Source organism: Pinus tabuliformis, chromosome 3_1 (assembly GCF_031772625.1).
Source record: "Pinus tabuliformis cultivar Carrire ecotype Pingquan chromosome 3_1, CPIR1, whole genome shotgun sequence".
In the NCBI taxonomy this organism is placed as follows: domain Eukaryota; kingdom Viridiplantae; phylum Streptophyta; class Pinopsida; order Pinales; family Pinaceae; genus Pinus; species Pinus tabuliformis.
Genome location: NC_142301.1, coordinates 33,648,514 through 33,792,692, shown reverse-complemented (window position 1 = coordinate 33,792,692; position 144,179 = coordinate 33,648,514).

Sequence of the window (144,179 nt, the reverse complement as noted above, 5' to 3'; positions counted from 1 at the left end):
GGAAAATCCCCACATCCATAAAGCATCTGCGAGGATTTCTCGGGTATTATCGGAAGTTTGTTAAGAATTATGGGAGAATAGCAGCACCTCTAACAACATTATTGAAGAAAGATGCAATTTCATGGACTCCAGAAGCAACAAAGGCCTTCGAACATCTTAAAGAGGCAATGTGCCAAGCACTGGTCTTAGCTACACCGGAATTCAAAAAAACCTTTATTGTGGAATGTGATGCTTCAGGAAATGGAATTGGTGCTATTTTAATGCAAGATGAAAGACCCATTGCTTTTGAAAGTCATCCAATCAAGGGAAAGTTTTTACACAAAGCTATTTATGAGAAGGAAATGTTGGCAATACTCCATGCACTTAAGAAATGGCGACCCTACCTAATGGGAAGACACTTCAAGGTAAAAACAGATCATGATAGCCTTAAACACTTTTTAGAACAAATATTATCCTCTGAAGAGCAACAAAAGTGGGTCACAAAGATGTTGGGTTATGACTTTGAAATCATCTACAAAAAAGGGAAGCAAAATGTGGTGGTAGATGCACTCTCAAGAAAGGATGAGGATGTGGAAGCATTGTTGTGCGCCATTTCTATTATCCAACCAGATTGGATAAACGAAGCAAATTAAGAATGGAAGAATGATGAAGAAGTGTGGGCACTTATTCGAAAGTTACAACAAGATTCCAGTACATCTGATACATTTAGCTGGCAAAATGATTCTTTATGGTACACAGATCGCTTATACCTCTGTAAGAATTCCCAACTAAAACAAAAGATTCTTATGGAATTGCACACTTCTCCCTTAGGAGGGCACTCAAGATTTTTAAAAACTTACGACGGGTTAAGAAGGAATTTTTTTGGGATGGCCTTAAATCGGATATTCAAAAGTTTGTGGCGGAATGTTTGGTTTGCCAAAAAAATAAAGTTGAAACAATTAAGACACCGGGTCTATTACAACCTTTATCCATTCCAAGCCAACGTTGGGAGGAGGTTTCAATGGATTTTATCACAGGTTTACCCAAGTCTAAGGGAAAGAGTGTCATCATGGTGGTAGTTGACAGACTTACCAAGTATGCACACTTTTGTGCATTATCACATCCATTTAAAGCTAGTACAGTTTCTACTGCATTTATGGAAACAATTCAAAAGCTACATGGAAACCCAAAGATTATTGTAAGTGACAGAGATCCCATTTTCACTGGAAATTTTTGAAAAGAATTATTTTCTTGCCTTGGTGCTCAGTTAGCTCATAACTCATCTTATCATCCTCAATTTGATGGGCAAACTGAGATAGTAAACAAATGTTTGGAAGGATATCTTCGTTGCTTTGTATCTGATAAACAGACACAATGGGTCAAATGGTTGCCTCTGGCTGAATGGTGGTATAACACTTCCTTCCATACAACAACAAAAATGACCCCATTTATGGCACTTTATGGATATCAGCCACCATCCATCACATCATATTTAAGAGAAAATTCTAAGGTTCAAGCAGTGGAACATCACATCGAACATCAACAAGTCCTCCAAATCTTAAAGGATAACCTCGTGTTGGCACAAAATAGAATGAAACAACAGGCATATCAACATCTCAACGAAAGAAGTTTTGATGTAGGTGATTGGGTATTCCTACGGCTACAACCATATAAGCAAATGTCCCTTAAGCAAGCTAAGAAGGATAATAAATTATCACCAAAGTATTATGGTCCGTACAAGGTGTTGCAAAAGATTGGTACTATGGCATACAAATTGGAGCTTCCTGCAACTTCTCGATTGCACCCAGTTTTCCATGTTTCATGTTTAAAGAAGGTTATAGGCGACAAGCTCCCAGTTCAAACAATATTGCCAGAACTTGACGAGGAAGGAAAAATTATATTGGAACCGAAAGTAGTCACAGAAACAAGAACTTGACAGCTACGAAATCGATCAATTTCGGAGTATCTTATCAAGTGGAAGAACTTATCCGCTGAAGATTCCACATGGGAGGATGAAAATTTTATACAGAAGCATCCAGAACTACTCAAGCGTTGAGGACAACACTTTTTTGAAGGAGAGGGGCATGTTGGGTCCCTATAATACTAGTGATTACCCCATCACTGTTGTAGTTGTATCTCTTATTAATATTTTTGTGCCCCTATTGTCCCCATATTGTTATTACTGTGCCCCATAGAATCCCTCTATTGTTATTTTTGTGGCTTTATATTATTATTGTTAGGTCGGCTGGGTTATATTGTGACTCCTTAGACTCCTATATATAGAAAGGAGGTTTTGTCATTTGAATCATCCAATAATTGTTCATTTATATAATGTAAAGGAGGTTGCCCCCTCGAAGAGGCTGAATTCTAAGGCATTGATCTATCCATTCTATCTTTTTTTGAGCTGGTTTCATAACAGTTAAATCATCTACCCATAGATATAGCTTCCACAATCGTACGGTTCTTCTTTTCCACCACCACCATTCTGCTCAGGAGTATGTGGTGTAGTAGTCTCCCTCTTAATGCCAGCCTCAGATATTCCTGAGTGAACCAATTGTAATATATCATAGGTCTTGCTTTGGCTTGAGGGGAATGGTCCCCTTTTGACCTTTCCTTCGGCACATCCTAATCATACACCTTATTTCTCTGCTCGGAACTCAGGCATCCCTATCACCATTTGTATTACACCGAGTAGAGCTTTATAATGAAGGGGGAAAACCTCTGATGCCAAAGTTCGGACTGAAGAGATGTGTCATAAGACATGACACCTAATGGACTTCCATCGACCTGATATAATGAATCAACACGAAACCCAAGAGTAAAGGCATCTTTAACATTATTTTTCCATATACGTACCTTGCCATCGCTGAAGGTTACCTTGTAGCCTTTGTCTTCCATTGCTGAGATGGACACCAGGTTCTTTTTGAGGTCAGGTGTTTTTAATACATCCTGGAATTTCTAGCCTTCTTGAATGGTTGTCCTCTTCCTTGATTTCCGGCGCTCCTTTTACCTTTGTTATTGAATTTTCCATTCCTTTGATTGCCATGAGAGGGATTTTGATCATCGTCTCGGTGAGAGTCCTTTCTATCAGGGCATTCCCTTGCATAGTGACTTGCTTTATTGCAAATGTAACATCGTCCTTTTCTTCCACCCTTAGGTCCAACCTTTCCTTTTGATTTAGACCCAGAATTCTTTCTTTTCTTAGCATGAGAAGAAAAGGCAGCAGGAGGACCTTTAGGTAAGGGCATTTCTTGCTCTTCTACCCTTGTTTCTTCTTGAATGCATCTAGTCATTAATTCCTCGAAACCAGGAATTACATTATTGTTCAGAAGAGTAGTCCTGAATATGTACCATTAGGATGGTAATCCTCCAAGAGTCGTGAGTGCCATTTCTCTATCAGTAATAGTCTCCCCAATAGATAGGAGATCGTTCTTGATCTCGGTGATTCTTAAGAAGCATGCTTGCATACTCTCATCTTTACCCTTATGAATTTCCTTCAGCTTATTTCTAAGAAACAAAACTTGATTTGCATCATTAACTTTAAATAAACTCACCAATCTATCATAGATTTCCTTGGAGGTGTTCAGGTCAGAGATGTAGGCCACCAAGTGCTTGTCAATAGAGTCCCAGATGATCTTCTTTTTGACTTCTCCAGTTTTCCATTTGTTCCATGCAGCAGCGGATGCATTTGATGGAGGCTCAACAATATTGCCTCTTACATGGTCCAGCACTCGATCTTCTAGGGTTAGATCGATAGACATCTTCCATCCGTGATAGTCAGTTTTCTCACGGAGCTTGTCTTCGGTAGGAAAGAGTGTTGAGGACCCCATAGTTCTTTTAGGGTAGCATTGCCAATCTTCTCTTCGGTGATTGTTGTTGCTCTTGCTCAGGCTTTCTCTTCACCTTAGCTCTGATTCCATGTTAAGTTATGGTATGTGCTATGCTTATAACAGTTTACTTCTCTTCTTATTATATTCCACAGATTAGCAATCACATGTACATAAAGTAAAGTGCAGATAGAACATTAAACGATCGACAGAAAACAAGCAAAGACAAGAGACACAAGATGTGGCGGCTAGCTAGGGACAAACCCCACAATGTGTGGGGAAACCCTTTGATCAAATCTTTTTTTATCTTCAATAATTCAACAGAGAGAAATAGTACAATAAATCTGATTTATATCAGTAAGAGCAAACCCTAGATCAGCAGCATCAGCATTAGCGACTTCATCATCAAACTAGGGCAGACGATATCTCACAAATCGACCATCAGATCGGCTTGATTCCACCACCAAAAGTTGTGGCTTTCAGAGAAGGTTCAGATGAACCTACAGTGCAGTTCAAATGAGGAGATCTTCTGGTCCACGTAGGTCAAACTTTACTTCTGCAGTTGTAGCTTCAGTTTCAAGAACTTCCTTCAAACTAGGGCAGTCAATATCTTGCAAACCGTCCGTCGGATTGACTTGATTCCACCACCAAAAGTTGTGGCTTTCAAAGGAGGTTCAGATGAACCTACAACGTAGTTCAGATGAGGAGATCTTCTGGTCCACGCAGGTCAAACTTTACTTCTGCATTTGCAGCTTTAGTTTCAGCAGCTTCCGGCTTCACATGTGTGAGGGGGTGACCCTTTTCTGCGCAGTAGAGAAGAGACTCTTTTCTAAGTAGTAGAGAGAGAGAGAGGTGATGAGATGAGTGAGTCAAATGAGGAAAAGTCCTCCTGTATTTATACACATTGTTGGTGTTTGAATAGATGCGACTGTTGGGCTTCTGAGCCAACATGAGTTGTAGGTCGGCTTGATAATAATTCCATAATCAAAATAAATTCATATCTCTATGAATACTTATTGGAATCGAATGATCTTTATATCAATCCTACACCTCTCAGCGAGAGGAATCTAATAAAAATATTATCAGCCATGAATAAGATGACCCACATGAAGTTTGGCCCTAGTTGCCAATTTTAACAAAGTGCTTATGCAAAATCCTATATAAATATATAAATAAAGGTGAAATAAGAGAAAGGCTTCCTACATAGAGAGATGGAGCAAGAAACTTCGTCGGGGTAATGTTTAGGCTCGCTGGCAGTGGAGCAATGTTTGTGTTCTTGTAGTGACTTTGTCAAGTTACTTTCTAGGCCTACTGGCAACAAAGAAACACCAGGGATAAAAAAATGTACTCTGGAAATCTAAATCTCACAAAATATACCACCCTCTCCTGACTTGAAACATTGTGATATTGTCAATATTATGTTTGCACTCAATCGATAAAGGAAAAACGGGACTATGTTTATTTGTGGGGTAGGTGGGGAAGCCAGGGTAATTCGAATGATGAACCGATACTAAGAACTAGACCCTGCACAAAGAATTTATTGAGGTTGAGATGTTGGAGTTCTGCCAATGTGTCTCCAGGTGTTTTCATTGCTAAAACACCCTCCAATCTTTTTCCAATACTTGAATTTTATAGCCTACTGTGGATCTTGCGATCGATCATTCCATAGTCACTTCTTGATTGTTCGTTGCTCTATTAAGTCTTTAAGATTTATTTTGGATCAAAAGTGTTGAAGTCACTTTCTCACACATGCTCAGTCCATAATGTATTCATGAAATCATTTCTTCACAAAAACTTGGACAGGCATGGCACAATCCATCAAGACATTGATTGTGTAATGTTTGTTAATTTTTCACATTGTTCTATGGTGTTTCAATTACTTCAACCCAAATCAATTCTTCATTTAGAAATGCATCCAATTATTAATAATATTTCCAATCATAAACAATAATTGAAAATATAATAATATATGCAATGACAACGGAGATAATAGCACAACCACAAGAGACACAAGATTGGTCAAAGACCAGGGAAAAACCCCCACTAAGGGGGAAAACCCTTCCAAATATTCTTCTTATTATATTGTCATAAAATGTTTCAGCAGAGAGTACAATGAGCCCAATACATAACCATCCAACAAAGATTTACCCAATACAAATCAGAAGAAGACTTCTAGAACAGAGAGAAACCTTCTAGCCTTCATAAATTTTGCCCAATACAACAGAGAGAAACCTTCTAGCCTTCATAAATTTTGCCCAATACAACAGAGAGAAACCTTCTAGCCTTCATAAATTTGTGGTCAACTGTTGTGAAATGTCGAACCCTAGATCAGAACCAAAGTCACACTCAGTAAGTTATTCTGCGAGCGACTGTGTCTTCTTGATCTCTCCCTGAGACAATAAGTGATCGATTGTGGTCGAATATTCCCAGAACTATCTATTGACGGTGTTGGAATTGCCAACATGTCAGGGGATCTCCCTGGTAAGAAGTCCCAACTAGATCTCAGACTATTTGGAGGAGTCCCAACAATGGGTAGTACAGTATCACCTTGACTGTGGTTGCACACATAGGTAAGTAATATTCCCTTGTTGGAAGCAAGGATGTGACCTTGCCGCAAGTCAGGGAAGATGCATGGAAAGGCTCTAACACCCAGAAGGGGAAATGAGTGTGCCCCTTAGAAGCCTGTAATAGTACGCAACTTGAAAGCTAACACATGAGATGAAATACATCACAAGATGGAAAGCAGAATAGTTGACAATCCAAAGTGATGAGTTAAACCAACAACACGCTTTGATAAGATTCATACAAACATATACGAAATAGTCCATACATACATGTGTAAGTTACAACTACATACATTGTTAGAGTAACCAGAATAGTTGAACTACAATAACAATACATGCATGAAATGTGTTGGCTCTGTTATATTAAAAGAGTGAAAGATCGACTCATACATACAACCATTACAACCACTAGCCCCAATAGTGGAACGTTACAGTCACTGTCATCTGCTCCTCCAAAGAGATGTACTCGCTCTGCATTGTGGAGAAGCCAAGGCTTGTTACAATACACTCCAAGCTTTCTCTAAGTTATACCTATTAGAAGCTTTGCTCCCAAAAGCCAATACAATGAGTTATGAGGTTCTATATATAGAAAAGTGTGGTGTGACCCTTGACATTCCCCTTTGTGACTCTTCAACTTATGCATGATTGTTTACATTCTACTATTGACACTTGGTCTTTCACTTTACAACATGCTTACAATACAATCTGCACATGTACCCATGTGAGACAAAAAATGGGCTTGAGTAAGCCATACAAGATATCATTGAGGCTCGAACAGTTGTGGGAAGACTAACTCGTCAACATCCTCTTGGTGATCAATGGTAGCGAACCGATGCCAAGCTTGGTAGTCTGCTATGGTGCTCGCCTACTCCATGGTGACATCCTTCTAAAAGAAAACTCTTGCCTTTGTTACATCTGGGTAAAATGATTTGGCACCTCTATCCAACTCTTCATATAGTATGCGCATCATGGTCTTGAGTGTAGTCGGACCAACGACATACTGGTGCATAGTGTTTGCACTTATCTGCAAATCTGCGCTAGTGGCTACATGCATCAACTACTCAAAGTACATGTCCATCTCCAGTAAGACTTGGTTCTTTGCTTTCGCCTCGGTGAGTGTGTCAATGGATGGGATCACATGCATGGGCACAATGACATCCATGCTCCTGAACACTTGTGCATGTGAAGCATGTAAATTGGTGATGAGCTGTGGGAGTTCCTCATAGTTCTAGATGTGACTCTGAATGCGTGTTTTCAACTCCACTGCCTTCGGCTTCATCATCTTTGGCAAGTAAAACGAGGCTCTCTTGTACCTCATTCTCCATATCTACATGTAATCGATAACAGTGTGTATGTCTGTCAAGATGCATGCTCTCCTAGCATAGCGTTGTTGACAACCATTAAGATGGGCAACTGACTTATGCACAATGATGAATCTAAAATATAGCTTCTACATGATTGTCTTGAGAGACGATACTTCATCAAGTATCGCTTTCTTCAACTTTGCTCTGGCGGATGTTGTAGCTTGCTCTTCTCCTGGCTTGGCCGCTTTCAACTCCTTAGCCATGTGCTCATTCTCATCTATCAAGAATCTCACACTTGAGCTAGTGGCTTCAGCATATGCCTTTGTAGCATTGGCCAATGCAGTTGGATCTCTGTTGGGAGGGAATTGTAACTTTATAATTTTACACACAAACATTCATTATCAACCAGGGGTTATTTGTAACCTTGTGAGGTGGTGTGCGAAAAATATGCAGGCTCACACTTCCAATGCAAAAATACCACTCACACAATCCCAAATTTCCCTTCTCTCTCTCAGCACTTAGCAACAAAAGTTATGGAGCAGATAATTCATCTCTCCACAACATCTAAGATTGTTGATGCAGATCAAGAGAAAGTTTAAGAATCAAACAACAATTTAAATCATACTCATTCCAATCATTCAAACTTACAAATCTGAGCACAAGATGCATGCCTAGTTCTATATTTTAATCAAATTAAACCATTCATGCAATAAACTCAAACATTAACCATGAAAGGAACATGCTACCATGAAAACAAAGAAGAGAAATGGAATTGTGTTCAGATCTACCTTCAATACATAAAAGATAATTAAATTAAAGACAAACTACAGCTACAGGAGTTGTGGGTGAAGGGGGCCCTCCCTCAGTCACAACCCTTTGATAAATGAAGGGTTTACAACAAAATCAGCAAAACATAAGTTTATATTGATCTAAAAAATAAAACATTACAACAATACATAGGTCTGATATCTATCTCTCAGCCTCTATCTATTAGCCTTTCCTAGTACCCTCCTAGTGCCATTACAAATCAGATCCATTGTTCTTATACATCCTACAGACCAGTGCCTTTGCCTAACTAAGTAAAATTAAAACTATTTTCTAAAATGAGACAAATACATAGTAAATAGAAATCGTTGGTTTGCTCCATGAATGGAAGCATGAAGCAAACCCAAATCTGTTGAACATGAACCACTTTTCCCCAAAATTGGTCGAAATGAGAAGGACGAGAGCTGGGCAGTTGAGAAAACTAAATCTGGAGTAGCTAATGGATAGAATCCATGTGGAAGGTTTTTCCAAGAAAACCCATGTTCATGTTTCTCCTGGAAGTGATTAGAACATATCTACTCATCACGGTGTCTGTAGGAAATTTCGCTGTTGCTATAAGAAATCGGTGTTGCGTGGATCTTCCCAGAAATAGATATTCTGCAAGAAATTCGATTGATTCTTCTGCTAGTCATAGATTAGTCAAATAAGGTAGATTTCAATATCAAATTTCTTAGGAGTAAATAAAAATGATATGTTTAAGTGATATGCATACCTTAGAGTATGAATCACCTTTCTTGGTCAAAATGTGGCACTAGGTATCAAAAGGATGGTAATTAGATATGTGAAAAGGGTATTAAAAAGGGATAAAGCCTTAGGAATGTTGTCAAAAAGTGGCCAAAACCTAGGCCCAACATCTCCCCCACACCTAGCTTCTTGCTTGTCCCTATGCAAGAAAAAATGATATAAGTATGTAAAAAGAAAAACGTAATCCCCTCCTTGTGTTGCAGCTACTGCCACCAAATGGTCCAACTGAGCTTTGCTAGATTTAGCCCTCTTGACTCTATCCCTATATTCTTCATTGTGTTTTTGCAGATGTCCAATTTTAACTTGATTCTTCTTCACTATCATGCTTTTCTTCTGGTATTTGGTCTTCCACTCTTCTAACTCTTTATGTAGGCACAGTTTGATCTCCTTAAGGGTCTTGTTTTTCTTCTGCGGGACTCTCTCAAACACTGTAAGTTCAAATATGGCTTCCTCCAACTCCTGGCATGACTGTCTTTTCTTTGAAGTTCTTGCATCTTCTTGTTGAGGGGAAGGAGGATGATTCTTCTCTTCTAATCCTGGATGGCCTTAAGTGGTTTTCTCCCTGCTTCCATTCAACTGTTGGGTTTCCTAGAGTGTTGTTTCCCATTCCTCCTTGTTGAAAAACTTTGTTGTCTCAATCTAAGCTTGTTTCTCCTTTGGTTTCTTTGCCTTCCTTGTTGTTTGGGGTGTGCCCTTTGTTATAGACATATTTGGGCACTGCAACCCCAACCATATATGTCCATAAACCAAGGGCTTCTAAACCCCTAAAAGTGTTGTTTCATACCCTAAAGGAACAAGGTCAACTGATTACATCATTTCCCAGAAGTTTTCCTTTAAAAACTACTCAGAACTGATCAAAACTGGACCATACAGATTGCTCCATGCTAAGGGTGCGATGCATCTCACTTGCAGCACACAAAGGGTGTGATGCATACTGAAAATCCCTTCTGTAGGGTGCGATGAGCGAGAGTAGACAAATGGCAAAGGAAATTTGCTAAGTGGAAACCCAGAGAATCTTCTAGAAACTTCCCCTGTGACACTTGCCTCTCTGAATTCGACCAGGAATGAGTAAGAGATCATGAAATCTGCAAGTGGAACCAAGAACTATCAGTGAAATGACACTAATCAAAATCCCAGAAGCTGACTCGCCCACCTGCAAATATCTATATATGGATCCCTCATCCTAGAGATCCAGAGGCTGGAATTTTGTATTTTGTAAGGAAGTGTTGTTGGTTTCTCTGTGCAACATTGTATGGTTGGGTGATCTAGCTTTTCATGAGGTGAAGAGGGCTTTCATGCTGGGAGGATGGCGCTGGATTAGACAGCTTGGTTGTAATCCTCTCTTCTACTACTTCTATCAATAAAGCTATTTGAGTTTTCCTCCATATACTTGTATATCTCTGAATCTTCTATTTGTGTATGCATTTGTATGGTTAATGTACATCTGATTCTACATTGATTATGGTTATAGATCTCTATGCTTTGATGGTATTTTGTTGCTTTGAGTCTACAGGTGTTCTTTGAAGCAGGACAAGTGAGGAAGGAGTGGTGAAAGCTCTATCAAGGGAGAGAGGAAACAAGAAAGGAGACTAGCGAAAGACTGAGGTTGGTACTCTCTGCTTCTCTCTCATCTATCTCTCATAAAGGAAAACTCAAGTGACTTTAAATTGTTTGTTTCTAAGATAACTACCCGTTTTAGTGGGACTATTAGCTCTGAATGGACACTAGTTTTCACGATAACAAAATGGTGACTCCACTGGGGAGCGAATAGTTTGTTTGTTTGTTTCTATTTGTTTGCTTTATAAACTATAGACAGAGCTTGAAGTTAAGCCAGCTAGCCTTCGAACTGCATTTGCTATGCAAGTGCAAAGTAGATCAACGTTGCTTCAGTCAATCTCTGGGTTTGTTTATGAACTGAACAACTGACTTGCAAACATCCTAAGAGCCCTGGTGGTAGCTCAAGTAACCTCATTAGATCAGCCCCTGTACTTTGTGTTTACTGTCTATCATTAGCTCAGCTTAAATCCCTGAACCTAGCTGCAAAATGTGAGTGAAAACCAAGCTCAATCTCGTCCTTGGACCATCGCACTGTCTCTCATTGGCAGTATGGATGCATCGCACCTCCCGTGTGTTGTAGGTGAGATGCATCCCTGTTTCCTGTGTTACAGGTGCGATGATTGAGTGATACTGTTTCTGCCTCCAGATTTTGGTTTTTCTCTTCATTGTCTTCAGCTTTATTCAGTAGTTTTGTTGTCTATGATCAGTATATCACTATTGAAACTCCCTTCCTTTGCATTATTCAGCCTCCATTGATAAAGAATTGTGAATGTTTTTTTATGTATTTTTCATCATTTACAGTTCTCCTTTGCAAACAGTAGCTTAATCAAATTGTCGTCTTTTGATTTGAAAGTGTCGCAAGTGTCGTTTTCAGTCAAAGAAAAGAGTGTCGTAAAGTCTTCCTCTTTTAGATAGTCGATTACACTTTTGCTATTGTATTTGATTTGAATCATCAATTCTTTGAAGTGTCGAAAGCAGTTTTCAAGTCGAAATTGAAAGTGTCGTCTTAGTCTTCCTTTTGTTTTTGAACAAGAAATTGCTAAAGTGTCGCTTTGAGAAAAGATAGTTCAGATCTGTACTTAGTTTTCTTTTTGTCATTCTCACATTAAGGAAACTAAAAAACAAATACATGCATGTGCATTTTCATTTAGACTGCATGCGGAAATTGATTTAGGACAGTGCATTTTAGTGTGTGCTCTTTGCTCTATGTTGAAAGAATTTTACTTCTCTTTCCTTAGTAGCTAGGATTTTCATTGCTAAAAGAAAGTAAACGATTGTTTATCATCTTAGATTGCATATTTAGGAATTGTATATCTACATCACGTGGTGAACCTTAAAGGAAAACTTCTTAAGAAAGATCAACTGTAAAATAAACCTCAATGAACATAAAAATGCTTTGGAACCTAACGCACAACATTTAGAAGTCTAGGCTAGAGATGTATTCTGGCGTCGTAAAGCCTGGTAACTATCGTTTTCATCGTAGGTTGGGTGATTCATCCTCTTTGATACGACAAGTGCCAGTACGGACTTATGCTCCCATGTACCGTCGAGTATATATTGGGAGACCACAATAGGCTATATCCTTTATCCTTAGGAAGCCGTGTCTGCCGCCCTCTCGATCGTAATGCACTGAACATAGCATTCGGGAAGATTGACTGCCATACGTAAAAAGTATTCTGCAGTTTTTCGATTGCTTTGGTAATCCCTCTGTCTAGATTTTCAGAGTAGTCACTTTCGTTCCTTTTTAGACTCCTTAAAAGAAAAGGTCCATCTGAGCACTTGTCACTTCAGGCTCATTAAAAATCGAAGGCGACTAGAGTCACCTTTAGCTTTTTCTCGACTCTTAAAAATTGAAAAAGCAAGTTGTGTCAAAGCGTCATAAAATTTATTTTAATTGGAATAACATCATTGTTCCCTCATTGGTCTTAGGTTGAGAAAATGGAGTCCACCAATCAAGGATTTCCCCTTGGGGGGAATCCTAGTCCCTTCTCCTCTTGGGGAGATGTTGGTGCACCTCATATGGCTACATTGTCCCTTCTAGGACTTACAATTGGCTTGCCAGTATGGATTTTCTTGACCTCTATCGTTCAAAACACCGTAATTCCTGAGCAATCAAATCAGCAACCAGATGATACTAGAGCTACCCCCCAACCTTCTACTTCGTTTGTTTCTCCCTCTCCTTCTTCCTCTTCGCTTGGTGAAGCTAGTAACACTAAAAACCAAGTAACTGAGAAGAAGAAGAAAGGGAAGGAGAAGAAGAAGAAGAAGAAGCCAACGACAAAAGGGGGCAACCATGCATCGTCTGGCGAAAATCCACACACTGCACCATCCAAACCTAAATCTCCATGTGTCATTTGCAAGGGATACCACTATCATCGAGATTGTCCCTGCATCCCACGGATCCTGAGGGATTGGTCTCCCCGCTTGCACAATCCAGTGTCTTCAACCTCTGACGATTATGTTGAGAGTACACCATCAACTAGTGAAAACGAAGTCAATGGACAGGAAGGAATATCTAAATTTCCTTGTAGACTGTGTGAAGGCAATCACGCCCTCCACCGTTGTCCTTTCCTGGACGAAGCGAAAGGAGTCTTAGATAACCGTCCTGCTTCACTGTGGCGACTTCCTCCTGGATACAAGAAACTCTTGCCGAGTCCATTGCTAGTTGAAAATCCGACTGACACACCTTTGTTGTCGGTCGAAGCACCTATCATTGAAGATAAACCCTTTGAGTCCACACCAGACCAAAGTCAACAGGTCGAGATGGCAGTCGACCCAATCTTGTCTTCAGAAGGTCCACCTTCAGATGATACAGTCACCAAAGAGAATGAGAACGACACCGTTCAAATTCTTTTTGTCAACATATAATCCGATGAACCTGGGGGCAATCTACCCGTTCCTTTACCGTAGGAAGGAAGTTCATCAGAGATTCATCCGACCGTCTATTCGGTCCCTCCTCCAAGCAATCTAGTCGTTTCCTTTGATTGGAATCTACTAGGGAGACCCCGCCTACCATCTAATGTACCATTCTGAATCATAGTACAAGCTTACAGAATGATCATGGCTGGTACAATCATAGATGAAGGGGCCTTCGTGAGTATCTTTTCCTCAGCTGCTTGGAAAGCGCTTGGTTTGCCATCGCTTCTGCCAAAGATTCGAAATCTGTCAGGCTTCAACAAAGGAAACTGTCGACCGTTAGGGATCCTTCCAAATTTGCCTATAACTTTGAGAAGGAAAACCATTTATCTGAACGTGATGGTAGTCCAAGGGCCATTAGATTACAATCTACTCCTTGGGCGTGACTACATTTATAGCATGGGAGCTATTGTTTCCTCACTCTTTCGAGTGATGTGTTTCTCGCATGAAGGCAGAGTGGTCCAGCTTGTAGACCAGCTTTCATTCCCTGGTTCAAACACAGCTGCTAGTCAAATGCCACCGCTAACTGGTCTTTTTACACAAGGAATGTCTCATCAACCTCCAGTCAATCCACCTGATGAGCGCGAGTGATTCGGTGAATGTGACTAAACCCAGGGGGCATGCGCCCTGGTCTGCTTCGGCAGGAAAACCCTAGATATAAGGTAGGTTTTTGCGTAGGATATATGACTAATCTGACACACCCGTCCGTTTAGGAAAATGGGATTAGACTGGAATAGGATTCCCTCGTCAAAGGTTATGTGATTGGAAGTGGATTCAGCCTTTCACCTTTGTCTATTTCGATGGACAAAGCCAAGGAAGTGTTTTGTCTACAAATGCGGACAAAACAATCTTGCAAATGCAAGAACTTCCATATGGTAACCTGGAAACTCTACTTTATACCTGGGGGCATGCAAACCTTTTGCTTGCAAGTGAAAATTGACCTTTTATTTTCTTAGTTTGTAGGCTCTCAACCCTTTAAACTCATAGGTTGGTCGTTGCTAGCTTGCATACAAAAGGCTCCGGAGCAAAGTTGCGCATGGGGCAAGCTCCCTAAAAATGAACCTACTGATGAGAAACATCTTAATTATACGACTGGCATGAGCAGGTTTACGCGAAGTTCAAGCTCGTTAAAAAATAAACCTAGCAATGATCATATGTTCCCCTAGAGTTTAAGCTCATTAAAAAATGAACCCACCCTTCGGTAAATAACCTTTGTGATCACAGTGCTATCAGCTTTTGAGCCTTGGTCGTGTTCTTACCATCACCTCCACTTTTTAGCTGATCATACGCCTCCACTTGATTGTTTACCCTTTTAAAGAATAGCTGCGACGAGTGATTCTGTTAGCCACCTTCTTTACATTGCCGTGATGGAAAAGTTCCAAACCTTACCTGGAACCAGCTGCTACCCGAAAATATCACTCGTTCCTCAAAGACGAGTCTCTTTTAAGCTCTCTTTAGACTCATAAAATATAAAAAGATTTCTGAGCAATTGGCCTCTCTAGCTCGTTAAAGTGATTGGAAGTGCCATCCCTCCTCGATATTTTAATCTTTTTTGGACCTGAGGGATCATTACACAAAAAGATCGAGCGCTTGTCTTTTTCAGCTCGTTAAAGTGATCGGAAAAGTCATCCCTTTCATATTATTTTATACTTTTTTCAGACTTAAGGGATTATACTACGAAAAAGGACTACTGGAGTTTCCTTTCTGCCATTTTTCAGACTCTCTAAAATTGAGAAGGACCGAGTTATCTTTGTCATTAAACTCGTTAAAACAATAGCGACAAACTTTTCCATGCAGACAAGAGCGAGTTTCACTGTCGCTAGGCTCGCTAAAACATAGCGACAGGTTTGCCCGAAGGGCAAATTATAGAACAAGCATATGTTATCCTCCTCAAGCTTGACAAAAATAAAGAGGTACTGGTCAGCAATGACTTGGGAAAAATTTGGGAAGAAAAATTGAAGAACTTCATTGGTAGCAGGTCGCTCTTGAACATGACACTTTCACTCCGTCACCATGATTGAGTCGGGTTGGGTTATTCCGTTCACCGGTCATATCACCATTGGTCCTCCGTACCATCCATTTTTGGGGTTAACACTACCAATCCATTTCAGTGTTGCCGATATGTTCAAGAGAAGTCGCTCAGAGAATTCACCAACCCAGCTAACATCTCATCCGCTGCAATACCTTCACGCTTCATTCTTTCATGACCGCCACCCTGAACCTTGTATCATCAAATCGTTTTCACCTCCACAAAATCATTTGCTCCTTCCGTGTCGTAGATGTGGGATTCATTAAGGCCCTCCTACGACGGGTCACTTCTTGTCGACATCAACTCATTATCCAAGAAGTTGACCTAGGAACAACCCTCTCAGTACTTTGAAGCTCGCATGCCTCAATGGCAAGTTTCTCACTTACGGCGACAGGTTTACATCAATGACCTTCGACCAAAATATTTTGCGTGGTGTTCGACATCGACTCATGTATTCACACCACATGAATTGTACTGCAATACCTTCAGGGTCATCATCACTATCGGTGATTCCTCTCGCGCCTGTTAACAACTTACATTATTGGTTGGTAATTAGGCGATGCCTTTCCATGTTCGACATCAGAACATCTTTTCACATGGATTGACTTGTACTTCGGACAAAGATTGAACGAGTTTGAAGACCCCGGATCTAGTTTCATCCATCCGGGTGCGATATATTTAGGAAAATAAAGACATCAAATGTACATCATAGCTGCACAAATAATCATCCAAGCTAAGGGATGATGGCTCTACCAGAATCATCAGTCTGCGACACAGACGGTTGTCTATCCTATGTACATGAAAATGAATTTATAAAGTTGAGCATGGGAATGCCCGCCTCAGCTAGATCATGAAAATATTATGAAGATAATGTATTGTATTGTATATTATTACAGGTCACCTTCTAGTTCGAAAAACCTCGGATCCTCATGATAAAGCATTTCACCTGACATCAGAAAATTTGTGACCTCATGCTTTAGGGGGCAACTGTTATAGAGATATTTTGGTACTTCAACCCCAACCACATATGTCCATAAACCAAGGGCTTCTAAACCCCTAAAAGTGTTGTTTCATACCCTAAAGGAACAAGGTCAGCTGATTACATCATTTCCCAGAAGTTCTCCTTGAAAAACTGCTCAGAACTGGTCAAAACTGGACCATACAGACTGCTCCATGCTAAGGGTGTGATGCATCTCACTTGTAGCACACAAAGGGTGCGATGCATACTGAAAATCCCTTCTGTAGGGTGCGATGAGCGAGAGTAGACAAATGGCAGAGGCAGTTTTCTAAGTGGAAACCCAGGGAATCTTCTAGAAACTTCCCCTGTGACACTTGCCTCTCTGAATTCGCCCAGGGATGAGTAAGAGATCATGAAATCTCCAAGTGGAACCAAGAACTATCAGTGAAATGACACTAATCAAAATCCCAGAAGCTGACTCACCCACCTGCAAATATCTATATATGGATCCCTCATCCTAGAGATCCAAAGGCTGGAATTTTGTATTTTGTAAGGAAGTGTTGTTGGTTTCTCTGTGCAACATTGTATTGTTGGGTGATCTAGCTTTTCATGAGGTGAAGAGGGCTTTCATGCTGGGAGGATGGTGCTGGATCAGACATCTTGGTTGTAATCCTCTCTTCTACTACTTCTATCAATAAAACTATTTGATTTTTCCTCCATATACTTGTATATCTCTGAATCTTGTATTTGTGTATGCATTTGTATGGTTAATGTACTTCTGATCCTACATTGTTTATGGTTATAGATCTATATGCTTTGATGGTATTTTGCTGCTTTGACTCTACAGGTGTTCTTTTAAGCGGGACAAGTGAGGAAGGAGTGGTGAAAGCTCTATCAAGGGAGAGAGGAAACAAACAAGGAGACTAGCGAAAGACTGAGGTTGGTACTCTCTGCTTCTCTCTCATCTATCTCTCATAAAGGAAAACACAAGTGACTTTAAATTGTTTGTTTCTAAGATAGCTACCCGTCTTAGTGGGACTAACAGCTCTGAATGGACACTAGTTTTCCCAATAACACCCTCCTTGTTGCTTTCTTGTGTAGTCAGCTTAGTAGCTTGGCTTCTAGTAAAGCCCCTAGCAAGGGTAGTAGTGGCATCCACTGACGATTTACTTCCCACAGTCTCCTTAGTGACTATAACATCCTTTTCCTCTTCCAATTGGATCAAGGTCCCGGGTTTCTTTTTTGGCGTAGGTTATGGCTTGGCCTTCTCAAGCTTTGGCGACTTGGACACTTCCTCTTGGTTGTTTGTCTGTGACTTCTTCTTTTGTTTTGGATCGGTCATGTCTCTTTGGTCCTTAACAATGTAGGTACTGTGTCTGGATGTGTCTAATTTGGGAAACTCTTCCTCATCCATGAAATTATTTTTGACAAGGAACTCTTCCCAAGTCTTCCCCTATCCCCTTAACACTTCTACCATGATAATTTTAACTAGGCCGTGGTGGTAGAGGTTCTTCTTTAGGTTTGCCTCCCTCTTCAAGGTGGAGCTAGCCATTTTAAATAGGGACATCCTCAAATAATGAGGTAAGTTGAGAGGATTGTCTCGAAAGTGACCAAGGAGCCGCATATGAAATAGAAAATCTAGGCCAAACCATCCTTTGCATGTAATATATTTTTGAAGTAAATACAAAAGATGTCGATACTTATTGGTTAGATAGCTATACGGAATTTCTTTTCCCCAGTCTAGGTTTGTGTGCTCCTCCTATTAGTGTCAGTATTTGCATCCTTTCATCAGCGATCAAATGTACCCTTACATAGTTTTTTTTAGTGGTTTTGGTCAAATTTTTAGTTTCAAAAAGGTTTTTTCAATAAAATTTAGTCACCGGTTATGAAAGTCAGTGTACACTAATATTTTTAGTCTCATGGTAAAAGTCACCATCTTGGTCAAGGCATTTCATCATCAGTAGAGTCCCATTGTCATTTTGGTTCATAATCCATTAAATGGGTCATAAATCAGTAATCAATAACTCACCACTAGGTCGCTAGATGCAATTCTAGAAAATCAAGCTTTACACCTTTCAGTTTCATGTCAAAAGGAAGAGTGGGAGTTAGTTGGGTCACCAAGGTTTGAAAAGCTATGTTTTATTTCATTTTCTCAAATGAAATATCATTATGAAAACATAAAAAAGCAAAGTGTCAAAGTCCAAATGAAAATTATTGGTGGGTCCACTATTGTTCTACACAGAAAAATCGATTTCTCTCATGTATAAAAGCTCACCATTCACTCTTTTCATTCTCCACTTGCTCATTGTTACATTCAACTCTCCACATCACTCCAATGAGGTAAATATGCCATGCCAAGAAGAGTTATTTGCACTCAAAACCAAGTTCTGAAACTTGTGCTACGCAAACACTCTGCCTCTGCTACGCATTCACTGTTTGTTGCTTCATCGTTTCTCCAAGGAGTGGGATTTCTATAGTTTTTGGCCTCTTCATGGTGACTCTTCTCTGCATATGAAATAGGTTGGTAGTCTTTCCTTAGGGTTTATACTCTTTGGTTTTATTTGCTTAAGCTCATTGTGTCCCAGCTCTTTTTTCTAGGGTTTTTTAAGGCAGTTTATGAGAGTTTCACTCTTTCCTTGTCAAATTGTTGATAAAAATCATATATTTGTGCTCTCACACTATTATCTACCTCAAATATACCTACCTACATACCTTTCATCGAATCCACTCCTAAATTCCACCATTTCTACCCAAACTCTAGCAAATTTACACTCATTTTCACTATAGGACTGTATTTTAGGGTTTTGGAAGCCTTCCATTCACTCAAACCCGACAATTCCAATTTCCTTGGCTTCCTAAACTTCCTCTCCACTTCCCCTCCACTTTCCCATACCCCTTATTCTTCCTAAACTCTCATAGATCCCTTCAAAATCCCCTGTTTTCGTGTAGTCAAACCCTAGTTTGTCATCCTAAGAGCTAAGGGACAAAATGGATTTTGAAACTTCATAACAAAAGAAGCATAGAGGAGGGCATGTCATTAAACATGAGCCCACATCAAACCATGAGGTTTTGTCTTCTTCCTTTGTCATGAAAACATTTGAAGATGCTGGCTGCCTTAAGTTCTGTCAAATGCTTAAAGAATTGAAATATCATGACCAACTAACTAGTACCTTTGCCACCAAGCTACAAGATGACAAAGCTACCATAGTAGGTTCTAAATCATTGCGTTAAGCCAACTTGTCTCCTCAGCTACAGGGATTCCATACATTGGAGAGAACTAGTTCAAAAGGGAAGATCTTGACCTTCAACTCTATAAAATATACCTAAAACTGCATTACCAGGCAACTCCAACCTATATTTTTCCATTCAGACGTGTGTTGGATAAGTACACCTCTCCCATGAAGATTATCATGAGGTATTTCACATGTGAAGGCAGGCTTTCTAGGATTTACAAGTACCGCATGAAACTTCTCATGCATTTCACCAATGTACAACAGGTCAACTTGTCCTATTTTTTGTATAAGAGTTTGGTCAAAATGGAAGAGAAGGTGCAATCAAAGAGGGAGAAACATCATTCTAGTTTGTCTCATCATGGCCTAGTCAAAGTGCTGGTTTGTCATCAACTTGCACAAGAAAATGTGTCTTGGGACCATTTTGCTAGGTTAGCATTTCCTTCATCTTCTTCAACTAGGTTTCATGATAAAACCATGCCTACAGGTTCACCTAGGTAACAAGAGATAACTTCCTCAAGCAAACACTAAGAGAAAATACAGGCCAGAAGGGTCTCAGACCTACTCTAAAGGTGATAGGCTTGTGTTTTCTCAAGAGGTGGTTGAAGGGGCCAAGCCTACAACAGGTAAAGAAGCAATTTCCTCACAGCATGAAGAGTCCTCTCATTCGGACACACATGTGACAGCAAAAGAGAAAGAACAAGAGGGAAAAATCAAAGATCAGATAATCAAGGTTAAGTATGTTAAAATAAAGAAGTTGGAGGGCCAATTGATAGAGGCAAATGCTCTAATATCATGCCTACAGTAAGAGAACGTGCAATTGAAGGTGAACCAGATGATGTTAGACAAGCAGGTAGCAGTGTCAAAGAAGGAAGATATAAGGGGAAAAGCAGTGGTTCAAATGAAAGTGTCCAAGGGTAAAGGCAAATAATTTTCATCGGGAAGACCCAGGACTGGAGCAACCAAGAGAGCTTTTGAGTAGCAAAGAGAAACTTCACCACCAAAGAAGCTCATTATGATAACTGACCTAATCGCTAGAAACATCAATGAAGATAGAGTTTATTGTCTTGATAAGGTGAATGGATACTTGGAGAAGCTCCTCAAGAATGCCAATAGGAATAACAACTTGCAGAGGCATATGGCTATGCATTATTACACTAGGAACAAAATGTCCCAAGTCAAGATCAAACAGTTAAAGAGCAAACTCAAGTAAAACCTAATTGGCCAAAAAGACAAACCTAATTGGCCTCACCCATGGCATAACATACTTCATTTTACTCCTACTCAGCAATTTTGAATAAATTTGGGGAAAATTTTGTCATTTTCAAAATTTTGGGCATTTTTTACTGTTTTTACAAATTCAGAAATTTCTATAAGAGGAGCACTTTGGTGCTACGCTTTCACCTCAGAGCTCCAAATGAGGAAAAATCTATATGCCTAGATAGATCTTGTCATAAGGATGTCAGAAATCAACTTTTGGGAGCAAGTTGGCAAACTGGTTAAGTGAAAAAGTCAAAAAATAGGGGAAAACACACACATTTTGCCATTGTTTTGGACATGTGTTGTGTGTACAGAGCCCCCTTAGGAGAATTGATTTTTGGAGGCTTTCCTATGATCCAATTTCAAAAATTCGAGTTGATCTGGAAACTAGACCCAAAATTCTAGTTAACCGTTCTCTTTATTTTCATATTTGACCTCCATAAGACTTCCAAAAACTATCAGCAAGCCGGTGCTACGCTTATGCAAAAACTGCACTATTTATATTTTCTTGTAGCATATTTTTTATTGTAAATTCGCCACTTTTCTTTTTAATGATGTAATGTGGATGTAATAATGACTTTCTGACGTAATTTTGAAGTTAATAGACATGCTAGGTTGTTTTAGTGTCTATTTAAAGCTTCATATAGGTAGAAAAACTCAATTTGAAGTCTTAAAGTAGAGTTTGTGTTGGACCTTCTTACTTCTTCATGTTTCTTGAGAGAATTTTGCTAACTGTTCCACTACCTTAGGATTCGACCCCTGAAGGTGGGAAAATGGTTTCTGGGAGTCTATATGTATGTTTTCTCACTCAGTGGGAAGGGTTGGACTTTTGTCGAGAGGCTTACATGTTTATGTTTTCTTGAGCTAATACAGGAGCAGTTGTCGTTATTTTTAAGGAACTCTAGTTCAGTGAGTCCATGGTGTTTGTTATTCTTTCTATCAGTTTTGTAATGGCTTTATCATTTATCTTTACATGCTTTATCATCTTGTTATAAGTTTCCTTGCAGTTATATAGAGAGGATTCTTGAATTTCAAGCTCTGTTTATGTGGAATTCATAGTTATGTTAATTTTCTTCTAAGACTAATGAAATCATATTTACTTATGCTTATTAGTCTCTTCATAACCTTCCAATCTATGCTACATTGAAAAACATACCAAGTATTCCATAGCCTACTGATACCTAGCTCCTTTCATACTTGTCTCTGCACTCCTGAAGCCTATACCTAATCACTTGTTGTAAACCCTAGTACAAAAAACCCTAAATTCTCACAAATTCAAACAAACTTGCATATGTAGCCTAAAACCTTGTTTTTTATGGCTATTCATTGATAAATTCTTAGAGAGATCCCTCTTTGGCTCAATACAGCTAGCTATTGAGCTAAAAGTGGTTTGAGGTTACCCTTCTCGATCTTCCCCTCAGCCTAGGAAATTGTAAGGGATAACACCTCCTTTGGGAAAGGTGCACATACATCCTTATTAATCTGTTGGTTTTTAAACCAACACTCTCCCTTGGTGAAGCAGAACGGGCACAGGCTAACAACTCTTCGGTCAATTGAAATTTTATATTATCGACCTAAGTCCGTTCCCCATCCATGTTCAAGGAAAATGACTTAGTTACCTTAGAATTGTGCCCATTGAACTTCAAAAATAAGGGCAACCACCATGCCTTCTCCAGTCGCTTCTTGCTATGAGGGTATGCATCTAACAACTCTAGCCCCTGTGGCTCAAAATGGACAACCGACCTTAATCTTTCCATATGTTGTGCGTAGGGAAGTGTAGGGTTTGATTCGGCCCTTTTGACAGCTTCCACAGGTTGGACAGAGTGTTTTTAGGATACAATGGGGAGGAAGATAGCTCGATTAGGTGAGTGAAAAATGAAATGAAGGTGGGTCGAGGCGGTGCATAATGTGATCATGATTTAAAATCATGATCCATTATTGCAGGATTCATTGGGAAATAAATGTTGTACATTTCGAGGTATATTGGGAGTGGAACCTCATGTCATGATGTGGAATGGCCACCATTTCAATCAAGGGTGAACGTGACTCATAATAATGCAAAAAAAAAAATTTAAAAATACATACCATTACCTTAGTCCTTAAACAATTGACATCGAAATTACCTTTTAACTTACCATACGACCATCGGGTACCTAATGACGCATATCCTTGCCTTGCAATAATGAGCTGTTCAAAAATCGTATCATGTGTGGGATCATGAGGTTTCATGGGTTCAATTCGCTTTGAAGACTTCGGTAACTCATTTAAGGTTTGTCAGACCCTTAAAATATGTTCTTATTGAATAATATCGGGAGTGCAACAACCAATATTCTGTTGTAGGAAATTTTTATACAAGGAATACTTCTACATGAAATCATAACTTTTGCAGGAAATAGAAGAATACCAAATGAATGAATCCTAACAAAACGATAAAATTCCCTTCACTATTGCTATTGTAAATTGCTGTCCCTTTTTATTGCTAATTGATCTCGATTGCCTGCAGGAACAATCTGGAACTCCATCTTCACCTATCCTTGTACAGTTCACTGCCACATGAATAAAGATGTTGAAGTTGAATGTGAGTGATCTCATTGGATTAATAGTCATTAAGGTCAATTGTTAACCAACACGAGGTCCATCACCAATTATGAGAGTGAGGATCAAGGTACAACTGATGCATCCTAGCACGTGTGAATAGATGAGATGTTGTCGAACATCCTACAGGATCCAGCAGTCAAGGAGCCTTAATGAATCTCCATTGTTGCATGCGATATAACATGTCATTGATGTATACAGGTTTCAAGGCATCACATATCTCTGATATTGGCCCCAGATAATGTGTTGATGTCGATGGGCCAAGATTGTTGGAAGGAGGGCCTTAGAGAATCCCACATTAGTCCAACATGAGAAAATCAAAGATTTATGAAACATAATTTATTTGGGGATCCCGAGGGATCTACTATCCTATGATTTTAACAAGCCTAGGGTAGTTCATGCTCGTCAGATTTCAATTTTAGAGATTCTAAAATACTGAAAAAGAAAACTCCAGTGGGGTTCATTTTCCGTAAGAAGTCTACTAGAGTCGGAAAAGGGATAAACCTATATCTAATAAACACTCCTCTCATGGTTTACTGAGAATGATAACGAACAAAGTAATCTCAATTTGTTACGACAAGGAGTCTAGAAGAGGTGGTGAAAGAGATACCCCCTTTCCTACCATTTCCAGCTCTTTCTTCTTCACAATCTCCTCCAAAAATTCCTCCTTAGATTGGGGCTTCTGATATAACTTAAGCCTATGCCCATTTACCAAGAAGGTAACATTTTCATCATCTATTGTCTTGAATCGAACAGATCCATTATCAAAGACTTTCTTGATCTCATAAGGACCAAGCCAATGTGTGTTAAACTTTCCTTTAAAATTCTTAAATTTTGAGTCAAACAACAATGCCCAGTCTCCCTCTTTAAACTACTTCTTTTTTATGTATCGGTCAGTATGTTGAAAAGCATCCTGCCTAATCTCATCTAGTTCATTGAGCTGCATGATCCTCCACTGTTGTGCCTCAATGATATCCATGCCCAATTCTGCTGCCATCTTAAAAGTTTTGATCTGAAATTCAATTGGAAATAAAACATGTTTTCCATATACCAATTCATATGGAGAAAACTCAGTAGTGTTTCTCCACGTGATTCTGTAGGACCATAAGGCCTCTGGAAGTCAATCTAACCAATCCTTTTTGTGTAGTTGCACTGTCTTAGTTAAGATTGTCTCCAACAATTTATTTGTTGATTCCACCTGCCCATTGGCTTGTGGATGGTAGGGAGTGGACTTCTGATGAATGATTTGATAATTTTTCACATATTCCCTACACAAGCTTACATACAAAATGGGTGACTTGATCAGTAACAATTCCCGCGGTACCCCAAATCTTAAAAAAATATCAAAAAAGAGAAAATCTACCTCTAATTTCTCCATTGTTGTAGGCATTGTTGTTGCTTCCACCCACTTCGTAACATAATTAGTACATACTAAAATATACTTCTTACCTTTAGACATAGGATTAATGAGGCCTACAGAATCAAGAGCCCACCTCTCGAATGGTTCCATGAGAACTTGTGGCTATAAAGCCATCTCGTCTTCCTAAACAGGTCACCCTATCCTTTGGTAGTTGTCACACTTCCGAACATATTCCTTTGCATCCTTAAAAATACTTGGCCAATAGTAACCCAAGCGGAGGATTTTATAAGTTGTTCATATGTCTGCAAAATGACCCCCACGGGTTGATCGTGACAAGGTCTCAAGATATCATATACCTCGTCCTCTCTGATATACCTACGAATAATCAAATCAAGACCAATGAAAGAGAGATCACCTTTTATCCAAGAGTAATTAGCACTTTTTCTAATAATTTTCTTTCTTTGATTAGATGAAAAATGGGGTGGTAACTTCCCTATAGCAAGGTAATTGGCCATATCTGCCAACCAAGGTGATTTGATAGAAATGGAAAACAAGTTCTCATCCAGAAGCTGTCATTAACAGGAATGTCCCCACCTTCATGGTTGAGCCTCGAAAGGAAATCAGCTACCTGATTTTCTCTTCCTGGCCTATCCAATCCTGTGATGTCAAATTCCTACACCATAAAAAGCCACCTAGTAATTTTTCCATTAGTAACTAGTTTATTCATAAGGTACCAAATAACAGAATGGTCAGTATGTACAAAAACTTCATACTCGGTAATGTAATGTCTAAACTTATTAATAGCATAAACCACAACAAGGAATTCTTTTTCAGTTACAGTGTAATTTAATTTAGCAGGAGTCAAATTTTTACTAACAAAATAAATAACATAGGTTACGAGGTTTTCCTTTTGGCCCAATACTGCTCCTATAGCTAAATCAGAGGCATCAGTGGAAATATGAAAGGGAAATTTCCAATCTGGTCCTCCCAAAACAGGTGTTGAAGAAAGCTTATCCTTGAGTGTATCAAATGCATTTTGACATTCATCATTCCAACAAAATTCATATTCTTTTGCTAATAATTTAAATAGTGGCCAGGCTACCTTGGTAAAATTCTCAATAAACCTTTTGTAGTAGCCTACATGCCCAAGGAAACTTCTAACTCCTTTTTGGTTGGTTGGGGGAGGCATCTTTACAATCACTTCAATCTTTGTTGGATCAACTTTAATTCCTGCAGCAGAAACATGATGACCCAAAACAATGCCTTCAGTCATAATCATAAAATGCTTTTCATTACTTAATGAAAGATTAGTTTCTCTACATCTTTGCAAAACCTTCCTAAGATTAAGTAAATATTCTTCAAAAGTATCACCTATTATCGTGGAATCATCCATGTAAACCTCTATGCAATCATGTAAAAGATCAGAGAAAATGTCAAGTATCGCCTTTGAAATGTGGCTGGTGCATTGCATAGACCAAATGGTAATACCTTATATGCATAAGTACCCCATGGACATGTAAATTTTGTTTTATCCTGGTCCTCTTGAGCTATCCTGATTTGGTTATACCCGTTGAACCCATCCAAGAAAGAAAAGTGCTTCTTTCCTGATAAGGTGTCCCACACTTTATCTATAAAAGGCAAGGGAAAATGGTCTTTTAATGTGGCTTTATTTAGTTCCCTATAATCTACACAAACTCACCATTTTCCATTCTTCTTAGGGACGATAAACAATGGAGATACCCACTGGTTGTCTGAAATAGGATAAATGAACCCTACATTTACAATTTCTCTTAAGGCGGGGTTCATCCTTCTTTGTGGCTGCCTTATAGGCTTGGCATTTCCTTATATATAAATATGATGAATGAAAGTGTCTGAGTGAATGCCCCTCATATATGTATATTCCCAAGCAAATGTATCTAAAAAATATTCCAATGTCTATCTTAATTGATTTTTTTTTCATGAGTTAAGGGAGCACTGATATTTAAATTTCTTATGGGAGAAATTTCAATTACCTTGCTCCCACATTCAGTCATTGAACATGTATGAAATATAGATAGAAGGGTTGAATTTAATTCATGTGTAATATTATGTTCGTACTATGTTCTTGGAAGTAGATCAGCAATGGCATCTGTCTCATGACTTGACTATCCTTCTAACTGCTCAGAAAAATCAGGGTTTGAAATGTAGCAATTAATTAGATTTTCCTCAGTGTTCTCTTTAAGGTTCAGAGCCTGGGCTATTGTAAACACTGGATGAATAATTTCTTAACTATGTTATTCATCAACCTAACAAGTATTTTCATATTTTAAGAGGGGTTTGGTAGGGGGATATAGGTTGTTGTGCTTGGTTTCAGCCCCATGGGTGATGGTCATGTTTCCTGACCTACATCCTATGAAGGCATCTGTTGTAGCCAACCAAGGTCTCCCCAAGATCAAAGGATTCCCTCCCAAACTAGTCTTAGGCTGAAGAACATAGAAATCTGCAGGGTATTCCCAGGAATCTAATGAAATGACAACATCTTCCAATACACCCTCAAGTTTGACCTTAGATCTATCTGCTAATTCCAACATAGTAGGGGTAGGAAGCAAATCAAAATATCCTATATGGGGCAGTGTTTCTCTTGTAATTACATTAATGGTTGCACCTAAATTAATGTATTTTTTACTGGGTATCCATTGATGAAGGTAGTAACCACAAGGATTCCAAGGTCTGCATACTTTTCAGTGGCAAATCTGGTGGACATAAGGCTTGCAAGTTTTCCACCTACTTGGATTGTAGAGGGTTCTTTCTTTTGTCTCCTTGGCTTTTTGGTACATATTTCTCTAACTGTTTTAGCATAAATTGGGATGTCCCTAATTTCTTGCAGCAAGGGGATATTGATGCATACATTTCTTAATTCAGATGCTAGATCAAATTCAAGTTGTTTTATTATTTCTTTAACCTCCAACCTCTCTAGAAAAGGAGGTTGGACAGTTTGAGATGAGGAAGGTTCTTGTGATTTTTGAATGTGTTGTTCTATTGTTATTTTTACAAGGGGTTTCTTCCTCCATAATCTATTCAATTATTTCTAGTTGGGTCACCACTTTTCCTGACCTAAGTTTAATTTCCTGCAAAGACGTAGGAAATTCCTGTAGCAAAGGTACACAAATTTCTTGCAGAGGCTACGGTGTGATGCAATAGGTAGGATAATTGGGATAGGTGGTTGCTCCAACATTGTGAGTAGGTTGGACAACTTTATTGTTGGGACTGGATACTGACTGGGCAGGAAGTTGTATGGGACGTGGTTGAGTTGGTGGAGCAGGCAACTGAAGTTGTGGTTGTGGTAAACATAAATTTTGAAGGGGGAGGGGGGGGGAATTTAGTGCAGCAGGTTAAGGAAATTTTGCCTGCCAAGGTTTTTGTGGAGGCCAAGGCTGCCAAGGCATTGGAAAATTTCACATTTGATTTTGAGTATAAGGAAATTGAAAATGTTGTTTTGACATACCTATAGGACGTGGTGGCCATGGCTTTTGAGGTACCATTGCATAAAGTGCAATGATATCTTCTTGATCTGCTAAGTATATTGCTTTAATCTTTGGAAGAGAAGGACATTTATCAATAGAATGATCATCTTCATAGATTTGACATACCTCTATACTAGATGCAGGATACTCCCTCAAGGGATGTTTCTGCCCACATTTGGAGCAAAACACAACCAAGGCCTTTTCCACTTCCTCCTGTTTCTTTTTAGCCTGCAAAACATCCAACTGTGAAGACAAAGTGCTAAGAATGCCAGTTTTAAAATTTTCAAATAAATATTCTATTTCAGCTCTTGTTACCCTGTACCCTGCAACTGATTTGGTGAATCTGGAATAAGTATCTCTTGATCCTCTCCCAACCTTAGAATTTCCCCTAGAATATCATCGACACAACTTGAACACATCATCATAACTCAATTTTTATACGTCACCTGCTCCCATCAATTTCAAAACCTCCAGAGGTTTTGGTCTTATGGCCCTTAGAAAAATTGTTCTCAAGGTTTCCTTGTTCCGCTGGTTCATCTTGGATCTTTGAAAATTGTACTGGAATCTTTCTAGGAAGTCATCTAGGATTTCCTCCCCCTTTTGGGTCATGCCAAAGATTCCTTCTCTGATGTCCCTGGTTTTACAATAATCCTGATACTTTTTCAAGAATACCTTCTTCATGTCAACCCATGTTAAAATGGAGTTTGCACTCAATCCCATAAACCACTTGAGGGCTGCATCTTTTAATGTGGTAGGAAACAACTACAACTTTTGATCATTTGAAGAATAATCCTAGCTCTTGCACAATACATCAAACTCAAATAAGAAGGCATCAGGATCTTCATTAGAGGTACCATGGAAATTAGGAAAAGTAGAGGGAGGAATGTTTTTCATCTGACTGGCCCCAACAGAATATTTGATAAGAAATTCGAATGTAACTGGTTCCTCTTCCTTCTCATGATAGTCCCCATCTATAGTACCAGTACCCTCTAACTGATCCATATCGAACCAAAAGGGAGTGGGACCCTGGTGAGCTACAGATCCTTCATAGTCAGTTGTCTGGAACTCTAGTTCTTGAATAAGATTGAACAAGAATTTCTCTTCAAGATGACCACTAAGCAAAGATGATGTCCCCCTAGTAATAGGAGATTCTTGATGTGAAGCAATAGAAGATTCTTCGACAGAAGGATCCTACTCTGTTGTGGTGGTATTGATCTACTTAGGATCAATTGTTGATCCCATTTCAGAACTGTTAGTCCTCGGCTCAGATTCTCCTAACTCCTTTGCCTTGTTCTTTACAAATTTATTTTCCCCTGCTAGTTTATTAGTGAATGAAGTGGTGTTCACAGCACCAGTAAAAATATTTGAAAATTTATATTGGCCCCTCTTTATAAAAACTCAAAACTTCTACTTACCAAACAATCAGGACATGGCTTTGGCCAATTCTGATCTCTGTAGGTGCATAAGCCTTAGGTGTAGATCTACTTTCAATACATAAAGGATAATTAAATTAAACACAAACTACAACTACTGGAGTTGTGAGTGAAGGGGGGGCTCCCTCACTCACAACCCTTTGATAAATGAAGGGTTTACAACAAGATCAACAGATCATAAGTATATATTGATCTGAAAAATAAAACATTACAACATTACAAAGGTCTGATATCTGTCTCTCAACCTCTATCTAGTAACCCTTCCTAGTACCTTCCTAGTGCCATTATAAATAAGATATATTGTTCTTATACAACCTGGAGGCTAGTGCCTTTTCTTAACTAAGTAAAAATTACAATTGTTTGCTAAAATGAGACAAAGACATATTAAATAGAAATCGTTGGTTTACTCTATGACTGGCAGCATGGAGCAAACCCAGATCTGTTGAACATGAACCGCTTTTCCCCAAAATTGGCCGAAATGAGAAGGACGAGAGCTGGGCAGTTGAGAAAGCTAAATTTGGAGTAGTTGATAGGATAGAATCCATGTGGAAGGTTTTTCCAACAAAACCCATGTTCCTATTTCTCCTGGGAGTGATCGAAACATATCTAACCATCACAGTGTTTGCAGGAAAATCCTTCATTGCTACATGAAATCGGTTTTGCTGCAAGAAATCGTGGATCTACCTAGAAATAGATATTCTACAAGAAATTCGATTAGTTCTTCTGATAGTCATAGATTAGTCAAATTAGGTAGCTTTCAATATCAAATTTCTTAGGAATAAAGAAAAATGATACATTTAAATGATATGCATACCTTAGAGTCTGAATCACCTTTCTTGGTCAAAATGTGGCACTAGGTATCAAAAGGATGGTAATTAGATAGGAAAAAAGGGTATTAAAAAGGGGTAAAGCCTTAGGAATGTTGTCAAAAAGTGGCCAAAACCTAGGCCCAACAATGTCTACGCACATCAGACATGATTACTCGTTCCTGAAAATGCGCAGGGGATGCATGGACATCTGGAGTCTGCACTTGTAATATCCCTCCCCTTAATAATAAATAAGAAATAAGAAATAACAAAAATAATAAATAATAAAATAATAATCAATAATCAATAATAAATAATAAATAATAAATAATAAATAATAAATCACTTAAATAATAAATCATAAATGATATTAAAAATATATACAAAATAATAAATAAATAATAAATAATAATAATAATAATGGTTATTCTCTAAATTAGAATAAATACAAAAAAACAGGAAAAAGAAGAAAATAAAACAAGAAAGCTAAAGAAAAGAAAAGAAATAAAACAAGAAAATTAAAAAAATCAAAAGAAAAGTAAAGAAAGCTAAAATCAAAGTCGCATGTAGACACATGGAGTGTGTGCTTGTGGTTCCCCATCCAATGTTTGCTCTATTTATTAGAGGTGAGGAGGATGGGTACATTCCATCTTTATGAGTTTCTATCTTTCATTCTCTTGGGTGAATGGTGTTCTAAGACTTCGGAGTCACTGGCAGTAGTATGTTGATTGAGGGCTTAGGGATGGCCAATTGTAGCAAATCCTTGCACAATTGAGCCTATGGTTGGGTGGAGAGTCATCCCCAAAACCTTGTTGTCATCTGGCAGACTTCGATCACAGGTAATATAGGTATGTGATTATTTGTTTGATTATGATTTTAAATAGGAAATTAACTTTATATTTACTTTGTACTGTTACATATGGTATCAGAGTTTATTCATTGTGAATTGGAACATATTTCAATATTTTAGAGCACTTTAATTGGCATCAATTTCAACTTCAATTATCCCATTACTTCAAGTGCTATGTAAACTGTGTTGTAAAATGAACCGGTGGTGAGTAGTTACACTAGCATTAAAGATTGTTACAAAACATACCAGTATACCATATCAATAGTGCGATCTTTCAGAGAATTATACTTCGTCAATTATGGGTAGATTATCACCATCAAGATTATAAGATTATATACTTTTCCAATGAATCAATGAGTCATAATAAAACTATATCTTAATTATGTGACTCATTTAGAATTTCGCTTTGTTTTATGGTTGTAATGGAGAGAGCTATGAAAGCACAACAACTCAAAAAAATGAGATATTGGTTTTACCATGTAATGAGATTCTAATGAGAGTAGAGAACCACCGAGGAAAGGACCGGTATCCAAACCAAATAATCCGTTGTCTATAATGCTGCATGAGAAAACTAATGAGTGCACCAAACTTTAACTTATACCAGCCAAACACTTACAGTTGATCCTCCAAAACAAATGGTGATACCCCTGGAATTTCAGGGCTCACTTATTTAATATCAGACTTTTGTAATGATTCTTAAGAAATAAGTTGGTTGTAGCTAATTTAACAAGTATATTAGTCTACCAAAGCCAGATTAGTTATCAAAATGTGATGAAAAATAAAGTTGATGAACTATAAAGAAAAGAAGGTTGATCTAGAGACCTTGTACGAGAAATAAAAACACTACTGTAACTCAAGATTCATCACTGAAGAAGCATAAAATAAGAACCAATATACTCCATAATAATTATTATCAAAGTCTAATAAGGTTAATAAGTTATCCTTATTATCATAGTTTATGAGTTTAATAAGATATATTTTTATCATAAATCATCAACAATCACAATACTTAAACCATAAATTACAATAATTAAACCATAAATTATCAACAATCACAAATTTTTTAGTATAAAACCATGGAAAACATGAGTTAGAAGGTAATAATGATGTCAGAATAAAACTTAGAGAATTGTCATAATGTAAAATCCAAATTCGAATGACTAAAGCTTAAGAATATTGGTGGCATTATTGTGTTAAGAATCTACTTGAATTTCTAAAGAAATTTATTCATCATTATATGTCACACCAATATTAATTCTATAGATTCATGATTTTTAAGGATAAAGATTTATTGAAATTTTGTGTTGTAGAGTGAAATATTTAAGTATCTGTTTAAGCAATCATAACTTATGTTAGAAGAATTAAATGGACTACTTTTAACAAAATAAATCGTTAAACAAATTTATTGAATGTATCTTTAGATTCTTATGGCTATCAAATGATTACTCTAAGGTGTAAGGACCTGGTTATGACTATATACATTTTTTTTTGTTTAAACAGAAAATACGACCAAAAAAGAAACGCATTGAGATTTCAAATTTATTCAACACACACATCGATGACACTCATTTTAGGAAACATAACATAACATTTACATACTTTAAAATAAGATCAATTAGTAATGAAATACATATGTATCGTTCACCAGAAGGCGAGACTTCGCTTGCTCTGTTGTTACTGGTATTCCCTTGTTGCCGGTCACTTCTGCGAATGAATGATGATGCACTTGATCTGAATGCGAAGACCCACCGGTTAACCTCCCAGCCTACTCCTTGGGTACTCTTCTTCCCCGCGGACCCCCGAGCTGCAATGGGGTTGTACAATGGAGGAAGGCTCTAGCTGGCAGAGGAGAGCACACCTTGGCTCAAGAGTCCCCTCTCTAAAAATCCTCTACCTCACCAAACTCACTATAGCTTCGTAATCACTGCTCTGACATCATATCGTCCATCCAACAATAGGGTTCCAAAAAGTCCCTTCTCCCATGGCTTGCCCCTTATTTTATAAGAGTCCTCATAGATGACACTTGGCATGTCATGCATAATTATATATTTTTTTAATTCAATAGCTTGATTATTCACCTACCCATGTGTCACTCTCTCATCAAGGGTCACCCAAAATTATTTACTTAACTTTTTATTTAAAACTAATATTTTCCTCACCTCACAAGATTCCTATTTCTTCTCCTAGTTGTCTCTTTATCCCCCCCTTTTATTCCTTAAATTGTGTTCATTACTTGAAGTCAATTAATGAGTCAAGATTTTATCCCCAATCTACTCCCTAATTTAACTCAGGTTATCTCTTAGATGTATATTCTTATGTTGGTTGTTGCCACATGGAGCTTCTCTACATTTCTCTAAATTTAATTTATTATTCTTATTTTAATTCACCTTCCTCTTTTCTTAATTAGGTTTAATTAGTTTAGGATTAATCTTTATCCTTACAATTATGTTTGTCTTTCCCCTTTTACCTAATTAAACCACATAATCTACCTAGTATTTTCCAACATGGGAAGGGTAGAGTTTTTAAGGTACTCTATTTTATTTTTTTTCCTATGATCCTCCTTATTCCAAGTTTTATTTTTGATTTAATTACCTTGGTTTCTAATCATCATTTACCCTTGATGTGAATTTACCTAGTTTTCATTCCTTGCTTATATTTATTTATTATTATTTATTTTTAATGATTCCAAGGGTGCCAAGTTTGGTTGTGCCCTTCAAGAACTTCCCTAGAAGTTCCAAGGGTGCCACACCTAATAGTTTATTTGTGATGCCAAGGGTGCCAAGTTGGTCGTGCCCTTCAAGAAATTCCCCTGAAGTTCCAAGGGTGCCACACCACTTGCCCTTCAAGCATCCAGTGACTACGAGGGGAAAGTATAGTGCAACGTCATAGACCACTGTCATCTCTTGTGTTGCCTCCTATAGTGAGACTAATGGTGTCGGGGATCAAGGAATCCGCCTTGATGCGCGCCCCCCGTAAAATCCTCATGAGCGACCCAACTTTGGGACCTGCCCTCATGGCATTGTGATCTTCAAGGCGAAGGTGTTTCAACCTTTCCAGCCCAAGTCATGGCGGGAGTGCTAGTGGGTGAGATCAGGGACACTGTCCCACCCCTCCCATGTAGTTCCATCCACTTGTACAACCCCATCACCCATATGTGAGTCATTCAGCCAAGCAACTAATCTATGCCTGCAACCACTAACATATCATTAGAATATAGATAAACATATATAGCAGGTTTCAAAATTGACTTAGAAATTCAAAGATAAAATAATATAATTTTTCATCAAACCAGGTGTCTCTAACTTGTCATATGCGAGTGCCTGTGGTGGTTTCCTGCCATACTCAATAATCATCAATAACAAGGTTTCTCAGTGTTAGCCATTGTCATAATAACATTATCGCCATCACCTAGTCATTCACGTCATTGTTCATTGTGAACCAGAACTAATGCAAGTAGGTAACATAGGGGACACATCCATCATGGCTAGCATCATCATAACATTAATGGAACCATACATATAGATCAAAGCTATTATCATTATAACATCAATAGAAAACATGTCTATCCTTTACTACTATCACCATCATGATATCAATAGAGAGTACACATAACCATTAATTATATCGTAATCATAATATTAATAGAGAACATTCATAACAATCACATTTACTAATAATAGAGTCACGTTTCTGGATCCTCAACCTGAGTTCCCCAAAGAATAAAGTATCTAAGATAATGTCATATTATGGTCAAGAAACTAGAGTGGGCACTACATACACCCCCTCTTAATAATGGACTTCGTCCCGAAGTCCTCGGAACATAAAGGAAAAACAGTGACACCTCTCCTAGGAATCCTTCCTGAAACTCTTGTCAACTTTCTAGTGGGCAGGTATAATTTTCCCAAGGTATCTATACCACGAATATCATTATAAACTAAAAGACCATATCTAGGGAACATTGCAACCCATTTTTTTTTTTTCATATGTTTGATATTTTCAAAAGTCTTAAATTCTAAGTTATCCCTTCTGATAATTCTGCGATATTTTCCCCAATATCTCAAAGTGTCATTTTGGACCCTTGTTAGCATGTTCCCTAAAATGATATTTGTAGCATTGCATTTAGGCCGTAGGCAGAAAAATTCCGAAAGAGGTGGACAAGTAAGAATAAGAAATTCAAATGGTGAACTAAACTCACGAGCTAGCAAAAAGATGAAGGACTTTGATGTCAAAAGTGCTAAAATTAAAACATTCTTATTAGCAGATGTAAATAAATAAATAATTAGATGAATTACCAAGCAAGTGATTGTGCATCAAGATGTAGTGTTCAATGAATAGTTCCTAGAAGTTCATCGAACCAAGAAACTCTTTGAAACATCAACGCATTACTTAATTATAGATAATATCCTAGTAAGTAATGATGTTAGTGTCTCAACTACTTAGAGATGATGTGGCACATGACCTAACAATGAAAGAATTTAAACATGCAGTCGATAATATATCGAGCATTGAATTGGGCATAAAGAAGAATACTCTAAATAAGGAAGTTATGCCAATCAAACAAAACATACTTCCCAATCCAAGGAAGTTGTCTTCTATTTGCAAATGTGGAAAAATTTTGTTTTAGCTACATAAAAGCTATCGAGAGGAATCAAATTGGTTATAACACCTACCACACCTCATTTATCAAGAAAGAGCTAGAGACATCCCTACTATCACTCAAGTTCATCTCCAAAGAAAGATCCCAACTTTTTCTTTTCAACGAAAACCCAAGGATACTATTAAGTGATCACACCTTGTGACCAATGACCACTCCACTTCACTTACTCATGCATAAATAATTAAATAGATTATCAAATTATCATAGCAGCCTATTGAAAATATGATATCTAAATTATAATATATATTTATATCAATAATTATATTTATGAAAACTATAATTTAATTCAAATTATTATTAACAATTTCAAAACAAATTAATTTAATAATATTTTAAAACACACTCCTAATTTTTCATGTACCCATGTAAAAAAAAAAACATCCTTTTGCAATCAATATTTAATTATTGACTTCTCTTTAATACATACCAATATATAAAAATTCTATACAATTGATGTAAATATTAAATTTAACCAAAGATATTACTACATAAAACATAATTTCCATATGTTGATTTATAATGTGGCACTTTTAACTCGTTATTAAATTTTAAAACAATGGCTTGTTTATTGTTAAAGCATAACATGCTTCACATCCAACCACTCATAAAGCCTAACCCAAGAAAATTAGTGTATGACGAAGTCAAGATGTTTTTGGTATTATACGATGGAAAAGACAACTTATTGAAATGAGATGGAACTAGTTTCATTAGTCAAACTTATTTGTATGTTTTATTTTATTGTTATTATTTTCTGGTGATTTGTTAATCATTAAATTGTTATAAATATATTAAGCACTCAATCGTCCTTAGCTGTCATAAAACATGTGCATTGACCAGTTCATTTTAAGGATGAGTGCTTCTCAACTGTATGTTTCATCACTACCCTAAGCAAAGTCTTTGGTTCTTTAATTTTAGCAGTTCAATATGTGTATTAGAAATTATAAAATAAATTCCATAATCCATTAATTCATAAAGCTTCTTTCTTAATTGGTCAAATTCATTGAAAGGGTCCCATTAGTACTTGTCAGTGATATTTAGTGTCTTCATAAATTTGGTCCAAATTTTTATTGACTTTTAATAAATGATTTTTGCAAAAATCAAATACTTTTATAGAATTAAATTTGTAATGTTTATCTCCCGAAACTCTATCACTCTATTTTATCTACCGAAATTCTGTCACTCTGTTTTAACTTCCGGAAGCCGAGGGAAGGACTTTTTTTTTTTTTCTTTGCCCAGCTCCTCCTCCATCCTACCCTTTTTGTACAAGAATAAGCGTGCTAGTGAGTATATCAAGTTTCTAAATCATGTGGGAATTGCATCCTGTTATCGGAGAGGGGAGATGAGCTTTCTCAACATTTGAGAAAAGTTAAATAAGCTCACTATTTTTTTTTTGAAAACACCTATGGTTGTATCCACTACTGATTTAATCGCCTACAGATACACAACCCGGCCAAATCACTCATCCGTAAGGCTTCGTGTTTCAATATATTTATTATCGGACTTCCTCTTCTTGGTTGAAAACACTCATGATAAGCAATCCAACGTAGTGAGATGAGAAATGGCGAGAAAGTACCATTGCTCCTGCAGCGTGATAAAGTCTACCTGTAAACTAAAAGCAATGTTAGATCAATGCGGGTTCGCGGGTTTGGAATGAAGCGCATTTTCCCAAGGAGTGATTAAGAAAGTAAATACTAGTTAAAAATAAAAATAAAACTATAAAGAATATAAACAAAAGTCCAATTTAAAAATTAAAACTTTAAAGAAAGTTAGAGGTACATACTCCTCCATATATTAAGGCTAAATTCTTATAAAAAAACTTTATTAGCAAAAAGGAGATGCATCGGCCTCAAGAAAAAAAATCTCGGGGAACCGTTTTGGGATTGAAAAGTTTTACGAGGCATTTAAGGTAAATAGTTATGGTAAAGCTTTGTAAGATTACAATAAATTCTAAGACTTCTAAACTCTGGAATGTTCGTTGGTTAAATAAATATTTTTTTTTTGAGTGTTAGTTGGTTTGGGACATAACATTTGAATAAAGTTTTGATAAGTCTCTGCTTCATGCTTCTAGATTATTCTAACTTCATTTCAAATTTTAAAATTCAAATAAAAATAGAATTTGATTGATAATAAAATATTTTATTTATTAAAAATCATAAAAATAGATTACAAACATGTGTTTTAATAATTATTTATATATTAATTGGAAAAATATTTATTCACTTTTTCTTTGAAAATTTTCGCAAACCTTAATAATTGCATTTTTTTTTTACCCTTTTATTAAAAATTACATAAGAATATATGTTTCATTAAATAATGGCTTGTGTGTTATTTTTTTTCAATAAATAATAGCTACAGACACTTCGTGTCACAGCCGCGCCGATATTAATTGTAAATATATACAAATTAGGTGGCAGAATGGCGCATTACTCGTCTCTAAAAAGAATTTAATGCTTCCTGATTAAGGAAAAATTATGACATCATTTAATTACAGTACACTCCGCGTGATCACAACCCCTCTGAAATTAACTACAAATACATACAGATTAAGCGGAAAATGATGGATTACTCATTTATCAAATATTTAAATGCTTCCTGATTAAAGGAAATAGATGATATACCGTAATTGTAATTACAGACACTCCGCGCTGAAATTAAATAATACATACAAGTTAAGCGGTAGATGCCGGGTTGCTCGTCTAAATTTAAATTCTTTCTGATTAAAGAAAATTGATGACCTACCCACGGCGTCATAGCTGCTCCGAGTTCTTGCTGATTACAGAAAATTTGATTACAAGATTGTCCCATTCAAGAATTGAAAGCCTAATTTGTTAACAAGAATTATTTCTTACAAGAAAACTTCCCAGAAATGTGTGCTTTGGGAGATTCATCTCTGAAAGAAGACTCGGTTTCTGTGTACCATTGACCGAGTTTCATTCCAGGAAAGAGGGTGTTGTCATCTCCCTTTTTGTGGGCCGATTCTTAGTAGTTAAGAGGTCGAGTTATCTAGCTATGAAGGATGAGTTAGCTCTCATTGCCAGCTGAACAAAGCAACCTCCAAAATCTGTGCGTACCAACCTTCATAAGGGTTCGAACTGGAGTTTTGAGGGGTGATAAGACAACCCAGCTTGTGGTGGGTTTTGTAGCTGCCGAAAGGGAGGAGGTATTTCTGGTTATCAGGCCATATGGAACAACTGTGCACATGGAATTAATTTCTGAATATATGTCCACTGTTGTAGAGTTGACGTTCTTCACCAAATCATCTAATATACCCAGATATGTTGCAGGAGTATTACCAGTCATCTGGGTTCTATGCTTCTCATCTGGAGTCAAATTAAATTAAGTACACCCATAGCACATTGTTCTCAAACTGTTTGATTAAATGTTTCACTGGAAAAGATGCATTAACTAAAAAAAAATCAGTACTTCTTGGAGCCATTTCACAAGAAGGAATCTCACAATCACGGATGGAAGAGGACTAGTTCTCTTATTCTTTTTGGCCGAGTTCTGTTCAGGATATTCTTATCAATTGAATTGTGGAGTTCGAGTTGTGTAGAAAGGGACTGGTTCATTATTGAGATGCCTGCAGCTGAGTTTGTAAACTAGAAGAAATAAGTTTTCTCCCTGTCCACGAGCAACATCATCAACTCCTGATAAAACGAGTTCTGGACAGCATACCCTAAAATGGGACGTATTTTATTTTGGGCTGAGCATATGAGTTTGTTTCCTCTTGCTGTGCGTACAAGGCAAAACCGTGAAGTCCTTTCTCAGTAAATATTCGTTGGAGTGAGTAAAATACAAGGCAAAATCGCACAGAGGAACTATCCTGAGTCGTATCAGACTACTCCCCAGAAGAGTGTTATTTCCATGAAACAGCCTAAAATATCCCATCCTTCCAACGCTGGTGCCAATTACCAAACATTGTGAAGATATAGCGCAGTGGATTATCGCGTTCGACTTCGGATCAACAGGTCGTTTGTTCGACTCCCACTGTGGTTGATTTGTTGTGCGGATCTCACGTTATAAATTGCTGAGAATTGAAGGTTGTGGATTACGGAATGACGATTGTTGGGATGCAGGTCGTGGGTTCGATCCCCACATATGGTCGATTTGTTTTAAAAAAAATAAAAAAAAAAATCAAAGAAGGAAACTGTAAATGTACACACACATCATAATCTGTATGCTAAATTCTGGCAAGCCCGATGAAGGGGTTGCTTCACTTTGAAAGCAGTATGATGTGTCGTACACTGTATTTTAAAAACTCTGCCACGCCACTCAATCATTCACCATATCCATCCAATTAATTCCGATTAATGCTCGACCCTCGATTTGTACTGTGCTAACGAAGCCTAAACTGATGAGCCATATATACCAGAGAAAGAAATAACTGACACTGAAGGTTCACCTTATCTGGATGATCACGGATTTGTCATCTAAGTTGTAGGAAGTCACTTTTTACTATGGCTAAATTACCTGATTCATGTTTGTGGTTGGATTCGTAAAAGATATCCACAGTGGAAAAGAATAAATTTACTAACATTTCGAATTAAATTTTAAAAAAGAGTATTTTTTTTTTTTTTATTTTTTTTATCTTTTTATTATTTTTTTTTTTTGAAACTTGAGTAATTTGATTTTAGAGAAATACCCACATATAGCAAACAAAACTAGTCATGCATGCATGGGCCCATAGGCCTCAAGGGTTCAACTTGGCTTTGATACCAAGTGTAAGGACCTGATTATGACTATATACATTTTTTTTTGTTTAAACAGAAAATACGACCAGAAAAGAAACGCATTGAGATTTCAAATTTATTCAACACACACATCGATGACACTCATTTTAGGAAACATAACATAACATTTACATACTTTAAACTAAGATCAATTAGTAATGAAATACATATGTACCGTTCACCAGAAGGCGATACTTCGCTTGCTCTGTTGTTACTGGTATTCCCTTGTTGCCGGTCACTTATGCGAATGAATGATGACGCACTTGCACGATCTATCATTAAAGACAAACTTAGGCCATCTACCCTCTTCCATTAGCTCAATTTTTTTAAATAACGTATGACTTGCACCATAGCAATTGCTTCAATAGGAGCAGTCCCTGTTTCACTTAACAAGATATCATAAGGAACTGCACTTTTAATCTTAAATTTGTTTGTAATCAAACGCTTCTGAATTTTCTCAATTTGTCTCCACTGCATGTCGGAGGTACTGCTAGCCCACAGTTCACAACCATAGAGAATCACCAGAATCACTAGAAGCCAAAAAAGAGTTTGAGTGGTCTTCCAATCCCATAACTTTGCATCTCTACACCTATCTTCAAAACCATAAAATGCTTTCCAACCCCCCAAAGTTCTTTTCTTTCTACAACCATTCCAGCTTAGATTTTTGTTGAAGTCAATTCCGAGGTATTTGTAATCCGCAACTTCTTACATAACGTTGCCTTCAAAGTAGAACATATGCTAGTTATGTTTTCTTTTCTTATAGAATACCACTACTTTTGTTTTGCTGATATTGACTTGCATCCCCACACTTCTACAAAAATTCTAAAGGGATAGTAAGTGCTCTTGCAAACCAAGAGCCGATTTAGCAATTAGAATAAGGTGATCTACATACAAAGAAGCCTTATAACAAACTTGCACAAATAGATACCATCGCCCACTTGCGAATTTAACCACTCCTCAAGCTTGTCGATATATAAACCAAAAAGGGTAGGAGACAGTGGCCAACCTTGCTTGACCCCGATATCGCTTCTAAAACTTTCAGAAATGCCTGCTGAAGTTCTAATTTTGAATTTCACCTCTTCATACAGTGTATGCACAGCTGCTCTCAAATGTTTAGGAACCCCAAGTTCCTCCATTCTCTGCCAAAGTTTATCCCTAAGAACCGAGTCAAATGCTTTTCTAAAATCAACAAAGCAACAAAATACTTCTTCCTTTTTCTCCAAACTTTTTCAATGATGTGCCTTAAAGTTATGCAATGATCAATTGTGGAATGTTTAGGTCTAAGAGCTGCTTGCCCTTTAGCACGCTTATCTTTTTCTTCTGCCCACTTGTTAATTTTATTTTCTAGCATGCTTCCAAAAAGCTTTGCAAACAAAGGGTTTATCATGATGGTCCTATAATTGGAGGGATTATTGACGTCACCGCTCTTGAAAAGAGGTATTTCCAGACTAGTTATCCATTCTGTGGGGAGCCCTTGTTGTATGATGTTGTTGAAGATTTTTGTAATGTGAGGTGCAAGAATCTTTGAGCCCCACTTTAGATATTCTGCTTGGAGTTCAGCTAAGTCTTTTGCTTTTCCAACACCTAACTTCTTGATACCCATCTCTACCTCTTGTACCGTAAAGAGTTCAGTATCAGTGTTGACCAAGGGGGAGGGTCAACCTTGGGAACCTTCTCATAGAGTTGTCTTGCATAGTCAAACCATTTAGAAGTTGTAATATTATTTCCAATTTGTATCTTTTTCTGTTGGAGGTCCTTCCAAAATAATTTGGGATTATTTTTCCCAAGGAAGATTAGTTCTTCCCTCCTTGAAACCATGAAATCGCCCTTTTTCTTGCTTAATCACTGCTTGTAAGATTTGAGCTTTATGTTATCCTTGTTTGACTCTTTCCACATTCTCCTTGCCTTTTTGCATTCTTCATCAAACCAACCATTAACCGAAAAGCAATTTGTTTTAGACTTCTTATTTTTGTTCTTTTTCACTTTGCAAGTGCACATTGAATTAAATGTGTTAATTCATGACTATGAAGGCTGTGAATTGTAATTTTATCCTTCTCAAAGAGCCTCTCTAGGGTCATTTTGAAGGTGTTACAATTTTCTGGGGTCAAAAGAATTCTGCAGTGTGGGAGATTTTGTTGGACATGCTGAATTTTTTACTCTAATTGTTTCTTTCTAATCCAAGAGAAACATAAATAAATTGGCTTGTGATCTGATTTCAAATCCCACAGCTGATCTCCAACCAAAACTTCTTCAATTTTCTCACACAAACCATGTGAGAAAATTACATAATCTACCACACTTGCTCCATTGTAAGTATTGCAAGTGAAATTACCGGACTTTGCCCATCTAGTCAAGCCATTAAAAATGACTAAATCAAAGGCCCCACAAAGAGTGAGAAATTGTTCACCAAAGAGATTGCAGCCCTTGTCCTCTGAAATTCTTTCCCACTGATGATTACTTTCTTTTGTAAGCCAAATAGGGTCACAATCATCTTTACAACAAAGAATGCTAGCTTGCTCACTTGCAGTCCTAGCATTGATATCACCTACTATAAGGACTTCACCTAGCTGCGAATATGTTGCAATATCCTTTTTAAAGCTGCAAATGGATCTTTGTGGTCAATCCCTCTACCTTTGTAGATTTTTGAAACCTGTGGCACAAAATAGCATGCTGCAATTCTGATGTGGTTTCCATTTTCTGATATTTTGAACTAAATGAATTGCTTATTTGAGTCTTCTTTTTCTAACTGAATGAGACGACCTTCTTTGTCCCTTACTAAAACCATAATACCCCTGTGCCCTTTGCCATTCCTTGCTGCCTTGTTCCACATTTCCATCTTCCAGTATCCTTCAAACAAAGGTGTCTTGCACCCTTCATGCTCATGTGTTTCTATGAGGCAAATTATGTCTTTATTTTCCGCAATAGGCCCTAACCCAGGTCCTCGTCTCCATGGGTAACCTCTGCAGTTCCAACAAACTAATCTTAAGGAAACATGGGTATGACTTGATTGCTATTTATTTTGACATGCAAGAGTCACATTTGAGTCTTTGTCCCTATTTTCCCATACCGCCCTTACTTTCTGTTTTCCTGTTGAAGAGTTTGTTACCTCTTCTATATTACCATCTTGTTGCTCTATTCTAGAAGGAGGTCCAAATTGCGCTATCACAGCTTTGCCTTTATAAATCCATGCTCTCTTTCCTTCATCTCTTGCTGCCCTAAACTTTAAAATTTCCTCCCTTCTTTCCTCTTGTTGTTTTACAGTTAAATCTTTTTCTAGGAAAAAACGAGAACCCCTAAGAGATGTTTCTTGCTTAGAATAATATATTTATCACGCAAGCTAGGCATAATGACTTTTATGGACCTAGCTCGCTCCCCGTTAAACTTACCCACCCTCCATGCTTGGCATATTTTTCCTTGCCATAGGAACTTGTCTTTCAAGAAGTCTCTTGCAAGGTCAAGAGTACATTCATTTTTCCCATAGTCTCTCACCCCTCTAATAATTATGTTTGTTGCCCTATTTTATCTTTCTTTGCCTTCACTATTTTGCATATTGTCAACCTAAATATTTGTTTCCTCTTCCTTATAATAAAGCCGGGCCAACCCACGTAGAGAAAACAACACATGTGGGATATATCTCTCTTGAACGAGGAAGGCCCTGGTGCAAAAGAAAGATGCAAACTGAGTGGACCATACGGGTGGAAACAACAAATAAATGAAAGCCCGACAATAAATAAGAGGAATGGCATCATTACGGAATTTTTGCACTTTGTATTCACACTGTGGGAGACAAATGCGTTGAAACTCCACTGAGCTTCATTGAAATTAAGTAATAAATAGCACATATCCATCTTTAACGGTAATATGCATCCTTGAAATTTTTGTGTCTAACATTATTGTAGTTAAAATAAATGTTTTTAAATAGCTATTCAAAAACTTATGTCTCCATAATTCAACATACAATTAATTTAAATTTAAATTAGTTTTTTTAAGAATAATATAAAATTTATATATATCACAAAAATAAATAAAATAGCACCCATCGTTTTTCATCTTGCAATGCATAATAATATTTATTATAAATTTCATGAATGATATATGTTAAATTAGTTCAGATGTTGATGTTCTAAATTTGTTTAAAGTATATTTTTTCATAAGTTTTATTTAAAATTTAGCTAAAGATTGGTGGAATGGTATATAAGTTGTTAAAATAGGTTTGGAGTATGCTCTAAAATTGCTTTTGCTTGGGTAAGAGTTTATTTTCTTGGAAGGTAAAGAAATACGAGGCGTGAGTGAAAACATGTCCCCTTACAAACCACTAGTGGGTAATTCTAGGTGGTGTGGTTTTCCTTAAATAAGAGGGATGAGCTGCCTACATTCATGGATAGTAGCCAATTATGATTGTCCCGCCTGTCCTCTTACGAACCACTAGTGGGTAATTCTAGGTAGTGTGGTTTTCCTTAAATAAGAGTGATGAGCTGCCTACATTCATAGGTAGTAGCCAAATTTATTGTCCCACTGTTGATTCGACAACTAAGTTATGATAGTTTTTTTATTATGTCTAAAGAAATTATTAAATTCACACAGATTAACTAATTAAAATTTTTTTTAGAGTTCTAAATCTATTTATATATAAAAATAAATGCATTTTAAAAATAGAAAAATACAATGTCCCCAACAATTATATCATTGGAAAAAAAAAACCTTTACCAATTCTACTTAATTTAAAAAATATGCTTCAGCGTAAATAATTGTTTATTTAAATAGTTAAGGATTCCCAAAGCATATGCGACACACCTTGGAAAATAAGCTTTGTAGAAAATAAGGATGGCCAAAGTATATGAAAAAATAAGATTTTATGGAATTGGGAAAATAAAATAAAAAATTATAATTGCTTAACTTTTAATGATGAACAATTGAGGATAAACCGCATGGGAAAAAGTTTTGCAATTTATTTTTTTTTCCCTTTTATTTTTCTAATAAAACATATTTTTTTTCTTTTTTAGTTTTCTAATAAAACCCAGATTAGAAAGTTGAATGAGTTCTACTTAAACCAAAACAGGACACTTGAAAGCACAAAAACAAACGTTGCCAAAACATTGGCAAAAAACTAGAAGTGCATGTTATACTGAGTGAATAAGAGGCGGTCGTAGCCCAAAAAAATCCTGCTACAGAGGCTTAGAGAAGTTGATAAAGGATTGTGTGGAGACTAGTTTCATCATCATATTCTTCCAACATGATAGTTACATACTACAATTGAAGACCTATCTCGGAAAGTTGATTTGCTTGTTGGTTAAACTCTCTAAAATATGAAAGAAGGAAATGTTTTGGATTTTGCTACGCAGCTTTTCCACCTTGGATTTTCAATGATAAAAATCCATAACTTTGAAGGTTTGACTTTCTTGCAATCCAATTTATGATAATCTTGGAATTCCTCCCACCATCAAGACAGATATTGATAAAGATTTGGCAATAACCATGATAGCCCATGCAGTCATGAGCTCAGCTCTATTATTCGTGCATGTTCCAAACACATACTGGCTTTGAAGATATGATTATTTTCAAAGAGAATCGTGAAACCACCTACACATTTACCTTATTGGGCAGCACCATCGAAAAAAGAAACGGGATATTTGATGTTAACAATCAGGCTGGAGGGAATGTGTCTATCATTATCCTTTGATTGGGAAGGATATTCCTTCCAAAGAGAGAAGACGTTAGTTGCAGTTTATATCACATTCAAACAAGAATTTATGAATATCAATTTGTTTTTCATCCCCAGATTTTCCAGGAAATAATAACGGAGAGAGAGTGGGAGAGAGTGGAAGTTGCTTATGTTGTAATTTCAAAAGTAAAGGTTGTATGAGAATGAAATAGAGTGATCCACTAGCCTAATTCCAATTTGAAGTGTCTACCTAGGTGGAGGAATTTCCAGGACAGCCAAAAGTTGTCTGAATCCGGGGAACTTTTTTCAAAAAAATCTTGCACCACCAGTATTTGCATCATATTTTTTATGGTGGAAATGGATTCAGCACCATCAAAAACCTCTCGGGCACCCAAAACCTTTACGTTTGACAATTGTAACCTGGATTTACAAAATTCCCTGCCAGATTTTATGAAAATCTTGCCGAAATTTCCATGATTTTCAGGGAAAAAACAGTTTGATTAGACAACTACATTCCAATCAATGCAAGAACCAAGTTCCAAAGGATTTTAGCCACTTCACATCCAATAAAAAAGTGATCAATATTTTCCTTATCTTTCTTGCAAAAAGCACATGAATTTGGTCCTTGAACGCCCCTTTTTCTGTAGGTTGTCCCATGTTAAAATTTTGTTTCTCAATACCAGCCATACGAAGGTTTTGAGTTTCATAGGAAGGTTCCATTTCCAAATGGATGAGTACTAGAAAATGGCTTTTTCTTGACAGCAGAAATTTTCTACAGCTTAATATATGAGTGGGTCGTGACTCCTTCAAAGGAGTTCCCTCAAGACCATAAAAGGTTGTCTTTTTCATTAGAAAAGGAATACCATTAAGGGATAGATTGTGAACAAACCCATTCCATTCAGCTGCAAGGTTACCTTGAAGACTAAGATCTGTTGATGAGAGCTAATGACCCCTGTTATAATCAAGGGGGAAAGAACTGAAAGTTTGGGCTAACATAAATAAACATTTGGAATTCAACAAGGTAACCAAAGATTAAGAAAGAAAACAAAAGTGACTATCACCAATAAAAGGATCCTTTCCCTATCGGATTTGACATCCATTGCCTATTTTTCAGGGCAGCCAATTGAAGATCCAAGGGAAGGAAGCCATGATACTTTTCCACATTTTTGGACCAGAAACTAAGGAAGAAATAACTGCAGCTGATTTACGAATCCAGTCATGAAAAAACTATCTTTTAAGATACTTGTCTTTAAGGATTGAGCTCCAAATACCATTTTTTTCTCTTTATAAACATGTTTCAAGGACAAACCAATATGGATTTCGTAATTAATTCCTTGGAAATTTAAACTTGAAGTGGAACCAAAAAGAATTGAACAGGGAGAGACGAATACTTACAGCTCCTTGAGGGTGTTGAGTTAACCCCAGCTTATTATTTTATAGATATAAATATAATCTCCACGACATATACAGTGGTGACATAAAATAGGTTATAGTTCAAGTCAACCACGGATATAAATTAAATGTGAGAAGGAAGCCAACCATGGAATTGTTGTATGAAACTTTTAGATTTGACCTCGAACCTCGTCCATGTAACTTCGATGAGTTATTAATTTGTTTAGATTTAAAAATTATAATAACATATAATAATTTATAGTTATATCTTCATAATAAACTTTGAAGGTGGGGTCTACTTACGCCTCATAACCCTAATACCCCTAATATGGCATTAGGGGATTGGATCTGTTACAACATACGCCTCATAACCCTAATACCCCTAATATGGCATTAGGGGATTGGATTTGTTACAACATCGTGGGTGGTCGCATGGGTAAAGTACCCCCAATTGGTTATCAACATGGTTGTGGCTCCATAAAAAGACACTCGACATTAATACTTTATCATTTTTATAGATGGATATAGTCTCTGGGTTTAGTACTTGGTGGGAAGATAGTTTATTTCAAGGCTTGGCACTGTATTTTTGTTAAAATTGGCTTTGTATTTTTGTTAAAAATATGGGACCGATAATATTTTTATTAGATTCCTCTCGTCAAGAGGTGTAGGACTGATCTACAGATCATCCGATTCCGATAATTATTTATGGAGATATGAATTTATTTTGATTATGGAATTATTATCACGCCGACCTACAACTCATGTAAGCTCAGAAGCCCAACAGTCGCATCTATTCAAACATCAAAAATTGTGTATAAATACAGGACTTTTCCTCATTTTCACTCACTCGTCTCATCACATCTCTCTCTCTCTCTCTCCTGTGTAGAAAAGAGGCTCTTCTCTACTGTGCAGAAAAGAGACTCTCTCTCACACATGTGGAAGGAAGTTGTTGAACCTGAACCTGCAACTGCAGATCCAAATTTTGACCAGCATTGACCATCAAACCTCCTCTTCTTAACCGCGTTGTAGGTCCATCTGGACCTCCTTTGAAGGCCACATTTTTTGGTGGTGGAATCAAGCCGATCCGACGGTCGGTTTACGAGATATCGACTGCCCTAGTTTTGATGATGAAGCCGCTAATGCTGATGTTGTTGATCTATGGTTTCCTACTGCTGATATAAATTAGATTTATTGTACTATTTCTCTTTGCTGAATTATTGAAGATAAAAGAAGATTTGATCAAAGGGTTTCACCATACATTGTGAGGTTTGTCCTTGGCTAGCCACCACATCTTGTGTCTCTTGTCTTGGCTTGTTTTCTGTTGATCATTTAATGTTCTATCTGCACTTTATTTATGCACATGTGATTGCTAATCTATGAATAATAATAAGAAAGAAAAGTAAATTGTTCTAAGCATAGAACATACCATAACTTAACATGGTATTGGAGCTGAGGTGAAGACAAAGCCCGAACAAGAGCAAAAGCAGTCACCAAAGAGAAGATTGGCAAGGTGATCCTAAAAGAACTATGGGATCCTCATCACTCTTTCCTATCGAGGACAAGCTCCGTGAGAAAGTTGACTATCACGGATGGAAGATGTTTATCGATCTAACCCTAGAAGATCAAGGAGTGTTGGACCATGTGAGAGGCAATATTGTTGAGCTTCCATCAAATGCATCTATTGTTGCTAGGAACAAATGGAAAACCAGAGAAGTCAAAGCAAAGAAGATCATCCGGGACTCTATTAACAAGCGCTTGGTGGCCTACATCTCCGATCTGAACACCTCCAAGGAAATCTACGATAGACTAGTGAGTTTATTTAAAGTTAATGATGCAAATCAAGTTTTGTTTCTTATAAATAAGTTGAAGGAAATTAAGAAGGGTAAAGATGAGTGTATGAAAAAATACTTCCTTAGAATCACCAAGATCATGAACGATCTCCTATCTATTTGGGAGACTATTACTGATAGGGAAATGGCACTCACGACTCTTGGAGGATTACCATCCGAATGGTATATGTTCAGGACTACTCTTCTGAACAATAATGTAATTCCTGGTTTCGAGGAATTAATGGCTAGATGCATCCAAGAAGAAACAAGGGTAGAAGAGCAAGAAATGCCCATGCCTAAAGGTCCTCCTACTGCCTTTTCTTCTCATGCTAAGAAAAGAAACACTTCTTGGACTAAATCAAAAAGAAAGGCTAGACCTAAGGGTGGAAGAAAAGGACGATGTTACATTTGCGATAAAGCATGTCACTATGCAAGGGAGTGCCCTGACAGAAGGACTCACACCCGGACGATGATCAAGATCCCTCTCATGACTATCAAAGGAATGACAAATCTAATAGCAGAGGTAAAAGGAGTGCTGGAAGTCAAGGAAGAGGACAATCATTCAAGAAGGCTAAAAATTTCAGGTATGAATCTAACATTATTGAAAATAAGTAGGATGAATATTATCTACCAGTTGCTCTATCTATCTCTGCTCCTTCGGACTCAATGGAAATTTGGCTCATTGATAGTGGTGCCTCAAGGCACTTCATTGGTTACAAAGAAGTTCTCCATAACCTGATAGAGAAACTATTGGAAATAATACTGAGAGGGGGGGTGAATCAGTATTATCTAATCAATATAACTTTTTCATTTCCAAATTCAGTTTTATATACACTACTTCAGTTAAAGAAAACCGTGTGTATACGCAACTGTGTGTAATGCAACAAGCGTATATCTAGTAAACTTATAATTCAGTTAGTTGCTTCTTAATGAGTGCATCAGAACATTATTAACCATATGAACAGTAAACAAGAGCAGTAAAGCAAAACAAATCACAACACACATGAACACTAGGATGTAAGGTGGAAACCCAATGTGGGTGAAAACCACCTGCTGCAATTCGTCTCTATCTTCTTTTAATTAGAAACTTCTTTTTACAATGATTCTGTACTGGTGCAGTCTTATACTAGTACGCAGGCTGCTACCTGCAAAAGGCTACAACCTTCTCTCGTTCTCCAGCTTCTCCTGGAAGGGAGCTACAACCCCCTTAACTCTTGTACTAGCTAAGGTACTAGTACGTAGGTGCTGACCTACAGAAGGCTACAACCTTCTCTTTTCTTCCAGGGACCACGTTTCATAAATTTTCAGACTGGATCCATGAATAACATCAATCAAACATCAAGTATATCTGCATCAACCAATCCCTTTTGCACCAAACAAACTGAATCAAATAATCACTTCTCTGAATGTTGTACCTAGAAAATAGCAACAGTAACCAAACACCAATTATGAACCCGGAACCCTGTAGAAATAAACAGAAGTAGGTAAAACATATTTCAAGAGATGTACGCTACTTCAATGTGTACAACCTGCGTGCATACGCTTCTGAAATTAAAGGTCAACCAGCGTATACGCTGTTTTTACTTACTGAACCAGCATGTATATGCGCCTCTGATGTGTCGAACCTGCATACAGATCTATAAAAGATAGTTCACTCTTTCAAATATGCAGACATCAGTTATACCCATAGTATCATATTTATAGATCAAGTCATGCGCCAAATATAACAGATCAAAAACACACAAAGATACTACTATTCAAGTCTTGAGTTTTGACCCATCAATAGAACTTATCCATCTTCTTGCGCTCAGGTTCCTCCTTGATTTAGATTCAGCTAGGCACCATAAACCAATCACCAATATTCCAAATCTTGCTCTTCATCAGATATTCAATCCTTCAGTCAATACCTTTGCCAAATGATATCCTCCTTTAATAGTCTTAGGCCTTACTCAAACCATGGTCGAAAACCATAGAGAACCAATACTAGGGACCCAAAACCTGGGTTCAATACTTCGAATGCAATACCAACGTCCAAAACCATAGGTCCAAATACCATGGACCTAAAAATAAGCTTTCCCAGATGTACACGCTTTTCCGTGAATGAAAGTGCGTGCATACGCATACGCGAATTTTGATCGGCAATCCCGCGTGTATACGCAACTTCGTCAAAGGAAACCTGCGTATACCTCTTTTTCTTTCATTCTGAGAGCCTGAACAGTGATCTGCCATCTGAGTGAGTTGCAATCAAGGACAACACCTGTTTCATAGTGCGAAACCTGTGTCATAATGCCAACAATCTCCCCCTTTAGACTTGATGGCAACCCCAAGTCACTTAAAGTCATTCTCCCCCTTTGAAATCAAGGGCAAAGGGTTATGCTCCCCCTAGGTTCATGCTGAAATCTCTACTCTGACGTGCTGTCCATGCTCCCCCTGACTGTAGGCAAAGTCTGCAAGAAGATGTTCTACAAGAAGATTCATAACTTTATACATCATAAGTGACCTTCCTACCACCAAATACTCATACATAGATCCATCTCCCATCCAAGTGGGAATTGACTCACCCACCCAACCAAGTGGGGATACACCAAAAGTTTACACAAGATAAAACAAGAACATTACATTATCCATCCCAGGTATAGTGGGGAAATCAAAGAAGGTCGTTACATGACCTTGATAAGAAAAGAAATACATGACATAGAGACGAAATATCTAAAACCAAACTATGATAGCTATCAACAAATATCATTAGCAGCATCTGTCAATCATCATTCAGATCAGCAACCATGTTCTCCTTCTGCACCTGTTCCTCCTGAAACCAAAACACTGAGATCTTGAACCAAGATCTTCTAGGATAATGCCAACAATGCATTATTAGAAGAATATATATGCTCCCCCTGAACCTGTGCGAGATGGTCTCTGTCAAACCCATATCAGACTCCTTTCATCCCGAGCCTGGCCCACTGTTTGTCTTCAAACCAACATATACGCAACTGTACCCACATAAAACGGCGTATTTACGTGGATCTTCCTCATTAAACTCGCGTACACCCACTTTTCTCTGAAACAGACAAGTTTCAACAACAAGATGATGCATCAACTACTCCCAGCTTTTGTCTAAGGTATTCAAATGTCTCCCTGGGCAATGGTTTGGTGAGTATATCAGCAACCTGTTCCTTGGAGGGAACATACTCCAATTTGACCTTTTGTTCAGGCTCTTATTCTCGAAGAAAATGATATTTGATAGGTATGTGCTTGGTCTTTGAATGCATGACTGGATTTTTTGAAATGTTGATTGCACTTGTATTATCACATAAAATAGAGATAGGTGGAGTACAAGTGATTTGAAAATCTTGCAACATTTGCATCATCCAAAGGAGTCGTGTACAGCAAGATGTGGCAGCCACATATTCCGCTTTAGTTGTAGATAAAGCAATTGAACTTTGCTTCTTTCTAAAGCAAGAGACTAATCTGGAACCCATAAAGAATGCACCACCACTAGCGCTTTTTCTATCATCCACGCTTCCTGCCCAATTTGCATATGTATATGCATGAAGTGTGAGATCTATATCTCTAGGATACCATAAGCCATAGTTTTGTGTCCCTTGAAGATATTTGAAGATTCTTTTAACTGCCTGAAGGTGTGCTTCTTTCGGATTTGCCTGGAATCTTCCAACTATTCCCACTGCATGCATGATGTATGGTCGGGTACCTGTCAGATAGAGCAGACTACCAATCATGGATCTATAGGTTGGTTGATGTACTGTTGTTGAATCATCATTGGCGCTGAGGCTTACCATAGGGGTACATACTAGTTTTGAATCTTCCATGCCATATTTCTTCAGGATCTCCTTGAGGTACTTGGTTTGTGACAAAAAGATATCGTCTTTATTTTGTTGAACTTGTAAACCAAGAAAATATGTCAGCTCACCAAGCAAGGACATTTCAAACTCTTTCTGCATCAGCAAAGAAAAATTTTGACTCATGGCTTCTTCATCACTACCAAAGATGATATCATCAACATACACAACAAGTATTAACAATTTTGTCATTATCAATTTTTACATATAGATTGCTATCTGCTGATCCTTTTGAAAAACCTTGTTGATGGAGATATTTGTCCAAACGATAATACCAAGCCCTTGGAGCCTGTTTAAGACCATAGAGTGCCTTCTTAAGTCTGCATACAAGTTTTGGGTCATTTCCAAGGATGAATCCATCCGGTTGCTCAATATACACTTCTTCTTACAAGTCTCCATTTAAAAAGGCAAATTTCACATCCATTTGAAAAACTTTGAACTTCTGAAAGCTAGAAAGAGCAAGGAACATTCTTATGGCCTCAAGTCTAGCAACTGGTGCAAAAGTTTCTTCAAAGTCTATACCTTCTTGTTGAGCATACCCTTTACAAACAAGTCTGGCCTTGTTTCTAATAACTTCTCCGTTTTCATTCAGCTTGTTTTTGAATATCCATTTTGTCCCTATGACATTCTTATCTTTTGGTCTAGGAACCAACTCCCAAGTGTTGTTCTTTTCAATCTGCTCAAGTTCTTCATCCATGGCCTTGACCTAGCATTCATCTTTGCATGCTTCTCTTACATTTTGTGGTTCAGTGGAGGAGAGCAATGCTAGATAGCTTGAAGCTTTCGAAATACTTCTTCTTGTTTGTACACCTGCCTCTTTTTGCCCCAAAATTTGAGTTTCTAGATGATTCTTCTGAACATACTTGGATGGAGTCTTTTCTTCTATCCTTATCTATTCTTCTGGTGCCTCATGGGTTTCTTCTTCATCATGAGTTTGATTTGTTGTTGAAGGATAGTCCTCATCATCTTCGAAATCTTCAGATTTTACTTGCCTTGGAACGCTTCCTTCTTCATCAACCACTACATCAATACTTTCAACAATTTTTCAAAGTCTTTTATTGTAACACTTGTATGCTTTGTTGTGGGGAGAGTAACCAAGAAGAATTCCTTCATCTGCTCTAGGTTCAAACTTACCAAGGTTTTCATCAATATTTTTGATGTAACATTTGCTTCTAAAAATTTTGAAGTATTTTACTGTGGGAGTCTTACCATACCAAAGTTCATGAGGATTTTGAGTGTTGTTCACCCGGACGTTTGTCTTGTTGAGAATAGTGACGGCAGCAAATGCAGCTTCACCCTAGAAGGTTGCAGGAGTCCCAGACTCATCAAGCATTGCTTGAGCCATTTGTTGAACTGTTTTGTTCATCCTTTCTACTACTCCATTTTGCTGAGGAGTCCTAGCAGTAGAGAATTCCCTTCTTATTCCATTTTCTTCACAAAAATTGAAAAATTCATTCAAGATAAATTCCCCACCTCTATCAGACCTGAGGCATTTGATTTTGCGATCTGATTCGTTTTCAACCAAGGCTTTGAATGCTTTGAACTTTTTGAAAGCTTCGTCTTTATGCTTCATAAGTCCTATCCAACACATCCTGGAAAAGTCGTCAATGAACAATATAAAGTATTCTTCTCCTCAAGGTGACCTTTTCCTAGATGGACCACATACATCAATATGGACAAGTTCAAGTGGCCTACTAGCTGATCCTTCCTTCTTAGGGAAATTAGTTCTGGTTTGCTTCCCAAACTGACATGATTTGCATATTGTGTTGTCTAGAATTCTGATGTCAGGGAGATCACGAACCGCCTGATATTTACATGCTTTCCTTATCTAAGAGAAGCTTAGATGCCCCAATCTTCTGTGCCATAGCCAGTGTTCATCATTCTTGCTAAGATAGCATTGTTGTTGTCCTCCCTTGAGTATGTATAAATTATTTGGAGTTCTTATGCCTTTAATTACGGTTTCTCTTGTATCAAGCTCACGAACAATACATCCATTTGATCGAAATATTACCTCATTTCCTTGATCACACATCTGACTGACACTTAATAGATTATGCTTTAAGCCATCAACATACATAACATTCCCAGGTTTGACCTTTTCCTTCAAAAGAACAAAACCTTTACCTTTTATGAATGCAGGGGTGTCATTTCCAAATGAGACCTTCTTTTCCTTTTCTAAGGCACTATATGATTGAAGTTTTTCTTTATCACCTATCATATGTTTCGAGCATCCACTATCAATATACCACTGATTTTCCTGCCCTTTCGCATATAAGGCTATGCCACATATTTCTGGTTGTGGTTCTTTCTTCCTCCATGTTTTGGGGCTCAATGAAGCTTGCTCCTTCTGAGTTGTTTGTCGAAACCTACTCCTGCATTCAGAATCTTCATGACCAAAGTTGTTACAGATAGAACATTCTATTTCATTTTCAAGAGCAGAAAAGTTATTGTAGGTTCTTTTCATGATTCCAATCACACTCCTTTGATTTTGTGCTTCTCTGGTCATGATGGTCTTGTAGGCAACACATTGAGCTGCTTTATGTCCAAAGTTATGACAAGAGAAACATTGGCCATTGAAGAAATTCTTGCGATCATCAAACCTTCCATTGTAATAGCCATTTGTTCTTGAGGTAAATTGAGAATGATTTACCTGTGGTTGGTTGTAGCTTATGTTCATCCTTGAAGTAGATTGCCCTCGATTTACTTGGTGATTTCTGTTCATTCTTGAAGTAAATTGTCCCTGATTTACCTGGTGATCTTCATTGTGCCTTTGCTGTCGATTGTTAACCTGTTCACTTCTTCTTGCAGCTTCAAGATAACTTTTGGAGGTAGATGGCTTCTGTGCTTGAGATGTTTCTTCAGTATACCCAAGACCTGTCTTGATTAGAGGAGAACGTTGCACTTTGATAATCTCATCTAAAGTTTCAGATCCTTTAGCAAATCTAAGATTAAGAGATTTTGTTTTCTCAATGTCATTTCTAAGTCCCACAATTTCACATTCTAACTTTTCATTGTCTTTCTCCATTTCAGCAAGTTGGAATGTCAGAGTATCTATAATCATATTCTTTTCTTCTAAGCAAATTTTGAGTTTAGAAATTTATTCATAAAGACCTTCTTCATATATAGCATCCAAGAAATCATCATCTTCAAAAGCCATCAAAAGTCTATAATCATTACCTTGTTCATCTTCATCACTATTTGAAAATCCATCACTATCTTCATGTGTGTAATAGCTCTTCTTACTTACATTCTGTTTTCTGTTCCATCTAACTAATTCCTTACCTTTTTCAAGCTTATCTTTATGAGGACACTTGGCAGCATAGTGACCGACTCTTCGACAAGAAAAACATTTGAAAGATAGCTTACCTCTGAATCTTCCAGAACCCCGTTGAAGGTTCTTGACAAAATTTGATTCTTCCTCTTCTTCTGACATATGTCCTGAGTCATTGTAATCTCCTTTTCCTGAGGCTTTGAATGCGGCTTCTCTCTTGTCTAATGGTCCCCCTTTTCTCATTTCGTAAGTGGTTAGGATTTCATGTAGCTGTGACATGGTAAGGCTCTGTAGATTCTGTTTTTCTTCTATGGCAGAAACTTTTGATTCAAACTTAGAAGACAAAGATCTTAGAACCTTTTCAACCAAAACAACTTCTTTTATTTCTTCACCCAAATTTTTCATACAATTGACAATCTCATCTATACGTAGGAAATAGTTAGCCACACTTTCATCATTGTACATTTTGAGATTTTCATATTGAATTCTGAGAGTTTGTATTTTTGCTCGTTTTACCTGATCATCTCCTTCATAGCTCAGAACGATCTTGTCCCATATTTCTTTTGCAGTTTTGAGCTGCATAACCTTGACGAATTCTGATTGAGATAGACTCCCTAATAGAGTATTGACAGACTTTGCATTTGTTTCATACTGCTTCTTACTAGCCGTATCTGTAGGAGTTGCTGATGGAAATGTGTATCCTGTTTCCATGATATCCCAGACTTATGTACCAAGAGATTGAAGATATGTTGTGATTCTTACCTTCCAATAGACGAAGTTGCTCCCATCAAAAATTGGTGGCCTGATCAATGCTTCTTTCTCGTAATTGCTCATGATGATAGATCTTCCTTCAAGCAATCAAGCTTCTTCTGAAGGACCTGCTCTGATCCCAATTGTTAGAAATAATACTGAGAGGGGGGGTGAATCAGTATTACCGAATCAATATAACTTTTTCATTTCCAAATTCATTTTTATATATGCTACTTCAGTTAAGGAAAACCGCGTGTATACGCAACTATGTGTAATGCAACAAGCGTATATCTAGTAAACTTATAATTCAGTTAGTTGCTTCTTAATGAGTGCATCAGAACATTATTAACCTTATGAACAGTAAAGAGGAGCAGTAAAGTAGAACAAATCACAACACACATGAACACTAGGATGTAAGGTGGAAACCCAATGTGGGTGAAAACCACCTGCTGCGATTCGTTTCTATCTTCTTTTAATTAGAAACTTCTTTTTACAATGATTTTGTATTGGTGCAGTCTTATACTAGTACGCAGGCTGCTACCTGCAGAAGGTTACAACCTTCTCTTGTCCTCCAGCTTCTCCTGGAAGGGAGCTACAACCCCCTTAGCTCTTATACTAGCCGAGGTACTAGTACGTAGGTGCTGACCTACAAAAGGCTACAACCTTCTCTTTTCTTCCAGGACCATGTTTCATAAATTTTTAGACTGGATCCATGAATAACATCAAGTATATTTGCATCAACCAATCTCTTTTGCACAAAACAAACTGAATCAAATAATCACTTCTCTGAATGTTGTACCCAGAAAACAGTAACAGTAACCAAACACCAATTCTGAACCCAAAACCCTATAGAAATAAACAAAAGTAGCTAAAACATATTTCAAGAGATGTACGCTACTTCAATGTGTACAACCTGCGTGCATACGCTTCTGAATTAAGGCTAACCAGTGTATACGTTGTTTTTACTTACTGAACCAGCGTGTATATGCGCCTCTAATGTGTCGAACCTGCGTATAGATCTATAAAAGATAGTTCACTCTTTCAAATATGCAGACATCAATTATACCCAGAGTATCAGATTTATAGATCAAGTCATGCACCAAATATAACAAATCAAAAACACACAAAGATACTACTATTCAAGTCTTGAGTTTTGACCCATCAATAGAACTTATCCATCTTCTTGCGCTCAGGTTCCTCCTTGATTCAGATTCAGCTATGCACCATAAACCAATCACCAGTATTCCAGATCTTTCTCTTCATTAGATATTCAATCCTTCAGTCAATACCTTTGCCAAATGATCTCCTCCTTTTATAGTCTTAGGCCTTACTCAAACCATGGTCCAAAACCACAGAGAACCAATACTAGGGACCCAAAACCTGGGTTCAATACTTCGGACGCAATACCAAGGTCCAAAACCATAGGTCCAAATACCTTGGTCCTAAAAATAAGATTTCCCACATGTACACACTTTTTCGTGCATGAAAGTGCATGCATATGCATACGCGACTTTTGATCGGCAATCCCGCGTGTATATGCGACTTCGTCAAAGGAAACCTACGTATACCTATTTTTCTTTCATTCTGAGAGCCTAAACAGTGATCTACCATCTGAGTGAGTTTCCATCAAGGACAACACCTATGTCATATTGCCAATAGAAAATAACCTGGAAATTGTCCTTGGAGATAATATGAAATATCCCGTGAAAGGTGTAGGCAATGTCTCTCTTAAATTGAATCAAGGTAATATGATCCACTTACAGGATGTATTATATGTACATGACCTCAAAAAGGACCTGGTGTCCATTTCGGCAATGGAAGACAAAGGCTACAAGGTGGCTTTCATCAACGGCAAGGTACGTGCATGGAAAAATAATATTAAAGATGCCTTCACTCTTGGGTTTCAATTTGATTCATTATATTAGGTCGGAGGAAGTCCACTAGGTGTCATATCTTGTGACACATCTCAAGCCTTGATCGAGAATCAAACCGAAAAGAAGATCAAGATCTTAAGCACTGATAACGGAACTGAATATGAATCTATTGAGGTTCATGACTTTTGTAAAGAGGCTAGCATTAAGAGGGAGACTACTACACTATATACTCCCGAACAGAATGGTGTGGTGGAAAGGAAGAACCATACAATTGTGGAAGTTGTCCGTGTCATGCTCCATGATCAAAGACTTCCAAAGTTTCTATGGACCGAAGCTACAAACACCGTTGTATATGTACAAAACGGATGCCCTCATCAAGCATTGGGTTCCAAGACTCCTAAAGAAATGTTCACCGTGAGGAGCTCTCTAGAAGCTAACACCAGGGAACCGAAAGAAAAAGAGTATGAAAAGATATTTTCACCTGTTGCCAAAAATACCACCATCCGCTCGATCATAGCCCTTGCGGCTTCACAAGGATGGAAAATACATCATATGGATGTTAAGACCGTGTTCTTGCATGGTTCGATCAAAGAAGAGGTCTACGTGGAGCAACCCGAAGGTTTTGAGATTTATGATCGAAAATCTCATGTATGCAGGTTGAAGAAAGCTCTCTATGGGATGAAGCAAGCACCCCGAGCATGGTATGAGAGGATCGATAGCTACTTGATGAAGCTAGGATTCACTAGGAGTGAAGCTAATCCTAACCTTTACTTTAAGGTTGAAGATTACAAATCTCTCATACTAGTGTTGTATGTGGATGACCTCTTCCTAACAGGTGCAGACCCTCTCATTCACAATTGTAAGAGGGAGTTTGCTTCTGAATTTGAAGTGAAGGACCTAGGACTAATACTTTATTTCATAGGACTTGAAGTGTGGCAGAAGCCAGGGGAAATTTTCCTATCTCAAGGAAAATATGTGGTAAATATATTGGAAAGATTCGGTATGGTGGATTTCAAGCCTATGACTACCTTGAGGATCTTAACTTTCAGAAGTTATATGGTAGTGATGTCGGACCAGATTTGGGAAATTCCTCTGAGTTTCATAGACTCATCCGCATTGATGTTCTTGGTGACCCTCCATCCGAACATATGTTTTGCAATTAGCATTGTGAGCTCATATTTGGTTGAGCCTCGTTAGATTGATGCCAAGAATATTCTGAGATGTCTTCAGGGCACAATCTCTCATGGATTGAGATAGACTACTGGAAATATGAAATTGCACGATTATGTGAATGCTAATTAGGCAGGCAGTGTGGTGGACCATAAGAGAACCTCTGGGTGTTGTTTCTCCTTAGGATCTACTTTGATATCATGGATGAGCAGGAAGCAGAAGTCGGTGGCTTTGAGCACCGTCGAAGAAGAATATATTGCTGCTAGCATGGCCTCTTGTGAGGCAGTCTGGTTGCGAAAGCTCTTCAGTGAGCTGTTTGGATTTACATTGGATACCAGGATGATCCTATGTGACAACCAAAATGGGATTAGTTTGTCAGAGAATTTCGTATTTCATTACCACTCCAAGCATATTGATATCAGGCATCACTATATTCGAGATATGGTGCAGCGGGGAGCTATAAGGCTCCAACATATCGGTACAGATGAACAGGTCACCGACATTCTGACAAATCCCCTAGGGAAAGTCGAATTCCTAACTTTCTGAGAACAACTTGGTGTTGTTCAAAGACCCTCCGATGAGGGTCATGTATGATGCATTGAGCTCTGGGAGATTCGGGAGGGTGCGGGGTACTTCTTGGAGCAACATATGACCACAACGTGATTCACCATCCCCTGGTGGTGTACATGTACACCCCATGGCGACTATGTAGCAGGATGATTGGTTCTCCTGTGAGGTCTGGATGATGTGTTCTCCATGACGACTATGTAGCAGGATGATTGGTTCTCCTGTGAGGTCTAGATGATGTGTTCTCCATGACGACTATGTAGCAGGATGATTGGTTCTCCTGTGAGGTCTGGATGATGTGTTCTCCATGACGACTATGTAGCAGGATGATTGGTTCTCCTGTGAGGTCTGGATGATGTGTTCTCCATGACGATTATGTAGCAGGATGATTAGTTCTCCTATGAGGCCTGGATGATGTGTTCTCCATGGCGATTGTGTAGCAGGATGATTAGTTCTCCTATGAGGATGGGATTGATTAAGTTCTCCTGTCAAGGCATCCTACCCATGCAGTCAAGGACTCATGGGAAGTACCTCTCATCTGATCAATGAGCAGGGAAATGAAGTTAGGGACCATAGTAGTACCGATGGATGCATCGTTGTATCTATTGTACTCCCTATGCTAGGATGCCCTTCATTGATCTGGGACCAATGATACTGGCCTGGGACCAGTGTAGGAGTTGTACCCACTATGACGCTGACTTCGGGTCGGTTGAGACTGGTCTGGGACCAGTGGTACATACTCTAAGACTGGCCTCAGGTTAGTGCAAGACTGGTCTGGGACCAGTGAGAGTGGTAGATACTATGACGCTGACTTCAGGTCGGTTGAGACTGGTCTGGGACCAGTGGTAGGAGTGGTACATACTATGACGCTGACTTCGGGTCGGTTGAGACTGGTCTGGGACCAGTGGTACGCACTCTGAGACTGACTTTGAGTTAGTGGAGGATGATACTAGTCTGGGACCAGTGGTAGGAGTTGTACTCACTATGACGCTGACTTCGGGTTGGTTGAGACTGGTCTGGGACCAATGGTCCATACTCTAAGACTGACTTTGAGTCAGTATGATACATCCTCAATCATTTCTTCTTCTTCATAATTCGGACAAAATCAGAGCAGAGCAGTACAGATCAGTACAAGGCAAAACAAGACAAAGCAGAATAGGCAGAATAGAGCAGAGCGGGGCAAGGGTCAGGTTGTACAGGGCAGTGCATTTGATGGATGAATAGTAGCGACCGACAAACAGGTTGCAAATGGAGTTCTCCCTAGTTGAGAGGGAGTGTTAAAATTGGAAACTAGGGCCAAACTCAATGTGCACCATCTTATTCATGACTGATAATATTTTTATTAGATTCCTCTCGTCGAGAAGTGTAGGATTTATCTAAAGATCATCCGATTCTGATAAGTATTTATGGATATATGAATTTATTTTGATTATGGAATTATTATCAAGCTAACCTACAACTCATGTAGGCTCAGAAGCCCAAAAGTCGCATCTATTAAAACATCAACAGTTGTATATAAATATAGGAGAACTTTTCCTCATTTTCACTCACTCATCTCATCACATCTTTCTCTCTCTCTCCTACGCAGAAAAGAGGCTCTTCTCTACTGCGCAGAAAAGAGACTCTCTCTCACACATGTGGAAGGAAGTTGCTGAACCTGAAGCTGCAACTGCAGATCCAAATTTTGACCAGCGTTGACCATCAAACCTCCTCTTCTGAACTGCGTTGTAGGTCCATCTGGACCTCCTCTGAAGGCCACATTTTTTGGTGGTGGAATCAAGCCGATCCGACGGTCGATTTGCGAGATATCAACTGCCCTAGTTTTGATGATGAAGCCGCTAATGCTGATGTTGCTGATCTAGGGTTTCCTACTACTGATATAAATCAGATTTATTGTACTATTTCTCTCTACTGAATTATTGAAGATAAAAGAAGATTTGATCAAAGGGTTTCCCCACACATTGTGGGGTTTGTCCTGGCTAGCCGCCACATCTTGTGTCTCTTGTCTTGGCTTGTTTTATGTTGATCATTTAATGTTCTATCTGCATTTTACTTATGCACATGTGATTGCTAATCTATGAATAATAATAAGAAAGAAAAGTAAATTTATCTAAGCATAGAACATACCATAACTTAACAATTTTTGTTCGATGAATTCTTTGCTGAAAAATCTATTTTATGGTTTTTCTGTTTATGGACTCCCCACCTCAGTTTTAGTGTTTCTCGGGGAAAAGACATAGGGAGATTGGTGTTATAAACACTGAAAGGAGGGGTGAACCAGTGTTTCTTTCAATTGTTAAATAGCCAATTAAATTTTCTCTTTGATTAGAAGCACAATATACCAGAACACATAAATTAAAATTAAAATAACTTATATAATAATTGTTTAAATGATGAGGACTCCAATCCTTATTTTTTTGTCTCCAACCAAAACAAAGCTTCAATTCAAGGATCCAACCTTGAATGAGGACTATAATCCTCTATTACAAAAATCAAGCTCCAACCTGTTCAATACTTCAGTAAGGCTTCAACCTTTAATTGCTTCAAAGGCTTCTTCAGTGATAGCTCAAAGTATTCTCCAAGGTCAACTTCAAATTTTCGTCAAATTTCATTCCAAGGTTGCTTTAATGAAGGCTACAAAGTCTACTCCAAAATTATATTCTAAGACTCTTCAAATATGCTCTAAAAGTGACTCCAAGATTTCTTACTCCAAATCTCTTCAAGTCTGCTACAAGGACACATCAAATTTGCTTCGAGGTGGCTTCAAGGCTGCAACAAGCACTGCTCCTAAATGTCTTCAAAAATTTATTCCAATATCTCCTATAGTTGCAACAAAAACTTCTTCAAGAAGTACTCCAAAGATTGATCTAAGCTTACTCCAGGAACTGCTCCACAAATACTTCAAACACACACTTTAAAGGTCGCTTCAACAATTCTTCAAGGATTGATCCAATAACTCTTCAAAGGCTACTCCAAAGACATTTAAAAATTCTTTAAGAATCACTTCAAATATTGGTCCAACTGTTGGAAATATTGAGGGGGGGTGAATCAGTATTTCTTTTCAATTGTTACTTTTACCAGTTAGACCACTTATATTCAGAACACAAAATGAACAATAGGAATAAATGCTTTTATTAATATAATATGTACAATGAATCAAGTACAATGTATATGGGGCTCCAACCCCAGATCAAGACACAGATCTTCAATCTCCTAGGCTCCAACTTGTTGCCAAGCACCAACTTGGACTTTTGTGAGGCTCCGACCTCTAGGGCACCAACCCTATCTTCTCAAGGCACCAACCTTGCATTTAGAGGCTCCAACCCCTAGGGTACCAACCCTTCTCTGATATAAGATCCGAACTAGGTTTTTGAGGACACTGATCCTCTAGGGCTCAAACCCTATCCTCCAAGGCACTAACCTTGTCTTTTCAAGGCTCCAACCTCTTGGGGTCCAACCCTCAGCTTCACTTCGTCAAGATATGTTTAGTTGTACTTCACGACTCCCAAGGTCTTCAACAAGCCCTGTCAATCTTCAGTTATGCCTTCCCTTAGCCTCCATGTCATGTCATCAATGATAACCTTGTCTTCTTAGAAGGTATTGCCACTACTCTTCATGTCACCCAAACACAATTTTCAAGGTTACCTCATGATGACTTCAGCAATACATCGTGGTCTCCAAGGGTGCCTTCAAAATGTCTTCAAGAAGTCTTCAAAGTGTCTTCAATAAGAAACTCCAAAAGGGTCCAATCAATGGGACTACACACCACCCTTACAAGGTCTTTCAAAAACAAAAACTACTTCAATAAGACATCAAGGGTTCTTCGACAATGTTGTTGGTCCTAATGATGTCCTTCTACTGATCTCCACAAACTTCTTTACTTCAAAATTGTCTTCTCCAAATCGGGCACCTCCAAAATTGTCTTGTCTTCAAGTGTGCTCCAAAAATAGGTCTTCAACTCTGTCTTCTAGATCTTTAATCACGATCTGTGCACACAAGGGCTGCTACTTTGCTTCTCCAGGGATGACTGTACTAGGGCTCAACAATATGCTTTCCAACAGTACTTCAGCTGCTCCAAATGATATTGTTCTTAGAGTCTACAACTCTCCCCTTTTATCACTAATTTGTCAAACCCAAATCACTGAGCTAGGGCACACAACTCTGCTCACTATCTGACCACTTACTTCTTCAATGTGACTGAACTTAGGGAAACCAATAAATTTCCTTCATGTATTCCTTGGAAACTTCAGCACAGCTCTAAAGGAATCACAGTTCTGGATACAACTTGATTGAAGTTTTAACCTAGTTTACAGTCTTTTGCGGCTAGGGTTACCTTATTCAGATATCAGACCTTTTTATATGTTGTTTTGCCTTACAGTCCTGGAAAACTCCTACATTATACCATAAGGTGACTCAGCCTTCACTTGGCCACGTCTTTCTCCACAAACAGTGTCTCATTCCTTCTTTGAAGCATACATCAGAAACAAAAACATGCCCAGAATGTCCCATGTCTAGTCCTTGAACTCATCATGTAATAGGCTGAATTTTAGCCCAAATTACGGTGCTACAGAGGCTGAAATTTCAGGCCTGAAATAGGCCAAAGTTACAGGCCAAAATCTGTGTTACAACAGGTCCAAAAATAGAGCTATGTTGCAGACATCTTGCAGGCCTATAATGGGTATCACATAGGCCAAATATTGCAGTCCAAAATCTAAAAAACTAACAGGTCCAAATCACATATTCTCAAAAAAAATCGTTGTCCAAAATATGCCCAAATATATCCTTCTCGCCCTCCTTTTACTTCTCTGTTATCTCACTATATTATCTCTGAATTTTATGTGATCCTCACCAAAAATTTTGATGGGTAGAATGAGGAGTACAAACCTATATTTATAGTGATTTCATTTATAACTGAAGGGTCACATCTATTTGAGGTCGACTTGTGTCTTTGAGCATAGGTCGGCTCAACATTAATTATATTTTTCTTAACTTAAAAAATCATTATCTCAGCAACCACTGGGAGTTTTAGGACAAGTAAGGGCTCATTAGAAAGAGGAAAAAATCCTCTTTAAGATGGTCTAGGTCCCATTGAGAGAAGATGCCTCTATGGTGGAAAAAATTATTTTTCTTTGTGACTGTCCTTGAATTTTTGTGCATAAAATGTTTGGGACAACATGAGGTCATTAATGGCTTCTTCATTGTTATGACTCCAACTATGTCTTTATATTATTTTCACGTCATCATGAAGTCCTCCATGTCATCATATGTCACCAAGTGATTCATTATAGTGTCAACATGTAATAGTGCAGCATTCATGTCATCATGTAGTCTCCAACCATGTCATCAAGAGCCATCACGTATGACATCAGTATATTAGATACATCATTGGCACTTAAGGTCTATATCATCAATCAAGGCACATGATTGGCTTCTTCATTAGTGGCTTGACATATTAATAGCTTGACATCTTCCTTAATGGCATCTTTATCAAACAATAGTTTGTTCAACATGTACCTCATCATCATCTGGAACCAGGGATCTCAGGAATACTTGCCATCTCGTCTAATGCCTCATTGACATCAATGAAAACCTTGATTAACACCAACAACTATTGCAAAGGCTTCAAGATTATTCCATAATTACGTCAAGGTTTGTACCAGAGATGTCTTTAAGACTACTCTTAAGATTTGCTTCAATTATGGTCTCAAAATCTAATCTGATTAAGTCCAAAAACAATCACCCACTAGGCAGAAAACTGAGTTGGTACAAGCCCAAGTTTTTCTCTAGAATTGATCATTTCATGACTCAATAATAGACACCCACAAGCATGAACTCAGAGTCAAAAGTAGGAAAAAAATAGAGTTAAAAAAGGAGTCAAAATTGTGCCAATGCAAGTCCTTAAACTAGGTCTGAGTTCTGCGCACAGGGCCGAATTTCCACAGGTCTTGAATTGTCAGTGAGGGGCTGAATTGCAAGTCTGAATTAGACCTCAGAATTTTGAGTTTTTCCACAAGGGGGTCGGAAGTACAAGCATGAATTCTCCACATATCTGAATCAATTCATAATTCTGAGGTATGTTGCTATGAATAATATATATATATATATATATATATATATATATATATAATCATGATAATTGTAGTAATGATTAGTTTATTAGTAATTAGTACTTAAGAGGCATGTCGAAATTGGACATGACCTTTCATGAAGAGGTACCTGCCTAGGGCATAAAAGTAGACCCTCACTTTCATTTGTATCAATCTTATTCATACATTTTATTATATAGTATTGTATCCCAATGGAGATCTACATATTCTAAGTCTTCTAGAGTATTTAATGTGAAGGACGAGATTTGTTCGTTCCATTTGGTATCAGAGTTGTCCCATCCTTTGGCTACTCAACCGATGCACTATAGTCTTGTTCTCTAATCTAGGGCTTTGGCCATCGAAATTTTCCAACCTTGTTGTCGTTGAAGCGTTTGCTACAAGATTATGGAGGTTTTCCATTTTCACTATCAAGCCCTTGGCCATTAGAAAAAATAAATAAATAAATAAAGAGAAAGAATTAAAAATAAATAAATAAATATATATATATATATATATATAAAGTATATATACATTTATATTTCAAAATATATATATATATATATATATATATATATATATATTTCAAAAAAAAAAAAAGGTCCACACAAAACCTAATATCATGCCTGGAAGCATGCTTTATATCATATTACGAACATCTACGTATATTTAAATACTAGCTCCGCAGGAACACGTAAAATGTTGATAGAAACAATAGAGTATGCTAGAACCACCTAAATTACCGAATTCTCGGTTGGTTATATAAAGGGTGTACATAAAATTTTGATAGAAACAATAGAGTGTGCTAGAACCACCTAAGTTACTGAATTCTTGGTTGGTTATATAAATGGGTGTAGCACATTTTCGGGAGTGGTAGCTTTATTCCTTGTTGGAACATACGTACATCCATGGGATGCTACAGCAAACCACCATTAGCCCGGCGGTTGGCACAACCACAAATTACAGAACTGATAGGTCATCATCCCCGAAAGATCCTGTTCACCCCGATTCGCCATCAAATCATTGTCTCCATATCCATCAATTTGTCCCTGTCGTCATGCCATACCCAAGGTGCCAACACATTCAGAGATAAACGACCCATGTTCAATGACTGCAAAATCTATACGTCTTTCCTTATAACCACACTGTTGAATTCGTTGTTTGATGGGTACACAGTGCAATTGTTTGACACTATCACCATTCACTAACAGTGGTTCGTGCGCAGATTGTAAGATCGAGTCCGTCTATTCAGCCATATGCATTACATAGTTATGGAACGGATAATTTCATCGGAGAAGAGTCTAACTATGGAAAGTATTCACACAACCATTCTCTAACGACACAATTTTTCACAACAGATACCAAGGAATGATTAAAATGTTGGAAATACTAAGAGGGGGGGGTGAATCAGTATTTCTTACAATTTTTATTTTTATCACCAAAACAAGTATATATGGAACACAAAAATAGATAGCTGGAATAAATGCTTTTATTAACACAAACAGTGCAATGAAATAGATACAATATATAAATAGTTGCAATCAGTTGCCAAGCACCAACTTGGACTTTTGTGAGGCTCCAACCTCCAGAGCACCAACTCTGTTTTGCTAAGGCAATAGTTCTGCACTTAGGAGCACCAACTCCCAAGGATTCCAATCCTTTTAGTTCTGAGGCTCCAACCCCGTGGGCTCCAACCCTAACCTGGTATAAATTGTTTTGTTGTTGTTCTCTGCTCCCAAACCTACTGAGCTTCTACTTCACTCCTATTCTCTTGCTTCTCCTGACTCTGCTACCTCTGTTGCCTCTGCTTGAACTTCGGCTTCCTCTTACACTGATTATTCACACCCACTTCCTTGTTTTTTCCTATTTTCGTATTCATGATGCCTCTAACTGTTCGTTTTTGTTGGAAATAATACTGAGAGGGGGGGGGTGAATTAGTATTCTCAAGTCAATAAAACTTTTTCATTTCCAAACTCTGATTCATATATTCTACTTCCACAACTTCTTATGATTAAGTTGATTGATCTTCAATGAGTGCATTAGAACATTATCAACCATATTATCAGTTGACAGATGCAGTAACATAGAATAGATCATCACACATAAGGCACACACATGAACACCATGATATAAGGTGGAAACCCAATGCGAGAGAAAACCACCTGCTGCAAGTCATCTCAATCCTCTTCTTAATAAGAAAATCCTTTTACAATATTTTGTACTGGTGCAGTCTTATACCAGTACGGGAGATACAACCCCATTTTCTCTTGTACTAGCCGATCCATTTACTAGTACGCAGGCTGCTACCTGCTACAATGCTCCAAAGGTTTCCTTTAGCTCTTGTACTAGCTTAGATACTAGTAGGTGCTGGCCTACAATCTTCTCTCCTCCAGGTACCACGTTTCATCAATTTTCAGACTGGATACACTGAAGCACAACACATAATATGAAAGGCCACGTTTCATCCAATTTTCATACTGGACCCAACAACAACATTGAAGCTCATAATCAAACAACCTTCTGAATCACCCAATCACCAGATCAATACATATACAATGAGAGTTATCAACCAGATCTAGTCCACCAGATCATATAAGGATAAGTCATTATGAACCTGATCCATTCATCTATCAATACTGAAGCTAATCATAATCAATCACTGCTGTTATCAGAACATAATACCAGACATCACTTCAAAACCCAGAACACAACAATAATAAACAGGGGCAGCTAAATAGATTTCATGAAAATTCCGCAGCTTCACCAATAGACCATCTGCGTACATCCGCACTATTTCCAACTGCTTTCATGCGCACCCCCGCACTGTGTCTCACGGACTTCCTGCGTACCTCCGCTCTGTGTCCAATGGAATGCCTGCACCCCTCCGCATCTTCTGCAATTTTGGGCCTGCGAACCTCCGCACCCACAGTGCTTCTGTGCCTGCATACCTACGCACTTTTCTTTCACTGTGCTTGCGGTCCTGCGGGTATAGATAATTTCAAGACTTCAAGAATAACCCAGACTGTCAGATCTACAGATATGAACATGCGCCGAGGAGATATCAACCCATTAGTAGATCCGACTTGTAATTCTCATGTTTCTCCTTAATATTGATTCAACTCTCTCTCACAAACCGATTACAAGAATTTCAGATCTAGCTTCTCTTAAGATCTTCTAATTTCACAAGTGTCTAGCCAAATGATCTCCTTTGCTTTATATAGACAAGCTCTTGCTAAAACCATGAGTCAATACCATAGATAACCAATACAAGGGGCCCAAAAACATGGGGCTCAATAATAATAATAATAATATAAAACAATACCACTGACCAAACCATAGGATCAAATACGTCGGGCTAAATACTATGGTCCACTATTGGATTCCCACGTGAGAATACTTTTTCACTGCATGAAAGTGCGTGAACTAAGGTCCGCACCTTTTACATGGTGTACCTGCGGGTATGTACGCACTTTATCTATGATATTCCTGCGGGTCCGCGCCTTTTGTACTGTGTACCTGCGTACTTCTTATTTTCTTCATTATTGTGAGCTAATCATCAATCTCTGCTACTGACTGGTTGTACTGTGATCCATCACATGTATGAGTTGCCATCAAGGACAACACTTTAGCCATAATGCCAACAAGTTCTGTGATCCATCACCTGTATGAGTTTCCATCAAGGACAACACTTTAGCCATAATGCCAACAATCTCCCCCTTTGGACTTGATGGCAAGGCTTACTTGTGAACTGTCATCTGATCCCTTTGAATTGTCCTACATCCATGTATTTTGTCATATCTGATATCTCTTATGTGGATTCATCTGAATGTATACAAGTGAGATGATCTTCTATGAGAGGGTTGCCATCAAGTACAACACATGCATCATAATGCCAACAATCTCCCCCTTTGGACTTGATGGCAACAACACCAAATCACTCTCCCCCTTTGACATCAAGGGCTAAGGGTTTTGCTCCTCCTAAGAACATGCTCCTCTTGACTATAAACCAGATCTGCTGAAGTCTCTGAATGAGCTCCCCCTTTGTATATTCCATGGTGCACCAATCTGATCATGCTCTTTCTGAGGACAAGCTGAAATGTTTGCTCTGCTATATAGTGTTGTTTATGCTTAAGCTTCCCCTGACTGTAAGCAAGATGTTGTATAAGAAGAACATGACTCTATATATCATAAATGACCTTCCTATCACCAACAGACACAATACATACATCCATCACCCAACCAAGTGGGGATACATCAGGAACTAAATACATTACATCTTCATCCCAGGCATAGTGGGGAAACTAACATAGGTCGTTACATGACCTGAAGAGATGACTACTATTACATCATGAGTCGTGATATGACATTTATAACAGAGACCAATCACCTAAGATAAACATCAGCAACAACACTGTATGATCTGCTCCATAACATCTTTTATCATAAGGAGAAACACCAAAGCCATCCAGATCATCATTTGGGAATATCTACATCAATCAACATATGTACGAAACAACCTATCATCATATAGGTAAGAGCTCATCATCATCATGTCTCCAACAATGCAACTTTGAATAATCACCCATGTATCCAGCTAACAATCCTCATATGTGCCAAGAACAATACGAATCTTGCATCATAATTCTTCTTATCCTTATGAAGATCACCATGTAAGCACCAGATATGTAGCATCAGAGAATCAACCATAAATCTGATCTGAAAATCAATTATGTAAATCCAAGAATCATATGAGATGGACAAATCATAACCACATCATAGCAAGATATATCATTTAGCCATATAATCTTCATCACCAAGGATTATTAACCATAATGCCAATAATGCATTAAAAACATATGCTCCCCCTAAACTGGTGCCATCTGTCAGATCTTATCAACAAGAAAAGTCAGCCAATAAATGCCTTAAGACAGATCCGCAGTTTCTCATTATATGGCCTACGTGGCTCCGCACTTCACCATCCGCTCCTCTGCGTAACCCCGCACTTGACTTTCTGGGTTTCTGCGTTTCCCGCAGAGAGCCTTCTACTACAGCGCGTATCCACGCACTGTTTCTTCAAATGCGCCGTGTACCTATACTATGCCCACGCACCCACTGCTTCTATCGCGTCGTGTACTTTCACTGTGCATCCGCAGTTACTGCTTCTATCGCGCCGCGTACTTTCACTGTGTCCACGCACCTGCGGCTTCTGTCGCACAGCGTACCTCCGCACTGGGACTGTGACTTCGCTGTGTATCCTCGCACTTTCAATGTGTATCACCTGCGTTCCTCCGCACAGGAACTTCCGCTCTGCTGCGTACGCCCGCACTTTCGCAGTGAATGGTCTGCGTACCTCTGATTAGAACCCAATTAACAGTCCTCCTCTGTGCTACTGACAGTCAGATTCCCAGATCTGATCTTGTGCTCGAGAGATCACACTTCATAGATTCACTTCCAACTTCACTTTCCCTACTGCCTTTCTTCAAACAATCATATACGCGATTGTGCAGTATCCAACTCGTGTATATACGCGACTTCCCTTTATGGAGTTTGCATATGAGATTCAGGACACTGAAGTTTTGTACTTTCAGCTCCCTCTGATTCTGGTATGTCTGTATGTTGTGCTGTGCCGCCTTTTTCTGACTGTACTTCCTTTTTCTTCCATATCTTCAAGCGTGATGATGACATTTTCTCCTTTTGATATGGTGCCCACACTTTGTTCCTGCATTCCTTAGCTATATGTCCAAGCTTGTTACATGCATAACATCTTACATGTTTCATATTCCTCCTGTAACAGTCAGCAGCTTTGTGACCATACATATTACAAGCAAAGCAATATCCATTAAAGTACCTTGAATGTGATGATCTTTCTGCATAATGGTCTTGAACCCTTCTTCTTCTACATCTAGCTGCAACATGTCCAAGATTATGACATACATAACATTCAACATTATTCATAGGAGGAGTAAAATATTTTCTTTGAAGAATCTCTTTCCTTGGTAGATGATGAGATTGACCTTTCATTTCTTCTTTGATCACTTTAGATTTTTCTTTAGAGTTCCTTGCCTCACCTTGTGAACTCGATTCACCTTCAACATTTTCATGGAAGCCAAGACCAGTTTTGATAGCAGGAGACCTTTGACTATTAAGAATATCATCCAAGACTTTAGTACTATCTTGAAATCGTAAGAGCTTATCCTTTTCTTCTAATTTACCTTTCAAGATATTTACCTCAACTTGAAGTTGTTCTTCCTTTTCTAGACATTGCTTCTTCATGTCTTCTTCAGCTTTCCTTCCTTCTTCCAACTGATGCCTTAGTTTGAGAATCTCCTTTTCTTGTTCTTCATTCAGATCCTGCTGCATTTGACGAACTCGGAAGGCACATTTCAGCTGAGATTTTAAGCTGATGACTTCGTTGTCTTGTTTTTCAATTGCTTGATGTAAATCTTCATTCTGTTTCTTTGATTCTTCAAGATCTCCTTTTAGTGAGAGGATTGTAGCTTCAAGATTTTCATAGTAGCTGGATCTATCTTTGAGTTTCTTGATGGTTGTGCTTCTTTCGTTGACTTCTTTTCTTAATGATGTCACTTCATGCTGCAATTTTTGGCATTGGTCTTCCTTGTCCTTGAGTAGTTTTCTTACCTTGTTTCCTTCTTCTAATTGGGCCTTTAGTTTGGTAGCTTCTTCTTTGAAGTCACATTCCCTTTTGTTCAATAGATCTTTTTGATCTCTAATTTTGTCTATCAGCCTTTTCAATTCTACCTCTATTTGATATCTTTCTTGTTCACCCATAAGAGCAAATTCAGTAGTTTCGCTATCACTTTCATCTCTTCCAAAAGGAAAGATAGCTGGAACATCAGAGGATAATATATTCATACCTGATAATGATTCTGAATCTGATTCTGAATCTGAAGAGCTTCTTAAACCTAATCCCCAATCGATTCTCCCACTGTCATAGTTCTTCTGAGATGTCTTCTTCTTCTTATGAGCTTTCTTCTTCAGCTTCTTTCCCATTGTTCCACGGATCTCCTTCAACCGATCAAGCTTCTACCAAAGGACCTGCTCTGATACTAATTTTTGGAAATAATACTGAGAGGGGGGGGGGAGGTGAATCAGTATTATCAAGTCAATAAAACTTTTTCATTTCCAAACTCTGATTCATATATTATACTTCCACAACTTCTTATGATTAAGTTAATTGATCTTCAATGAGTGCATTAGAACATTATCAACCATATTATCAGTTAACAGATGCAGTAACATAGAATAGATCATCACACATAAGGCACACACATGAACACCATGATATAAGGTGGAAACCCAATGCGGGAGAAAACCACCTGCTGCAAGTCATCTCAATCTTCTTCTTAATAAGAAAATCCTTTTACAATATTTTGTACTGGTGCAGTCTTATACCAGTACGGGAGCTACAACCCCCTTTGCTCTTGTACTAGCCGATCCATTTACTAGTACGCAGGCTGCTACCTGCTACAATGCTCCAAAGGTTTCCTTTAGCTCTTTTACTAGCTTAGATACTAGTAGGTGCTGGCCTATAATCTTCTCTCCTCCAGGTACCACGTTTCATCAATTTTCAGACTGGATACACTGAAGCACAACACATAATCTGAAAGGCCACGTTTCATCCAATTTTCATACTGGACCCAACAACAACATTGAAGCTCATAATCAAACAACCTTCTGAATCACCCAATCACCAGATCAATACATATACAATGAGAGTTATCAACCAGATCTAGTCCACCAGATCATATAAGGATAAGTCATTATGAACCTGATCCATTCATCTATCAATACTGAAGCTAATCATAATCAATCACTGTTGTTATCAGAACATAATACCAGACATCACTTCAAAAACCCAGAACACAACAATAATAAACAGGGGCAGCTAAATAGATTTCATGAAAAGTCTGCAGCTTCACCAATAGACCACCTGCGTACATCCGCACTGTTTCCAACTGCTTTCCTGCGCACCCCCGCACTGTGTCTCACGGACTTCCTGCGCACCTCCACTCTGTGTCCAATGGAATGCCTGCGCCCCTCCGCATCTTCTGCAATTCTGGGCCTGCGAACCTCCGCACCCACAGTGCTTCTGTGTCTGCGTACCTACGCACTTTTCTTTCACTGTACTTGCGGTCCTGCGGGTATAGATAATTTCAAGACTTCAAGAATAACCCAGACTGTCAAATCTACAGATCTGAACATGCGCCGATGAGATATCAACCCATTAGTATATCCGACTTGTAATTCTCATGTTTCTCCTTAATATTGATTCAACTCTCTCTCACAAACCGATTACAAGAATTTCAGATCTAGCTTCTCTTAAGATCTTCTAATTTCACAAGTGTCTAGCCAAATGATCTCCTTTGCTTTATATAGACAAGCTCTTGCTAAAACCATGAGTCAATACCATAGATAACCAATACAAGGGGCCCAAAAACATGGGGCTCAATAATAATAATAATAATATAAAACAATACCACTGACCAAACCATAGGATCAAATACGTCGGGCTAAATACTATGGTCCACTATTGGATTCCCACGTGAGAATACTTTTTCACTGCATGAAAATGCGTGAACTAGGGTCCGCACCTTTTACATGGTGTACCTGCAGGTATGTACGCACTTTATCTATGATATTCCTGCGGGTCCGCGCCTTTTGTACTGTGTACCTGCGTACTTCTTATTTTCTTCACTATTGTGAGCTAATCATCAATCTCTGCTACTGACTGGTTGTACTGTGATCCATCACCTGTATGAGTTGCCATCAAGGACAACACTTTAGCCATAATGCCAACAAGTACTGTGATCCATCACCTGTATGAGTTGCCATCAAGGACAACACTTTAGCCATAATGCCAACAATCTCCACCTTTGGACTTGATGGCAAGGCTTACTTGTGAACTGTCATCTGATCCCTTTGAACTGTCCTACATCCATGTATTCTGTCATATCTGATATCTCTTTTGTGGATTCATCTGAATGTATACAAGTGAGATGATCTTCTATGAGAGGGTTGCCATCAAGTACAACACATGCATCATAATGCCAACAGTTTCCACTTCCCACTGGCTCTTCAGCTTCAGCTTCCTCTACGTTGGCTTGTCCTTTGGCTTTCCTCTTCCTCATTTCTTGGACTTTTCGATTTCCTCTGCACTGTCTTACCCTTTGGCTTCCTGGCTTTTCGATCGTTGTGGCTTCCTCTGCCTCTTCATGCTCACTGTTGCATGTTAGAACTGTAACAGAGCCCCTTTTTTCTTTTAATGATAATAGGCATATACAGGAATTCATTGTTTAACAGAGAGACTGTACCAATCAGGAGAGACCCACAGGCCACGTCCCAATCGCAATCGCAACTAGCTTTCTTTCAGGCCTCCTAAACCATTGGAACTATTATCATAAGCCTTTTGGCCTAAAAAAACCCACGCAATGCAATTATTCTTATACCACAAGTGGTATTTCGGAAGGGCCTTAAGTTGGAGCTGGTATTAAGCGGATGGCTTCCAATTCCACTCGGCAGACAACACGTAGCAGCAGGAAGGAGGAGGATACCGCTTTTTCAGGCGAGTATTCCTCGAGCTATATGTCCACCCGAAATATATGTAGACCGTTCGATCTACTAAGGAATGATCAATGGTGGAGGGCCAGATGCTCAAGTAATGTGGGCCCGCCTTTTTATGGTCACAAACGTAATACACGGGAACATATGAAAAAAACGACCAAACCGCTAAACAGGCGGACTTCAAATTTATTGCACCCTCATCTATACCTGCATCGAGTCTGCAATGTAATCACAATCGGTAGTCGCAGCATATCGCGCCATCCCTTTATAACTTGCAATGGTCACTTCCGACATGGTGGATGCGATATAGCATTAAGTAAATTGTAATGTTGCATCCGGTGTGCAACATTCATTGCAATCGGCGCTTGCCCTTGGCGGAGGTCCAATGCGATATCGTTAATTGATATCGGAAATTGCAATGGTCTGCTTAACACTTTATAACTCCCTCTCCTGAAGTGCCAATGCGATATATGTCGGCAATCGCAAATCGTAAAGGTTCAGGTCTAGACCTTAACGTACACCACTCACTTAGAGCGATGCGATAATATGTGTCAGACCCGATAAGACTCAACACTCCCGTGCATAAAATTTCAAGTCCACTTTCCCAAATATGTTAAATGTTTAGCGTGATTTCTCTGTGTAAATGGCATTCGGCAATAAACAAGTAAATACACAGGGGTGATGCTATATGGGTTCTACGGACCCGATAACGTTAAAACTTCCACTTATAATAATTTCCAATACACCTATGATTTTCGCCTCCGATATTGTATTTGCAATACAGCCAAGTCTTCCGCCTCCGATAGTGTAAATGCATATATATACCTTTTTGTGGCATATATTGCTCCCGATAGTGTATGCTTTGGCATTCTTGCTCTGATAGCTCTGTTGGCTTCCTCTGATGGCTCCAATAGCTCTGCTTGCTTCCTCAATGGCTCTATCTGCTCTTTGCTCCTCCGATAGCTCTGTTTGCTCCTCCGATGGCTTTGTTTTCTCCTCTTGTCTCCTCGAATATTTCCATATTGACGTCAATGAAAATCTATGTCAACAATCTCCCCCTTTGTTATTGATGGAAATATTCTTCTTCTCTCCCCCTTTGCCATCAATGGCAAAGGAATGCATACAAACTCCCCCTGTCGAACTACTCCCCCTGTAGAACTTCTCCCCCTATCCTGCAACATCTTTATGCATGAACTTGAATGATGCTAAAGAAATAGCCCCCATCTTTTGACGAAGATGTTCAAATGCTTCTCGAGGAAGATGTTTTATGATAATATCAGCTATCTGCTCCTTATTATTGATATATTCCAAGATGATGTTTTGTTCAGCTACTTGTTCATGAAGGAAATGATACTTGATTGGTATATGTTTGGTCTTTTAGTGCATCACTAGTTTTTTGCTGAGACTGATAGCATTTGTGTTATCACAATAGATGATAATTGGTTGATCTGTACCTATGTTGACATCTTTTAGAGCTTCCTTCATCCATAGTATTTGAGTACAATAGCCTGTTGCAGCTATATACTCGGCTTCGACTGTGGATAATGATATGGATGTCTGTTTTTTGTTGAGCCAAGATACTAAACAGTCCCCTAGGAAGAATGCATTTCCACTGGTACTTTTCCGATCATCTACACTTCTGGCCCAATCAGCATCGGTGTATGCAATCACAGTCAATGTTGAGCTCTTAGGGTACCGAAGACCGAAATCAGGAGTTCCTTTCATATATCTTAGAATTCTTTTTCAGCTAACAAATGGGATTGTTTAGGAATAGATTGAAATCTTCCCACCATTCCTACTGCCTACATTATGTCGGGTCTTGTAGAAGTTAAGTATAAAATGGCTCCAATTATTGACCTGTAATGAGTTGCATCTGCTGGAGGAGAGTCATAATCTTTGCTCAATTTGCAATTTATGGTCATAGGTGTGCTCATGGGTGCACATTCTTCCATTCCATATCTTTTAAGCATTCCTTTAAGATATTTGGCTTGAGATATATGTTAGGATATTCCGACACATAGGATATAGTTAAGTTCAACTTGGTCTAGTTTAGAGTTAGGTATAGAGTTAGGTAAAGTGTGTTTCTTTACCGTTGTACATATTGTAACTTACAATCCGACGGTCACGATATGTAGTGATCCGACGGTTCATTCTCTCCTCGGTATTACCGACACTTGATCCGTGGCTTGACACCCGATTGGTCCATGAGTTCTATTTAAAGCGCATGGAGGGTCATTGTTCGGGTAATCCGTGCATGAGAGAAGCTTATGTAAATTTTCATTCTTTGATTAATAAATTGCCTGTAGTACCCACGTTGGGACAGGCCGTGGACTGTTTCCCTCTTTGAGGGTTTTAACCACGTCAAAAATACTGGTGTATTGATCTGTGATCTGGTTGTGAGCGGTGTCCTTTTGGTATTCTTTCTGAGGAACTTACCCTGTAAATTCCTACATGGTATCAGAGCTATTTGAGGGCCGCGTCCGTTGGTGATCCAAATCTGAAGCCGGTAGAACTGCATGCGGCTGTCGTTTCCTAGATCTATTGTTTCTGACTGCTTTCGGGCCGAGAGGACTGCTCTGTTGCATTCGGAGCATCTGTTCCAGTGAGGAACCCCTTTCGTTTCACGCGAAAAGGTTTCCGGTAGCCCTAGCTGCATCATTTTTCAGATCGGGAGGTATACAGTGTTTTTTGCAGTTTACTGTTATTTTCTCTCTGCTTATTTCGGTTTCGGTTTATTTAGCCTTTTTTTTTAACCGGATCTATACCTTTCATTTCTGCGTATGCTCTTTGCCCTGCGACTCTGTGCGATCTGGGCAAATCAGAAACAGAAAGGAAGGATTTTTCTCATGCGTATGCTCTTTTCCCTGCACCTTAGTGTGATCTCGGAAAATCAGAAACATTGAGAAAAATATTTAGTTTTTCGGCTAAAGCTAACTTTGAGATTTTTTTTTTTTTAAATTTCTAGTTTTTTGGCTAAAGCTAACTTCGAGCCGCAAGGTTCGTTTTTCTTTGCATATTCGTGTTGGGTTTTGTGTTTTGTGTTTTGTAGGGAAAAAGAGCTTTCTCAAGGCAAGCACGCAAACCAAGGCCCCCCCCCCTCTCTCTCTCTCTCTCTCTCTCAAATTTTTTGTATAGATCAATTGGTTCAAAGCTATTTTAAGAGAGTAGAGGTCTTGGGTTCAAGTCTCCATTTTGTGGGGGCGGATTTTTTCATTCCCGCACATTCGCGCACTTTGCCGGCAACATCAACAATTTTTTTTTCAAAAAGCCATAACTTCTTCATCCGGAAGCCTTTTTCAGAGCCGTTTTTTTTAAAACCGCCTATTTTTTCGAGATCTATCCATTGGAACACTTACTTTCAGCATCTTCAGCTTCAGTTTTTTTTTTTTAAATGGAAAGTCCATGCCAAGTCATTCTTGACAGCACTAACTACTTCCAATGGGTAGCCTACATGGAAGATTTACTTAGAAGTAAAGGTCTCTTCAGAATAGCCACAGACCAAGAGAAGAAACCAAAAGATGAAGACAAGGCTGCAAAATGGGAAAATAGACAAGATCAAGCACGTGGTTTGATAGGGATGTCTATTTCTCCTGATCTTAGATTCCACATTGCAGAACTTGAGACTCCTCATGAAGCATTAGAAAAACTCGCTAAAGTTTTTGGGATTAAAAATGAAATTAGAGCCCATCAACTTGAAAATGAGTTGCTTACTTTGGATCCTAATAATTTTTCTTGCATTGAAGATTTCTTGTCCAAATTCAAGACCCTTAGATATCTCTTGGAAGGTGTTAAAGTTAAGAAAGAAGATGGTAACCTTATTTATTCCATCCTTACTAAGTTGGGACCAGCCTACTCTGTATTTGTTTCCACTTTCCATTCTACAAGGGAAGCTTTCATTTGTCAAGGAAAAGACTACAAGGCCCCTTCCTTTGACTCCTTTTGTGATTCCTTAATAAGAGAACAAGAAAAACTCTTACACCTTGGTCTTCTTAATCTTGGAAACTCTTCCACGAAAGCGTTAGCCGCCCAGCAGCAACCAAATTCAAAGAATCCTAAGAAGTCATATCCTCAAAAGAATGGTCCTAAACCAACTCAGCCTCAAAATGAAAGATCATTTCAGCAAAATGATAAGACCAATAAAAACAAATGGAAGAAGACTGATAGACATTGTAACTTTTGTAATCGAGATGGCCACTTAGAATCTAAATGCTTTAAGAAGATGGAAGCCTTGGAAGCCGCAATGAAGAAACATAACATCCATGTGGAGCCTACTTCAACTTCAACTTCCGAAATGGCACTTTCTGCATGTCGTTGTCAATCATCTCAGTCTGGTTATGCATTAAATGTATCTTCTTCTTCTTCTCATTCTCATGAGTGGCTCATTGATTCTGGAGCCTCTTATCACATGGCCAAAAACCAAGCCATGTTTTCTTCTTTAAATGATTGTAACACCAAAAATATATATGTTGGTGATGATAGATCTCTTAATGTTGTAGGGACTGGAACTGTTCATCTAGACAATGGTCAGTTTAATGATGTATTATGTGTTCCAACCTTATCCTGCAACCTTCTATCTGTCTATCAGATAACTCATTCAGGTGAAGGTAAAATTGTTGAATTTTCACCTCATGATGTTGTAATCAAGGATCTAAAAGATCCTAAACAGATTCTAGCTACTGGTCTTGCTGATGATTCCACAAGGTTGTATAAGTTTCACAACTTTGGGTCATCAAATCTTCCCTCAGTATTTGTTGCTCATAATGATGAAGTGAGCAAACTTTGGCATGAGCGATTTGGTCACTTAAACTATCGCTCCCTTCAGCATCTATGTAAAGAAAATATGGTGACAGGTCTTCCTATGGTATCTTGCAGAGATGGTGTTTGTTCCGGATGTGTACTCGGAAAACATCATCGGGACAGTTTTGACAAACGTGCCTCTTGGCACGCCTCAGCCCCTTTACAGCTTGTGCACAGTGATTTATGTGGTCCTCTTCCTGTTGCTTCATTCTCTGGCTGCAAGTACTTCTTAACTTTCATTGATGATTTCTCCAGACGCACTTGGGTATACTTCTTAAAACTCAAGAGCGAAGTATTTAACACATTTTTGGCCTTCAAAGCCTTTGTTGAAAAACAATCTGGACATCAAATTCTTAAGCTAAGAACTGATAATGGTGGAGAATATGTTAAAAACACATTCATCAACTTTTGCACCGAAAATGGAATTCAAATGCAACATACTGTTCCATACACTCCACAACAAAATGGTGTAGCTGAAAGGAAAAATCGCACCTTAAAGGAAATGGCTAATTGTATGCTGCAATCTAAAGGACTCAGTCTTAGTTTTTGGGCCGAAGCAATTAATTGTGCAAATTATATAATCAATCGCACTCCTACTAAGGTTCTAGAGAATATCACTCCAGAAGAAGCTTGGAGTTCCATTAAACCAGATGTAAGTCACTTTCGTGTGTTTGGAAGTGAAGCATGGGCCCATATTCCAGATGAAAAGCATAAAGCTTTAGAACCTAAGAGTGAGAAATGTACTTTTGTTGGATATTCTGAAGATGTAAAAGGTTATAGACTTATTCCATTTAAGTCCAAAAATGTTATCATTAGAAGAGATGTAAAATTTGATGAAAATAAATCGGCCTGCGAGCCTAGTCCGGCGGATGTGCCACCTCTTCCTATCTCTTCTACTTTTGAAAACATTTCTTCTTCAGATGATGAAAGCGAGGATGATAATCCTCCCCCACCTTCTCAGGATCCTCAACTTCCAAGATGGGTCCGTGCTACTCGGGATGCAGCAGGTGATCTTGCCGGTGATCCTACAGATCAGCGACGTACACGTTCTCAGTTTGAAAGAGCCTCTTCTTTACTGGCTCAAGCTCCAGTAAATCATGATCCTGACACTTTTGCAGAAGCTTCAGGCCATCCACATTGGGAAGCAGCTATGAATGAAGAATATCATTCATTAATGACAAATGATACATGGGATCTTGTTCCTCTACCAAAGGGACGCAAACTTGTTAGATGTAAATGGGTTTACAGAACCAAGTATGGACCAGATGGGAAAGTTGATAAACATAAAGCTCGTCTCATTGCTAAGGGCTTTTCACAGGTTGAAGGCATTGACTACACTGAAACCTTCTCCCCTGTTGCCAAAATGAACTCTATCCGCCTTGTTCTTTCCCTTGCTGCCTCTTTAAAATGGGAAGTCCATCAGATGGATGTTAAATCTGCCTTCTTGCATGGGGACTTGCAGGAAGAAATCTATATGGAACAACCCATTGGCTTCATACAAACAGACTCCAGCCTTGTTTGTCGACTTAAGAAATCCCTTTATGGTCTCAAGCAAGCTCCTCGGGCTTGGTATGCCAAAATGGATAGCTTTCTTTTAGAATCTGGCTTTTCTAGGTGTTATTCTGACAATACTGTCTACACCAAGAAAGTGGGCAACTCTCTTATCATCCTTGTTCTTTATGTTGATGATCTTATTCTTACTGGTAGTGATCCCAACCTTATAAACCATGTGAAGTCCAGCCTTAAAAAGAAATTTGAAATGACAGACTTAGGACACTTACACTATTTTCTCGGTCTTCAAGTCTTGCAATCCAAGGAGGGTATTTTCCTTTCCCAGTCCAAGTATGCTTGTGATATTCTTCGTCATTTTCACATGGAAGACTGTAAGCCAACCCCTTCTCCCTTTCAGTCTGGAGTCAAACTTTCAGTCTCTTGTACTTCTCCTGAAGTTGATGCTACCTTATACCGTCAACTTGTAGGAAAACTCTTGTATTTAACCCATACTCGTCCTGACCTTTCCTTTGTTGTTGGCCTTGTTGCTCGTTTTATGCAAAACCCCCGTGAAAGTCATTGGAAAGCAGCTAAAAGAATACTTCGTTATGTTCGAGGTACAGTACAGTTTGGGATTCATTACAGTGCCAAAGCAGCTCCTCTATTAGTTGGTTTCACTGATTCTGATTGGGCTGGTGACCCTGATGATCGGAAGTCTACTGTCGGTTATGTCTTCACTCTTGGTTCAGGACCTATTACATGGGCTTGTAAGAAACAGGTTTCCATTTCTCTTTCGTCAGCAGAAGCAGAGTATCGTGGTGCCATGGAAGCTAGTAAGGAAGCCTTGTGGCTTCGTCAGATCCTATCAGAGTTTGGCTTTGAGCAGCAGCATCCAACCACACTTTGGTGTGATAATCAAAGTGCCATTCAGCTATGCAAAGATCCAGTCCAGCATCAGCGCAGCAAACACATTGAACTACACATGCACTTCATCAGAAAGCTCATTCATGACCATGTTCTTGAAGTGCAATATTGTCCAACAGATGATCAAGTTGCAGACATCTTCACAAAGGCTCTCACAGAGGCGAAGTTCACTAAACTTCGATATATGCTTGGAGTTCAGGAAGTTGTCACTAAGGGGGGATAGACTCTAGTGCCTCCTTCCTTCTCCTATTGTGTCATATTTGTAAATCCTTCAATCCTATCCCAAGTTGTTCTTAAGGGGGGATGTTAGGATATTCCGACACATAGGATATAGTTAAGTTCAACTTGGTCTAGTTTAGAGTTAGGTATAGAGTTAGGTAAAGTGTGTTTCTTTACCGTTGTACATATTGTAACTTACAATCCGACGGTCACGATATGTAGTGATCCGACGGTTCATTCTCTCCTTGGTATTACCGACACTTGATCCGTGGCTTGACACCTGATTGGTCCATGAGTTCTATTTAAAGCGCATGGAGGGTCATTGTTCGGGTAATCCGTGCATGAGAGAAGCTTATGTAAATTTTCATTCTTTGATTAATAAATTGCCTGTAGTACCCACGTTGGGACAGGCCGTGGACTGTTTCCCTCTTTGAGGGTTTTAACCACGTCAAAAATATTGGTGTATTGATCTGTGATATGGTTGTGAGCGGTGTCCTTTTAGTATTCTTTCTGAGGAACTTACCCTGTAAATTCCTACAATATAAACAATCTTTCTCTAGATACTTGTAGTCCAAGGAAGTGAGATAACTCTCCTATCATTGACATCTCGAATTCTGTTGACATGTTTTGAGAAAATTCATGGCTCATTTCATCATTATTGCTAGCAAAAATCATATCATCAACATAAACAAGTGTGACTAGTAGCTTACCTTCATCCGTTTTTATGTAGAGATTACTCCCTGCCACTCCCTTCTTGAAGCCTTGTTGTTGTAGATAGTGATCCAATCTTGCATCCCAAGCTTTGGGAGCTTGTTTCAACCTATATAATGCCTTTTTCAACTTACAGAATAAGTCTTATCCTTCTGTTAGATCAAACCCTTCTGGTTGCTCCATGTAGACTTCTTCCTTGAGTTTCCCATTCATAAATGTTGATTTTACGTCCATTTGATAGATTTTGAATCCTTTTGAGCAAACACATGCCAAGAACATCCTGATAGCTTCCATACAATTTATTGGTGCAAATGTCTCTTCAAAGTCAATTCCTTCAATTTGTGAATAGCCTTTGCAAACAAGCCTTGCCTTGTTTCTGATAACTTGTCCTTCTTCATTCATTTTATTTTTGAACACCCACTTGGTTCCTATTATGTTTTTGTCCTTTGGACGAGGTACCAGCTCCCATGTCTCATTCTTCTCAATTTGGGACATTTCTTCTTCCATGGCTTTTACCCAATGAGGATCCTTACTTGCTTGTGCAAATGTTTCTGGTTCTATCATGGATAGAAGAGCAATAACGTTTCTCTTTGGTGTAATTATCATCCTTCTTCGGGTTTGCATCCCTTCATCTCTATTGCCAATAATCTGCTCTTCTGGATGATATTTCTAGAGAAACTTCATCTTTGAAGGGGTATGAGGTGGTTCTTTTTCCTCTTCTTCTTCTTCCTAATCTATTTCTTCTTCTTTAGGTTCTTCTTCTTCAATGAGAGGATCATCTTCATGTTCTTCAATTTCTTTTTCTGGAAGGTCTTCATCAATATTTACATCAATGCTTTCCATTATTTTCTTTAGTCGAAAATTGTAGCATTTGTAGGCTTTTCTCCATGTAGAGTATCCAAGGAATATCCCTTCATCAACCCAAGAATCAAACTTTCCTGGTGAGCCATCATTGATTTTTATGAAGCACTTGCTTCCAAAGATCTTGAAGTACTTTACTGAAGCAGGTCTTCCTTTCCATAATTCATAAGGAGTTTTTTCACAATTTGGTCTTAATTGAGTTCAATTCAAGGTATAGACAGTTGTCTTGACTGCTTCTCTCCAGAATTTTGGCTGCAAGTCTGCTGCTAATAACATTGTTCTTGCCATTTCTTGAATTTTCTGGTTTCTTCTTTCAACTACCTCATTTTTCTAGGGTGTTTCGGCAGCAGAGAATTCTCTTTTAATCCCATGTATGTTACAGAACTCATTAAATTCTTTTGATGTGAATTCTCCCCCTCTATCTATTCTAAGGCACTTAATTTTTGAGTCCTTTTCATTTTCTACAAGTTATTTTAGATTCTCAAAACACTCAAATGTTTTAGATTTATATTTTATAAAATATATCCACATCATTCTAGTATAGTCATCAACAAATAAAACAAAGTACCTTTCTCCTTGGAGTGCCTAATTTCTAGTTGATCCACATAAATTAGCATGGATGATCTCCAAGGGCTTTGATGTAGAGAGCTCCTTGATCTTGTGGCTAGTTCTGGTTTGCTTTCCATGTTGATAGGGACCACATACTCCTTGATTTGGTTTGAATAGCCTTGGGATGTCTTGTACAGTTTTAATCTTGCTGATATTGATTAGATTTTCAAAGCTTGTATGTCCAAGTCGCTTGTGCCACAGCCAACTTTCATCTGTCTGACTCAGGTAGCATTTATTTTCTTGAATCTTGTTTAGAATGTAAATGTTGTCTGGTGTTCTAACCCCTTTCGCCACAAGTTCCCTTGAGGAAGAGTTCCTTATTTCACAGTCTTTGGTGCTAAAGACAACATTATGTCCTTGATCACATATTTGGTTGAGACTCATAAGGTTGTGTTTGAGCCCGTCTACTAGCAGAGTATCTTGAGCTTTTCCTTTTCCATTGATGAGGGTAACAGTTCCTTTTCCCGCAATTCTACCAGATCCACTTCCAAAGGACACATTTCCTTCCTTTTTACTCAATGATATAAACTTCCTTTTGTCCCCTGTCATGTGTCTCGAGCACCCACTATCCACAAACCAATTATTTTCATTATTTTGAGCATATAGAGCTAGGCCACATTTATCCATGTTGGGATTCTCACTACTTGCTTTTCTCCTTTTGAGTGGGCAGTTTTGTTCATAGTGTCCATTATTGTAGCATAATAAACAAATAAGATCAAATTTGGTCAAGGGATCAAACGAATTGAAGGTTTTGATTTGTCCCTGCCTTTTGGGGCCATATGGTTTGATTATTTGATCCTTTAGCTTTGGTGTTTCACTCTTGCGAGCCATGCAATGTTTGGCTTGATGACCAAAGTTTTTACAATGAAAATAATTTCCAAGAAATACTTTGGATTTGAGATAGGCCTTTGATGGAATACTGGTTTGTATTTGTTGTAGTATCCATGATTCGAATCCACATTCTTCTTTGGTGCTATTCTCTCTTCATTCTTTGGATCTGGGATGCGCCTTTGATGACATACTTTTTCTTTTTTTGGGTTGCTGGAAAGTGCATCGACATAGCTTTTCACACTATTCTTAGTGCTTGATGGTTCTCCTTTAAAACCTATTCCAAACATTTCATGTTGAGGTTTTTGACTTTTCAGGATAGTCTCAAGTATTTGAGAGATTTTCCAACCCTTTTTAACTTGCTCCAATTCCTTCCTCAGAGATACTATTTCAGCTTCACGTTCTTCGCAAGTCTCTTCTTTTTCTTTTAGCTTTGCTTCCAAGAGATATTCTCTTCTTGTTTCCTCATTTTCTACCTTAAGAGAAATGATTTTATTCCATAATTTCTCATTTTCTTCAATGGCACTTATTAACAATTCATCTACATTTCCTTCTATCCCTGAGTCATCTTCATTTGTGAATGCCATGAATAATGTTTCTTGGCTTTCATCATGGTCACTTTCCTCATCTAATTTCCTTTTGATGACTACAAATTCATCCTCATTAGACTCATCTTGCATAGAGAAGAATTTCTTCTTATTGGTCCCTTTCTTTTTGTATACCCTTCTTTTAGAATTTCCTTCATCATCACTATCATGTTTATGAGGACATTTTGTAGCATAATGACCTATTTTTCCACATTTGAAACAAATAACAGGGTACTTACCTTTTAGCTTAGATCCTTTCTTCAGCTTTTGTACAAATTGAGCCAATTCAGATTCCTCATCAAAATCATCACTACAATCATTCCTTTCTTTCCCCTTCTTTGATTTTGAGGCCTTGAATGCTGCATCTTTGGAGCTTGGGCCACCTTTTCTCATCTCATAGGCAGTGAGTATTCCATGGAGTTCATCCATCTTGAGAGTATCTAGATCCTTTTCTTCTTCTATGGCGCTTATTTTTGAGTCAAATCTGTGTGGAAGAGATCTGAAGACCTTTTGAACAACTGTACTTTCTTAAAAATTTCCCCCCAATCCTTTAAGAGAATTGACCACTTCAGCTACTTGGAGGAAATATGATGCAATATCTTCTTCATCTTCCATATTCAGAATTTCGAATTACCTTCTGTGAGTTTGAAGCTTTGCCTTCTTGACTTTTGAGTCTCCATCGTATAAGCCAACTAGCTTATCCCACATTTCTTTGGCAGAGTTACAATTCATGACTTTTGCAAACTCGGAATCCGTGATTCCACTAGTGATGGAGTTCGAGGCTTTTGCATTTTTAATGTAGGATTTCCTCTCATCTTGATCTGTTGGAAGAGTGGCAGGAATTTGGTACTCATTTAGAATGAAATTCTAGACTTCAGGTCCAAGGGACATTAAGTAGTAGGTCATTCTCTTTTTCCAGAATCCAAAGTTGGTGTCGTCAAACAGAGGAGGTTTTCCTGATGCTTCATGATTTCTCATCATGACTACGAACCCTTCTTCAAGCTATTAGGCTAATATGAAGAAGCCTACTCTGATACCAATTGTTGGAAATACTGAGAGGTGGGGGTGAATCAGTATTTCTTACAATTTTTCTTTTTATCACCAAAACAAGTATATATGGAACACAAAAATAGATAGCTAGAATAAATGCCTTTGTTAACACAAACAATGCAATGAAATAGATACAATATATAAATAGTTGTAATCATTTGCCAAGCACCAACTTGGACTTTTGTGAGGCTCCAACCTCCAGAGCACCAACTTTGTTTTGCTAAGGCAATAGTTCTGCACTTAGGACCACCAACTCCCAAGGATTTCAATCCTTTTAGTTGAGAGGCTCCAACCCCATGGGCTCCAACCCTAACCTGGTATAAATTGTTTTCATGTTGTTCTCTGCTCCCAAACCTATTGAGCTTCTGCTTCACTCCTATTCTGCTTCTCCTGACTTTGTTGCCTCTGCTGCCTCTGCCTGAACTTTGGCTTCCTCTTACACTGATTATTCGCACTCACTTCCTTGTTTTTTCCTATTTTTGTATTCCTGATGCCTCTGACTGTTCGTTTCCGCTTCTCACTGGCTCTTCAGCTTCAGCTTCCTCTACGATGGCTTGTCCTTTGGCTTTCCTCTTCCTCATTTCTTGGACTTTTTGGTTTCCTCTGCGCTGGCTTACCCTTTGGCTTCCTGGCTTTTCAGTCGTTGTGGCTTCCTCTGCCTCTTCATTCTCACTGCTGCACGTTAAAATTGAAACAGAGCCCCTTTTTTATTTTAATGATAATAGGCATATACAAGAATTTATTGTTTAACAGAGAGACTGTACCAATCCGGACGGACCCACATGCCACGTCCCAATCGCAATCGGCTTTCGTTCAGGCCTCCTGAACTATCAAAACTGTTATCATAAGTCTTTTGGCCTAAAAAACCCCGCGCAATGCAATTATTCTTATACCACAAGTGGTATTTTGGAAGGGCCTTAAGCGGGAACTCGTATTAAGCGGATGGCTTCCGATTCCACTCGGCAGGTGACACGTAGCAGCGGGAAGGAGGAAGATACCACTTTTTCGGGCGAGTATTCCTCGAGCTATATGTCCACCCGAAATATATGTAGACCATTGGATCTATAAAGGGATGATCAACAGTGGAGGGTCGGATGCTCAGGTAATGCAGGCCCACATTTTTATGGTCGCAAACGTAATACATGGGAACATATGAAAAAATGACCAAACCGCTAAACGGGCGGACTTCAAATTTATTGCACCCTCATCTATACCTGCATCAGGTCCGCAGTGTAATTGTAATCGGCAGTCGCAGCATATCGCGCCATCCCTTTATAACTTGCAATGGTCAATTCCGACATGGCAGACATGATATAGCATTAAGTCAATTGTAATGTTGCATCGGGTCCGCAACATTCATCGTAATTGGTGCTTGCCCTTGGCGGCGGTCCGATGTGATATCGCTAATTTCTATCATCGATTGCAATGGGCCACTTAACACTTTATAACTCTTGCTCCCAAAGTTTCGATGCGATATATGTCGAAAATCACAAATCGCAAAGGTTTAGGTCTAGACCTTAACATAGACCACTCACTTATAGCGATGCGATAATATGTGTCGGACCCGATAAGACTCAACACTCCCATGCATAAAATTTCAAGTTCGCTTTCCCGAATCCACTAAGTGTTTAGCATGATTTCTCTATGTAAATGGCATTCGGCGATAAACAAGTAAATGCATAGGGGTGATGCTATATGGGTTCTACGAACCCGATAGTGTTAAAACTTCCGCATATAATAATTTCCAATACACCTATGATTTCCGCCTTCAATAGTGTATTTGCAATACAACCAATTCTTTCGCCTCCGATAGTGTAAATGCATATATATAACCCTTTTGTGGCATATGTTTCTCCTGATAGTGTATTCTTTGGCATTATTGCTCCGATAGCTCTGTCTGCTTCCTCTGATGTCTCCGATAGCTCTGTCTGCTTCCTCAATGGCTTTGTCTGCTCTTTTCTCCTCCGATAGCTCTGTTTGCTCCTCTAATGGCTTTGTATGCTCCTCTTGGCTCCCCTGATAGCTATGTTTGCTCCTCTTGGCTCCTTGAATATCGCCATATTGACATCAATGACAATCTATGTCAACACAAAACCCATACATTAATTAATCCAAGTCACCGCCATTAGGTTGAGATTGTGAAAAGAAAAGTTAGTTGAAATTAGTTGAAGAAAAATCAACATCTAAAAAGTACAAGGAAAAGTAAAATAGAAATGTGTTTCATGTAAAAAGTGAGCAAAGAGATATTATATAAATATATTTAGAAATCCCTATATACATAAAGGATTACCAATAAAAAGAAACACAACATAAATCAATTCAAAGGTGGAAGCAAGAAGATAAGGGTAAAAGTTTTTTACCTAAATAAAAATGGATTAAAGAAAAGGGAAAGCATTATTAAAATAAAAGGCGAAAAAGTAATTGAAATTCCATTTTCGGAAGGAAAGATTATTAAAGATTGATTAATAAAGTTTGGATTAATAAAAATTAAAGAAGTTACTTTTAAAAACTCTAAGGTCATCTTGAGAAAGTAAATTGAAGTTCTTTTACCCGAGAAAAAAATTATTAAAGATTTATTATTAAGGTTTTGAAGGGTTATTACTGGAAGAAAAAAGGGAAGAAAAAGAAAAAAAGGGGGTTTCCAAGTTTTAGGTTGATTTTTTTTTTTAAAGGAGTGTTATTATAAAATAAATTGAGAAGGATATTTAACAAAAAAATAAAAATAAAGAAGGTTCCATACCAAGTTAGTTAAAAGAAGTGAGGAAAAGGAAAAGAAATATGGGTTTCTTTTCAAGATGTCCTTTTTTCTCAGAAGGATATGCTAATTGTCAAGAACCATTTAAAAATAAAAATGTTGTTTGCACAAAATGTTACAAAAATTTACTTTAGTCGAATATCTAAGCAACGCACAAAAACAATCGTTAACAAGAGATATAGAATAATTAATGGAAATATTTAAGAAAAAACATGCAGATTTTAGTAAGGAAACAAAGAAAATGGAATCCAAATTGCAAGTGGAACACTCATCATCACTCCTACAAAACGATATAATTTAGTGTATCGAGAAAGTGCAGTTGGAAGATCAAGAGAAAGACAAAATAACCAAAATTCGACAAAACAAGAAAGAGTTACAACAAGAATATGCATTACAAAGAAGTAATGGAAAAGGACGAAGAAATTTCTTGCCTCAAGGACCACGTTGAAAAATTAATTGCACAAGTCAAGAGGACTAAGGTCACAAAGAAGGAAGTCAAGAAGCACCTATCTAAACATGAAGAGAAAAATTTACAGTTCAATAATCTTAATAAAAAGTTATTAGAACAAATCAAAAGTTTAAAAGATGAAGAGAAGGATATTAAGGCTAAAGTCCACAATTCAGAAAATGAAGAACTTTCACGTCTAAGAAATCACAATCAAAATCTTATTACGCAAATAAAGAAGCTTAAAAGTGAGAAAAAGTTACTAAAAGACTAGTTAGAAAAACTTACTCAAGAAGAAGTATCATAATCCCCAGTCGTATCAGTTCAAGTTGAACTTAAGGGGAAGAAATTTTGATCCAGTCAATATCACGATTCAAGAAGAGGATAAAACAGTTTAAGAAAAGATGTACTCAGAATTTGCAGTTCAAGCAATGGAAATTTCAAGTGAATATTTCACAATTAATCAAGCAACTTTTGTACATGAAAGAAATCAGATTCCTTCAATAAACCACGAAATTACCACAAACAAATTGAGATATCACATCACAATAACTCCTTATCGTCATCCAAATTATAAAAAGCAGGTATCTCAACTAGAAACAAGTGACTTATGTTCCCAAGAACATCGATGTCACAATAATTCAATCTTGTGATAAAAATCCATCTCAAGTTTTCAGTAACCGTAAGATTCCACAAAAGATTGAATTAGGATGGTCATATCCTTTCTCTATGCGACAATTTAATATATCACTCCAAGGATCATACCAACTTGTATCAATGAAGATGACAGTTCCGAGATGAGAAGATGTTCGAAAAAAAAATGGATCAAGCCTTTTCATCAACAAGATTTGAGGACAAAGCTTTTTGAGGACAAAGGCAATGTTATGAATAATATATATATATATATATATATATATATATATATCTAGATAGATAGATAGATAGATAGATAATTTAAATGTAAATAATGATGATAATTGTAATAATGATTAGTTTATTAGTAATTAGTATTGAAGAGGCATGTCTAAATGGGATGTGACCTTTCATGAAGATGTACTTGCCTAGGGTATAAAATCAGGTACTCACTTTCATTTGTATCAATCTTATTGATGCAAGAGCATTCAGCTCGGGAAAGTAATTGTATTTTAGTAGACATAGGGGGCCTTGTGTTTTAAGGAAGTTGGTTTCCTAAGTGTTAAATTAATGTAATTATTTAGGCTTTTGAGTGATTTTAATGAGAACAGGAATTAATTAAGTATTGTGAGGCATATTTGTAAATGTTCACGAATGTTGGAGAACATGAGAGATTTGGGATAGTTGAAAGATTTGGGAATTAGTTGTAAATCTTAGATTAGGAGTTGGTTTCATGATTTGAGGAACTAAGGAGGAGCCTTAGGGGTAAAGAAGAGATTTTAGGATTTTTGTTGAGAAAGTTATGGATTTAAACCAGGAATTGGTTATAGAATCCTTTTGTATAAATGTAAGCCCAAAAAACATAGAAAGGGGTTAGCTAGTTAGGGTTAGCTAACTAGGAATTAGTTTGAGAGTTAGATAGGTTTGATTGTAAGCCTACGGGAAGATAGGAAAGGAAGAGGCCACTGATATTGAAAACCAGGCCAGAGAGAGAGACTTTTATATAAATATTTATTTATCAATACAGAGAATTCCATTCCTGAATTGTGTGGAGTGTATTAATTAATGGAGTTATGAATTGTGTATGAATTAGTGTAATTCTGCATAGTATATGTATGCAGGTGAAGTTCGAGTAGAACACAGAGAGGAGGTGGATTATGAAGGATCGTGGTTTGATTATTGAATCCGATTAAAGGATCAAAGGAAAGTTCAGGAGTGACAGTGTTTAAGAGTATGCAGAGTAAGTCCAAGAGGGAGTTGTGTTGCAGAACAACCAAAGACTAGAAACCCTGGAGGAACCGAAACCAAAGAAGAACCTGAAGAAACCACGTAAAGGTGAAGAAATTAAAGGCACAAAGGAATGAAGAAAACGTGCACAGGAGCCGTTGGATTAGCTAGATCAACAGATGAGATTCATAGGATTTATGATGCTACAATATGAGGTTTATTCACATGTGGTTCACTTATTATGTGAAGTCATGATATGTTTTTTGCAAATACATTGATCTAACTTATGATGGTATTTCATGAGGTGAAGCATGCGATAGTTGCGTACAAATTTATGACATACATGAGCATGCAGTTCGTTATTATTCATAATGTTGCGATTAACATGATGAATGTTCTCATGATGACATGCAAGACTTGGCATGTGGATTATTTTCAATGATACTATGATGGTAATGCATTGGTTGCATGTTGAGGTGTGATGATTCACAGGACTCCATAAATGGGCCGAGAGGGCCAGTTTATTTGATGATCTCGTGCGAGCCCATACGCATGAGGGAGAATAAGTAACACCATATGGGTTGGGGACAAAACTCAATCAACACTACATATGCCAGTGGTTCCTTGTCTTGTGTATTGCTCTCGATGGATAGCTCTTGAAGGGCTATGGGACCATCTTGAGGAGGCCAAGTGCCTGATGTTCTAGGATAGGTGCCTGTTATTGGATTGGGACGCTAAAGTCTGGAAGGGATGTAAAGGACTTCGATGCATGGGGTTGTGTGCCTTAGTAGTTGTGGAGGGAGTGGGCTAGCCTTGCGAGATGCCCGAAGTCATTGAGTATTGTACCGGATGCCTGCCTTAGGGCAGATGAGGTCTGAGTCAAGCGCGAGCCTTGGGGCCAGCCTTGGACTAGGATACAGACAGAGTCAGGCTTATGCCTAGTGCCGAAAGTGGGAAAAATGACAGAGATTCCTTGAGATTTCCTGGGGTGTTGGGGACTTTCGATGCCTGCTAGTTATACTAGTTCAGCAAAGGGTGTTGGCAACATGAAGTAAATAAAAATAAATAATAAAATAATAATAAAAACATAACATCGGGACGAAGTTCATTAAAGTGGGAGAGCATGTAATATCCCTCCCCTTAATAATAAATAATAAAAATAATAAATAATACAAAAATAGTAATTAATAATATAAATAATAAATAAATCACCTAATAATAAATAATATAAATCATAAATCATAAATGTTAAATAATAAAGGATATTAAAAATATATACATGAAAATAAATAAAAATAATAAAAATAAAATAGTAATAACCATGCTAAAGCTCTAAATAAAAATAAATAGAAATAAAACAAGAAAACTATCAAAAAGAAGAAAATAAAACAAAAAAGCTAAAAAATCAAAAGAAAAGTAAAGAAATAAAACAAGAAAGCTAAAAATCAAAAGAAATTTGCATGTAGACACATGGAGTGTCAGCATGTGGTTCCCCTTCCAATGTTTGTTCTATTTAATAGATGGTCAGGAAGATGAGAGGCATTCCTGCATTCCATCTTTTCGAGATTTTATCTTTTATTCTCTTGGGAGAACAGTGTTCTAAGACATAGGAGTCACTGGTAGTAGTACGTTGATTGAGGGCTCGGGGGTGGCCAGTTGTAGCAAATCCTTGTGCAATTGAGCCGACGGTTGGGTGGAGAGTCGTCCCCAAAACCTTGTTGTCATCTAGAAGACGTCGATCACAGGTAATATAGGTAAGTGCTCATTTGTTTGAATCTGATATTAATTAGGCAATTAACTTTATATTTACTTTGGACTGTTACATGTTTGTGATAAGCGGCTAGGACTAATTCGCGTAGAATGGAGTCAAGAAGGTAAGCAGCAAAGATTAAGCCACGTGTTGCCAAAAGGACGGAGCGGTTTTCGTAGGCGGAAGCGGTTTTCGCGTAGCCTCAAAACCGTAATTGGTAATTGAAAAACGGACCCGATGAAGTTATGAACGGTAACCTAATCCAGTTGAAGTCCGGAGGTGATCGGACCGTCTGTTGAAAGGGTGATCGGACGCATATCGCGTGCAAACAAGCACGGGGTTTAATTTGGAAATCGGACCCGATGAGAGTTTATATAGCGGGGTTAAATCTTCATTGAGTTCTGGTGATCAGGACCGTCCATGGGTTGATGGATCGGATGGTGGTAACGCGGAAAAGTGTGCACATGTTAATATTCTGAGCAGACCTAATGTGTTTATCAATGCAAGTTAAATTTGTTTGAGTTCCGGAGGATGAATGGAGATCGCGCGATAGTCGTTGATCTGGTGGAGTGAAATCAACGGTGGAGGTTGAACGTGATAAGGTGAGCATCGGTAAATGTGCAAAGGTCGTGGAAAGGTAAGGTTAAGTGGTTTATGGTATATTTCTATTATAGGAGAGTTATAATAGAAATAAAGTGGGATTAATGAATTAAAAGGTTAAGTCGAGTTTAACCAAGTCTGAGACCATGGTGTGGTTAACGTTGAGTTAAGCGAGACCAAAGTTAAGAGGGTATGGTTAATACATGCGGGATTAAAGATTAAACAAAGTTTAGGAAGGGTGTATAAGGTTCTGATTAAAGAGTTATTAAAGTTTATACTTTGGGTTAATCACATGAAACGTTTCTGCATGAGGTTTAATTAAGAAGCCAAAAGCCTTAATTTGTGAAGGTTTGACTAGACAGGGAAATTAAAATTCCTGGGACATAATAGATTATGCATTTTATATGCATATTGTGGGTAAAGTTAGCTTAGGAATGCATCATTTGGTATCAGAGCTGAATAAGGAAATTATATGTTATGTTTTAAAGATGTGTATGCAGACAAGGGGAGATCAGGTTATTTGAATATGATAAGTAGAAGGCATGACATAAGATGAGAGTAAGTGATACTCTTGAGAAGAGATTGCAGAAGCATAAATAAAACACAATGATGTTTGTTTTCTTGAGCAAAATGGAGATTCACTCAAATGTGAAGAGTGGATAGAGACTGCTTGTGAAGTCATACAGGGATTGTTTTATTTAACTTTGGTTTGAGTTTTGCAGGTTTAAGACAGAGTAAAGATTTATAGAAGTAGACAGACAAAGAAAGTTGTATATGTTCTAAAGAACAAAGTGAATGAAAGACTGTAAAAATAGGTGGCAGTGAACCTGAAGAATCCAACTGAAGGTTGGACAGAGGGGACAAGAGTGTTCTCAGAAGGAAGCTGAGTAGCAAGCATTTGAAAGCTTAGGATGATATTTGGTTTAAATACCATTGATATGCAGGTAACAGTAATTAGTGAAGCATCTCAGCGAAAGGATCACAGCCTGAAGAGCGGTGATGAAGGAAACCAGTAAAGGTTTCAAAGAGAGAGTGGAAAAACCTAGTATTTCATTTGTGTTTGAAATACAAGAGGACAGTTGTGTTCTCAAAAGAGTAGATGAGTTGAAGTCTAGAGCATGGAGTGCTCATATGGTTCCAGAGGAGAGAACCAGAGAGATGCCAAAACACTGAGCTCAGAGGAGAGAAGCTTAGTAAAGTATCATGTAGCAGGGAGGACTTGCTATTGCAGATACTTGTGAAGCTCATAGTGAGTGAGTGAAGAACTCATAGAGATGGAGAAGAAGATGACTACTGATAGTCATTGTAGAGGTTCAGAGAAAAGCCACAAAGTGAAGAAGGAGGATGCCAAGGCAAATGGCAAGAGAATGAGTCAAGAGGAGCTTGACAAGGAGGTTGCAGAGTTAAAAGAACAACTCAATGTATTGAGGATGATACTAGAGGAAAACCAAAGACTAGGTTGGGTCTTGAAGAAAAAGCCAATGAAGTGGTCTAAGTTACAGAGAAGGCTACAATAGAGGCAGGTGAAGTGGCTGATAAAAAAACTCAGAGAAGCAGAGTTGGAAATGGAAGTTTCCATTTGTGAACCAGAATAGGGTGAGGTTCTAGGTGAAGATGAAGATTGGAGATCTGTGAAAGATCTTGAGGATTCAAGACAGCAAGAAGTTTACTTTGCTGAGGAAGGAATTATTGATGATTTTCTGAACTGTTGGGAAAATTCAGATCAGCAGGAGGATGTAAAACCTTGTATATTTGAATCTAATAATTTTGATGTGATTACAGGTTTTGCAGAGGATGAGAAATCTTTTGAAGTTGTCAAAAGCATGGAAGAATATCTTTCAGAAGATAAAAACTCTGAAGTAAAGAATGATGGAGAATATCTCTTGAATGAGAAAAGCAGTGAATTATTGCAGCAAAAAGAATTTAGTAACACATTGATGTTTGAAGTTGTGACAACACGGGAACAATTTCTTGTGAAAGGAGATGAAATTCAGTCTGAAGAGCTGATATGTGAAACAACAGTTGAGACTGTTGAACCTTGTAATTTTCAAACTGATAATTTGTGTATAAATGCAGGAATCATAAGTAATGATGAAGTACTTAAGAAGTGTAACATAGAAATTGAATTTTTGGAGTATTTGCTGGAAAATTCAGAGTATGACAGTATGATTACAGAGGAAGGAGTTCACTACAGTGAACAAGAGCAAGAAGAAATCATTGAAGCAGATGGTGAGGAGGAGAGACTAGCTGACAGTCTCATGAATTCTTTTGAGAATTTAAATCAACATACTGATGTGCTGATAGAGGAGGAGAAATCATAGCAGCATACTGATGTGTTGCCAAAAGAAGAAGAGGCACAGAGGCCTTATGATTTTTATTTTAATAATTGTTTTGTGAGTGCAGGTTTTGTTGCAAATGCTGGATGAAATTTGGCACAGATGAGCATCCAAGTAAAAATGATGGAAGAAAAGGATTTTATGGAAGTATTTAATCCATGGAACAGAGATGTTCAATTGCAGGAAAGAATGTTGGAAAGTCAGGATTCAATGCAGAAAGAGATAATCATGAAAGAGGGTAAGGATGAAGAGGAAGTAAGTGTAAGTGAAAAGTAAGAGTAAGAATCTCACAACGTCAAAGAGAAGATAACAAACAGCAGTTTGAGTAGTTAGTGGACAGCAGCAACCAACTGAAATAAAGAGAAAGAGGAAGCAGAAAATGGCAGAGTATGTACCAGTCCAAGGATATGTTGGAGACAGAGATTGAAAAATTATGGAAATTAATGATGAAGCAGTCCAGAATGAGAAGATTGACAGCAGCAGAAAGTGTGATCAATCAGAACTTGAAACTGATTGACAAGGAGAGGAAGATGAAATAGAAGACAACTAACATACGGCGGTAGCAAAGGTGCAGAGATTTTAGACAACTACAAACTAAACTTTGCGACCCTAGAGGTTTCCTATCAACATATGAAGACACATGATCAGGAGATCATGAATGTTTTCTATCTTGGGAGTCTGATGCAGGAGCATTCAGCTTAGGAAAATCATTTTGTTTTTAGTAGACATAGGGGGCCTTGTGTTTTAAGGAATTTGGTTTCCTAAGTGTTAAATCAATGTAATTATTTAGGCTTTTGAGTGACTTTAATGAGAACATGAATTAATTAAGTATTGTGAGGCATATTTGTAAATGTTCTCGAATGTTGGAGAACATGAGAGATTTAGGATAGTTGAAAGATTTTGGAATCAGTTGTAAATCTTAGATTAGGAGTTGGTTTCGTGATTTGAGGAACTAAGGAGGAGCCTTAGGGGTAAAGAAGAGATTTTAGAATTTTTGCTGAGAAAGTTAATGATCTAAACTAGGAATTGGTTATAGAATCCTTTTGTATAAGTGTAAGTCTAAAAGGCATAGGAAGGGGTTAGCTAGAAAGAGGTTAGCTAGTGAGGGTTAGCTAACTAGAAATTAGTTCAAGAGTTAGATAGGTTTGATTGTAAGCCTATGGGTGGATAGGAAAGGAAGAGGCCACTAATATTGAAAACCAAGCCAGAGAGAGAGAGAATTGTATGTAAATATTTATTTATCAATACAGAGAATTCGATTCCTGAATTGTGTGGTGTGTATTGATTAATGGAGTTATGGATTGTGTATGAATTAGTGTAATTCTTCATAGTATACGTATGCAGGTGAAGTTCAAGTAGAACACAGAGAGGAGGTGGAGTATGAAGGATCGTGGTTTGATTGTTGAATCCGATTAAAGGATCAGAGGGAAGTTCAGGAGTGACAGTGTTTAAGAGTACGCAGAGTAAGTCCAAGAGGGAGTTGTGTTGCAGAACAACCAAAGACCAGAAACCCTAGAGGAACCGAAACCATGGAAGAACCTTGAGAAACCACGTAAAGGCAAAGAAAGTAAAGGCACTAAGGAATGAAGAAAATGTTCATATGAGTCATTGGATCAGCTAGATCAACAGACGAGATTGTTTGTGATAAGCGGACAAGATCGATAAGCGGCCAAGACGAAGTCGCGAAAAATGGAGTCAAGAAGATGAGCGGCGAAGATTAAGCCACGTGTTTTTAGAAGTACGGAGTGGTTTTCGTAGGTGGAAGTGGTTTTCACGCGGCCTCAAAACCATAAGCGGTAATTTAAAAATGAACCCGATGAAGTTATGAACGATAACTTAATCCAGTTGAAGTCTGGAGGTGATCGGGCCGTCCGTTGAAAGGGTGATCGGACGCATATTGAGTGCAAACAAGTACAGGGTTTAATTTGGAAATCGAACCAAGTGAGAGTTTATATAGCGAGGTTAAATCTTCCTGAGTTGCAGTGATCAAGACCGTCCATGGGTTGACGGATCGGACGATAATCAAACGAAAAAGTGTGCGCAGGTTAATATTCTAAGCAGACCCGATGTGTTTATCAATGCAAGTTAAATTTGTTTGAGTTCTGGAGGATGAATAGAGATCGCGTGGTAGTCATTGATCTGGTGGATTAAAATCAACGGTGGAGGTTGAACGCGATAACGTGAGCATCGGTAAATGTGCAAAGGTCGTGGAAAGGCGGAAAGGTAAGGTATTGTGGTTTATGGTATATTTATATTATAGGAGAGTTATAATAGAAATAAAGCGATATAATGAATTAAAAGGTTAAGTCGAGGTTAACCAAGTCTGAGACCATGGTGTGGTTAACGTTGAGTTAAGCGAGACCAGAGTTACGAGGGTATGGTTAATACGCGCGGGATTAAATATTAAACAAAGTTTAGGAAGGGAATATAAGGTTCTGATTAAAGAGTTATTAAATTTTAGACTTTGGGTTAATCACATTAAATATTTCCGCAAGAGGTTTGATTAAGAAGCCAAAAGCCTTAATTTGTGAAGGTTTGACTAGACATGGAAATTAAAATTCCTAGGACATAATAGATTACGCATTTTATATGCATATTGTGGGTAAAGTCAGCTTAGGAATGCATCACTTATTCATACATTTTAATATATATTCTTGTATCTCAATGGAGATCTACATATTCCAAGTCTTTTGGAGTATTTAACGTGAACGACGAACTTTGTGCGTTCCATATGTTCTTTGACAGGGACAAGGTCTGCTTCTAAAGAGCTGAAATTTGAGCCACAAGAGGGCTAAAATATTTTCTACTTAATTGATTCCATTTATTTCCTTTTTTGATTTGGTGGAAAGAAAATCAATTAAAATCATAAGAAATAAACCAAAATAAATACTTCAAATACGTGTCTTGGATAGTTGGAAGGTTGTTGGAGTTGTTGGAATCTTGAATTGTTAAGCTTGTTGGATTTGATGCCTTAAAAGCATAAGTATCAAGCTATTTTTGCCACTTATCTTTGAATGACTTTATACCTGCCACTAAATTTGTGCTATGATGAGCTCGAATGGGAGATCCTAAATCTTCCTTTAGATAGGCACTACGAAAATAACAGGTGGTTGATTTCCTAGCCAAAATAAGTGTGTGGACCATTGAGAAGTTGTCCAATCATACCAAGCATGAGTAACCACCTATCCATCCAATCCAAAATAGAAAAACTGCTCCAAATCATGAGATATGCTTAGAAGAAAGAATATTTGTTGATATAGAGCTACAAAATTGGTAGAATTTTAATTTTACTACTAAATCCTATAGTTGGCATATTTTGATGTCAAAATTAGGATTTCTCTTCATTTGGAAGTATCCATTAATCCTTCCAATACATTTCCACATTCCCTTCTTTTCGAAAATTACCAAAACTTGCTTGATCTCCATCCTTTTGTCATTTCTAATCTCTTTCCCACTTTTATATAGTCTATGTGGCAATGAAAATTGTTCCTAGAAAGAAAATGTTGAGATCTCCATTCTCAAAAGATTATTCATAAGCAATTTGAGATATGCTCCATATCACTGCAAATTTTCCAAGCTAGTTTTGTAAACTTTCACAATTTATGATAATACATTGGCACATATAATATTTCCAACCTATAAGAACTATTGTTAAGAGGATAATAATTGATAAGCATCTTTGAACCAAATTATGTTTTGAAGGATGTAAATTCTATAGTTTTATGGGCATTGATGAAGAATAGGGAAGCTTGTCTTCTTAATTATCCTTTGTAAGGCTTCAAATTATCTCTCCTTCAACAATTGTCAGATTAAACTACATCAAGAGCCATATTTACCATTGTATTATCATTTTCCCTATCCAAACAAAATTGTAAGGATGGCACAACGCATAAAAAACCGCAAAATCTAAAAAGGTTTTATAACTTTGAAGTGAATTTGTGTGTGCACACTTGGTGATTATAAACCGTCAATTTCTCCAAAAACTCTGCAACTCTGGTAATATCATGCCCAAATAAAAGCATAAGCCCTTAAAAATGTGTATTTCACATCTAGATTTGCTTGGTTTTTTTATGGCTTTTCTGTAAGCATCTGGATGCTCTCATATACACTATCCTTCAACAGTTGACATTGGGTGTTTATGTTATAGGGCATTTGGGCACATGTTTCTTTGATAACTTCATTCTTTGTTTATAAACCCTCATGCATCCTTCCATGGTGTTTGGATATTGACCAACTATTACTTTTTAAACTTAAGGAATCAATTGATAAAATCAAGATCGTTATAGCTATTTTGCAGCTTTTCCTTCACCAATAGAAAATGCCCTCAATGGATTAATGATGTTTGTCATTTTTTTACATAATTTTAGTTGCAGCATATACACCCAAATCAAATCTCCAACTCTTGCCACTGTAATCTACTAATGTTACAATTCCACAAGCATCCATATCCATGAATGACTTTGAAAAAATGATTGACCACAAGAGACCCCAGTCCATATTCCAATAAATCATTAGCTGATCAATAAAATCACCCTCTGCAAGAAATAATTGCTAGTCTCGAATATCAAAGAAAACCCTAAGATTGAACCAACAACGTGAAAATTTTACCCAACTTCTCTACATATATACGCTTGACGTTTCTTTGAAGTCCTTTGTTTTCATTTGGTAGGTCTTTGTGTTTGGCACACAATCTATCTTATAGTTACATTATGACAAAAAATTTGAACAGTTTCTATGCCTCCTTTACTTGACCAATGGAAAGCAATAGTCCTTATTCTCTATATTTCTAGGCACTTACATCTTGTGTTATGATAACCAAAACAAATATTCAAACCTTATTTTCCAACTGTCATCTATAAGGGGTGTCATTTGTGTGATATGGAAAAAGTTAAATTCGTTTGACGTTTGCTTTGGTGCAAGATTTTTTATTTATAGATTATGGTTTTTTAGACAAATCATCATTGAGATATGGTAGAAAGAAGTAGAAAATAAGTACCAAAAATAGAATGGTGTGATTTATGCTAATGATATCTAAGCTTAAAAACACATAAGTAATTTGAAAAACATGAACTTGAGCATTTAGTAAGAATTCCAGTTCATTTAGCCTTTTCCAAATACTGAAGACTTAGTGATCAACGTTTTGACTAAGGAGAAAAGAAACACAGCACAAAAAATGAAAAAAAAAATCATTCACATGTGAGTCTCTGAAAATTTGCACAAGTAAACATGCTTATAGCCAAGTATATTAATATCAAAGCTAAACACAAGGTCTATTTTTTCAACAACAAAAAAATGAACCCTTCATAATTACAAAAGATTTTTTTATAATAAAAATAATATTGATTGTTCCTATTTTACTGGAAACAAAATCAGATAATAAATATTAAAAAAAAAACTTTAAACTGGAATTGGTTGCAAAAAGCCTCGAATAGTTGGTGTTTGTTGGTCAAAAAAGCTATAGTTGGTCCCTTGAAATCTAAGTTGTTGATTGGATACCTAACATCCTGCCTTGAAAAATGCACTTGAATACCATTTATGTCCCTACCTCTTAGTTGTTGATTTTATGCCATGGAACCGGAGATTTTAATGCCAAGATGTGATCTTAGAAAATTGGATTTGATATGATATTTGCCACCAAAAAAAAAAAAAACTTAACTATTAAAACAATGTTTTCCTTTTTAATCATTAAAACAGCGTTAAAAAACTATCTGTTAGTGCACCCCAAAGATGTTTAAAACTTAGAACACCAAATTACATTAAGTTTCCCATGAAACTTGAACTGTGATAACAACCGACTCCAACGTGGATGTTGTAACCTTGAGAGGTAGCAAAGAACCCCCGTAGACCAGTTGTCTAATCCATTCATTTATTCTGAACTTGCAACCTGTATCTTGCTCCAATTGAAATCTAAATGTCTAAAACCACAGTGACAATACAATCTGAAAACCCATGTTCAACTACTCAAACTGAAACCATTCTTGCACACCAAATAAATCCAACTATTGTACAAACTGAAAACAAATTGAAAATAACATTGAAACCAACTGGAAAGCAATGAAATTCTTGGGGAAAATGAGCTTATGTTATATACATTGTTCCTATTCTAACCAATAAGTTGCTCTAGTCAAGTAAAATCATGTTTCCAGTGAAACCAAGCAAGCAATTGGCTACTTGATTGAATTTTTCTTTCCCCTTCTTCAAGCAAAAACAAAATTTTGAAATTGGATAAATCATGAAATCTAAATTTATTTCAAGATCCATGGAAACTAAAAATCTCATTTCCTCTGATGACTCTGTAATGACCAAAAGTCGTATACACAGCGAAAATATTTAAAATACTTCATAAACAAAGACATCCATTGCAGGACAGTAATTGTAAATTGTATATTATGTAAAAGAATTGATGTAGGATGATACAAATGAGAATGAGGGTCATGTATATATATATATATATAGCGAGGTAAGTACCCTTTCACTAAGAGACATGTCTGTAGAGACATGCCTCTTTGTTTAACTAATTGTTATTTAATTATATATTATTAGTATTATTATCTATTATCTATTTTTACATCATTTATGTTCATAACATTGCCTTTCCCTTCAAAAAGCTTTGTCCTCGAAGCTTGTTGATGAAAGGGGCTTGATCTCTTTTTCTGTTACGAGTGTCTTCTCATCTCAGAACAATGATCTTTATCGATACAAGTTGATATGATCCTTGGAGTGATATATAAAATTGTCGTATTGAGAACGAATCAGACCATCCTAGATTGATCTTCTGCAGAATCAAATTTTGTGATGGATCATTATCGTGGGAATGGATTCTACAAAATTCAGTATTCCTGGAAACATAAACTTGTTGTTTATTTTCTGAGTGATACTAAAACGTGGATTGATTGGAAAGTCTGCTCTTGTGATTTAGATGTTGAAACATAGTTCTTTTGGTTGGACTTTACCTTATCATGTCAGTGGTTGTTTCTTGCTTTCCTTCGGGTATTGTTGTTGTTGAATTGGTGACTGAATCACCATTCATAATGTCCATCGTTTGAATTGCAACTTCTACATGCAACTTCACTTCAATAGAATCTGGATTTCCCTGTGTTGGCCCTCGTTTTTTAATCAAATTTTGCTTATTAAAATCCACCTAATTTCCATCATTTTCCACCATATACCATCCATATACACCTTATTTTGACCTTATTATGCATATTCAAGCAAATAAATTATGTTTTTCAATTTTTAAATATTTTTGCAAAAATTGGGTTTTAAGAGTATTTTTGGACAGAATCAGAAATTCCCGTAATGGCTATGTGGATGACATATTTGCAGGACACTTGGGCTCGAACTAGATACATGAATGGAAAGCTTGGGAACTAGGACTGAACTAATTCCAATTGGTTCGGTCAAAACAAACTAAATCAGACCTGGTCAAGGCTGGTCAAACATGACTAGTCATCCAGAAAATCCCTAGGAAATAGGGCAGTTTTATGATTTCATGGGATTGTCCATATTTCTAGTGATAGATTGGATGGATTCAACTTGGATAGATGGATATGAATAGATATAGTTGTTAGAGATACTTTAGATCAGTTTGTTTCATGATCTTCTATTTAAGCCAAAACTTTGAAGGCTTATGATATGTAATTTTTATATAACTTTATGCTGAGACATTTGAATATTGGAAATTAATTAGAAGAACCCGTTCTACTTTCATTTTGTTTTTCATTGGTGTGGATGAGTGACTGAAGTTTCAGCATTTGATAGCAGCCTCAAGTGTGCAAGGCAAGGGTGGAGGGCCCCCACTCCAAGCTAAGTACACTTCATTGTTAAACTAGCTTAATTTTCATGAACTAGTTGCTTTAGATTTGTGTACTTTTTTTGTTTCAGATTTTCTTATTTGAATTAATATGTGATGATTGTTGAATGAATATTGGTTTAATTCTAATCTACATATGAAGGGACACATAGGAATTTAAGTTAAATTCACCTTCTATTTGATCTTAAACTAACACTGAATTTCATTCTCCTTTTCTTATTTGAAGTTATTTATGCATTTCTAGTTTGAAGCAATGGTGATTATGATATAGTAGAATTGTGAAGAAGAACAATTTGATCCTCCTTAGATAGGAGCCTCCTTTTACATCTTTTGCATCATAAACCATTGTTAATTAGTGATTTGGATTTATCTTCATGAAAGTAGTATTGTAAGGAAGGACAACCTGGTTCTCCTAAGTTAGGAGCCTCATCCCTCACATATTACATAAATGAATTAGAAATTGTTAAAATAGGTTTATATTTGTAATATGTACTTCCTTAACTCTTCAAATTTTATCTTTTAAGCTTGGCTACATCTGATATCCATACACTATGGACTTGCCTCCAAGTTTTACAAACCCATATTGATAATTAAATACTTGTGTTAATTTGTGTTAATAAATTAGCTCAACATTTTGGCACCGTTGCCGAGGAGGCAATTATCAGCATAGTCAAATAGAAGATAAACAAAAACACTAAAAAAATTTGATAAAAAAAATTAGTTAAGATACATTTCTCTTAGTTATGTTTCTTTATGCCTAGAAATAGAGATCCTAAAAGTAGATTCTCAAAACAAAACCCCCAACAAAAAAAAATAACTACAAAATCCATTTGCAAGACAAGATCTAAAAAATGATGTTAAATAAATCATTTAGAGAAGGAGGGTATGCCACCACAAAACTATTCTTAAGTCCTTGTCCTCAATTTAGAATGTTCACTAGGGATGAATATTTATGTCAAAGGATAGAAGAGCAACAAAACATCCATGAAGATGATCCACAGGAAGAGAATCTAGAACTTTCTTCTAGCTATATTTTTGAGGAGGTGAATGGGTCATGGATCATATGCAATGAAGATCAAACATTAGAGCCAGAAATTGAAGAATTTCTAGCATGTATATCACAAGATCCCTTGTGCATACAAGATTTTGAACAAGTACCACAAAAAGAGTTTTGTGCTATGACAATTGATGAGAGCCAAGCAAACAAAGATTGTCTTAAAACTTTGTTTCAACTAGTCATTAGGTCACAACACTACTCCATTTTTCAACATTCTTTCTCATCAAATCTTTATGATCAGATAAATTTTCATGTCCAAAAATTCATTAAAGTATATTTTACAAATTTGGATGTGAGTTTACTCATGATCTTGTTACGAAAATGGATGCATTGGAAATTCTCTTATACTTGAGAGAATGAATTATTTTTCTAAAATAGAATAGGATAGAATAGAATTAATAAACAAGGCGAATGAATTCACAATAATACTTCCATAATAATTTTTTTCAAACTGTCATGAATATTTCTTCAAATCATTGTTCAATATTCATTTGAAAGGACTACATGGCAAAATGCGGTAAGAACAATCTTATTTTGGGTAACCATATAGGATGATTTTTAAATCATGTTTTTTTACATATCTCTTGAAATCTAGTTTTGGAATCCATTTTGAAATTTTCAATTTACATCACAAATAAAAATGTGATCAAAATCAAAACTAGGTCTCAAGTGAAATGTTGAGGACAGAGTTAGTACAGCCTATATTTGAGGTGTCTAATGGAAACATTTTTACCTGAAATTCATAGGGAAGATAGCCCTTGGAATCTAGTTTCCAAATCAATTTGAATCACCTCAATCAGGTATCATATGAAAAAATTATTCTTAAAATACTAACTGCTTCTTGAAAAATCTGCATGGTGACAATTCTAGGTCTTGACTGTTCATTGGCATATTTGACATAACAAATAATCTTCTTTTCACAACCTGTTTATATGGGAGATATATATTCAAGTCTAGTTTAAGACCCAATTTGAATCATCCCATTTGGAAGTGAAATGAAAAAGTTATGCCACATTTAGTGATTGCATGTCTTTAAAACAGCATAGTAAAACTCTGCCTCCTAGGTCTATTCATCACCAATTTTGTAATATCAAGCCTAAGAATTTTTAAACCATGTTTCTACTGGAAAGAAAAAAATGAATCTAATTTAATCTCCAAGTGGAATCACATTTATCCGATCTTTATCGAAGAAGTTACACTTTAAATAGTGATTGTTGGTCTAGTTAAAAATTAACAAGCAACTCTATCAAACATGGCACTCCTTATAATTTTTACCATATCATTTTAAACCATTTTGAAAACATGTTTATACTTGAAGTAGCCATATGAATTCACTTTAACTTGGATTTGGAATCACTCTAATTGGATATAAAACGAATATTTTGTAAACAAAATACCGTTAGGAGGTCTAGGCTGGCCACCATTCCTCAAGGGGTAAACAAATGCATTTTCTTTGTATATCATATTTGGACTTGTTTTCTAAGAAATTATTGTAATGATTTACATATTTCTTGGAAGAAGAGAGACTATACACCTCTCTTCCTCCATCATCTAATATTGTATTGCAGGCAAGTGCTATGTTTTTGCAGGTCATAGGAAGAATGAAGGAGTGAACTCCATGGATAAAGTACTTTTCAAAGTCAATTTTAAATTCATATTTAAGAATATGAATACAAATTTTCAAGTCAAATAAAAGTGAAAATTCACCTGATGTTGAGTTCATCCAATGAAACTCAAACTCTTGAAGCTTGTCTTTAGTTATTGACCAACAACACCAACAAACCCTACAACATGATCGAGATCAAGGCAAAAAGACATGAAGCTAATCATCAGAAGAAGAAGTCAAGTTTTTTTTTACCATGAAAAGTCACATCCATTTCCAAAGAAGTCTTTCATAAGCCATATTGTTCATGATTTCATCCATCATCCATATTGTATGTTAAGCTCCGCGATCATGCACATTGAAGTCCAGACTTATTATCTATCCATTTACTACTAAATCATGACTTCAATATAACCTATTTTCATAAGATTTTCATACTTCCCTACTCCATTACACCCCACGTCCATCCAGAAAAGAAAATAATAAAAAAAATAGAAAAAGATCAAAAATAATAAAGGAGTTTGGTTGTGAAAATCCAGGAAACTGACACAACACAAACTCGAATTCATATCGGAAAACCAACTTGTTTGGCCAATATGAATTCTCTATTTTGTTTTACCATTTCTTTAGTTTGATTTTGCAGGAATCATCCTCCAGAATAAGCAAGACTTGGGGACAAGTCTCAGAATAAGAAAGGGGGAAGATTCGTAATAAGACTATGCAAATAGTTTGAGCAATGGTTTGATAAGGGACCTGAATAAAGCACCCGAATTCACATTTATCAGTTAGGGACCTGAATTACATGTCAGAGGGGACTTGAAACATCATTAACAAATTGCAGAAGGGTCCTAAACAACATCAACATTTGAAGATCTTGAATCAATATCAGATGTGAAAACATGAAAGCAAAAATAAGTCTCTACATTTCATCAGAATCTATCCTAGAAGAACCATCATCATGAGCCAAAAATGAACCAGCAAAGGACATCATCAGTATGAATTTCAAGCTATGTTGCAAAAGGGAAAGTACAATAAGTAAAAAAATTTCTCTCAAAATTTCAATTTTAAAAAAAAATTCTAGGAGTTGTTAAAACTAATTTAACTTGATATGCATTCTATTACACTATCATTTTACATTCCATATTTATCCTACTCCATTATCTACATTTCACTACCTTCATTATTATACCACTATATTCCTATTCCTATTCATTTCCATATCCATTATCCTACCCATTTAACTATCATTCCATATACCATATTTCATTTTATATTCCATGTACCATATCACATCAACCCTAATTTTTTTAAACATAAAGATCAAAAATAAAAGGCTCAAATATCAAATTATTTTGACCTACAAAAAGAAAGAAAAAGCTTAGTTTCATGATAAACATTTAATTTTAAAATATGACCATTCTTTGGTCATTTTTAAAATTAAAATAAACAAAGGTCAAAACTTAAGCTAAATATTTGAGAATGCAATCATATATAAGCTAAGGTATATGGGCGGAGATGTAATTATGAAACAAACAAAATGGACGAACCTAAGTTATAATCATGATGCAAAATGAATTCAAATGCAATAGGGATAATGGAAATGATGAACCATGCATATTACTAAAGGTATAATGATAAATGCAAAAGGTTCCATTCCAAATCGAAATTATTTCGATAGGCATGCAATGAAAATTCGATGGTATGGTGGTATCCCGTTTGGGCACCATGGAGCAAGGCACACGAAATAGTCAGAGGGATTAATCCTGGTCAGAGGTCGGCACATCAAACATCAAAACGGTCAAATGCATTTGAATACAGAGACAAGCCCTGTGTGATTAGCAGTGAAAGCCTCCGCCATTCTTTAAACCACAGACCTCAGAAAATTCGAGTTTTCTTCCACCATCACAGCTAGATTTAAGCTCATAAAGAAGAGGAGAATGCGTTGCAGTCATATGCACGCATATAGCACCCTGGTAGAAGGAGAAATAAGCAAGAAAAACGTAAAAATTGAAGGAAGGGTTGCGTAAGAACAGAGAGCTTGAACAGAGAGGAAACTGCAAAATAAATAGGGGAGGAGATCAGAGGAGTTTGTGGAGAAATAAGGTGGTTAGACATAAGATTTAACGCTGAGTTGAATCCCATGGATTGTGCAGGAAAATCAGGTAAGGATCAATTCCGGATTTTGTTGAGTTTTGAATGAATTTAGAAGATAATTGAACTCATAATTATTTTAAAGAGGTGTCACAAACCGGGTCTCTGTCATTAATGGAAAACGTTGCCACCTCCAAAGTCTAAATTGCGCATCCATTCAAACAATTCTACCACCTGTGAGAAGAACGAATCCTTGGCAACGATTCAACAAGAGTCTTAATTGCATTTTTGTTGTGTCAACATAGGATTAACTCAAGTCATCACAAGATCACTCAGAGATTCGATTCTTCATTAATTTGAAATCTCTCCATGCATGAAACAACGGGTATATTTTTATACACATTAACATGATTTCCATGCACCATGAGCATGTTTTTATGAAAAATACAAAGCACAATGAAGGATTTTCAAAAAACAAAGCATGAATTCATGAACGGAGAGTTATTTCATGTTTACATTTAAGCAATTGATTGTTACAGATCCGAATAATTATTATTGTTTTCAATCATCCTCTGAAGAAGACAAGATGCCTGAGAATAGCAGCCAGCAACATGGGCCTTTTGGGGGATGGAGACACCGAGCTTCCCAATTTTATACGCTGCCACATGCTTCCACCAATAGATTTTGAAATGCCGAGAGAAGAGTTTTAATTGAAATTATTTTGTTTAACACGGTAAAACAACCATTTCCCAGAAATTTCAACAAGTTTTTTTGCAGTTAATCAAAGATCAGAGAAAAAAATATCAGAGCAGCAAACTCATTTTTGCAGCAGAAGAGAGAAGATCGATTTCAAGACAAAGAAGCATTCAATTTCTGAAGAGACAGTGTTTGGCAATGTCACCTATAGAATTATGTAAGTGCCTAGATTCAATTCTGAATAGACATATGGTGGTGATTGGAAGCAGTTGTTCAGAACTTTCCAAATTTCATTTTCAGAATTAGATTTCATTTCCAAGAATTTGATTTCATTTTCAGAATTGAGGGGCAGTGATCAAGATGTCATTTTCTGAAGGAAGAGACAGGGTATTTTCCAGAACATTAATAGAGGTTTTTTTTTCCAGTCATCAAAATAGAGCTTTTGATTCACAAACAACAAAAACAAAAGTAAAATCTCATAATCAAAATGTCCAGTTCTGAAATTCGAAATTTTTAAGAAGTCACTATTTTTCATTGCTTTTTCTGAGCAAAAGAAAATGAAATTTGAAAAATAAAAACATGGGTTTTCTTCGAAATGAGCCTAATTAGGCTCCATGCAAACAGTTTTCTCAAATTCATTTCTATTTGGGATATTTTTATGGTTCTTTCAACCCCTATTTTGCAGATTGCGTGGGTAAAACAATGGCTAAATTAAAAGAGAATGCCTAGTCATAAAAAGGATTGGCACAAGTTATTTTGTAGTGGAATTATACAAGAAGAAAACCCCGTACACAAGTGAAAGAAGCTTTTATTTGTTCAATTGGTGTTTTCTCTGTGACTGTGTGACATTGCAAGATTGGCTTCTTTCAGTGAAGATGTGAGGGCAAATGGATATTGGCTCCTTTAAGTGAAATTGTTGATATTGCTAATCTGAGAGGGACATGAATGCTGTGTTAGAATGTAGTACAAAATTCAAGTTGTATTTGTTGTCTTCTCTGAATCTACTCATCCAAAATGATTTATTGGTGTTATTTCTGGTGTTTTATCATGAGAGGAAGAATAATGTAAAGTTGTTGTATTTGTGTGTTGGTGGTGAAACCTCATCACACATCAAAGACATTTTTGTTCCCATCACTCTAGAATACATAGCCTAAGACAAAAAAAAAATCCACTGATAGGTGAAGAATATTACAAAGAGCAACACTTCAAAGAGAAACGATGAAATTTCTTTTTAGAAAAACAAAGGAAAGGAAAGGAGAAAAGTAAAGAATGCCATCTACAAGAAAGGAGAAAAAGTACATGAAGGCATAGATATCCTTTTACAGGTAGCTCAAGAGAAAGCTTCATCTTCAAGGGTCATAGCCACAGGTACATCAGCAGGTCAGTCAGCATATAGCAGCAAAAGGCCAAGGAGACAAAGACAAGCATGAGGACATGCTTGAGAGTAAGAAAAGGGGAGATATTGGCCCTCGTTTTTTTATCAAATTATGCTTATTAAAATCCACCTAATTTCCATCATTTTCCACCATATACCATCCATATACAACTTATTTTGACCTTATTATGCATATTCAAGCAAATAAATTATGTTTTTCAATTTTTAAATATTTTTGCAAAAATTGGGTTTTAAGAGTATTTTTGGACAGAATCAGAAATTCCCGTAATGGCTATGTGGATGACATATTTTCAAGACACTTGGGCTCGAGCTAGATACATGAATGGAAAGCTTGGGAACTAGGATTGAACTAATTCCAATTGGTTCAGTCAAAACAAGCTAAATCAGGCCCGGTCAAGGCTGGTCAAACATGACTAGTCATCTAGAAAATCCCTAGGAAATAAGGCAGTTTTATGATTTCATGGGATTGTCCATATTTCTAGTGATAGATTGGATGGATTCGACTTGAATAGATGGATATGAATAGATATAGTTGTTAGAGAGACTCTAGATCAGTTTTTTCATGATCTTCTATTTAAGCCAAAACTTTGAAGGCTTATAATATGTAATTTTTATATAACTTTATGCTAAGACATTTGAATATTGGATATTAATTAGAAGAACCCGTTCTATTTCTATTTTGTTGTTCATTGGTGTGGATGAGTGACTAAAGTTTTAGCATTTGATAGCAGCCTCAAGTGTGCAAGGCAAGGGTGGAGGGCCCCCACTCCAAGCTAAGTACACTTCATTGTTAAACTAGCTTAATTTTCATGAACTAGTTGCTTTAGATTTGTGTACTTGTTTTGTTTTAGATTTGCTTATTTGAATTAATATGTGATGATTGTTGAATGAATATTGGTTTAATTCTAATCTACATATGAAGGGACACACAGGAATTTAAGTTAAATTCCCCTTCTATTTGATCTTGAAATAAAATTGAATTTCATTCTCCTTTTCTTATTTGAAGTTATTTATGCATTTCTGGTTTGAAGCAATGGTGATTATGATATAGTAGAATTGTGAAGGACAATTTGGTCCTCCTTAGTTAGGAGTCTCTTCTTTTACATCTTCTGCATCATAAACCATTGTTAATTAGTGATTTGGATTTATCTTCATGAAAGTAGTATTGTAGGGAAGGACAACCTAGTTCTCCTAAGTTAGGAGCCTCATCCCTCACATATTACATAAATGAATTAGAAATTGTTAAAATAGGTTTATATTTGTAATATGTACTTCCATAAACCTTCAAATTTTATCTTCTAAGCTTGGCTACATCTGATATCCATACACTGTGGACTTGCCTCGAAGTTTTACAAACCCGGATTGATAATTAAATACTTGTGTTAATTTGTGTTAATAAATTACCCTGAATTATGAGATTAGTGGAATTGATGTTCGTTTTTTCTTCCCCAACTTGGACTACTACATCTAGTGATTTTGATGCTTCCTTTGTGACAGTTTGTTCGAACTTATTCGTTAATGATTTCTTATTGTTCTTAAGTTTTTTAATTTGTTTGAGCAGATTTTGGTTATGATTTTTGAGACGTAGCCATTCCTCATTTTCTGAGTCAACTTTATTTTGGCCTTCAAACTTCTCGTCTTTTAAACACTTGATTTTTTGTAATAATTTTTTGTTAAGGTATTTTAAGCATAAATTCTCCTTTTCTTTATTTGATAGACTTTCGTTGAATTTTTTTTCAAAACATTTTTTTCTTGTTCTAACTTGTGCTTCTTAGTTTTACACTTTTTGACTTCTGCAAGAAGTTTCTCATTGTGGTTCCTTATATGCCAAATTTATTCATTGCTTTCTATTGATTTTTCATGAAACCGATCTTGGATATCATTATATTTCTTTTATGATGCTTCATTCTTTTTTTGAAGTTTTACGATTTCTTCTTTTAGTTTTTTAATTTGTGTATGGGCATTATCCTTCGATTGTGGTGGTTGTTGCGTTCTGTGGAGCCCGTCGAGCAACGACTTGATTGTTGTCGATGGATGTGTGTGGATTGTAAGCGCGGAAACAATTAGTAGCTAGTGGTTATGGGTTGCGATTGTTTAGCAGCAGCAAGTCGAGAAGGTTGTTGGTTGGAATCGTAATTGTTGGTAGCAGTGAACGCGACTGCAGGTGGAAGGAAGGCACAGTGCAGAGGCATCAATTGTCGGGGTGTTCCGGCGGCTACAAGAACTCTGATCCCAATGACCAGCGATGATAGTGGTGCTACAAGAACTCCGAACAATGGAGAAAATGAATGGAGGAGCATTATATTTCTTATATTTTCCCTTTTTGGTTGTTTCTGTGAATTCTCAACAGCCATGATGTGCTTGAAATGCGAATTGTTTGGCGGCAAGGAGGAGTGGCAGCAGTTTTCCGTTGGCAGTTTACAAATTGCGACGTGGGCAACAACAATGACAGGCAATGGTTGCAACATGAGCAGATCTGCAGCAATGGTTGTTTATAGCGTTGGCGACTAACAGGAGTGTCTGGTCCAGCTGGTAAATCGTCGACTGTGTTCGTGGATATGCATTTGATTGCACTGTGTCTGGCTAAGTGATCCACAGCTGAGGATCACAGTGGTCAATAGGTCGTTTTGTGGTGATTCGTCCGACTGTCGTTTAGATTTATTCGACGGCAGTTCTGACTCTAGTGGCGTATATATAAATGTTTATATTGATTTTCGGTTAGACTTATTCAACAACGACAATGCTAGCTTTGGTAGTGCATAAAAAAAACTATATAATGTTTTTTTATATAATAATTGTTTTTTTTTTAATAATTTTTCATACATATATATATAGCTAAAGGCCTAGTAGTGACTGGCAGAATGGAGAACCTCCTTCTTCGTAGTGAATGTTTGATTGATGACAACAATGTTGACGAAGTTGATGGCCAAAAACCAAGATCAAACGTGGCTCTGATACCAATGTAACGACCAAAAGTTGTATATGCAGCGAAAGTACTTAAAATACTTCGTAAACAAAGACATCCATTGTATGATTGATCTGGAATTTATCCAGGACAAAGAATTAAAGGTATTACAGACTCATGTGCATGGATGTGCCTATGTTACTTTATGCAATGGATCGATAAGATTGCTAGAATACATAGACACTGAGGCAGTTAGAGAAAACATAACAGGCAAACATGTAAACACAACAAGTTTAATAAGGAATTCACCCAATGCTCCTGGGCTACATCTCCTGGTCCAGCCTTCAGTGGTGGCCTCTCTATTATGTTTTCCAAGCAGATTTTTACAACAGTGAGCTCAATTCAAGTCTCACTAAATAGATAAAAATCAGTAGGATTGGACTTGGATCCCCCAAGTCTCTAGAGTACACAGACTCTCCTTACTGGAACTCGACCTCTATTGGTCACAGTAGTATAAGCCCAATCTAGGACTCATACATGACAGGCCTATGCCGAGGAGTTCGCTTGAACCTCTCAAGCCTTCTCTGGAGTGCACAGACTCTCTGACTCTCTCTGGCTCTGTCTGGCTCGATGCTGCCTTCAGGTCAGCTCGGCTTCTTCTCTCTGTTTTCTACTCTTAGCTTTCTTACTGCCCTCTCTGTCTCTGCTTTCTCTATTATTTCATGGCTTTAAAGCCAGTCTGTTCTTTGACTGTTCATTTCCGCTTCCCAGCTTTCCATTTTCCCTGCCTCTGTCCGTTTGAATTCCTCTGCTCTACGTCATCATCACGGTGTAACACCTCACAGGGAGGTGGCCACCTATTTCGTAACGAACTGAGTGTGTCAGGTTCCTTGAGTCATATTTGAATGGTTGTTATTTCCATTTGCTCCAAGATTGCCCGCGAAACACGATTCTTTGCCAACTCATCATCCACATCGGACTTCAAATCCCATGTCGTCTTGCTTTATAACTTTGTCAAATCTGGTCATTTATCGGGACGTGCCTTTGTCGTTGATCTGGGCCCCCCAGATCCTATAGTCGTTGTTCATATTGGGCAGGCAAGTTGCATGACGTTTATCCATCCGATGCAGGTGGTTTTCTCTCTCATCCACCGGACACGTGTCACTCATTGTGTGGCATCGGGCAGGACTTGGTTGAAACTGCTTACCGCCTCGGGGCCTTCCAATATCCTGCCAGCTTTGTGGAATCCCGCTCTACGGAACTGAAGTAATTACTTTTCTGCATTTCATAGTCATTTCGGGTCCAATGCTTCGGGGCTTTCCTTCAATGAGGGGGACGCCCTACGATACGCAATTAGCGCTTAGCGCTAATCGCGTATTAGAAACTACCCATGTTTCTTGAATTAGCCTCTGGTTTCGCCAGTTTGCGCCAGCGCACGTTACCATGGGCCAACGATCTGCGCACTCGACCGACAGTCCTCGTTGCTCCGCGCTGATCACAACTGCAACTGTCACGAGGATTCCTTCTAATAGCTTGATATTTCTAAGACTTGAATCTTTTGGCATAATTTAAAAGAGTTTATGAAAACTTAGAGAGTGTTTAGGATCCAATTCGGATCAATGATAGTAATTGTAAATTGTATATTGTATAAAATAATTGATGTAGAATGATATGAATGAGAATGAGGGTCCTGTATATATATAGCCAGGTAAGTACCCTTTCACAAAGAGTCATGTATGTAGATACATGCCTCTTTGTTTACTAATTATTATTTAATTATATATTGTTAGGATTATTACTTATTATCCTTTTTTATCTGTTTTTACATAAACAAACACTGATTCCACTAATCTCACAGTTCAGGGAAATCCATATTCTATTAAAGTGAAGTCGCATGTAGAAGTTGCAGTTCAAACGATGGACATTCTGAATGGTGATTCAGTCACCAATTCAACAACAACAATGCCTGAAGGAAATCAAGAAACATCCACTAACATGATAAGGGAAAGTCCAACCAAAAGAACTATGTATCGACATTTGAATCACAAGATTAGACTTTCCAATAAATCTACATACCAGTATCACTCAGAAAATAAACGACAAGTTTATGTTTCCAAGAATACTGAAGTTTGCAAAATCTAGTCCCACGATCAATCTAGGATGGTATGATCCATTCTCAGTACGACCGTTTTATATATCACTCCAATGATCATATCAACTTGTATCGACAAAGATGATATTCCCGAGATGAGAAGACACTCGTAGCAGATAAAGAGATCAAGCCCCTTTCATCAACAAGCTTTGAGGACAAAGCTTTTTGAAGGGGAAGGCAATGTTATGAACATAAATTATGTAAAAATAGATAATAAATAATAATCATAATAATATATAATTAAATAATAATTAGTTAAACAAAGAGGCATGTCTCTACAAACATGACTCTTCGTGAAAGGGTACTTACCTAGCTATATATATATATATATATATATATATATATATATATATATATATATATATATATATATATATATATATATATATACAGGACCCTCATTCTCATTTGTATCATCCTACATCAATTATTTTATACAATATACAATTTACAATTAATGTCCTACAATGGATGTCTTTGTCTATAAAGTATTTTAAATATTTATGTTGTGTATACGACTTTTGATCGTTACAAACTCTAACAAGGCTATAAAAGAGTCTTCAAAAATATGGAATGTTACCTCCTATTGATGGGAAGAAAGAAGAGGGTATCCTTCATATTTAGATGTTGCTCCTTGTTTAGTTTCGTTAATATTTTTATTATAAACTTTATGATCACTCTTAATTGAAAATGCAATCACCTGCTTATCTTCCTTTGGCCTGAACACATATTGCTTCTAGAGGTCAGCTATTGCATCCTCATATCCTCTTTTATACTGCTCTGAATCAATCAGTAATGTTTCATCTATTTTTGACTCATACTCTTCCTATTGTTGGTCATAAGGATCTTCAAAAGAAATGGTCTGATGATACAAATCTTGGGACATCCTTAGTGCTTCTTGTTCTATCTCAAGTTCCATAACGAGCTTCTTTAAACAACCAATCTTATCTTTTTCAATAAAGATGTTGTACGAGTCTAAATAAGACAATAAGGTTGAACGAAGAATATCTTCATACCATTCAACATTAGAAAACATATCAGTCCTTTATTTAACATATTGAAGAAAAACAAGTTTGCCACAAACCATGTTGTCTTGATTGATGAGGCCACTAGATTAATAAATGAGCTCGCCATTCAAAAAACAATATATTCTCTAATAAAACTTTTAAGCTATGAATCCTTAACATTAAAATTACTTTGAACTATGAAATTTATAAATATTTCATAATTAATAAATGAATTATATCATTAATTCAAATGTCATGATTAACATACACCTATTCCATCATATTTAAAATGTACACTTATTTTTTATCCATTAAGATTCATTATATTTACATCTCATTAAAGTTATTGGGCTTTTATCATATTTGTGGAACTCAATCAATAATCTAATTGTAAATTTTTATCCCATCATAATTTAAACTTAACTCTTTGATATTATAAAAATTTTGTAATGATTAACTTTATTGAACCCCACTTTCTTATAGACAATATGATCTTATAACTCTAAAGGAACCTTTTACATCCATGTCGAAGTTTTCATAAAGAGAATCAAAGGAGAAAACGTGTTTTAAAGGACTTTTTGTTGCGGGATGTTTTATAAGGGTGCGTGTCATAGAAAAAGGTGTACACAACGAGGAGGATGTAAAGGATGACCTCGACATGTGTTCGCATGGTTGCAGTATAAAGTAGGCGAATAACTAACTTGGAAAGAATCATGAACGTGATAGAGATTAAGGGATGCTAGTTGTAATGTTAGTGGTTGAATTGTATAAATGAAGTTAATTAGATTTTTAGTTAAGAGTTATTGTGTTGAGAGAAGTTTTATAATTGAGTATAGAGTAGATGTGTAGGTTTAATGTAAATATGTAAATATTTTTAAATATTGGTTTAATTAAAAAATAATGAAAAGTTAAAAAGTGATATCAGGGATGAGTGTAAACATTTAAATCAAAATCATGGCTTATCAATACCACATGTCCAAAAAACATAACTTATTTCACAATCAAAATATTTTATAAAAATTTGACAAGACTCTTAATCATGGATATCCACCCCCGCCTTACCATGGATATTATTAACTTGTAAATAGACTTTGTTAAGATAACATGGGCCAACACATGGTTTATCAATACCACATGCCCAAAAAACATAACTTATTTCACAATCAAAATATTTTATAACAATTTGACAAGATTCTTAACCATGAATATTCACCCACAGGTTACCACATGCTCAAAAAACATAACTTATTTCACAATCAAAATATTTTATAACAATTTGACAAGATTCTTAACCATGAATATTCACCCACACGTTACCACATGCCCAAAAAACATAACTTATTTCACAATCAAAATATTTTATAACAATTTGACAAGATTCTTAACCATGAATATTCACCCACACTTTGCCATTGATATTGTGAACTTGTCAATAGACTTTGTTACAATACCATGGTTTATCAATACCGCATGCCCAAAAATCATAACTTATTTCACCATCAAAATATTTTATAACAATATGACAAGATTCTTAACCATGGATATTCACCCGCATTTTGTCATGGATATTATTAACTTGTAAATAGGTTTTGTTACAATACCATGGGCCAATACCATGACTTATCGATACCACATGCCGAAAACCATAAACTATTTCACAATCAAAATATTTTATTTTAATTTAATTTTATAACATTTTTTAAATTAAATATAAAAAGAAAAATGTTATAATTACTTTTGAGATATATCTAAACCCTCTATCCTTGGGACTACTAAAAATATTGCCATAGAAACTAAATCAAGGTTTTAATTGAGAATACTTTTATATATAAACATGTGAAATTTATATAACATAGATAATATTACTAAGAACCAGCATAGATACATCTTAACTAAGGATCCAAGCCATGAGAGCAAGCAAAGTGACTAACAATAATAGAGGAAAGATAGTGCATGATTTTTCTTTAAGGTTTTCATTATTGTATTTTCTATGATATGATTGATTCAAAATATAAGTTTAATATTTTACAACCAAATGAGTTCTTTAAATTTAGATACTTTCTCAAACACAATACATTGGGATTAAATTTAAGAGAGAAGGGAGGGAGGTAATGAAAAAGTTGGAGAGAGAGTGTGTGTGTTATGGATAAAGAGAGAGGGAGGTGAAAGAGATAGGGAGAGAGAGGAGAGAGGGAGAGATGGAGTTGGAGGGGGGGAGAGAGGGAGGAAAGAACAAAGATACAGAGAGACAGATGTGGACAGAGAGATGGAGTGACAATGGAGATATGGAGAGAGAGGAGAGGAGGGAAGAGAGAGAAGAGGAGATGAGAGAGAGGGAGAGAGAAGGGGAAGAGAGAGAGAGGGATATACAAAGATGGAGGGGAGAGAGAGAACGAGAGAGGGAGGGAGATAGTGACAATGTTGGAGAGAGAGAGAGAGTGAGTGATGGGGGGGAGACAGAGGGAGGTGTGAGAGAAAGGAAGAAAGATAGGACTCAAGAGAGAGAAGGAGAGAGAGATGGAGTTGGAGGGGGGGAAGGGGGAGGGAAGAAGAAAGACATAGAGGGAAAAAGGTGGAGAGACAGAGAGGGAGTGACAAGAGAGAGATGGAGAGAGCATGAGAGAGAGAGGAGAGCCGGAGGGAAGAGAGAGAGAAGGGAAAGATAGAGAGAGAGAGAGAGAGAGAGAGGAAGAGGGGGAGATATAGATGGATAGATATGGAGAGAGTATGTGTATGTTTGAGGGTTGAGATAGAGAGAGGGAATAAGAAGAGACACATATATACAAATATAGATATTATATGGTATTATATAACCAGCCTAGATCCATCTTAACCACAGATCTATCAAGCATTGAGAGGGATCAAATCTCTCGAGGTGCAAACATTTCCTCAAGTTTTGCAATAAAAAAAGAGGTTTGCACCTCAATATAAATCTAGGCTTGATCTCTCTCGATCCCAAACATAGATAGATTTAGACTCCACTACCCCCAAAGACAGATCGAGGTTTGATCTCAAGATAGATCGAGGTTAAGATGGATCTAGGTTGGTTATATAATATATATATTTGTATCTATGTGTCTCTTTCTTATTTCCTTTCTCTATCTCACCCTCCAAACATACACACTCTCTCCCTCCATGTAGTATTGGTAATATTTGACTCTAGTTAATGCATATGTCCAGTATGACAGAGTAAAGGGATGTGCAGAAAGCAATGTGTGCAGGAGAATCTACGTTCATTGTTTATGAAACCTCTCCACATAGTGAAAGGTCTCTGTATGGTGAAAGTTTTTTGCACAACACAAAATCATCTAACGAAGTTAATTAATTGATTAAAGGTTGTGAGGAGTGCAGAGAAAACTTGACACAATGAAATCTCATCGTAAGTGGCACTGTATGATTTGCATGTCGCTCGAAAAATCAAATGCATGAAGCAATTACTTGGTCAGGAAAACTTTGAACAATCAATTTTGTGTCCTCAGCTAGAGCTATATTGCATCATGTTTAACAATTCCTTTGTAATTATTTAATGATCACATTGCATCCATCTACAATATTTGAGTTTTTGCACTCAAAAAATATGTTTTCACCCCAAGAGATTTGATCCCTCTCGGCGCTTGATAGATCCGGGGTTAAGATAGATAATATATAAAACATTTAAAGAATTGAGTGTGATTTTTTTTGAAACATTTTTTACAATGATTAATATAAGTCATTTGTTTGAGAAAAGGTATTAGAAAGTGTGATTTTATATTATCAAAATTACACAAAATCTGGCATGTTTTTATTTACATTTACACACAAGATTTTAAACCTAAGTCTTTACATCAACATAGGTTGATCACTTTTTATAGCACCTTGTAACTTGTCATTAGAACATTCATTTGCTGAATGGGGAAACATAAACCACAAATTCATATTGGTGTAATATAAATCCTTGCTTTATGATGGAGAAGATTTTAACTTTACATAGTAGCGCTCATACTAATTAAGGTATAATAATACGTATTCTATCTGTCATAACATCAATGAACAAGTAAAGACTTATCTAACAAGACTTGTGATAGGTTTTGTAATGCTATATAAAATGATGGAAAACAAGTTTATCATTTTGATGTCTTTTTAGTTGAAAAAATATAACATAATTGGGTTGTAAATTGATAATGATGATGATAATCATTGGATGCTAATTACATGAACATGGGATAACTCATTGTTAACATTCAAGAAAAAGCATGCTCCCTGGAATAACCTATTGGTAATTTATAAGGAGATAGACTTTCACTCATGTCAGATGTCTTTGGTTCTCAAGTCATTACCTTGTTTCCTTATGTCTAAAAAAGATGAGTTTTTAACCAATCATAAATAGTTTTAGATCTTACTCTAACACTGATCCAGGAGGATCTCTAGTTGATCCAAGATCAAAGGTTTCAGTTGCTCCTGAAAATAACATGAAGCGGTAGAGCCCATCATTCTAAATTCAACAGTACTTTCAGTTTCTCATTTGGTCTCCAGATGGCGGAGAAAATGTCCAACAAAGTTTAGATGTTGAAGGGGTCTTTTTGGTCATGTGGCGATTCCCCAACTCAACACGTGGCAACAGTTCATCTCTGATGCATATCTCCAAGTTGAATAGTGAGATTATGGGTTTTGGTTCATAATAGAAGTCATGGGTGCATTAATGTTCATGGCACATCTGAATTTGATATCAAACCTTATATTAAAAACCATGTATGAAGGTGGGCACATATATGTTTATGGTTAGGAACTATGGAACAAACCTTAAGCGCAAATGTATCAACCTAAGGTCTAAACCATGGAATATATCATATATATATATAGTTTTCAAACTATATGGTTTACAATGTATGGTGGCACATTAATTGTTGGCGGAGTCATATTACATATGAAAAGTTTAAACTATGTTATTAAAGAATGGTTAGCGGAGTTTTGTTAGGTTGATGCCACATGTTAGCGCCACTAGGGTTTCCATCGAACCATCGGAGGATTGTTGCAGGACTAGTCAGCAAACAATTGTGGTAAGTTTGCAGGTGGTGGACAAGTGACAGATAAGGTCGGATTTTCGGGGGTTGGTTTGTTGCGAGGCAGAGTCAACAACATATATGACAATGATATGGCACGTCAACACTTAACCTCTGGGGAGCAGGTATCCGGGACCTATCACATGCCATGAGGAAGCCACCCGTTCATCCACGAGGATTGCATATGGTATAGACCACCAAGTTAATTAATGGTCGAAGACTTTGGTTAAACAAAATTCCAAAGTTCGTACGAAGTTGTTACACCACTGAAGTTTTTGGGATATGTTAAACATTGTAATAAAGTCAAATGTGTCATGTATTAACCATATGTGCCAAAGTTAGGTTTAAAGGATATGTGCTAAACCTAGTGCGCTTGGTGTATTAATATTATTGCACCATGTATTATGTCAGTTCACCAAACCAAACAAAATACCAACTTCAAGCCATATTTAGCCCAGGAGGTTCGACCTTGGAACCTGCCCAAGGCTTATAAAAGGGTTAGCCACTACACCAGTGCCAAAGGAGATGAAATAAAGCTTCAGGATCAAAGTGTTATTCTATGCCTGTAGATTCTCTTTTGAGTGTATCTTGGCCATCCTTGAGCCAAATTGAGAACGGAGACAAGCGTTGGAAAGTTGAGAGAAAAGGCTTTCTTTCTATAGTAACCAACAGTGCATGTGTGCATAGATCGGTTAGTGAAATATCATGTAAATAAAATCTTTGGAGCATTTCCTAATAAAATGGACGCCCACTTGGAAGCGGACCCGGAGATGTATTCTAGGAGGGACGAACTCCGTCAAAAATTTGTTGTGTTTGCTTCTTCTCTTTCTGTTGTCATGTTATTTGTTGCTCTCAACTTTATGTTTATGGAATATTAATAATCAGTTTCCCTCTTTTCATTAACACTTATGCAACCTTAGTTAATGTTGATAAAGTTTCACAAATAGTCAATCTTGTAAGATTTTGTATCATATTTTGGTATCAGAGTGAGGTTGATCATGTTTAAGCAGGATATTTGCCAATGTGAATGTTGACTAGATCCAAGTCGTGACGCAGAGAAGGGAAACATGAAGAGTCTAATCCAGAGATCGAAAAGAGGAAAGTCATTCGACAAATGGCAGGTTCAAATGAAGGAGAAGCTCTTGAGAGAAAGAGTGAGGAGCAATTCCTGCAGATGTTCCTTAATATGAAAAGAATGATTACAAAACTTTATGAAGACAAGAAGACCAGAGATGCAGTGTCATCTTCAAAAAGTAAGAAGGAGAAAAATGGTAAGGAGAAAATTGATAGTGATGAATCCCCTCCTTCTCCATCTTCGTCTTCTAAAGGCATGAAAAAGTAAAAGAATAAAATTGATGGTAATGAACCTCCTTCTCCTCCATCTTCATCTTCTTCTTCTAATGATGATTCATATTCATATTCCAAATCAAATAAGAAACATAAGAAATATCATTTTTTGAAGCTTGATGTTAAGTTTGAATTGTCGAAATATGATGGTGAATTGAATCCTAAAAAGTTAGATAACTGGATTAAAAAACTTGAAGTTTATTGTAGAATTCAGAATATTGTTGATGATTCTGCGAAAATTCAGTTAGCTACACTTAGAATGGGGGGAACAACTTTGATTTGGTGGGAAAGTAAAACTCAATCAAATTTAAAGCATAAAGTTAAAATTATCTCTTCATGATCTAAGTTTATTAAAGCTCTTAGAAATCAGTTCTATCCTTTAGGATATATGCAACAGGCTATAATAGATTGGCAGCACTTAAGGCAACATAAAGGACAGAGTGTTCAAGAGTTTACTTAGGAATTCAAGATAAAGGCATTAGAATTTGATATTCCATTAAACACACGGGAAACTTTGTTGAAGTATATTGGAAGTTTGCATTCTTATTTGTAACATACATTGCTTATGTTTAATCCAACTAACTTTGATGAAGTATGTGTGAAAGCCATTCATATTGAATCAAGTGAAAGAACATTTCAATGGAAACCATTCAAGCAATCAGAACACCAAGACTCCAAAGAAGGCAAAGGAAAGGGTAAGTTGAAAGGAAAGAAATCAGCGACAACAAAGAAAGAAGGGGAAAGACCTACATGTACTCATTGTCAAAGGGTCGGACATGATGAGTCCAAGTGTTGGAAGCTTCATCTAGAACTTAAGCCAAAGAAGTTCCTTAAGGAGAAGGGTGAAATGAAAGTGAATGCTACAGTCCAACAAGATTTGTGATCTAACTCTGGTGACGAATATAAGATTACCGCAATGATTCTAACAGGTATACTTTCTTAAGCTAGTTCTAGTTATACTTACTCTGCATCATCTTCAAAGACTAATAATGCGATTGATGAAAAGAAGAGGGTTGAACTTTTTCACATAAGGATTATTTAAAAGCACACTGAGATAGATATATTATTTGACTGCAAGCCACAAGAAAACTTAATAATTGAGGAACTAGTAAGGAAATTAGAATTGGAAACTAAAAATCATCCAAAACCATACCCTTTAGGATGGTTGAAAGAAAACACTCAGACGCATGTCACCAAACAGTGTCGTCTAAGGTTTGCAATTACAACTTTTTTTTGTTGATGAAGTTGAGCTAGATGTGATTCCTCTGGATATATGTGGAGTTGTGTTGGGTAGTCTATATCTTTATGATAAACATGCTATTTTTTCATATAAGGGAGAAAAAGTATTATCTTTTTAAAGAAGGAATTGAATACATTGTTAGGGCACACAGAAGTAGGACAAACATGGATTTAATCAATGACAGTCATTTGAAAAGGTTAATAACTTCAAGTAAAAGGTATTTTCTCATGATTGTTAAAAAAAAACCTCAAGACAAGTATGATGCTTTTAAAGGGTGTGATTCTTAATTTAAGGACAAATTGGTTGAAATGGTAGATTCATGTGAAGAATTGTTTAAAGAACCAAAAATCTCCTTCCAAAATGATAAATACAACATGAGAATCAATTACTATCTATTGCACCTATTCTGAATATTGGCATGAATCGTATATCAGTCATTAAACTGAATTTAAGAAATGGTTATCATCAGATGTGTATTGCAGAGAATGATGTTTGGAAAACTGCATGTGAGACTAGACAGGGGCTTGATGAATGGTTGGTTATGTCATTTGATTTATGTGATGCTCCAACAACTTTAATGAGAATGATGAATGATGTGTTTCGTTATTTTCTTGATAAGTTTGTCATAGTCGATTTGGATGATATTCTTACTTTCAGTTCAAGTTGGAAAGTTAGAAGTTTCGTGGGTGTAGATCAGTATTGGAGGAAGTTTGTTTTTCATTTCTCTTTTATTGCAACACCACTTCATGCTTTAACAAGTTTTAAAGCCTCATCTCAGTGGGGAGGAAAACAACAAAAAGCATGTGAAACTTTAAAGCAGAAAATTGTAACAACTCCACCAGACCTTCAACAACCATTTGAAATAGAAACTGATGCTAGTAGGTATGCAATGAGTGCAGTTTTATTTCAGAAAGAGAAGCCTATTTGTTTTCATTTCGAAGCATTTTCTAAAGCAGTTTCAAACTATCCAACTGATGATAAGAAATTATGTGCATTAATGGAAAGTGTTAAAAAATGGAAACATTATTTAATGGGCAAAGAAATAGTGATTCAAACAGATCATCAGCCACTTCAATACCTTCAAACTCAAACTAAGTTGCAGCAGTCTCAACATTATAGATGGATGGGTTTTTTGCAGCAGGTCCACTTAGTAGTCAGGTTTAAGGAAGGTACAACAAACAAAGTAGTTGATATGTTGTCAAGATTTTCTTTGAATATTTCAGTTATTCTGCAAAATAGTTCTTTAGCACATGAAAGTTATATTGAACAATCTACTACAGATATTGTTTTCAAAGATATTTTTGAATCGCTAACTCATGATGCATAGGTGGAAGAAGTAAATTACCATGTTCATAATAGGTTATTTAACCATCTTGGCAAGTTGTGCATACCACAGGGAGAAATAACACATGTGATCAGGGGAACACTTTCTTCTTATGTTTCAGGGCATGTTGGTACAGGCAAGACAGTGGCACAGCTACAAAGGTTTTGTTATTTTCCGCAGATGAATGAAACAGTTCACAAGTTCAAAATGCGCCATGACAAGCATCAGAAGGGTCATCACTTTCAGGTTGGTGATCAAGTATGGCTTTACATCAGCAGGGTAAGGATGAAAGGTGAAGGTAAAAGGAAGGTCTGCACTTCCATGCATGGAGATGTCAAGTATCATCGAGTGAGACTCAAAGGCATGAATCCAGGCAAAGTAAGGTGGATGGAGATTGAAAGGGTGAGGGAGTTGTACCCTCACCTCATGTCTTCTTAAAACCAAAATTTTGGTGGTCCAAAAGCTTCCAGTGGAGAGGAATGATCCAGGAGGATCTCTAGTTGCTCCAAGATCAAAGGTTTTAGTTGTTCCTGAAAATAACGTCAAGCGGTAGAGCCCATCGTTCTGAATTCAACAGTACTCTCAATTTCTCATTTGGTCTTCGGATGAAGGAGAAAATGTTCGTCAAAGTTTAGGTGTCGAAGGGGCCTTGTTGGTCATGTGGCGATTTCGTAGCTTGACACATGGAAACAATTCATATCTGGTGCATATCTACAGGTTGAATAGTGAGATTATGGTTTTTGGTTCATAATAGAATTTATGGGTGCATTAATGTTCACGATACATCTGAATTTGGTATCAAACTTTATATTAAAAACCATGTATGAAGGTGGGTGAATATATGTTTATGGTTAGGAACTATGGAACAAAACTTAAGTGCAAATGTATCAACCTAAGGTCTAAACCATGCAGTGGAACATATTCATCAACCTAAGGTCTAAACCATGGAATAAATCGTATATATATATATATATATATATAGTTTTCAAACTATATGGTTTACAATGTATGGTGGCACATTATTTGATGGCAGATTCATATTACATATGCAAATTTTACACTATGTTATTAAAGAATGGCTAGCGAATTGTTGTTAGGTTGATGCCACATGTTAGCGCCATCAGGGTTTCCATTGAACCGTCGAAGGATTGTTGCAGGACCAGTCAGCAAACAATTGTGGTTAGTTCGCAGGTGGTGGACATGTGACAAATAAGGTCAGACTGTCGGGGGTTGGTTTGCCATGAGGTAGAGTCAACAGCCTGGTACATCAACACTTAACCTCCTAGGAGCAAGTATCCGGGACTGATCACATGCCACGGGGAAGCCACCCGTTCATCCATGGAGATTGCATATGGTATAGACCGCCAGGTTAATTAATGGTCGAAGACTTTGGTTAAAAAAAATTCCAAAGTTCGTATGAAGTTGTTACACCAACAGAGATTTTAGGATATGTTAAACATTGTAATAAAGTCAAATTTGCCATGTATTAACCATATGTGCCAAATTTAGGTTTAAAGGACACGCACTAAACCTATTGCACTTGGTGTATAAATATTATTGCACCATGTATTATGTTAGTTCACCAAACCAAACAAAATACCCACTTCAAGCCATCTTTAGCCCGGGAGGTTCAACCTTGGAACCTGCCCAAGGCTTGTAAAAGGGTTATCCACTGCACTAGTGTCGAAGGATATGAAATGAAGCTTCAGGATCAGAGTGTTATTCTATGGCTGTAGATGCTGTTTTGAGTGTATCTTGGCCATCCTTGAGCCAAATTGAGAATGGAGACAGGCGTTGGAAAGCTGAGACATAATGCTTTATTTATATAGTAACCAGGAGTGTCTGCGTGGTCTATACAGTAACAGACGCCCACTTGGAAGCGGACCTGAAGACGTAGTCTAGGAAGGACGAACTCCGTAAAAAAAATCATGTGTTTGATTCTTCTCTTTATGCTGTCAGGTTATTTGTTGCTCTCAAGTTTATGTTTATGGCATATTAATAATCAATTTCCCTCTTTTCGTCCACACTTATACAACCTTAGTTAATGTTGATAAAGTTGCGTAAATAACCAATCCTATAATATTTCATATCAAAGACCAAAAAATCAATTTTAACCTACTAAAATATCTCCAAAATATGCAATATTCACCATACCCCATCATTATCCAAAAATAAACAAAATTCATATAATATAAATTATCCACCTTAACTTCATACATAAAACCATACATTAACCGAAACATTATAACCCAATTATAATTATACATTCTTTGTTATTAATAAATCTTATTACACATTAACATAATTGACTTAATAAATAATCACTTTAATAGGCATGCTACCTAAATCAATTTTAAACATAAATTAACTTATCAAGAATTATTTGGTTAAGCCACAAAAGTTACATAATGCAACAACTATATCCATGTGTTTAATATCCATATAACAAAACCATTAAATGAATGAAATTAAGCATGTCCTTATAGGGCATTTTTTTGTCCACCTTTATCTCTATTGGTGGTCTCCCCACAAACCAACCCAGTCACATTTTTTATATTATGTTTTTGTTTGTATATTTTGATTCTAAAATCCTTATCTCTAAATATTAATTTAATCTAATTTATTAAGTCATTGGGATTTTTATTGTGAGGTTCTTCCTCACGACATTGTAGCAGATTTGTCGGCCTCCAAAGAATATAACAATCGGACAGTGTGATGTTTGCAGGTATTTTAATAGGGAGTGGAGTAGTGAAGTGGAAAGGCAAGGCGTCGGAGAAGTGGGCCCAAAGCTTTATGTGCTCAAGTCTTTATATGTTTAACGTTATAACATAAAGGCACAAAGTTATAATAAGTATTAAGTCCTTGGTTGGGGTGCCTATGACAAAGTTCTGATGCCCAAAAGCTTTGACTGATGGTTTATTATACATGCCACATTGTACACCTCAAGATTTGGTTCATTGGTTCAAATGTTTTCTGCATTGGACCCACCTACCACATCATTTCCTCCTTCGTTCTCTTATATCAGATAATACCCATATTAGATTTTTCGTTGTGTATACAACACTCTCCCTCTGACTTCCGATATGTACCAATCTTCGATATCACAGACCCGATATAATTAAAGAATTGGTTTTATTGTGATATTGCATCTGATCCACTCAGTCCTTTGTTATGGTACTAGAGATAGAGAAGGGTGATTCGTAGCGCTTCACTTCAAATCCTCCATTGTCTATTACTTGAATCGCCTTCGCCCACCGCCATGGCGCCTAAGCCTCCTAATTCCCGTGTGCAGAAAATCTACCCTCCGCCTTTGGTCATCCTCAACCCGCCATTTTTCCATAGAGCTGAAGCAATAACAGGAGGGTTGATTCCGATCGTCGTCTTCTGGCCTCACGGAGCAAGTATTTGCAATGTGAAAGCTTCAATCTTTGGGTGATTTCTATGGATAATTCTCATTTTGGTTTTAGGTCTGCTAATCCTAATGGAAAACCAATGATAAATAGCCTGAGACCATTAACAGTGACTTATTCAAAACTTAATAGCATCAACCAGACCAAAGTGTGACAAGCAAAGAATGCAAATGGATATCGGAGGTTGGAGTATAAGAGTTTTAACATGACACACTCTTCAAAACTTGCGATATATGGAAATTTCTTATGAGGAGCAGATCTGATATTATATTAAATCATTGTGGTAAAGCCCATCGGATCCACAACCATATTGGTGATCAGGAGATTAAGTCATATCGACAATTTTAGATATGTGTCATTCCAAAAGGTTTGATATGAAAGCAGATGTGATCTTATCATTAATCAAAAACTTAAACCAAATCGGGTCTGACATATCAGAGATTAAAACATATCGGAGGTCGAAGGTTATATCGCATATTGGAGATTAAAGGTTACACGATATCGAAACTTTTAAAAAGTGGCACACAACAAAAACTCTGATATGGACTTCTATGATATAAGGGAGCAAAAACTCCGATATGGAATTCTCTGATATAGGGAAGCCAAGGAAATGATGTGACAGGTAGGTCCAATAGATATCAAAAATTAGGTTTATCGCAAGTTTCATAATGTGACTCATAACAAAAACTCTGATATGGGTATTTCTCTGATAGTGTTTTATAATACATGATATATGGCATTTGTGTTGGTTTCCACTTTATATTCATCGAACTCTTCAGAGAAATCCCGATATCGGAAAATCTTAGATGTGTGTCGTATAAAAGTTGCGATATAAGTTGAGACCCGGTAATAGGGAGTAGAGTAGTGACGTGGAAAGGTAAGGCGTCAGAGAAGTGGGCCCAAATATTTATGCACTCAAATATTTATATGTTTAACGTTATAACATAAACGCACAAGTTATAATAGAGGATTGGGTTATCAGAGAATTCCTGATATCGATAAATCTTAGATGTGTACCGTATACAAGTTTAGACTTGGTAATAGGGAGCTGAGTAGTGACGTGGAAAGGAAAGGCGTTGCCGAAGTGGACCCAAATCTTTATGTGCTCAAATCTTTATAACATAAACGCACAAGTTATAATAAGTATTAAGACCTTGGTTGGGGTGCCTATAAACAATAACACAACCACTTTGTTAAATGAGCCTAGCACTTTATATTATCGTTTTATTATGCCACATTAGTATTATTGGTCGAACTTTGGTTTATGTAAAGTTTAAACCATTTAATAGTTTATTTGAATATGTCGAAAGTCGCATTAATAATATGAATCATACTTTGGTTTATATGATTTAATATTCCTCTTTATATGACTCGAACTTTGGATATTGGAGATTTCCAAAAGGATTCTCCCAATGACAAAGTTCTGATGCCCAAAAGCTCAGATTGATGCTTTATTATACATACCACATTGTTTAATTGATGATTAAGGCTAAAATCCTATGAATACTTCTTGGTCTCAGGGGTTATGTATAAAATAAAAATAAAATATTTACAAAATATAAATTAATATTTACAATTGAAAATTAAATATTTACAAAAATTAAAATAATATACACCTTGTACATATTTTTACCCAAGCGACAAAGTGATCAAACTTCAAAGGAGTGCCATTTTCAAATCAGAGAAGAGTGTGTACATCGATGGCAAGAAGTATAAATATCCAACATGCAACATAACTAACATTAGGGGAATTTTGAGGTCTAAAATGGACCTCCTAAGGAAATTATAAAATAATAGTGGAAATAATAAAAGAGATGGATTTACTCAAATTTCGAGTGGAAACACTTGTTGGATGCAAAATTTGATTCTTCATCCAAGGAGTATCCATGTTGCATATTTTTGATGGACCCTACTACATGAAAAATGAGAAATACATGAAAAATGTGATTACAATCATGTTTTATCATGTATTTCTCATTTTTCGTGTAGCATGGTCCATCAAAAGTATGCAACATGGGTAATCCTTGAATAAGGAATTAAATTTTGCATCCAATGATTACTCCCGCTTGAAATTATAGTAAAACCTTAGGGAGATAAGTTGAAAATTTGAGTTGAAAAATAGTTTTATTATTTTATTATTTTTTAATCTTTTACTTTTTTACTCCAAAAATGGTGAATCATCCCCTATGGTTGACATCATCATCTTGAATTGTTAAAATTGGAAACCAGGGAAAAACTTCATGTGGGTCATCTTATTCATGGCTGATAATATTTTTATTAGATTCCTCTCGTCGAGAGGTGTAGGATTGATATAAAGATCATCCAATTCCGATAAGTATTCATGGAGATATGAATTTATTTTGATTATGGAATTATTATCAAGCTGACCTACAACTCATGTAGGCTCAGAAGCCCAACAGTCGCATCTATTCGCCCACCAACGTTGTGTATAAATATAAGAGGACTTTTCCTCATTTAGACTCACTCGTCTCATCACATCTCTCTCTCTCTACTGCGCAGATATGAGTCTCTTCTCTACTGCGTTGAAATGGGTCTCTCTCTCTCACACATGTGAAGCCGGAAGCTGTTGAATTTGAAGCTGCAACTGCAGAAGTAAAGATTGACTTGTGTGGCCTAGAAGATCTCCTCTTTGGAACTGCGTTGTAGGTTCATTTGAACCTCCTTTGAAAGCCGCAACTTTTGGTGGTGGAATGAAGTCAATCCAACGAACGGTTTGCAAGATATCGACTGCCCTAGTTTGAAGCCGGAAACTGCTGAAACTGAAGCTGCAACTGCAGAAGTAAAGATTGACTTGCATGGGCTAGAAGATCTCCTCTTTGAATCTGCACTGTAGGTTCATCTGAACCTCCTCTAAAAGCTGCAACTTTTGGTGGTGGAATGAAGTCAATCCGATGAATGGTTTGCAAGATATCGACTGCCCTAGTTTGAAGCCGGAAACTGCTGAAACTGAAGCTGCAACTGCAGAAGTAAAGATTGACTTGCGTGGCCTAGAAGATCTCCTCATCTGAACTGCGTTGTAGGTTCATCTGAACCTCCTCTGGAAGCCGAAACTTTTGGTGGTGGAATGAAGTCAATCCGACGGTCGGTTTGTGAGATATCGTCTGCCCTAGTTTGATAATGAAGCCGCTAATGCTAATGCTGCTGATCTAGGGTTTGCTACTGCTGATATGAATCAGATTTATTGTACTATTTCTCTCTACTGAATTATTGAAGATAAAAGAAGATTTGATCAAAGGGTTTCCCCACACATTGTGGGGTTTGTCCCTGGCTAGCCGCCACATCTTGTGTCTCTTGTCTTGGCTTGTTTTTTGTCGATTGTTTAATGTTCTATCTGCACTTTACTTTATGTACATGTGATTGCTAATCGGTGGAATATAATAAGAAAAAGAAGTAAACTGTTATAAGCATAGAACATACCATAACTTAACATGGTATTAGAGCTGAGGTGAAGACAAAGCCCGAGCAAGAGCAAGAGCAATCATCGAAGAGAATATTGGCAAGGCTATCCTAAAAGAACTATGGGGTCCTCAACACTCTTTCCTGCTGAAGACAAGCTCCGTGAGAAAGCTGACTATCATGGATGGAAGATGTCTATCGATCTAACCCTTGAGAATCAAGGAGTGTTGGATCATGTGAGAGGCAATATTGTTGAGCCTCCATCAAATGCATCCGCTGCTGCCTGGAACAAATGAAAAAATGGAGAAGTCAAAACAATAGAAGATCATCCGGGACTCTATCGACAAACACTTGGTGGCCTACATCTTTGAACTGGACACCTCCAAGGAAATCTACGATAGACTGGTGAGTTTATTTAAAGTTAATGATGCAAATCAAGTTTTGTTTCTTAGAAATAAGCTGAGGGAAATCAAGAAGGGTAAAGATGAAAGTATGCAAGCATACTTCTTAAGAATCACCAAGGTCAAGAACGATCTCCTATCTATTGGGGAAACTATTACTGACAGAGAAATGGCACTCACAACTCTTGGAGGATTGCCATTTGAATGGTATGTGTTCAGGACTACTCTTTTGAACTATAATGTAATTCCTGGTTTCGAGGAATTAATGGCTAGATGCATTCAAGAAGAAACAAGGGAAGAAGTGCAAGAAATTCCCATGCCTAAAGGTCCTCCTGCTGCCTTTTCTTCTCATGCAAAGAAAGGAAATAATTTCGGGACTAAATCAAAAGGAAAGGCTGGACCTAAGGCTAGAAAAAAAAAAAAAATGACGATGTTACATTTAAGATAAAGCAAGTCACTATGTATGAGATCATGAGCATCATGATGAATGAGATCATGGACATAAAGGGCAACATGAGATCATGTACATATAGGATAGCATGATGATGATGCACACTAGTTTGAGCAGCATTATGATGGATAAAATCATGGACATGGGCAGCATGATGATAATCATGATTAGAGAACCATGGTACAGTATGCAGTGGTGCAACTCGAAATCCCTCTGATGGCAATCAAAGGAATGACAAATTCAACAGCAAAGGTAAGAGGAGAGCTGGGAATCAAGGAAGAGGACAATCATTCAAGAAGGCTAGAAATTATAGGATGTATTAAATGCACCTGACCTCAAAAGGAACCTAGTGTCCATCTTGGCAATGGAAGATAGAGGCTACAAGGTAACCTTCAGCAATGGCAAGGTATGTATATGGAAAAATAATGTTAAAGATGCCTTTACTCTTGGGTTTAGTGTTGATTCATTATATCAGGTCGATGGAAGTCCGCTAGGTGTCATGTCTTGTGACACAACTCTTTAGTCCGAACTTTGGCATCGGAGGTTTGCCCACCTTCATTACAAAGCTCTACCCGATGTAAGACAGATAGTAACAGGGATGCCCAAATTCCAAGTAGAGAAAGAAGGTGTATGTCCGGGATGTGCCAAAGGAAAGCTCAAAAGGGGACCATTCCCCTCAAGCCAAAGCAAGACCTCCGATATATTACAATTGGTTTACTCAGGCATACCTGAGGTTGGAATTAAGAGGGAGACTACTACACCACATACTCCTGAGCAGAATGGTGTGGTGGGAAGGAAGAACCACACGATGATGGAAGCTGTGCGGGCCATGCTACATGATCAAAGACTTCGAAAGTTTCTATGGGTTGAAACTACAATCACCGCCGTATATGTACAAAATCGATGCCCTCATCAAGCATTGAGTTCCTAAACTCCTGAAGAAATGTTCACCACCGGTCAAAGGGAAGTCGTGATTAGTCATGATGTCACATTTGACAAAGATATGGCTCTCAGCAAGGTGGACAATCTGCTGACTTTGAGTAGCTCTCAAAAAGCCAACACCAGGGAACCGAAAGAAAAGGATGATGAATCAATGCCTGATGTAGAAGAACCCATGGATCCGATTGATCCTCATCCACATGAGCCTTCCTCTTCTAGGAAGAGGCCTTCATGGCTTAGGGGGATACTTGATGATGCTGAAGGACATGCTGCACCCTGAGGAACCTTCCACCAAAGTAAGAAACTTAACAGGTATCAAGGATACCTGACCATCATGAGCATGATCATACAAAATGAACCTTCATCATTCTCAGATGTCATCAAGCATTAACTATGGAAGGATTCTATGACCATATAATATGAGTCTATTATGGAGAATGATGTCTGGGAAGTAGTTCCCAGACCCTAGACAAGACAATTGTTACTTCAAAATGGCTTTACAAGATAAAGCATGCAGTGAATGGAAGTATGGAAAAGTATAAGGTTCATTTTGTTGCTCGCGGTTTATCCCAGAAGGGAGGTATAGACTATGATATTTGCACCTGTTGCCAGATATACGACCATCCGCTTGATCATAGCCCTTGTGGCTTCACAAGGATGGAACCTACATCAGATGGATGTTAAGACCGCGTTCTTGCATGGTTCTATCAAAGAAGAGGTCTATGTGGAGCAACCTGAAGGATTTGAGATTTATGATTGAAAATCTCATGTATGCAGGTTGAAGAAGGCTCTCTATGGGCTGAAGCAAGCACCCCGAGCATGGTATGAGAGGATCGATAGCTACTTGATGAAGCTGGGATTCACTAAGAGTGAAGCTGATCCTAACCATTACTTTAAGGTTGAAGATGACAAGCCTCTCATACTGGTGTTGTATGTGGATGACCTCTTTCTAACAGGTGCAAACCCTCTCATTCACAAATTTAAGAGGGAGATGGCTTCTGAATTTGAAATGCAGGACCAAGGACTTGAAGTGTGGTAGAAGCCAAGGGAAATTTTCCTATCTCAAGGAAAATATGTGGTAAATATATTGGAAAGATTCAGTATGATGGACTGAAAGCCTGTGACTACCTCGAGGATCTTAACTTTTAGAAGTTATATGGTAGTGATGTCGGACCAGACTTGGGAAATGCCTCTGAGTTTCAAAAACTCATTCACATTGATGTTCTTGGTGAACCTCCGTCCGAACATATGTTTTGCAGTTAGCATTGTGAGCTCATATTTGGTTGAGCCTCACTGGATTGATGCCAGGAATCTTTTGATATGTCTTCAGGACACAATCTCTCATGGATTAAGATACACTGTCGGAGATGTGAGACTACTTGGATATACTGATGTTGATTGGGCAGGCAGTGTGGTGGACCGTAAGAGCACTTTCGGGTATTGTTTCACCTTGGGATCTGCTTCGATATCCTGGATGAGCAGGAAGCAGAAGTCGATGGCTTTGAGCACCGCCGAAGCAGGATATATTGTTGCTAGCATAACCTTGTGTGAGGCAGTCTGGTTGCGAAATCTCTTCAATGAGCTGTTTGGATTTACATTGGATACCACTGTGATTCTTTGTAACAACCAGAGGTGGGATTCGATTATTGAGGAATCCCGTATTTTTCAATTGCTCCAGTAGATAGACATCATCTGGGATATGGTAAGTCGATGAGCAAGGAAGCTCCATCACATTAAGATGATGTACAGGTTGATACACCTTGTCAAAGCCCCGAGGAAAGATCTAATCTGTGATTTTCCCAAATGACTTGGAGTCGGCAAGAAACCTTTGTACAAGGGTCCTCCATGTTGCATATATTGAGCTCTGGGAGCTCTGAGGGCTTGCGGTTCCTACTGGAGCAACATATGACCACAGGGTGACTCACCCTCCCCTGGTGGTGCACACTGGAACAAGATGATTCGCTCTCTTGTGGGACAAGATGATTCGCTTTCTTGTGGAACAGGATGATTCGCTCTCCTGTGTAGCAGGATGATTAGTTCTCTTGTGAGGCCTGGATTGATGTGTTCTCCATGGCAGCCTGGATTGATGTGTTCTCCATGACGATTGTAGCAGGATTGATGTGTTCTCTTGTGAGGCCTGAATTGATGTGTTCTCCATGGAAATTGCAGCAGGATTGATGTGTTCTCCTGTGAGGCCTGGATTGATGTGTTCTCCATGGCAATTGTAGCAGGATTGATGTGTTCTCCTGTGAGGACAGGATTGATTAGTTCTCCTGTCGAGGCATCCTACCCATGCAGTCTAGGACTCGTGGGAAGTACCTCTCATCTGATCAATGAGCAGGGAAATGAAGTTAGGGACCATAGTAGTACCGATGGACGCATCGTTGTAACTACCGTACTCCCTACGCTAGGATGACCTCCATTGATCTGGGATCAATGATACTGGTCTGGGACCAGTGGTAGGAGTTGTACCATACTATGACGCTGACTTCGGGTCGGTTGAGACTGGTCTGGGATCAGTGGTACATACTCTGAGACTGACTTTGAGTCAGTGGAGGATGATATTGGTCTGGGACCATTGGAGTTGTACTCACTATGACGCTGACTTTGGGTTGGTTGAGACTGGTCTGGGACCAGTGGTACATACTCTGAGACTGACTTTGAGTCAGTATGATACATCCTTGATCATTTCTTCTTCTTCATAATTCAGACAAAAGCAGAGCAGAACAGAACAATGCAAGAGCATAGCAGAACAGAGCAAAACAGTACAGATCAGTGCAGGCAGAACAAGACAAAGCAGAACAGGCAGAATAGAGCAGAGTAGGGCAAGGGTCAGGCTGTACAGGGCAGTGCATTTGATGGATGAATAGTAACGACCGATAGACAGATTGCAGATGAAGTTCTCCATGGTTGAGAGGGAGTGTTAAAATTGGAAACCAAGGCAAAACTTCATGTGGGTCATCTTATTCGTGGACGATAATATTTTTATTAGATTCCTCTCATCGAGAGGTGTAGGATTGATATAAAGATCATCCAATTCCGATAAGTATTCATGGAGATATGAATTTATTTTGATTATGGAATTATTATCAAGCCGACCTAAAACTCATGTAGGCTCAGAAGCCCAACAGTCGCATCTATTCACCCACCAACGTTGTGTATAAATATAAGAGGAATTTTCCTCATTTAGACTCACTCATCTCATCACATCTCTCTCTCTCCACTGCGCAGATATGAGTCTCTTCTCTACTGCGCTGAAATGGGTCTCTCTCTCTCACACATGTGAAGCCAGAAGCTATTGAATTTGAAGCTGCAACTGCAGAAGTAAAGATTGACTTGCGTGGCCTAGAAGATATCCTCTTTGGAACTGCACTGTAGGTTCATTTGAACCTCCTTTGAAAGCCGCAACTTTTGGTGGTGGAATGAAGTCAATCCGACGAACGGTTTGCAAGATATCGACTGCCCTAGTTTGAAGCCGGAAACTGCTGAAACTGAAGCTGCAACTGCAGAATTAAAGATTGACTTGTGTGGCCTTGAAGATCTCCTCTTTGGATCTGCACTGTAGGTTCATCTGAACCTCCTCTAAAAGCTGCAACTTTTGGTGGTGGAATGAAGTCAATCCGATGAACGGTTTGCAAGATATCGACTGCCCTAGTTTGAAGCCGGAAACTGCTGAAACTGAAGCTGCAACTGTAGAAGTAAAGATTGACTTACGTGGCCTAGAAGATCTCCTCATCTGAACTACGTTGTAGGTTCATCTGAACCTCCTCTGGAAGCCAAAACTTTTGGTGGTGGAATGAAGTCAATCCGACGGTCGGTTTGTGAGATATCGTCTGCCCTAGTTTGATAATGAAGCCGCTAATTCTGATGCTACTGATCTAGGGTTTGCTACTACTGATATGAATCAGATTGTACTATTTCTCTCTGCTGAATTATTGAAGATAACAGAAGATTTGATCAAAGGGTTTCCCCACACATTATGGGGTTTGTCCCTGGCTAGCCGCCACATCTTGTGTCTCTTGTCTTGGCTTGTTTTCTGTCGATCGTTTAATGTTCTATCTACACTTTACTTTATGTACATGTGATTGCTAATCGGTGGAATATAATAAGAAAAAGAAGTAAACTGTTATAAGCATAGAACATACCATAACTTAACATGAATCCTATGGTTCTTATAAAGTTTATTTTGGTTGTACATTTTTCTTAGGAGGCCCATTTTAGACCTCAAGAGTCCCCTAATCTAATATCAAATAGATTTAAGGTAAATAAACAACAACCTTTTCTAAGAAGCCAGTGTTTCTATTTAATTGCACAAAACACAATTTAAAAGCATGCAAATATACTACCTTGTCTAGAAGGAAGAACAAAAGAGCATATATATTGTATTTAAAGGTAGAAGGTGCAACATTATCTAAAGGTGGAAGCTACAACATGTAACATAGGTGTATATACATAGAGGAGAGAAGTATATTGATGAAGTGAACAAAAGAAGAGGGTGGTAGGGGAAGAAATGAAAATGAACGGAGAAGCATATAGAAGTTGTTGTCTACATTTAATTCTGGCATAGGGGAAGAAAAGGGGGTTTCAAAGACGGTGAACAACTGAAGCAGTGGCCATTTTTTTGATATATTAGACCTATCTTGATTGAAGGATGGATAAGTCCTCTTCTCAATCAAGAGCAAGCTAAAAGGATGGGAAAAGAAGCATGTAGGAATTTAAGTATGGGGGTTACCAGGTGCAAGCCCTGGAAGTGATGATTGACGCTATGTGATTCATTTCACTAGTTTCAATCCCACTTCTTCACCCCTGTGAGCATCACCCGATGCAATGAGTGCTAAGTGAACTATTCAAAAATCATGAGAAATTAGTCCGTTACGACTACCTCTCATGAAAATGGTCATACGTGAATGACTTACTTAATGCAGTTGAATCCCAAAAAATGATATCTAATATAATGCACTGCGTAAACCCCCATACTAAAATTCAAAAAGAGTGAAGGGATCTCTACTTGAATGGTTCATGAGGCAAAATACTTGCTAAGGTTTAGGTTTTGCAAACGCGGTAGCAAGCTAAGTGGGCTTGATTGTGGGGAAAACTCCACAGTTAAGCGCGCTTAAGCCAGAGGTGATCTGGGATGGGTGACCTCTCGGGAAGTCTTGGTTACCGGGTGCAAGCCCCAGAAGTGACGATTGACACTATGTGATTCATTTCACTAATTTCAATCCAACTTCTTCACCCCTGTGAGCATCACCCGATGCAATGAGTGCTAAGTGAACTATTCAAAAATCATGAGAAATTAGTCAGTTGCAACTACCTCTCATGAAAATGGTCATATGTGAATGACTTACTTAACGCGATTGAATCCAAAAAAATGATATCTAATATAATGCATTGCATAAACCCCCATACTTAAATTCAAAAAGAGTGAAGGGATCTCTACTTGAATGGTTCATGAGGCACAATGCTTGCTAAGGTTTTGCAAATGGGATAGCAAGCTAAGTGGGCTTGATTGTGGGGAAAACTCCACAGTTAAGCGCGCTTGAGCCAGAGGCGATCTGGGATGGGTGACCTCCCGGGAAGTCTTGGTTACCGGGTGCAAGCCTTGGAAGTGATGATTGACGCTATGTGATTCATTTCACTAGTTTCAATCCCACTTCTTCACCCCTGTGAGCATCACCCAATGCAATGAGTTCTAAGTGAACTATTCAAAAATCATGAGAAATTATTCAGTTACGACTACCCCTCATGAAAATGGTCATACGTGAATGACTTACTTAACGCAGTTGAATCCCAAAAAATTATATCTAATATAATGCACTGCCTAACCCCCCTACTTAAGTTACTAGACACTTAACTATAAATAACTCCAACTCCTAATAAAACATATTCAATAGAACAAAAACATTCATGTCACAATACTGAAATAGTTCATATGCAATGACATGGAGAAAAGCATGACATCTATAACTTTAAATTGTTAGATAACTAGCTATCCTAGAGCGGGAGTAATGATGTGGCAGGTGGGTTCTTCTGAATACTCATAATTAGAAATTAATCAAATTGATTATAAATTAAAACAAAACAAATAAAACTAATATTTACAAATAAAAGTTTATTATTTACAAACAAATAAGTTTGTAAAACAAAAAAAAAATGTACATTTTATATATTTAGTAGGCCAAGCCATTGAAAATTTCCAAATTTTGTTTAGGCACCATTTGAAAACAAAATGAGTTAATTCATATTGGAGATTTCCTTTTGAAACACATTTAGAAAAAATTTGATAGGCCAATCCCTCCGATCTCCGATAATCATTATCTTTCCAAGTCTATTATTCCTTCGATGTATTTGCACATAGAGGTACAAAGGAACGCGGATAGGGGAAATTGGCTAATGTGGAAGGCACTAATCCTAAAATTCGGATGTCCGACTCTAGAAAGAAAGCAATAGACGTGAAAACTCCTTAGAGAATTTCTCTAGTGTTTTCAGGAAAAATAGTTATTTGAGTTAATTTCATTTTTTGTTCCCTGGATATTAAATTATCTTATTGTAACATAGCTTAACTTTAAAGTCATATGCAATACAAAGTAACATCGACTCTTCGATATGTCAAATTCATGTCCCCTCAAATATATGCAATGCCTTACCAGAATGGTATTTGAGAAGAAAACTATAACAATTATATTATATCAAAGTTGGTAAGCAATTCAAGTGCTTGCTTCAATATTGGGGTTATGTAGTAGGTATCTTGTTAGAAAGTTCTTGGAACTTTCTGTTGTATGGAATTATTGGGGATTCATGTTGCGACTGGCCATCCTCCTAGCCAATTCAACCATTCGACCCCCATCCTCCAATGAAATATTAGAAACCCTTCTATTTCCAATGTTGTGTGTGTGTGTGTGTA